General features: G+C 25.6%; 5 protein-coding genes and 1 pseudogene across 7 annotated transcripts; 3 read left to right on the top strand and 3 right to left on the bottom strand.

The window, feature by feature from the left end:
* Positions 1 to 12,794: 12,794 nt before the first annotated feature.
* Positions 12,795 to 15,839, top strand: LOC145836419 (ATP-dependent RNA helicase DHX8 pseudogene; annotated as a pseudogene).
* Positions 15,840 to 44,549: 28,710 nt separating this feature from the next.
* On the bottom strand, positions 44,550 to 50,137 carry LOC145835976 (large ribosomal subunit protein bL21m-like). Its single transcript, XM_082943749.1, has 5 exons — positions 49,989 to 50,137; positions 49,392 to 49,504; positions 47,604 to 47,767; positions 45,485 to 45,641; positions 44,550 to 44,814 (listed from the first exon to the last, which is right to left on the bottom strand). The coding sequence occupies exons 1-5, from the start codon at positions 50,123 to 50,125 to the stop codon at positions 44,753 to 44,755; spliced, it is 633 nt and encodes a 210-aa protein (XP_082799875.1). The 5' UTR covers positions 50,126 to 50,137; the 3' UTR covers positions 44,550 to 44,752.
* A 2,411-nt stretch (positions 50,138 to 52,548) lies between these two features.
* Positions 52,549 to 56,035, top strand: LOC145836102 (putative defense protein 3). The gene is made up of 3 exons (XM_082943908.1): positions 52,549 to 52,775; positions 54,788 to 55,013; positions 55,582 to 56,035. Exons 1-3 carry the CDS (start codon positions 52,571 to 52,573, stop codon positions 55,817 to 55,819), a joined length of 669 nt encoding a protein of 222 aa, XP_082800034.1. The 5' UTR covers positions 52,549 to 52,570; the 3' UTR covers positions 55,820 to 56,035.
* Positions 56,036 to 63,293: 7,258 nt separating this feature from the next.
* LOC145836418 (putative defense protein 3) lies at positions 63,294 to 66,246 on the top strand. The gene is made up of 3 exons (XM_082944219.1): positions 63,294 to 63,498; positions 65,713 to 65,938; positions 66,075 to 66,246. Exons 1-3 carry the CDS (start codon positions 63,294 to 63,296, stop codon positions 66,244 to 66,246), a joined length of 603 nt encoding a protein of 200 aa, XP_082800345.1.
* Positions 66,247 to 69,425: 3,179 nt separating this feature from the next.
* On the bottom strand, positions 69,426 to 104,801 carry LOC145835510 (uncharacterized). 3 transcript variants are annotated; one of them, XM_082943150.1, is made up of 19 exons: positions 104,729 to 104,801; positions 103,561 to 103,606; positions 99,988 to 100,100; positions 94,304 to 94,382; positions 94,190 to 94,229; positions 93,691 to 93,784; positions 93,337 to 93,420; positions 88,134 to 88,165; positions 87,793 to 87,915; positions 87,229 to 87,439; positions 82,126 to 82,269; positions 80,400 to 80,434; positions 78,091 to 78,164; positions 75,961 to 76,013; positions 74,903 to 75,085; positions 73,476 to 73,603; positions 71,494 to 71,726; positions 71,157 to 71,375; positions 69,426 to 70,091 (listed from the first exon to the last, which is right to left on the bottom strand). In XM_082943150.1, exons 1-19 carry the CDS (start codon positions 104,747 to 104,749, stop codon positions 69,904 to 69,906), a joined length of 2,100 nt encoding a protein of 699 aa, XP_082799276.1. In that variant the 5' UTR covers positions 104,750 to 104,801; the 3' UTR covers positions 69,426 to 69,903. The 3 variants fall into 3 exon arrangements, with proteins under 3 accessions (XP_082799276.1, XP_082799277.1, XP_082799278.1); XM_082943151.1 differs by having other exon boundaries at positions 99,988 to 100,097; positions 104,729 to 104,787; XM_082943152.1 differs by lacking the exon at positions 82,126 to 82,269.
* Positions 104,802 to 113,901: 9,100 nt separating this feature from the next.
* On the bottom strand, positions 113,902 to 126,797 carry LOC145835965 (A disintegrin and metalloproteinase with thrombospondin motifs 9-like). Its single transcript, XM_082943735.1, has 21 exons — positions 126,698 to 126,797; positions 126,502 to 126,584; positions 126,209 to 126,325; positions 125,875 to 126,020; positions 125,240 to 125,405; positions 124,704 to 124,843; positions 124,187 to 124,361; positions 123,800 to 123,891; positions 122,533 to 122,646; positions 122,182 to 122,338; positions 121,749 to 121,873; positions 121,178 to 121,291; positions 120,827 to 120,983; positions 120,368 to 120,492; positions 119,838 to 119,951; positions 119,126 to 119,282; positions 118,248 to 118,372; positions 116,727 to 116,898; positions 116,275 to 116,442; positions 115,800 to 116,028; positions 113,902 to 114,950 (listed from the first exon to the last, which is right to left on the bottom strand). Exons 1-21 carry the CDS (start codon positions 126,706 to 126,708, stop codon positions 114,719 to 114,721), a joined length of 2,919 nt encoding a protein of 972 aa, XP_082799861.1. The 5' UTR covers positions 126,709 to 126,797; the 3' UTR covers positions 113,902 to 114,718.
* Positions 126,798 to 144,179: the final 17,382 nt, after the last annotated feature.

Genomic DNA, 144,179 nt, shown 5'->3' with positions numbered 1-144,179 from the left:
CAAAAAAAATCAGAAAAGAAAAAATCGAAATACTTAATGAAGCACTAGATTCTTGTCTAAAGATAAATACACACCAAAGCGAAGCTGAAAAAAATAAGATCGAAGCAATTGAAGTCCTTGGTGAGGCAATAGATTATTGTCAAAATAAAGCTGAAGACCAAAATAAGACCGAAAAAGGTACAAATGTAAAAAAGACTGACATCAATACAACACCTCAAAATGAAAACCCCTTGATAGTTGAACAGAACAAAAACATTAGAAACGAAAATTTCAATAAAGATTTAGATTCCTGTCTAAAAAAAGATAAAGTCCATAACCAAGCTGAACAAAATAAGATTAAAGGAACCGAAATTAGTGAGCAAACACTAAAAATTTGTCCAAAGACAGTTGAAAGCCAAAACACAGCAGAACTAAATAAAACTGAATCAACCATAAATGTTAATAAACCAATAATTTTTTACCCAAAGAAAGTTGTAAACCAAAACACAGCTATACAAAACAAGACCGAAGTTATCAAAAATGATAAGAAGATTGACCATGAAACGGTAACTCAAAATAAAAATCCTTGGATAGAGGTACAAGAAAAGAAAAAAAAAACCTGGAAAATTATAACCGAAAACGTAATAGTTCCTCAAAAAGCGGAACAACGTAGGGAGAACGAAATAATCTTCAACTGGTATAAAGGTACTCGGTCATTTGGAAAGAAATCGGTTACTCAAGAAAACTCTGTAGGTTTCAAAATTAATTTGAGAACAGAAAATGAAAATGATGAGTGTCCCGTTTGTTTGGAACCTCTCAAAGAAAATGGAACGGTGGTAAGTACTGGAGTCTGCCAGCACGTCTTCCACGAATCTTGCTTGAAAGACAGCGTTAAAATCAGCAGAAAGTGCCCAGTTTGCAGAAAGACAATCATTGAGAAGCTTGGACCGTGTCCTGACGGTCATATGAAGATTATCTGGCATAAAAACACGATCTGCAAGGGTTACGGCGTCTGCGGCACGATCGTGATCAGGTACTGTCTTTATTCCGGTATTCAGGGACCACAGCACGAGAATCCGGGGGCTCGCTACCGTGGAGATGACAGACAAGCCTACCTACCAGACACCGAGGAAGGAAGAAGAGTTCTGGAGCTGTTCAAGGTCGCGTGGAAGAAGAAATTGACGTTCACAGTAGGAACTAGCTTGTCTTCAGGCGAACAGAATGTGATCACTTGGAACGACATTCATCACAAGACTTCGATGTATGGAGGAGCATACGGATATCCAGACCCAACTTATCTCGAGCGAGTCACTGAGGATATGAAAGCTCTCGGTGTAACGCTGGATGATTAAGCAGGAATAATCTAAAATATGTTAATTATTGATTATTAGTTTCGTATTAAATAAATAAATTTACTAAAACGTAATGACTAAAATTTACCTTAAATTTTCTCGCTCGGCGCCAAGTTAACCTTAAACCACTAAGAAGCTTAGCCTACTGACTATGTTGTAATTTCTAGCCTATAAATAGTAGACATTTTGTAAATTTTAAACTTTTAAACATGAGATTTAAAAGTTACAATGAGAGTTTGAGCTGTCAGATCTTGAACTATCATGTAACTACTTTTAAAATATAAAACTTACTCAATGTGCTAAATCACTCAATTATAACTTTTATGAATATCAAGATCTACAGAAATCTTATACAAAACTTTGGATACTTCTCTATAAGTGATAAAAATACTTATATATCATATAATTTATAACAGCATCAGTTTAAAATTGTTAGGGAATTCTCTCAAGGTCGATGTCTGTGTAAACACTAACAGGGAGAAGCCTTGTCGATTTATAATTACAGATTTATAATTGAAAACTTGGTTATATAAATACTAAAAGGTATAACATAAACAGAATACATAAATTTAGATATAACACTTACTTACAGTATACAATAGCTTACACTCAACTACAAACGTAAAGTTTTTAATTTTTATTGAAGTAAAAAACTTTAAAATTAACATCGAAACAATATATAAAACACTAAAAAAAGTTTGTAACAATCAAAGTTTGAAGTTTTGATTAAGTTAGTTGACGAGAAATACTGACAAAATGTGGCTGTAACAATATCAAAGTTCAGATCAACAAGTACAAACAGGCCCAAAGCTGTATTTAAAAATCTGGCGGAACCTGAAAAAAAACCCAATATATCTGGTATAACAGTCAAAATATTAAAATTCAGATCAACTTTCTAAGTGTTATTTACACTAACGTTATTGTGAACTGGAATTTGTTGACAACTTTCACACTTCTGCACTTATATTGTGTGTTTTTTGAAACTAAAAACTGTTTTAAGTATGTTTTGATTAGGATTATATGCAGTTTCATTATGATATTTATACTCGTACCTTTGCCTTTAAGAAACTTCTCTTTTTATTATGATGCGTCACATATGAACTACAAATTAAAAAGTAGTTTACCTGAAGAATGTGGTCATAAAAAAATTATTTCCTATTTTTTTACATGTTCAGAAATTTTCTAGCATTTAAAGGGACAGTTTTTGATGTATTTCTACTAATTAAAATAAACCTATTTTAGCCTAATAAAGCTTGACGTGTAGAAACTTTGCAAAACTTATTATGACAAAGTTTTGATCGTAATAAAACTGAAATTAGATTTCAAATAAAAAATTTAAGTTATTTTTTTTTATTTAAAGCAGAGTACCCTAAACTTAATTTAATAATCGCACCCTTTGGAAGAAACTTGAAAAAAATAGACCTTTATATAATTTAATTGTTTCCATAGTTATTATTAAAAAATACTGGCTTAATTTTACTTAAGGTTATGTTTAAGAAACAACAAATTAAAATTTAATTGTTTTAAGACTACCCTAAAACTAAAAACTTCTCACTTCTTTCGGCATATAACTGATTCTGCTCTGAACTTACTAAATTGCAAAAAGTAGATTTTGAACTTTTAATTTTATTTAATAGTTTTTCATAATAACTAAATGAAAATAAACATGTAATTTTTTTTCAATAAACAAAGTCTAAAAAAAGTTTTTTAGCTATTTAATTTTATTTATTGTAACGTAACAAATTTAATACTAAGTTATGTTATCGATGCTAATTAGGGTGTATCTGGTGATCCTTAAAAATTTTATAAAAAAATTAGGCAAATAGTTAATTAAAAAAAGCAACATAGAAAACTAGAAACCTAGCTTTCACCAAAGCTAAGCAAAAGGCATTAAAAATTTCAAATATATATATTTTATAGGTGGTAGGGGAGGAGAAATAATTTTTTTTTTATGCATTTGGATACAAATTTTAATTTTTTGTTAAAAATAACGTTTAGAGTTTTAGTAAATTTCTGCAAAAAACATGTAAAACAGTTAATGATAATTTTATCTTTGAAAAAACATAAAATCACATATACTAGTTAGTGTTTTTGCTAAAATCGACCGTAAAACTAGTTTATGAAAACGTTTTTACACTAGTTTGTGCTAAAACTTGCCATATTTCTGATGTTTCGGTTTTTTCCTATCCTTCTCGATAACCTGTAGATTTTAAAAATCATCACTTCATTTATTTAAAAAATAAAAGAATTGCTGTACAGTCTAACAGTTTATTCGCAACGTTATGACATACGTCATTTTTTGTTCAAGCAATACTTGTCGCTAGTTCGCTGTTCTAGAGGTTTTGTATGAAAACAACTACTTCATTTTACGATCTGCAAGTACTGAACCAACAAAGTCTGCTTGGTCTCTTTCACTTTTTCAACAGAAGCGAAAACAGGCTAAAAATAATTATTATAAATACTGTGATGTTTTATTGTAATTTTTTTAAAGTATAGTAAATCATAAATATAATAGTGATATAATTATCAAAAAAACTAAATGTAAAATAAAACTCTTTAACAATATATCTGAGATGGTGATTTATAGCTTTCGAACAGACATTGCGCACAACTCATTAGTACTTTATTAACTCTGAAGTGTGTGTATTAAAACGAGGTATTTTCCAGGAGCTGCAATAGCTTTGGTGAAATATTTTTACTAACTTGTCGTCTTTAAGGAAGCCAGAAAGTAAAATAATTGACACACTTCTTTTAGCAAGACACTTGTGCGATCGATTCTTAGGAAGTTAAAATGATAACTGCATACCTGAGTATGAATCTCTAAGGGTTAATACAGAACTCTGTCATCACTTACGAACAAGTTGGTTCTAAGACTTTCTTGCCTATAATTTGCCTATACTTCATTTCAGTTTTGATAGTGTTTTCTTTGTTGAGGCGGAATTTTTTTTTTATCTTGTTTTTAAAGCTCTAAGCCGTAGATCGGCAAACTGCGACCCGCGAGATACTTTTCAGTATAAAACATACCTTTTTAAAACAGTAATACAAAAATTTTTTAGGTAAAAGATTAAAATTAGGCTATGATCTAAGACTCACTTATAGCTAGTGTTCTATTATAATTTATTTATCACATTTTTCATTAGAAATGGTATTTTTATATTGATTACTAGAAACATTTTGAAAAGACTGAAGCCCGCGTAAGACTTTTTTTAAATTGCGGTGCGCGAGCAATCTTCTCTAGAAAAATCTACCCGCAACTTAAAAAGGCTGCCGACCCTTGCTATAAAGCAATAATTACCTTTATGTATGTTGTTAATGTAAAACTAAATTTGTTTCACTAAAAACAGCTGTGCTGCTGTTAAGATGACTTGCACTTACAGTCTTAGAATTAGGTTGTTTATTTTTTGTTTCATCCATTTTGGTAGTTTATTTTCGTAGGCCAATTTTTAGTCATTTATTAAAAATCATTAATTGAATCACTTTCACATAAGTAAGTCCAGATTTTAAATAAGAATTAAAATGTTTCGTATGACTACTAGGAAGAAGATTTGAATTTTGTTTTTTGACTTGCTCTTCTCTGAGAACTAGTTTAATTTCCTATCTATGATTGCTCATATCTTAATAATATAAAATTGTTATGAAAAAAGTTTTATAAGCAATCGGAAAAGATTTTTCAAAAACTTATTTCAATGAAAATTAAATGTAAAGTTCAGAACTATAAATAATGTGTTGGTTAATTTATAAATTTGTTTGTAATACTTTTTTAATTATACTTAAAGCTAGATACTAATATGTTTCAATGTTTCTTTTATAGTAACAATGTATTTGTTATATATTACTTCACACCAAGCACGTGCGTTCCAGCAAATCTTGTTCGTTCCAGCAAATCTGTGTAGAAACGTTTACATTTGTACGAAAACACTCGCATTTGTTTCAATTATTCAGCTTTTTTCTTAGCTTTTAGTGTCCATTTACACTTAATTTTGCTCTCTTGCGAGATAATTTTCACATATATGTACTCTTTAGCGCTGTAAGTGTCGTAAAAGGTAAACGAATAAGAACATCCAAATTTTATTCAATTAGGTTATATCAAATTTCCTATATCAAAGGCAAATCATGGTAAAAAATATTTTCGAAATCTGAAGCTACCTCTTTAAACGTGAGAGAATTGAAAAAAAATAAAAGGTTCATGTATTATTGAAGTGTTTGTGTTGACTTAATCAGAAACTAAAATTTATTGAAAACTACAAATTTTTTGTGTCACAAAGAAAAAACAAAGACAAAAAGAATGAGTATTTGTTAATTAAATGTAAGTAAATTAAAATAAATTTTAATGTATGAGGTTCAAAGTAAACTAAAAAAATTTGAATTAAATTAAACAGAATCTTTGAGTTCAATTTTGCACAATTAAATCCCAGTGGTTGACATATATGCAAAAATTAAAAAACATTTAAACAATGATGCTATCATTTTATGAAGTTTTATGAATAATATTTGGATGTATATACTTTTATTAGAACATATACATCAGAAAAAAAAAGAATTAGTTGAACAATAGCTTGCGACTTGAATGACAAATTGAAAAACCTAAAAATATAAACATTTTTAAGAAATAAATTTACAAATTGTTGTTTTTTTAGATGGTATTTGTGAATTTTACTTTTTAATTTGAAACTTGTTTTAAAGATTTTATAACTGTTTTGATGAAAATTTCATACATTTTTATTTGATTGAAATGGTTTTATTGTACATTTTTGCCAAACACTCAGTGTACTCTGGATAACTGTAGGATATTTAAATTTTAATTTTGAACTCAGGATAGTTTTGTTTTTTCAATGAAAATCTCAGGATAGTTTTAGGTTTTTATATAAACTCAGAATAATTTTTTTCTGGATTTTGAATAAGATATAGTTGGTCTAGTTTAAATATTTTTTTTATTCAGTAATAAATTGTGTTAAAGAACTTGATTAGTATTAATTTTTAAAAGCTTTTTTTAACAAGATTTGAATAAAACTCAAAATGATACAGACATTTAAAAGACAGTTTCTTTTTTGCTTAAAGAGTGGCATGGCAACCTTGTGTATTTAAATATGTTTAAACTCTAAGAGCTAATTTGAGAGTATTAAATTGATGGTGTACTTTCAGCTGGCTTATGTAAAAATTTAAATTAAAGCGACACTTAATAGCCATAATAGGGTACTACACCTATTTTTACAAAAACTTACCTTTGTGTCAAAGCTTACTTTTTTTAATATATAAAATGCACATTAAAGAAAAAATAATCTGATTTGTTTTTAAGATATTGTCTGTTTAGTATTTTTTTCATTGTTAATTTTCTAAGGTTTTTAAACTATAGTTAAGTTAGTTTGGCTAAAGTAAAGTGAACTATACTTTAAATTTAAGAATGATATCAAATGACAAATAAAAGCCGAACTCCCCTATTGCCTTAACTTTTAAAATGTATTTTGAATATTAATAAGACTATTTTTTAAAGTTTCAAACAATATCATTGAAAAATATCAAATTATTACTTATCAATATTTTAGAAAGATTGTAGAAAAAATGAGTGAACTTTATTTTGCAGGGCCAATGAGGGATAAACTATTTAATGGACTAAATCTTGACAGGTTAGGTAAGTTAGAAAAGGTAAATGTAAATTACTAGAAAGGTCAACACCAGACATGTTAAAAAGCTTTGTTTTTTGAGGTCTCAAAATCCCCGGTAGTACTAAAATGTTACAGACAAAAAACAACATGTATTAACATCATGTCATTAACAAAACATAATTAATAGTAATGTAAACTAAATGAACAACAATAATAACAGTTTATTATCAAAATGTATGAATGCATCTAATGTTAGTTTATGTTTTGTAATTTTATTAAGGTTAAACTAGTAAAAAATAACAAATTTGTTAGCACAAAGTATTATTAATTAGTGGCAAGCAAATATGGGGTTAATAAATACATGTTTTTGTTATCTTTAATTGTTCTTTATATATAATACATGAGTAAACTGACAAACATTATGATGTATAGTTTAATAGTTTTTTATAAACTTTATTTATTTTTGCAATGTTTTTTTATATCATTGTAGTTTTATTTTAAATTTTAAAATGTAGGTATGTTTACAAATCTTAAAAATGCGTATAAAAATTATTAACAAAAATAGAAATAATTTAATTTTTGTTTGTAGATTCCTAAAAATGTAAATTTTTAATTTAAGGAACTGATTTTAAGGTATTTTAAATGATTTAAGGTTTTATTTTCAAACTTTAAGCTACCATTTAACTAAACTTACCCTTCTTAAATGTATACTGTCATAATGTAATAAAGTTACTATTATATATTTCTTGGTACAATGAATAGTTTTCTTCACACTAAACTTTTATAGTTTTATTATAAATTTCAGTGCCTATTCTAAATGTGTTACAATCATTTTTCTAAATAAAGATAACTTTTAATATGGTACTTTTATTAGTATTTTATTTTAGTATTTTATATATTTAGTATTTTTACTCGTATTAGTTTTTTAGTTATAATTCACAGTCTACTAAAATTAAATACAAACATCCTTTTTGTCTTCAGGTTGTTTTCATACTTAAAATAACTAAGGCTAGTTAAAAATTGTAGTAAAGCTAAGGCTAACTTATGCAGGGTGGCCACAAAACCTGGAATCCTGGAATTTTCTTATTTAGTCAAAAAAACAAAACCTGGAACTTTTACATTAAATTTTGTGTAGATACAAAACATCTATCAAATACGATTTTTTTTGTATCATTACTATTATTTTTTATTAAGGAAACACATTTAAAAGAGCTTTAAAAGCATCTTCTCAATGTTTACTTTTTCACTTTTTAAGACAGTTTTATACCGTAAATCTAATTTTGTATTAAAAAAAAGTGTTCTTGAAAAAACCATGAAAAAGTTCTGAAAACCCGTTACTGTATCATTTAAGTAGTCTAAATTAATCAAAAACACCTTTTTTAACTTAAAATTAACTTACAACTAAAAATTTTTAAAAGTTATGTACTTTAAGCTATGTAAGCTATGTACCTGGAACAAATTTTGAAAACCTGGAGAAAGTTTTCCTAAAACATGTGACCACCCTACTTATGCTAGTTTTGAAAACTTTTTTGCCTTACACTAGTTATAATAATTTTCAATTTAAATTGTGTAATTGTTATTTCCTTTGGATATAATTCAGGTGTTACATTGTAATCTATAGTTAAGTGATTTCAGTTTTATGTCCGACTCATACAACTTTTCATTTAAGTTTCATATGAACTCATATTATCTTTTTTACTCAAATGTAGTTAATCATGTATTTTTTTTTGGAATGAATACTTACATATATTTTATTTTGTTTTTGATAAAGTAATAAGTTTTTAATTTACTTATTATATATACAACATAAACACCTGCTTATTTGTAGATAAGAACAGTTGAAGTTTACAACCTTTAGAGGATTTACCATCTATAGATGTTTCAATACCCGAAAAACAAAGAGATAAGAAATATCTGAAATCTTGGAAATCAGTTTTTGAGTTTAAAGGTATTTTTATCAGTAATAAGATTTAGTACTTAAAAACAAAAATTAAACTGTTTTATCCTTTTAAATCAGTAGCCAAATTATTTTCACATTTTTATAAAACTATGCAATACCCAGCCGCCTGTGTTTTTAAACATTTTGTAAGTAAAATATTTTTAAATCTCTCTTTAAAGCATCTTTAAGCATTTTACGAGTTGCTTTAATATTTAATTATTTGTACTTTATTTTTTAACAATAATATATAATTTAAACTTGATGTTCTATAAGTAATTTTCAATGAATAGTTGTTTTTTACTTAGTAACTAAGAATTAGTTATGCGTCTGTTTTTTTTATTATTTTTATCTAAAAACTTCAGTTTTTTTAGTTTTTTTTCATATCTCATTTAATTATTTAAAAACTTAGTAAAATATTTTTCTATAGTATTATTAAACACCTTTTTTAACAATTGAGTGGCTTTTAACTGGTATCAGATATCCAAACTAATAAAAATAATTTTTTTGATTTTTGTAAATTCACATATAAACTTGCTTTTAAGACAATACTAGCACTCATGATATACTTTTTACATTATAAACTAATCTATCGGTTTCTTAATATGTATTAATTTTTTTTATAAAACATATAACATATCAAAAATTAGTCAAATTACATTCTATAAAAAGTATATTCTGTTATATACATGTATACTGTAAACTTTAAAAACAAGATCATATGTTAATTTTATTTATAAATATTTGTTGGACCCCTTATGGCCTTAGTGTATAATAACTGTTTTTTACCTATAATTTAATTTATTACAAACATCTTTAATACTTTTGTTATAATATCCCTATGCATTTTAATAGTTTTAATTAGTTTTTTGTTATGTGTTTAAATACCAATTGTAAATTTGTGTTAATGTCTCCTTACATCTTTGATATAATTTTCCAAAAATATTTTGAATAAACATATCAATAATCCTAGTAGTTGAGCGAAATATTTTTTATAAAGATGTTTGAGTAAATAACAGGGTTACCACACACTCAGTGTTAAAATTTTAGAAATTTTAAGGGAGACTCAAGATAACTTAAAATGTGTTGTCGTTTTTAAACACAAAATCATACTTGTTAGAAAAATAAATTCACTAGTTGTTGCTTTGTTTAGTATGTTTTATTTTGTACAAAAGCTTATAACTTACTTTACTCTTGAAAAAGTTAGAAGAAAATTGCCTCTGACAGTGCTTTTAGACAACTTTGCTCTGGATAACTTTAATATCTATAAAAATTTCTAGATAGTTTAAAAAATTATTTTTAGGTCTCAGGGCAGATTTTTTCTAGATCTCTAATGGGATTAAGTTGATCAAGTTTTAAATGTAACCAATTTTGTTCAAATACATGAATCAAAAATTAATACTTATCACGGCTTGAATTTATAGTTAAAATATAAATTGAGACAGTTTAGAAATACAAAAGCTTAATTATGCATTTAAATGTTTTGTTATACTTTATAATTTTATATACTTATATATTTTAGTAATATTATATTGTTTTATACTTTCTAAAATCATAGGTAAAGTTGCTTGTTATAACTCATAACTACTGGTTTTATTTAGTAAGAGTTATTAAGTTTATATGCAAGCGTTATAATTATAAAAAGAACAACTAGGTTTATGCTTAGTTGTTTTTAGTATTTTTTAGGTGTTGTTAGTAAAAAGACTAAATTAAATCTGTGTAGAATTGTTTTACTTTATAGGTTAGACTGTTCCAACTCAAGGTGGTATAAAAGCATATTGCAATTGGTGCAAAATAAAGCTTATTCCGAAACATAGCATCTTGAAAGCTCATTCTCATATTAAAAGACATGAACGTGCTTCCACAATTACATTCAACAAAAAATTATCAAGTCAAAATAGGAAGAAGAAAATCTTTGAAATCAAGTTGGATAAATATCTCAAGAAAAACTAACCTCGGACGGAAGTTAGGCTAGCCTTGCAGCATGCTCTTCAAAAAAACATGAATGGAAGCAACCACCTAATAGATGTCACATATAAGCAAACTGTTGATGGAGGAATAATATAAACAATTTCAATCTCCTATTAAGACAGTGTTTGCAGCTAACAAATTAATATAAATTGTTTTTGAGTAAAACTAAACAATTTTAATATGCAATTAAAAATTAATAATTTATTTTGATATTACTTTAGTAAAACTTTAAACTCTTCTAAGAAATTTGTCTTTTTAAAAATGTACCTTAATAAAAGCTGTATAAAAGCATTATTCACAGCTCGTACTGTGGTTTAATATTTCTAATTATTATTAAATTTTTTTATTAAGTGTTTTACTTGAAAATAGAATCTGTTTTTAAACAACAGTTAACTAATACAGTTTTTGTAGTTACAATAAATACTTTAATAATGGCTTATAGTTAAAATTTAGCACTATATTTATTTAATAAAAAAAATGTATAGCCTTAGTCCTTTTTTTATACTTTTGAAAATGTTTTTGTCATAAAAGTTTTACAATTATCTCTTAACTCTCTGTAACTTTTATTGAACGTTAATTTAACTTGTTTTGAGTTTTTTTAGCAAACTAACTTTCTCTCAAGGGCGAACATCTTTTTATAATAAGTTTTAAACAGAGAAACTTTTTACTTTTAATTTAAAAAGAAATCAACTTAAATTTATTAACTGTTCATTAAATTTTTCTTATAAGATATATGCAAACCTTAATTTTTGTTTTGATGAAACTTCTCAGTTTCCAACTTTTTAAATAAAATTAGTTTAAATCATCGCATTCTAAACTGTTCTTATGTTGTCTATTGTTCTTTTACTAAGAAACGTTTTCTATTAAATTCAAGTTAGTTATTATTGAACAATAAAAGGCTGTAAAATAAATAAGCTAGTGATATTACAATTTTTATTCAATTAAAGATTTAATTAACATCTATATTTATAATTGTCTCACTGTTTTTCATTTTATCACAAATTTTGAGGATTTATTAGGTTAAGAAAAAAAATGCTAAAAATGTATAAGTTTTACTAATGTTAGATACACATATATTTGTTATACACATATATTTCTTACTTTGAACAGCTTCAAAATACCTACTAACAATACATTTAAATAATTCAAAATTAAAATAATTTAAAATAATAAGTTTATTAACATTATCTTTAACATTGATTATATCTCTTAAGGTTGACTTTTTCTATTAATATTATCAATATTAATAAATAATTTTTTCTTCAAATGTTTTTTTTTAAAGGTTTATTTTATATTATTGCCACGATTTATATAAAACTATGCTGCGAACTAATTTCGACTAACAAATTTAGTATGCTAGTTGTGGATTCTCATTATGTTATAAGATTTAGTAGGTTTCGTTTTTATGATTTTCTAAAGCAAATTTTAAATTGTTTTAAATTTAGTGTCACACAATGTTTGTTTACATTAGCACAATAGTTTTAGTTATTTGATTTATCAAGAATACAGAAATAGAATAAATTTAACTCCATATGTTTTTAATTTAAAATAAAAATATACGTGTACTATATTACATATTTTAATTAAGTTAGGTTTAAGTAATATTGTTAAGAAGCATAGTAATAAACTTAATTTTATATTTTAATAGTCATAGATTAAAACAAAACATTCAAATTATTTTTGAATTTTTAACATTACTGCATACTTAAATATAAAATTAAATAATATTAGAGGTAGTTAAAATTGCTCTGTTCCCGCTATGACGTCTTTACGCGTCATTCCTGATGTGTTTTTTTTTTCAGATTCGTAAGTTTTTTGAGCTAGCTAAGTTTCCGCTTCACACGATTATACTTTTTTACTTACTTATAGTTAAAAAGTTCATAAAACTTTTTTTTTTTTTTACTTTAAACAAAATGATTTATTTCAGGTTAATAAGAATATTTAATAATAAATATGGACGATGTAACTAAACTTGAAGAAAAACAACTTATTTCCAAGATTCGCACAGAACTTAAGAATAAAAAAAACATTGATGACGTAGAAATCGCGAAATATGTTGTTCATATGGCTTGCAAACACAAGCTCACTAAGTTCAGAGAAAAATTGAGACAAAATGGAGCTGTTTGGGAGGATTGGTTCTATCAAAACCTTCATGCGATTGTGAGAAGAGTAAAAGGAAAAAATCAGAATAAAGATTCTAAGAAAGTATCTCCTACTTCTCAAAAGGAACGGCGTAGCGATAACAACTTAAAGGTTTACAATGAGACAAAATCTTCATTCAGATGTAACAGGACTTCAGCAAAACGTAGTAGATCTAGATTACCAATAAAACATACATACAAGCGTAAAAAATGTTCAGTTCACGGCAGAACAAAAAATTCACATATTTCTAATCCAAGTAAAAAAGCCGACAATACTTCATATTCTGAATTGTTTGAAAATAGTCAAACGAATGAAGCAGAATGCCATGCTTCAATCAAAAGACCAGGTTTAAGTACAAAAACAGCTATTCAGGCAATAGTAATAAGTGACGATGAAAGTTCAAACACAGGAAAGCATAATCAGATAATAGTTATTAGCGACGATGAAGAAACTAGTAGAAAAACAGAACTTTCAACAATAGTTATCAGTGATGACGAAGATTCACAGGTTGAACTAGCTAACGGAATCTCGCCAATTTTAAAAAGTAAGAAAAGAAAGGTTTTAAAATCTCAACCAGCTGAAGTAGTTAAACAACTGAAGTTTCAGACTAAACCAGTTATGATACACAAAGCAAAAACCCTTAGAATGGAATACAGAAATGAAATAATTAAACAGAATAAAGCACAACTAGAGAGAAAACTAACACAGATGGAAAAGTCATGGAATGACCTATGGCCAGATTTAAGATGTAGCAATCAATTTAAAGTGAACAAAGTAAACTCAATTAATAAAGAGTATCTCGAATTGAAAAAACCTGTTGACGGAAAAGCTTCCCATAACAATAAAACTAGTATGTCAAAATCAGTACAAAGAACCAGTTTACCAATTTACAAGCTTAGAAAAGAACTTTTAGAAGCAGTTAATAATAATCAAGTTTTAATTGTAATCGGAGAAACAGGTTCCGGAAAAACGACTCAAATCACTCAATATTTAGCTGAAGAAGGGTACGCGTTGAAAGGTAAAATTTGTTGCACCCAACCGCGCCGCGTTGCTGCGAAATCTGTCGCCACTCGTGTCGCTGAAGAGGTCGGCTGCATTGTGGGCAAGGAAGTTGGCTACTCAATCAGGTTTGAAGATCGAACAAGTCTAGAGACAAAGATCAAGTACATGACTGAAGGCATGATGCTTCGCGAAAGCCTTTTTGATTCCAATTTGTCTCAGTATTCGGTGATCATGCTTGACGAGGCTCACGAGCGCACGATCAACACTGACGTTTTGTTTGGATTGCTCAAAAAAGCTGTTTCTAAAAGACCAGAGCTGAGAGTGATTGTAACGTCTGCAACTTTAAACGCTAAAAAATTTTCTGAGTATTTCGATAAAGCTCCAATTTTTACCATTCCTGGTAGGACCTTTCCCGTTGATGTAATACATGTAAAGGAACTTCAAGAAGATTATTTAGATGCATCATTAGCTACAGTTATGCAAATTCACCTAACACAACCTCCAGGCGACATATTATTGTTTCTGACTGGTCAACAGGAAATAGAAAGTGCTTGCGAAACACTCTGTCAGCGAATGAAGCAACTTGGATCAGATGCGCCTAAATTAATTATATTGCAAGTTTATTCTGCGCTTCCCTCGGAAATGCAAACAAAGATTTTCGAGCCAGCGCCTACAGGCAGCAGAAAGGTTGTTATTGCAACAAACATAGCTGAGACTTCATTGACCATAGATGGTATATACTACGTTGTTGATCCAGGATTTGTTAAGCAGAAGAAGTACAACAGCAGGAAAGGAATTGACCAACTTGAGGTGACTCCCGTATCCCAAGCTCAAGCAACTCAACGCTCCGGAAGAGCGGGCAGAACTGGACCCGGAAAGTGCTTCAGGCTGTACACTGAAAAGTACTTTAAAAATGAAATGTCAGAAACCCCCATACCAGAGATGCACAGAACTAACCTTACTCAGACTGTTCTAAGTTTAAAAGCAATGGGGATAAGTGACTTGCGATCGTTCGACTTCATGGATATGCCTCCAACCCACGCTTTAGCTAACGCTGAGAAACAACTGAATCAAATTGGTGCTCTCGACGAAAATGGTTTGATAACAACACTCGGTCGCGGAATGGCGGAGTTTCCGCTCGAACCCACGGTGTCGAAAATGCTCATCATGTCATCTCAATTGGGGTGTAGTGACGAAATGTTGACTATTGTGTCCATGCTTACACAGCGAAACATTTTTTCTCGACCAAAAAACAAACAAGATCAAGCTGATCATATGAAGGCTGGCTTTCATCGCAGTGAAGGAGACTTGATAACACTGTTGTGTGTCTATAACTTTTGGAAGGCTAACAATTGCAGCAAAAGTTGGTGCTCTCAAAACTTTGTACAAGCAAGGAGTTTAAGAAGAGCACAGGATGTAAGAAAACAGTTGCTAGGCATAATGAATCGTCTCAAGCTTAATATTATCAAGGCTGGTTACAACAATACTGTATTGATTCAAAAAGCTATTTGCAGTGGCTACTTTCGTAACGCAGCAAAAAGAGATCTGAATGGGAACTACAGGAAGCTTACTGACCAGCAAATAGTTCACATTCATCCTAGCAGCTCGCTTTTTCTCAGCCAGCCCGAATACGTTGTGTACAACAAGCTCATTTTAACTAACAAGGAATACATGCGCGATTTAACTGTTGTGGACGGCCGGTGGCTAACAGAGTTTGCACCAAGGCTTTTTAAAGCTGGCGACCCTACGCAGTTGAGCAAAGAGGCGATAAATATGAATCCATTCTATATAAGAAATCAACAACAAGACTCTTGGAGAACTTCAATGGACCTACATCTCAGTAAAAACTTTTGATTTAAAAAATAGTGTGTATTTTGTTTATTTATATTTAAACTAACCTAAACTGTTATTTATTAAAAATATCTAGACCAAATTTTAAATTGTATCATACTTAAAAGTCCAAAAGAAGGTTTTTCAATTAATATCTCTAAGCTAACAACTTTTAATAGTTTTTCTTTTGTATATTATTTATTAGTTTGTTAATTTTCAAACGTAAGATTTATTGAAACTAAGTGTTTTGCTTAGGTCTATTTTTTTAATAAATTACACAATTGTTCATAGAAAATAAAATTAGTTTTATATTTTATAACAATACAATTATCATATAACAAGATGTAGTAAAAACAATCTTGTTTTATAGTTTATTATATTTTTTACAGATTAGACTTCTAGACCTTAATACTCTAACTACTAACTTTAAGAATAGTTATATGACTTAGCAGATATTTAATTTATTATGAAAATACTATTCTATAAAATACCTTCATTAAACCATAAATTTGATTAAACATCAAATGGTTAAAATTTAATTGTTCAAAAATATGCAAATGTAAAGCATAAGTTTCGTAAAAAAATAAAACGGATAGATGTTTTGATAATGAATAAGCAAATAATTACAACCTTCCACATCCTTGCCTAATTTATCCCTGTCTTACTTACATTTGTCAAAATTCTTTACGGTTAGCTAGGCAAGCTTCGATAGCTATTCTAGCGTTTCGGAGTCAGGAGTTAGATCCCTTAGATAATCTGCAATTTGTAATGAACAGATATACATAATTGAGTTTACGATACTTTGAAAGTTAAGTCAGATATTTTGAGTCAAAGGATAAGTCGGCGAATATCTTTGTTTTCCAAATTTGGCCCATGGCCACAGACCTGCTAGTTTTTGAGCTAAGAAGTCAACAAAGTATTTTAAAACTTTATATGAATAAACTTTTATATTATAAATTTGCAGTAAGGATCTGCTTTAACAAATTGTATTTTTTCGTGCTTATCACTGCTTATTCTATCAAGTTTTAGATAAAAAGTTTTTTTTTTTTTTAACACTGCAATTATACGAAATAACTGAAGTCTGCGGAAGACACTTTTCTAATCAATGCTGTCAGGGAGTAAGAACTTTTGTTTTAATTAAATTATGTGTTTAGATTATAAATGGTACGATTAAAGTAAATAAAAAATTCAAGTTTTCAGTTATACTTATAAGATAGGGGTAGGCAACATACGGCCCGCGGGCCAGATCCGGTCCGCAGAGTGATAATGACCGGACGCCGACCGTTTTTTAAATTTTAATAAAATCTGGCCCGCAAATGAAAATGACTGGCCCGTGAGCAAAGTGACAGACCCGCAAAGGGTCAATATTATAAAAAGTTTAAAAAACATTGTATCATATTTTACAAAACAAAACTGTAAGAATTTGACTTTAAAAACATGCAAAAAATGGTTTTAATATTTAATGTGTAGTAATAACTACACCATTTTGTCCTAATATTTTGTTTTGTTCTAACTTCGTTGGAATATCTTTTTGTCACATTACTTCTAACAAGTGTTTTTAAAGTACGATATTTCATATACGTACCTTTGTCAATTATATTTATAGTTATTATTTAAACATGTGACACGTCTCAATCTACATCTTAATTCTGTCAGATTATAGAAGCTTTAGTTATTTATAACTATCTTTTTTAGTTTTTCTAATTATCGAAACTTTTTAGAGTAATATAGACTTAATGAATAAATTTACATATTTAAATATAATTTAGCTTTAATTAGTAATGATTAAGATAATTGAACGAAAAAGTCATAGTTTGCAACAATATAAAAATTGTAATCTAACTTTTAAAATACGTTATAGTATTATTCGCTAACTTTAAATAGATGTTGAGTACATAAACGTTGTTACTATGTAAAAATGAACAATAAAACTTTTTTATTCCAGTATTTTCTAACATACTTGCATTATTTTAATGACATATTTCGAACAGATGTAAATTTGATAATCAGATATTTTTGTCAGTCGTTTAGCTCAACCTTTATTCTTCTAACTCACAATCGAAAAGTTGTGAGTTCGAATCCATGTAATAGTAGATAACGCGACTGTCAGAAGCTAATATGATGACCTTTTATCTGTATATTTATACTTTATATATATCTGACGAATATAATATTTGTGTATTTGCAAGATAACCTAACTGGTACTGACTTGTTTTTTTTAATTCTTTAAACAAAGCTATAATATGTTAGGATTCCATTGATTAATATACTAAACTTGATGTTTTTATAGCTACAAAAAATATAGTTTTGTTACACACTTACTACGAAAATTAAATACAAAACTTACTACAAAACAATATTGTACACAGTATAAAGTTGTATTAATAGTATAATTTATGCATTAAAAAGGATTAAGTTCATAACCATAATAACTATAAAATTATTAAAAAATACTACTTAAACTAACTATGCTATATAACTTGTTATAAATGATAAAACAAATAAATGTTAAAATACTTAATAAAAAACAAATTATGCTAAGTGTTTTACCAAAATTTAACAAATAGTGTTCCTAGCTAGATATTTTTATTTGATACCTACATATACTTATATTAGTCAATTTAAATGTGTGGCAGGATGGTCGAAGCATTATGATGCGGTCTGCCACTCTCGCAGAACGAGCAGTCGTGGGTTCGAATCCCGCGAGCGCATTATCAATATTTGTCTGGTTTGTAATAACAAACGCGTTGTTCGTTCATTTTTCATCCTACTATTAATAATAATAAATAAATGTCCCATATATTTAGTTTTAAACATAAAACATTTTTGTTAATACAGCATGTCCTATATTTGATTTCAATTATTTTTATAAAAAAACTTTAAACTGTAACTGTTTTTCTCGTTTTTAATAAAAAGTTTTACAATAATACTTAAATTTGTTTACAATTAGCATGTATTGTTGTGGTACATTTTTAAGTTATGTTAAAATTACTTAATTTTTTTTTTTTTTTGTAAAAAACATAATGTTTTCACTTAAACTACTACAAATAATCATAAAACATATAAAAAGTTATTTACATTTAAGTTTTTGCAGTTTTTTTTATTTATTAAAAAATTTTTTATTTTGTGAGTTTAAGAATTACGAAGTCTACAGACAAATGTTTTTATAATTTGTTATGATTTAATCTGAAAAGTATAAAAATGTGAGCTGTTATTTCTTTTTCTTACTAAGATTATAATTATGTTTAGTTATAGGCTAATAAAAATACTGATAAAGAAATTTTTTATCAAATCTTATTCTTGTAACATTCATTATTCACAATTTTAAATATTTTAAACTAAAACAACTGTCTTTGTATACAGAGCAGTAACAAGTTCATTTTTAAAGGATTTACAAATAAAAAAATTACAAGGTGAAATAAAAGAGCTTTGTAAGTTATGCGAAATAGTTAATAACAACATTAACAATAAAGTATACGTTGTATCGAAATGATTACATTTTTAAAGTTGATACAGAAATGACAAGCATACGTTTAATCATCATTATTAAATAAGAGCAGCACTTGTTGTATAAACTTTGAAACCAAATAAGATGAAGCACTGTTGTTGTACAATGTTTTTCTAAACATTAACTAAAAATACTCATTTTAAAAGAGTTTTTGTATTTGAAATTTTATAGCATCACAAGATTAACTTTGTCTAAAACTATAGTATCAAATCTCATAATTAGTTTTGGGTTTTAAATCATTGTTTCTTAAAACCAATGATTAAAGTTATGAACAGCTAATTTTATAATTACTATTCAGTAACATTATACTCTCCATTATTTTAATTACTGAACTGTTGCATAACAAATTAGATTATACTGATTTATTATACAACTTTTGTATTAATAACTAGCTAATCTAGATTCTCATAGTTTACAAATGTTTTATAGGCGTTTTGGTTTGTTAATAAGAAAAAAAATCTATGCTTTTGAATAAAATAAATTTACTTTTTTTTGTACTCAGATAGTTCTAAAATAAGCATTAAGTATAAAATATATGTCTGTTTGAAATTAAACTTAAACATTTTTTTAAATTGTAAAATATTTATAGCCTTACAATAACTGTCAACGACATATAATAAACAAAAACATTTGTTTTTTTTAACAAAAAGTCAGTTAAGTTAGTAGTTCAAAATCAAGTTTAAATTGAAGGCTAATTTTTTTATACAATATTTGATAAGGTTTTGAAGAGATCTATTTTTAGTTTAGATCTAAGTACTTATTTTTTTGTTCAAACTAGCGTTTTTTTGTATGAATTATTATAGTTTTATAATTCAAATTGTTGTTTAATTACTAATAGGCTACCAAAAAAAATAAAGTACTAAAATATATTTAAAAAATTTAAACTACACTTTTTGTTTGTTAAATAATAAGTAATTTATATAGATTATATAAGATCATGAATTTTTTACTTTACTCTTTTGTTTTGTGCTGCACTTTTAGTCTCACTCTTGCCAGAATAAAGAAAGTCTCAATGCAAGGCAAGGCTGATAAGTTTTCCTTCAACCTACAGTATGGTATTTTTGATAAAGCACTGAAAAAGAACTTACACAACAAAACACAAGCAGTTACAATGCAAGTGCTGGTCCAAAATGCCTACGACAAACAATTGGCAAGTATATTTTAATAAATAGTACTATATAAACACAATTTTAATAAAAGTTTTTGTAGTATTTTGATAGGTCATGTTTAATCTTTAACAAAATGTCTTAATCAGTTTTAAATAAGTAAAGTTATTGGAAAACAAAGTGAAACACAAAATATAAAAAATTCATTTCTATAACGTAAAACATAAACGACTATGAGTGTTAATAAAGTTAATTGTTTTAAAACTATCAATTTATTATAGAAGCTCGGATACATTGACAACGTAATCCACCGCAAGACGATTGAGTACACGTCACGACTTTTGTCACGACAACAAACAACGGGTGATGACGTCAGCGGGGGTGGAGCAAGTGGTTGCCGGTGAGCAGGTGCCACGTAAGAAGGCTGAGCTGTGACAAAGCAAACAACGATTGGGTGAGGAAGACTTGCAGGAGCATCAAGTCGAAACACAGCGGTTTCGGTGACCGCCACGAGCGCGCCTACGTCAGATTGTGCATCAACCCTGTGTTAGTTTTTGTTGTGACGTCATAGTAATAGTTTAAAATTATTATGACTTTAGTGTAGACTTTGTGTAAACTGGATATAAAACATTTAGAATCATCTTTTATAGTAAAGTTTATGTATGACCTAAGATTTTTGAAATAAGTTTTATCAATATTTTTTACGAGCTTATAGGTTTGTGCCTAGCTGAACTTAATTGTACCCTTATAAGTTTTCAAATACTTTTATAAGGTTTTCAACTTTAAACATTAAACTTTTTAAACAGAAAACAGAACAATGGTGAATGGTGCCTTGTAGGTGGAAAAGGAAAAACTTTTTTTGAAACAAAAGTTGTCAGCTGTAAGGATTTCTTTTATGCAGGAAAAGAATGTACTGTCACAGATGTTTGCAATTATCAGTAAAATACTTTATTACAATAAGTAATCATTTTAATAATTTGTAATAAAAATATTTAACAAACTTTTAAATGTAAGTTTTGTGTTTTGAAATAGTAAATTAAACTTTTGTTTAAATTAAATACTATAAAATTAATTTTCATTATCTACACTACGTTTAAATTGTTTTACTATTTATAAAATAAGTGAGAACGTTTTTGTAGAACTGTTCTTAAATTAGAACCAAAGACACTTACTTTTAGAATTGGTTTGTTGTACAATTTTTTCACTTTTGTTTTCAGAATTTCAAAGAAAAATCACTTGATATTATAAAAACACATACATTAACTTTTGTGTTGTAAAGTGTAAAATAACTTTTTGTATAAAATTAAACAATTTAAAATTCAAGTTTAATGTAAACACTTTATTCTAATAACTGTTATTCTTTAAGTAATTGAGAATACTTTTAAATAAATATTTTTCTAAATCAATTCTCCTATTTATAAAACTGGTGTATTTACCCTTCGTACACTTTTATATTTAATAATCTTTAAAAAATTGATATTATATTTTTACACTAACCAAACTTAAATGATAGTTTGTTAATTGTTTTTGTATGACATTTTCTAAAAAGTGTTATACCATACATAAAAAAATCAGTTTTATTAAGTGTATATTTGAGATAATTTTGATATATTCTAAAAAAGTTTTATTATATCATATACCACAGTTTCCAGAATTTGAGAATATTTTTTTTGAATAAACGTTTTTTTTTCAGATTAATAATATTTCATGTGTGTACAATTTTGTGGCGACTTTCTTATAAAGAATCTAAAACAACTAAGTCCTTTACTTTTTTAAATATAACGTTAGTATAAGTAAATTTTGAGTATAACAACATGGTTTGCATTTGTCAATCAAGGCGTGTAGACTAAAATTACTCTAGCGTGAAACTTTTAATCAAAATTAACAAACCTTAATTTTATATTTATATCTTTTTGCTAATTTAAGACTGAAGTGACAAAAATACTAAAGAATAGACAAAACTAAAGACTATAAAAGCTTTCAATAAACTACTGTACGAAAATTTTTTAAATATTTTAGATTAGGTGATTTAGTTTTAAATTCATCATAAAAAAATAACACGAGTCTGTTTAAAAAAACTAACGCTGCACTACACTACATATTTGTTTAAATTAAAATCTTAGTCTAATTAAGTAAAATCTTAGTCTAATTGCTTTGAATAAAAATTGATTTTTTTCATAAATAATGTCAATACTACTTACACTTGTTTCGCATGAAAATAATTTGAGTGTAGCAAAGTTTTGTTTGTTAAGAAATGTAAAAATTGTAAATTACATCATATTAAAACACAATACTGCACTTATTTAAGTAAGAATTTTTTTAAGTTCTAGTTCTAATTTGTAATTATAAACTGACGCGTCGTATCAACTATTCGACTATGGTATTACTATAATGAAATATTAATACAAACTTCTAACTCAAATATAATTACAAAAATAATACAGCTAAAATAGATCAATTTTTTCTTATCTTTCAAAGATATTTAACAGTATTATTGTAATTAAGTTAATACTGTTTTAGTAAAGTGATTCAACTTTAGTATAATGAAAAGTTTTCTGTACATGCTAAAATATTTTTTAAGTAATTTACTGATCAAACTGCACTGTACATTGCACAAAAACACAATTTATTCTTGAGATTTGAAAATAAACACAGGGTTGTTTTTGTCAATTATGCTCAAAAAGTGTAAATGCTTCATGATGAAAAACACAGCCTAGTTTAAATTAAAATATATTTAGAGTTTTATGATACTTAATTTAATAATCAAAAAGTAGTAAATTACTTCATTTAAGTAAGAGTATTAAATGTTTCTGTTTTTCTTTATTTATTTTTGCTATAACTAATATCAATGTAAAATGACTTTATATCCGAAAGTACTCAGTACTCCTTTGTAAGTTTGTTAATGATATGTGGTCTTTAAACTTATAATATTTTATATGTGGTTTTGTTCTTTGTAAAATCTTGTGTGTTTTATGGTTTTATCTGTAGAGTATTTTTTGTGTCAATGGAGTTAGAAGTATCAAAAAGTTTAGGAAAAGTAATAAAATCATTATGCAGGGTTCCTACTACACTAGAAAACTTTAAAGAATTTTTTTACTAAAAAAAAGGGAAAACCGGATATATTTGACTAATTGACTTTTTCAGGCAATTTTATAACCACTTATATTTGAAAAAATTTCAGAACATGTTGCATTTCCTACAACTTATGAAAGTTTTATTAACTTATTACGTATTTGTATTTTTTGCTAGGTATGATGTCAGTTTGTTTTATTAATGAACCTTTTTAATAGTTATGCTTGAATTTTTGTTAAAATTTTTAACACGTACATACGTATTTACGTATATACGTAAGCAAATAAAAGTCTAAAGCAGGTTTTTTTGTGTCAAAGACAGGCAACTAAGTATAACTAAAATAAAATTATGCTTTAAATTCTTAAACATTCCTAATTAGTTTTCACCTTATTAAGAATGTATTTGAAATTTAACTGTATCTGATAAGAAGGCAATGTTTTATTTAGTTATATTTAGCTAGCTAAGAGTAACCGTATCAATCTAAAAATTTTTTTAAAGAAAACTTAAGTTTCTAAGTATTAATTTTATAACTGTGTAAATTTGTTAAGGTAAGTCAATGAACTTTATTATTCTTGTAGAATTTTAAACTACGTTAATGGTTTAATAACTTTCTTTAAACAAAACTAATATTTTCTGTACGCTTTTTTATACTATTTATATTTTTTTAGAACTTTTGTCATACATTAATACTATTGATCACAACTGATTCTGAAATAATAAATAGTATTTGCACAATTATACAAAATTTTTCAAAACTTAAAAGGTGAGGGAATACTATAAAATAGGCAAAAGCTAGTCAAAATTTTATCATTGAAGTTTTTTATGAAAAAAATTTGTTTGAAGTCTTAAAGGATCACAAAAACAATAGGATTAAGTTCGTAAGCGCAACTAAATGTATTAAAAATGTCTTGCTTATAATGGTGTTATAAACTGACTTTTTGCAAAGTAATATCGGAAACTGTGGGTTGATATCTGCACTGATTGCTCTTTCACAACGCACAAAATGATAACTCTTATTTAGTTTCTTTTTTGAAAAAAAATAATGTTAGATATTTGTTTTAACTCATACGACTATTATGTTGCCATTTAACCAGAATTCTTATATTCTATATTCATTGAATGTTTGACTAGCTTTGTCTATTGGCTAAAAAAATAATCGAAAAATAATTGGTTGTTCAAAAAAACATAAATTAAACAGTTAAATATTTTTTTATATCGGTTTCATTTTAAAGCATTATATGTATTCAAGTTGTTGGTTTTCGCAGTAAAGTACAAATTATATGAGTAAGTAGTGGTCATATTAAGTTTAAACAGCTAATTATGTATAAAAAAAATTCAGTTTAAAAATCATATAAAAACTGAAATTATATGAAGCTTCTTATTCTTTTAGTTAATGTTTTTTTTTTTTCGCAAATTGTTTTAATTTAAGAAACTACTGGAAAAAACAGATTAAAACGAGCGTAGAGACTTAAATCTCACATTGTCTTAGACGCTGGGCTTTAAGGATTTGGCTGCTACAATTTTTTCGGACTTTACCCACAAGCATTTGCTTTAGTGCATATGCACTTAAGCCCGCCTGACTAAGATCACAACAGTGGTTTCTCGCAACTATGCCTGCCTGATAGGTCCTAAAAAGGACGAAATCGGTCGTAGGTTGCTTTGGATGCTGTTGTTGTTGGTCGTGCGGTAAAGTTCATTGTTTATTAATTCCAAAATAAACCTATGTAGTAAGCAAGTTTAGTAATAATGATAAGTCTAAAATAACAAAAATTTAAGGCCTATACACTACTAACTTTTTGTCTGATTGCTAGATTTTATATTTTTATGTTTATGTAGCTATCAATATTAAATTTAGAAAAAAATTCTAGTTTTAATTTCTAATACTTCTATATATATCTATATTAACGCGTACTTTTTTTAACTTTTAAGTAACTATGTAGTGTAATATCAGTTTCACTACTGCTCCATTTAGTTGAACATCAAATGTAATAAAATAAGTCAACCGGAAAGCAAGTTGATCTAAAGCAGGTTTACATTAATTTTTAACATATAGTTATTAAAACTAGCCACAGTGTCATTGCAGTGATGATTCCACTTGGAATTACAGAAGTAAATATATTTGCGATTATATTGTTTATTGTAAAAATTTCTTTTTAATAATATTTATTACTGAGAACTGATTTTTTGATTTTAGTTCAAAGTAGGTAATTCTGTTTTAAATATACATGTTCATAGTTTATTCCTGTTAGATTTAACTGTTGTGTAAAAGTTTTGACCACATTAAAAGTATTTTCGAAAGCATGATGCTCATTATTATTAAGTGTTTGATATGTTCTTGAACATGAAGTATACTAACCGATTGTCATGCCTAGTTTTATAAGTAGTGTAGAACACTTTTTAGTATTATTTAATTTTAAGTTAAGTTCAAAATTAGTTATAGTTTTTAGTGTGGTTGTACACTACACTATAACACATGGTGTCCTCAAGGCAAAGAATCACCAGTCTTTTAGATAACAGTAAATAAAACTAAAAAAGTATTTTATTTAAACTAATATACTTGTATGTATAACCTTTTATTTTTAAGGCAGTATTATCATACTTTTACCTCACATTGTTTAATATGTCTCGTTTTGTCATTTTATAGTGCATTTTATTTTACAGTTGATCTAGAGAAATTTTACAAAAAAGCTTGCATTTAATTTTTAAGAAGCAATACTCACTTTACTATTTTCATTTTGAAAGCCCTTGAAGTTTAACCATAAACAGAAGACATAGGTGGTTAAAAAACCATCCAGCAACATAGTGTTGTATTGATAAAACCATAGGGAGATTTAAATGTAAACCACGAAAGGTATTGACCAATGATAAGTCCACAAAGTCACTAATGAACTGACAAATTTTAGTCAACAAAGTCAAAACAGAGCTGACAAATTTTAAGTCCACAAAGTTGCTATATAACTAAAATATTTAAGTCTACCAAGTCAAAATCACTAAAGAACTGACAAAATTTTGTTCAAAAAGTCACAATAGAACTGATAAAATAAAACTCCAACTAGCTTAAAGAGTATTGAAGATGCATAAAAATAAATAAGGTACAAAATGTGGTCAATTATAAGTCACAATAAGTCATGTTAATTTTGTGTAAGACTTTTGAATCTAAATAGCATTATAGAAAAAAAAATATTTATTAGTATCTAACACAATAAAGACTAGTGACATGTTGAAAATGTGCAGGAATTTTTATCAATTGGGTTTGCATTGGCATGAAAAATAATAGATATTTTTGTTTCAAAAGATTTTAAATTAAAATTGTGATGTTATTTTTTGCCTAGCTATTGAAAATTTTTGCTTTGAAGTTAAAACAAATAAAAGAAAAAATTTAAAAGGGAAGAAAAGGGATCAATATGGGCAAAAGCGTCTCAAACTGTGTAAAAGCTGGGGTGAGCCTCTAGTGAGCGTTGAAGAGCTGCGTACTATCTTAAACTCTTATCCTTATCAAAATGAAGTTATTGTTCTTAATGAGTTAATTTACTTTAGAGAGTCACACAAGTCTGAAGTGTTGTACAATTCAGAATTTTTTTATAAGTAAATGGTAATAACTATGAGGAAAGACTCCTAAATTTATGTGCTCTTATTGCAGAAAATGAGGAGTGCTCTCAGTCTCTGTGTTCATTATGCAGCACTAGTTGTAGGGGCATCTTCTTCCAATTACCAAAAAGAAAAAAATGAAGACATTGTGGTAGGGCATTGTTATACCACGTTAACTAAAGAAGGGTCATTAGATACATGGTATATTGCAACATGTTAAGGTAGAATGATGATGGGACTTATAAGATGGACCACCTCATGAGAGTTCAAGATGGAAGTAAGTTAAAGTGGAAAGGCCCAACTAAACCTGATTTGCTTAATTTGCATACAGATTCTATACTAGACTGTGAAATTGACGGTGAATGGAATGTTTCTAATGAAAGATCAATTACTTTTTCACTGAGAAACCATAATCATATAGAATTTTTAGTAGAACAGATGTCTTTTACAGAAATTTAAATGGTAGTTTTTTGTGTCTTCATGAGTATTATGTCTACCTAACTATTTAAAAAATATAATCCTTAAGATTTTATCAATCATTTGACAGTTTTTTTTAAACTATTGTTTTTAAAAGTATCAGTCATTTTTCAGTGATGTCAAGTGTTAAACCTAAATGGTACAGTTCTTTGTTCGTTTATTTTGCAATATTCTTTATTTCTTTATATTAATATAATCTTTATTTGGCAATCATCGACTTAATTATGCCATAAAAAATTATCTTGCCTATATAACATTATAATTTTTTAATATTTCGTTATTTATTTTGTTGTTATGCTAATTGAATAATTATCTAAGGGTTTTTTAAACACTTATAACTAAATGAATTATGACATCAAACATCACGCTAATATACATACCAGTACCACATCATTTAAATCTTTAAAGGTAAGTAAGAAGTTTTTTTTAAATTTAAAAGTAAATGTTTTCTATAACAATAAAAGCTTTTAATTAAAGTTATTAACAAGCTATGCTTTTTAAATTTCTAAAAAGCATAATTTTATCGACAAAATTTGCATATTTTGTTTGATTATGACGTCATAATGTAACAAAAACAGTTGAAATGTCTTTAAATGTTTGCCTATAACTTTAAACTATAATTTAAGATAAAAATTATAAGCATAGGACATGTATAAGTGACTTTATTAGAATTTAATTCAAAAATCATAAAAATGTGTGATTTTTGGGGTCAAAATCATTTTTTGAGCGGCTAATTTTTTTTTTAAATTTTTGTTATTTGATATTAAATTCTTTTTAATAATGCTAAAACACATCTAAATCAAAATGAGTAATATAAATTTTACAACACACCAAAAAATGTGCTGTACTCCCTACCCTATTTATTGCTAATATTGTAAAATGTGTACAGTAAAACAGATTTCGTGCAAACTAAATCATTTTTATGCAAACTAAACAATTTTCGTGCACACTAAACAATTTTCGTTTAAACTAAATGATTTTCGTGCATACTTAATAATTTTCGTGCACACTAAATAATTTTTTGCACATCGTTGTGCAAAGTGTTTAAGTGCAAAATGAGAGAGTAATTATCTTAAATTAGTTATTTTGTGGTTTGTAAAAATTATAAGTACATGTTAATAAAAATGAAAACGAAAAGCATTTGACTTAGTATTAAACTTCTAATATTTGTATAACAAAACTTAAAATAAATTATAAATAATAACAAAATAAAAATAAACTGTGATTAAAAAAAAAAAAGTTTAATTAAAAGAAATTAGTTTATCTTTTCAGCAAAAACTTTATTTTTAATTCAACACAGGTTGCCGCAATATGAAATCAATAAGATTTTAATTATTACACTAACTAATATGCACCCCTGGTCGTATTAACGCATTAAAAATTACAATTAGCAGAAAATTAATTTTTTTTTTTATAAAAAACACATAAAACTATGGTTATTGCAAACACTTCTACAGACAAAGTAATTCACTTAAATTACTATAAATGATCTGGATGTATTTATCAAAGTAATATCTTAGGGCATCATCCCAAAAATACGCTTGTTGCAGTTCGACAAAAAAAGCTACCCTAAAAATAAAAACAAACTAAAAAAATTTGCCAGACCGTCATAATCAAAATTTTTTAATCTAAAGCTAAAAGTTTTGTTAGAAAATTACCAAGATTTTGAAAAATTTGAACCAGAGTTTTCCAAAGTGGGCCATAACAGATACTCAGCGGGCCATGAGAAGCAACGGGCAAAAGAGGGGCATGTGCAGTTAAAGAACCACAGGGAGCCATGAGGTCATAATTTGAAACCTACGCTAGATATTATTATGGAGTTGTTGATGAAAAGCAAAAAAAAGGCTATAGGTGCTTTTAATGGCAATTTTTCGAGTAATCTTATAGAAAGCGGCCATAGTTTTTTTTCCATTTGAAATTGATTTTGGTAAACCTGCTTTAGACGTAGTATTAAACATTAATATATAACATTTTTATAAATATCTGAGAAACGAGCGTCAATATTTAGTAGACAAGGTTTAATCAATGTTTAAAAGCTTTTAGTTTATTGTTTATTTTTTGATTAACTTATTTGCCCGGGTGTAACAAGCCTGTTTTTGGCTTGACCATTTGAATAAAAATATGCCCCGGGATATGGTTTTATTAAAAATATGTTTAAAATTTCTAGTAGTTTGTTTAAATAGATTTATTTTTGGACGTGTTTGCAACAATCCTAGGTTTAACAGTTTTTATACTAAAAAGTGAAAATTTGTAGTGGGAAAAATCAACTATCCCCTGGTGCACTAACGCTTTACTCCTGTTGCCAAGTATAGCAATAAACATATAACATTAGTAAAAGTATGTTTTTTTTTTAGTTTTGTTTTTGTCAAATTAAGGTGGGTAAAAGAAACATCTAACCATGCATAGTTTTTCAAAAGTACTTCAAACATTATTTTACTATACGTTCAAGAACATGATTAAACTAAACTGAAAAATAACTTATTTAAAGCTTAGAAACTTTATATGGTAACTCTTAGATAAAATACTTGAAACAAAGCTATTTGAGCTGACTTACTTTTTAGCTGGAATCAAATAAAGAGCACAAGTAAAATAAAATATTTTTCGTGATACACTCAGTTTTAATTAATAAATTGTTGATTTATACTTTAAATAACTTGCGGACAACAAATTTTTGCTTTACGTTACTTACCCATGGTCTTAGTTACATAGAGTTATCAAAAAATAAACTATAAAAGCGTTTTAGCGCATTTTTCCATAATTGCAAACAAACAGTTCTTTGTTTGTAAATGAGATAAATTAAACTAACTAACTTGTAAATTTTAACTTTTAAGTGATGACTTAATGACCTTACTGACTTGATGAAGTCTTTTTCTAAAGGTATAATTAATGGATAAATTTGTTTTAAATGTTTTTCAGCTTGTGATTTTAATATTAAAACAGCTTAATTTGCTATTAACTTTTTCCTGCAGTTTGTGATGCTGTAAAATATCTTACACTATCAGAAATAGATCATGCACTTGTGTTCTAATTAATAGACATAAAAGATAATGTTGTAAATAATTTACGGATTATAATTTTTATGGGAAATTTTTTACTAAGATATTAAAACTAAGTGGTTTTAAGACAAACATATTTTGACCTACTTAGATCAGCTTTCCAGACTTTAGTTAAACAAAAGTTTTTGTATGCAGAACGAATTGAGAATTGTATCACCGCAAGCCTGGTATGACTTCGACTAAACAGTTATTTTGAAGAAGTCTGTAAAACTATAAAAGTTTAGTTTCCAATTTTTATGTTTTTGCGCAGACTCATATTCTAATAAAAAGTAAAAACACAAAGCTGGATGTTTTTCGCTTTGCTTTACCTATTAGGTTTAGCTTCGGGTACTAATTAAAATTCAAGGTATTACAGTTATTTAGAAAGCTTAGAAATGCTTTTGATTTAAATATTTTTTCGATCTGGTATAATGGTGAGTTTTTTTTTAGTTTAGAGTTTAAAATATGGTGTTTTATTGCTCTATGCTTTATAAAGCAGATACAGTTTAAAATTAGTTTCTAAGTCTATAAAGGAATCAAGGTAATAACTATATTACTTATTTTCAAATTAGTAGATTTAATTATTTTATTATCATATAATTGATAGTTTCTTAGAGTGTTTCTTTTTAAATAAAAGGTGTAACTATTTTAAAAGTTACTAGAGCTACAATATTGTTTGTTGAAGACAAAAAAAGAGCGATTAGAATACTTGGTCCTAGGACCTGGTGCACGAAAAAACCTTTCGGTTATCGAGTCGTACACCACTTGGGTACCTTTTAATGTCATGTCCAGGACAACCTAGCTATTTTTTATAATTAAATCGTAAACATAACTTGTATTAACAGAATGATATTTAGATATATATTTATTATGCTAAACAGTAGTCCAGAACAATGTAATTGTAAACACGACTTGTATTATCTATATGATAATTAGATAGTTAGATTTTGTTGAACAGTATTCAAGAATCACAAACTAATTATCTTATGACTATTTTGTCTTAAGTTTTAATTAGGAATACATAATAAAAAAAACTGTATAAGCTTCTCTTATCTTCTTTCACTTTAAAAATAAAGTAAAAACGATATAAATAAACAAACAATAGTAAATAAAACACAACAGACTGACTACTCGTAGCTACTTAAATTGTTTACTTTCTTAACAAATAAGGAAGACTAAAGTTTTTAGTAAAAACATTATATACACTATTGCTTAAATTGAACATGGAAGCTGACAATAGCATCGTTGATACAATCAACAAGTTGCAACTTTCCAACCACTACAAGAGCAAGATAGCTCCAGAAGAAACCGTAGTCCAAATCCTATTCAACAAGGACTCTCTCTTCGAAACCTCAAAAGAGAAACTGGTTGCAAAGTCTTTTTACTTTGAAGCCATCCTTAAATCGTGTTACAAAGACCATAGTGATGAGTTTGTGGAGGTTAATTTTGAGCAGGAGAGTTTTGAAATTTTCAAGCAAGTTATACAGTACTTGAATAACGTTGAGATAGATCCAGACAGCAGGGACATTCTGAGGGTCTGCAATTTGGCAATATACCTGCAAATACCTTCATTGCAGCAGTTCTGTTTTGACCACTTCACCTACAACTTGAAAAAGACAACAGTGAAGGCGCAAACCATTTTGCTGACCACAACGTACCAGTTCTTGGACAAGCAGTACACGGAGAGAATAAAGAAGTTTCTGAGTGACGGTAGAAAAAGGGCGACCATTTCAGGAGTTTATTTCATGCAGAAAGTTGACAATCGCGATTTTAAGTTCAGGATGTTTAGTAAAGATTTCGACAAGATTTTTGAACTGGCAGAAATTACAAACTTTTCTGATTCCACTCTGAACTACTTCAAGGGGTCGCTTTTCATTAATGCGCAGTTTCGTAGACACGAAAAGAAAAAATGCTTTTTTCAGTTCGAGCTTTTGTCGGGTGAATTTCATGAAATTCCATTGAAAGACAACTACAACACTGTTATTTGCAATAACGAAGAAAATTTGTACACTTTCAGTGTAAAAACAAACAGTAACGGCACTTTATCGCTGTCTGTCTCAATGTTTGAAAGTGCGAATGACTATGACAAAGTGAAGTTGTGTAAAACTAAGTACCTGGATAACGCTTGTGTTAATCCAGAGTCTAACATGATCAATATGCTTTTTGCACACTGTGTGGGAGACAAAATTTATGTTTTTTACTATCCTTATAACTCTTGGGAATCCAGCAACTCACTAAAGCTCGATGATGTGAACATGATGACTATTGAAAATAAAAATTTGATCGTGCTAAACCACCAACAGTTGTCATCTTATCTTATACGGAACTTAAGAGGTGAAACCGTTGATAATTTCAGAATCAAGTGCTTTGAAAAGCTGTTTTACCTCGAGAAAGATCGAAAAGTATTCATAAAACTGGACAGCTATCAAGGAAATGTGCTGATATTTAATGTTGAAATTGACCATTTTGGTTTTGTTGATCACTTGTACAAGCTGCCAAATGGTTTCATTTGCCCCGATTACAAGTTTAAACTCAACGAAAACGGCATCTTGTTTGGAGATAAAGTTTGTGATGACAACTCTGAAAGGAGTCGAGTCGCAGTGAAAGCATTTGGTTTTTCCTCGATCAAGCCTACTGGTTTTGATGGGAAGTTGGGCAGTTCAGCAAAGTGTTTCGAGAAGTTGTGCGCTCACATTAAAAAGATGGAGCTCCCAACTGACGTCACTTCTGCTTTCTTCTACTGATCAAATGAAATAAAGTTGTAACTTTATTTAGTTGACTATCCTTTGTAGCTTATATTACTAAAGTATTGAAGTAAAAAAAGAAATAAAGCTTATATAACTACATGCTTTTGTACTTATTTAATTGTTTTTAAAGTATATTGAATAAATCTGTCTTTTATTTCAGTTACTGGTTCCTACGATTATTTATCTGCCCAATATTACTTTAGTTTTGTTTTACTTAAAAGAAATACAAAGAGCTTATTTTAGTTTGTTGAACTTTACAACTTTTATTACTTGAACTGCTTGTGATAAGACAAAAAAAACTTAAAGTTTATTATTTAGGACGTTATTTTTATTCTGTAAGTTTACAATGCTTTTAAAGAAACTTGATACCTAATTTTATTATGAATTGTTTTAAAATGTATGAGAAAAATTATAATTTTTTTTTGTATACTATTTCTTTCAAAATAAAAGTTATACATAGTAACTAAGTAGTCCATTCTACTAGTACAGTGCTTATTCACTTATTCGGACATGTTGGGCAAGATTTTTCTATAAACATGTCCGGATAAGCATTTTTTCGGATAAGTACAATAAATTTTTAATTTCAAAATATAAAATAACTGCCGTATATTATGCAAAGCATAGTAAATGATAAAAACTCACCTCCACTTTTGAAATTTTTCTTCTCGTTTCAAAGTGTCGTACAAATTCGACCTGCCTATGCTAAACTGCTACACTATAAATGGCACATTTTTAAGAATTTTTACAAACTTTTAGTTTATTTTCAACGGTTAGCGAAACTCGTTTTTATTTTTAAGTCTTGTCAATTTCTTAAACCTGGTATGTAGAGTGTGTCAAACTTATATAACTTTTTAATAAAAATGATAAAAATTGTCAGGCACCTTATCTTAAACAAAAATTATTCGAAATAACAACTTTTAGGGTATGGTTTGAAAAAATTCAAACGTAATATAACTGTTATACATTCATTTTCTAGAAAAATTTGTATTTAATCAACTATTAAAAATACTTTTAAATTTTTAAGGTAATACTTCAAGTCATATTTTAATTATATTTTTTTTTGTTTACATACAAAGGTTTTTAATAACTCAACTAGTTTTGAACAAAGTTTGTTTGTAAGCTTTAGTAGTATTTTTACGTAATCAGATCATGACGGTGAACTAAATAGCAGAATTTTACAAAATCATTCATAGTAATGGACTTATTTGCAGAAGTTATAATTAGCTTAAAGTTTTCTTACAGTATGAAAGCTTAAATATTTGTATCACACAATAATCTATGTGTTTAATAATAGATTTTTTCTCGACTGAAACTGTCCGGATAAGTGAGCGTCCGGATAGGCGAATAAGCATTGTACTAACAATTAAAAATTTCGCTTGAAATTAAATAAAAAGAGTTTTGTTTGTTTTGATAAAAAACCTTACTAGGTAGCAACAAATAAATTTAATTTTGTATTTCCATAGGCGAAAAATATCTTTAAACTTGTGACTATGCTAACAATGACAATAGTTCATCTTGTTAGGTTCCTAATTGCTAAAAAACATGCATAGAACCGTTTAAAAGCTTGAATAAAAACTAGTTGAGTCGAAATTAAATTGTAAATTATACTATTTTTAAGTTTTAAAAAGTCTAATTTTTAGAACTTTTATAAGAGACTATTTAAAAGTGAAGTAACATTTTATGAAAGTAACTGACTAATTAGCAACAAATAATTTATTGCTAACTGACTAATTTTCAACAAAAAAACTAAATTAACTTATCAATTCTAGTAATTACAGTTTACAAGAAAAAAATTTAAATTTTTGTTGCCCACGGCTTTTTATTATAATGAAACCGTTTTTTTGTCTATTTCAGTCAAAAAGTTCGAGTATAAATTAAACACCAATTAGCAACTGTTGTTATCATTTTTTTGATAGCAACGTTTAAAAAAAAAGTTTTTACTTGTTTATAAATTCTAAATAGAAAGATTTAAAATAAACGTTTTTGTGGAACAATCTATAATTGAATGATTGAGGTAAAAAGAATAAATGTTCATTATCCAACACTAGTTGTCAAAATTCTTATGTACAAACATTATAAAAAGTATTAATTTTATGATGTTTAATTATTTACGTACTTTAGATATACATGTTTAAGAGATAAATGTTTTGTTTAGGTATATATATATAAGGTATAACATGTATGTTTATTTGCCTTTGTACTATATCCCAAAATAAAAACAAACAAAACTTAAGTTTTTTTAACCTATATAAATAACAAACCAATGCTTTTCATAAACATTTTAATATATTTTCACTGAAACTCTTCAGAAACTTAACATTTGAAGTAAAACAATATTTTTTTATTAAAAACAATTAACTTTAAAAGTCTATTTAAGTGATTTATTAGATTGCTGTAAAAAAACAATCAACAAAAACCAACTAATAAATTTATCTAAGTTAATGTAAAATAGTTATTAATAAAAAATTAATATTTTAAACTACTTAAAAAATAAAATGGTTTAAACAAACAAAGACACTTTTAAGTAAATAAAGAAACCTTATAGTCAAACTCTTTCCGTTTACATAATTCAGGTTTATTTTAAAATATTGAGATTACTTCTAATCTAACCAAATCATATGAATTTGTACAATTGTTCATAACCTTAAATCCCGATAAATCATAGTTGCTTGCACAACCGACGTTACTAATCAGATGTTCTGCAATCGAAAATCTTTTGTCTCATTTATAACAACTTTCGTCTTATTATTAGTCTTTTTTAATTTTAATACAAATTTAGGTATATGTTCATTCACTCTCGTTTTAAGATGCGTAGATGTTTGTCCAATATAATTTTTTTTCGCAGAAGCAATTGAATTTGTAAATAATACAATATTTATCAAGGTAGGATATTGGGTCTTTTAGTTTCAATCTAAGAACTAGTTAAAACAAATACTACTCTAGGTTTTACTTAGTTTCAAGTCGACTGTGTTAATTCTAGCATTTTCTTCTCAAATAAACTTGATACGTTACCTAAATACTGTAGTTTGAGAACCGCAGGAAACTTCTCCGGTCCAAACAATTTAGACTTCCTACGGTTGTCATCGTGCGATTTTATGTCTCATAAGTTATTAACTCGCGATATTAAAAAAGTAAAGTTATCAACTTCCTAAATATAAACTAGCTACAAGGCCATAGTACTGTTTTTTATCTATAATTAGAAAAAATTCAACATAGTTTAACTGTATAGAGATCAGCCTAATATTAATGATGCTTAATTGGTCCTAGTTATGCGAAGAATGTTGTAGTATTACAAACTAAAGTAAAGCAATGTGTCTTAATAACCTGTTTAATAACTTATAAATGTTTTTTGTTACTTTAGTTTCTGATGTTAAAATCTAAGTCAGAATTATTAGATATTTTAAAGTCAAAAGTATGACAAATACTTGCTAACAAGTAGTTACAAGATTAATAAAATCCAGTGAGTTAAGTTTTTTTCTTTTATGAAAAAAAAAACTAATAAGAAGTGTTGCTAATTCAAATTGTTTATTTTTGTATTTTCTAAAACCTGTTAACGGATAAAAAATAGTTTAAAGTACAATTTTTTTTATTTCCAAAGCTGATAGTATTGATAAATTTAGTTATTTTAAGGTAATGGAAAAGTAATAAATTATTAAAATTTTACACTTAAAAAAAAAGAAAAGTTACAATTAAAATTGTATATCTTTTTGTTAGTATGAAAAAGTTTTATTCTATAGAATAGTATTTTTAAAGCAAACTAGACGATAAAATTAGTCTCACGCAGTTTAAAAAAGACAAAAAAATAAAGTATACAAAAATATATTATTATTGATAGCTTTTAGCATGTATGTTATTTCAAAGTTCGCATTCTCTTTAGTTTATTATTAGGTTTCACAAAGTATTTCCTAGTTTTTACTTAAAACTATGAAGTATGAAGTTCGGTATTAACATCTTAAATAGATTTACCAACACTTTTTATGTATACAAATATTTTTTTTGTTTTAAAATATTTAAAAACAACCAAAACTTAGTGATGTATAACGTTGGTTACAATATTTTAATTGTTCTTAATTTGTTGCATAATAAAATGATGTTGTTAAGCTGGTGAATGAGGAATATTCAAAACAGATATTAAATTTATTTTGTATAACAACTAAAAGTCGTAAGAAAAAGCTACTTACCTTAACTTATTTTTAGTTATGAACTTGACTTGTTTATAAATAATAATTTCTTTACTATTTTGCTTAAACACAACAAAAGTGTTTCTAAATGTGTTTTTAGTGCAGCTTAGTATCTAATACTTGTTATTTCTTCTTTTATTAAAAATAAATAAAAACAGCTATTTATAAAAAAACACTTTATAAATTATTTTTAACTAGTTTTTAAAATAATTTTTGTAAATGTTACTAATAATTTGCAACTATAAAAGTCATATAAAAAGCCTACTTGCAGAAATCTTTATTCTGGTATTTAAAACTTTGTTTAACAACGTTAGCATTTACAAGATTTGTTATTGTTGATCTATATTACAAATTTTTCGTTTTTATTTCTAGGTTTTTAGCTAAAATTAAGGACTTTTTTAATTGTTTTAAAACAAGCAAGGTTTTTTATTTAACACAAATATGTTTCAACAAATTTTATCAGTGTGATACAATTGTAACAAAATTAAGAAAATTTTATAATCATATAGCTTTATAGTTACATCAGAAAATAGTTATTTAAGCAAAAAATAAAACTAAAAGGTAACAAAAATTATAAACAAACGTAGTTAAATATAACACGAAAGCAACTAATTAACTAAACAAGGATAATGAATAATTAAAATTTTTCTGTAACATAACTTTGGTTTATTAAAACCAGTGTATATGGCTTCAATTTTGACCCGGTCAAAAATATTAATACAACTTCTTTATATTTTAAATTTCGCTTCATTATAACTTTTCTAAAAATTGGATTTTTAAATAAATATCAATATTGAAGAATTATTCGTTACATTTGAAGTTGATATACTTATTATTTTTGGCTAATTTTTAACATGTTCTCTTATACATTTTGACATGTTCTCTTTAATTCTAGTTTCAAGGTGCCTAGAGGTTTGACAGATATATCTGTTTGAACAACAATATTTAAACGTGTAAACTACGCAACTTTTATGTTTGTTAGATATGAGGTCTTTACCTTTAGGACTCAAAAAGAACTTGATGCAAAAATAACTCTAAGTTTAGCCGCACTTATACTTTTTCCATTAAATTCTTTATATTTTTTTCAATCTGAGTCGTTTTTACTTGCATAAGGCAAAATAAAAAGAAGTGAACATTTCTGTGGAGCATAAGGTTTTATGTAATTTAATCAGTTAGTTTCACTTATAAAAACTTTATCAATCAAAAGATTAGGATATCCGTTTTTTATTAGCATTTCTTCTATAACATTAAGTTCAATCTCAAAAACATCGGGAGAACATGTTTTTATCCTGTGAAATAAGGTTTTGATAAAACTAGTTTTTCTTCTCTTGCTACTTTTAAACTGTTTTTCACATTGTCTCTTTTGGTCAATAAAATATTCTAAATTAAATTCACATAAAATCAACCGTTTTTTACAAAAACCTTTTTAAAGTTTTTAATTAAAATAACCAAAGTTTGTATACACCTAGTGCTTTAAAAGTTACTAATAACGTAAATAGTTCATTAAGTTAATAAATGAATAAATGTAAGTCTGTCCCTGACTATTTAAATTATATAATTGTTCAAGTTGCTTATCATTGAGTAAATCAACAGTTTTAATTAAGTCTATATGATTTTAATTATAAACGCAATTAGTTTTGTTTTGAAAAAGGCAAAGTTTTTTTTTTTTTTTTTAAGTTAAACTGACAAGTACAGTAATTAAACCATTTCTTTTTAGTCCAATGAAGAATATTATAGATGATAAAACAGCTAAAACATATATGGAAACTTTTGATATAAATCTAGAATAATGATCAAATTATAAATTAAAGTACGATTTTTAGCATATTTTCTAATTTGTTTTACTTTTATAATATTTTTTCATATAACCAATAAACTGTCTTAATTTTTTTTTTTTATTAACTAGACAAGTAAAATAAATTATAAATTGACAAGCGTGCTATATTCGATGCGGAAGTGTTAATACTGAAGCACGTTAAATTACGTTATAAAGTATGACTCATCAAGTTCTCTTTAACTACATTGCAAACTTTAGTAGTATTTTATATTTTTTAAGCTGGTAGACTTTTTAAAGTTTTGTTATAAAGTGACAGTTTTATATTTTTAATTAGTTAGCAGTTATGAAACTTAAAAAAAAGTCGGCTTTGTTTTATAAAAATGTATTATTAAGCTGTATTTGTTTTTAAAAAGTTGTAAAAAATAGAACTTTGATACTTAATCCATTTTTAAGAATTTTAATAAAACATTATAGATACGTTATAGTAAAAAGTTTAAGCTTCTTGATAATAAAACTTAAATTTGAAGAAAGGTTATTAATGTTTTAGTAAATTATCTAGTAAAAGCCTCATAGCTATGTATATTTTTACAAAAAATGAAATATAAAACGTTTGAGTTTTTCATTCAAAATGACTATACGTTGCTTTTAAAAGTTCATTTAATTAAGAATAAATTATATGTTTACAACTAGATTAATACTTCTATAACAGTTTAGAATTGTTCTAATAGTTACTGCTGTAATTATATCAACATTTCATTTTACAATTTTAAAGCGTGTGAATAAATATGAAATTTTTTGTAACAATAAAATCAATGATAAGCTTTGTTAAAACAATTTTCTCAATTTCCCAAAACAACATTATTTATTCGAAGGAGTTAATTTCCTTACAGTGAATACATAAAAAAAAGTAAGTTTTTTTTTGCTTTTGATATATAATAAAAAACATTTTGAAAGTTATTGGCATTCGGCAGCAATTGGTGTGCTGTTATGTTGTGCTATAAACACGTTAGATTTAAGAATTAAAGCTTTTTACTTAAGTTCTAGGATACTTATTAGTATTCTATGATCATTATTGTTTACATAGTTTTAGTATAGTGTTAATGTAGTTATAATGTATCTTTTTGTTTTTTTAATTCATGTAAATAAAATATTAGTCTTTATTCAACTTGTATATCAATTTTAAATGTCTTCAAATACATCCTATCTATTCCCTATTACCCATAAGCGCCTCTATATTGAGATATTAGACACAATGTCGGGTTTAGTCTATTGAAATACTGCTACTGTTCAACTACTTTTTAAATTACCAAAAAAAAAAAACGACTAACTATTTTTAAATTGATAAAATTATTGTTTAGATTAAAAATTAAGCTGTTAGGTCATATCGATTCCATCAGTACGTCTTATTTAAATTATAACATTCTTTGGTTAAACATTAATTGAAAAAGCAAAGTTTTTGTTTAAATATGTTGGCTTAAAAGTTATAATCATGTGACTAAGAATACATAGTTATTTTAATGCAATCAGTTACATACGTAGTACTAATCCATGTATGAAATCATTGTAGCTCTAAATTTGTCAATTGTATTAAAGAATACATTGATATCTTTTTTAAACTTTTTATTAGTAAAACTGGACATATACTAAAGTTTTTAGACAAATAAATGATAGCTATGTCAAAGACAACTTGACTAACAATTGTTAATTTTATTTTTAAATAGAAACGGTTACAGAACTTCGCCTGTATTATATTGTTATAAAATAAACATTTTCACTTGGATAGAAATAAATCTAAATTATTAGATTTTATTTGCTTTAAAACGTGTTCAAGTATTTAAAAGTAGTTACGCAAAAATACGACTAGGTATTTATAGTGTAATAGAAGTACTTAAACATTTATTTTAACATTTTTATTGAATGGTTTGCTATAAACTACCACTTTTTGGGAAAGAAAATTATATCAAGTATTATACTAATTAGTTTATATAAAAACTAAGATGTAAATTGTCTGTTGCTTAGATATTTTTAAATTCAAAAACATATTTTGCTGTAATAATCAACCCATATTTATTTAAAAGAACCTAACTAAATAAGTAAAAAATATTTAAAAATTAATTACTGCAATAAAAACATAAAACAACAAGAAGTTTTTTGGATATGTAATTGTATAATGAATGTATATAAATATTATTTTTTTGATACAAATATAAATAGTAAAGGTATATACTCTTCAAAACAGTTGCTTCCAAGCTTTAAATCAGAGTTTCCAAAACGTTTTTTATAAAACCCTCTCCGAAAAAATAAAAACAGCTATGATCCTCTCCATCTACGCCTCAGAACTTTTATTTTTACTCTCAACCTTCAACTCCAGAATATCTAGCGTAAGTTTCAAATTATGGTTTATGGTTTTCCCTTTACACTTTATGGATACCTAAATTTCCCATAATATGTAGAATAGGATTCAAATCTACCGTTAAGTACGCTTGAAATCTTTATCAAAACCTCCAGAAACTGTAAGTTTAAAATTATGACAAATCATGGCCCCTAAGGGAAACAAGGTCCCCACTTTGGGAAACCTTGCTTTAAATAGTTGTCCAGAGAAAATTAACAAAAAATTCCTAGTGCACATTAGATCGTTACTTTACCAAAATTCCTCTTCATGTTGTATTATTGCATTTGATAATACAAGTTTGATTTACTTGAAACTATATACAAAATACTTATATAGAATACTACATTGCAATGTTAATTTCTCAGAAACTCATCTATCAGAACAATATTTACTTTATGCCATACACACAATTAATACATACTTTATGTCCAAACACTTATTTTTAGTATTGATAACATAAGATCTAAGACACTTTTTTTTGTTTTTTTTTACATATTTTCGTTGATAAAAACAGCTTTTATTTCTTAAAAATCGGTAGAAATGCCATTATCATGGTTGCCACTGATCAAGCTGAGAAAAATTTCTTGACTTTTCTTGACTTTTTACTAAAATTTTCCTGACTTTTCTAAATCAAACTCTTAAATTAGACTTATTCTAAAATACATAATCTACCACTTGAAACTATATAAAGCTTTCAATCTAATTTTAATACAGGTTAAAAACAACAATTTTTTTGCTGAATTCTATCATCAAACTTCCAGTACATCACTTAAACCATCTGTGTATGATTGATGTTTGTAATAAACAGCTCTATCAGCAAAATACTTGTAAAATTACCTTATAAACACAGCTTGTCTGAAAAAAGACACAATTTTTTAGCATTTCCTAGCATAGATGTATCTAGATAAACAAACGACATATAAGGAACTTTTACAATTTAAACCTTGAATTAATAACGAACTTTCACAACTAAAATCTTAAAACAATAACGAACTTTTACAGTTAAAACATTAAAACAATAAAGAACTTAATCAAATATTTTTTTTTAAATGTATGTACTAAAATTTATTTTTTCCGTTTTTTTATTAGCACTTCAACCTCTTCATCTAATGAAGATATGGTTTGATAACTTTGATTCTAAAATTATGCTAGATAAACTTTTGTGTATATATCACAGTTTCACTATGGAAGTGTCCTCGCTACAGATCATCAATACTAAAAAGCTTACAAAATCTGCTTGTTCAAGTAGGGTACTTCTTCAATATAATAATAGAAAATTTTTGCAGTTTTTTAAAGGATATTTTACTAATTTATACCAGATGAAGGCATTGGAAATAAAGTTTGATAAATTTATAGGAAAATTTTGGAATTTTTTTTTGACTTTAAAGGACTTTTAATTAATTTTTACCATTTGAAGGCTTTGGAAAACAAGGAATTTTGTAAGTTTAAACTGACAAAATCTGACTTTTTTTAAATTTCCTAACTTTTTTTCAAAACCCCCAATTTTTTCCTTACTTTTTTTTTTTTTTTTAATTTTTCCTGACCGAGTGGCAAGCCTGCATTATGGTTGTTATCAAGGAAATATGAGCAATATACTTTTAAGTACAATGCTTTTTCAGTTATTCGGACAGTTTCAGTCAGAAGAAAAAAACCTTCCATACTAAATAATAACGTTTTTGTATAATACAGATATTTAAGCTTTCATGCTGTAAGAAAATTTAAGATGATTTTATAAATTTTACAACTTACTTCATTATGATGACATAATAATGCTACTAAAGATTACATTCTATATTTGTTCAAAATTAGTTTAGATATCTAAGACATTACTTTTAGTTTTTTATTTAAACTTTCAAAGTTTTTTTCATAGGTAATTAAATTCTGAGTTTTTTAGAAAATGAATGTATAACAGTTATTTTATGTTTGATTTTTAATTTAAACAATATTACAAAAGTTGTCAATTCAAACACTTTTTGTTCAAGATGAGGTGCATGACTATATATATATTTTGTTAAGTTATATAAGTTTGACACACAAAACATACCGTATATCGTTGCAGAGGGAAGTCTGATGTTTTTTACCGAAGCAAAAATAAATTAACTAAAATTTTGTTTTATATTTATCATTTTATTATATATTACTCACAATTACTATTGGTTTACCATAACACTTTTATTATGCATTGCATTATATGCAGCAGTTATATCATTAAATGATAAAAAATATTTTTTGTTGTTATCCGGAATTATGTACTATTCCGGACATGTTTACTGAAAGATCTTGCCCAACGTGTTCGGATAAGTGAATAAGCACTGTACCTAGTAGTTAAATAATTGTAATACTTGATTTTGTTCTTTTTAGATAAGAAATCAATATAATAAATGCAGTAAAAAGGCTCAGCATTGTTATAGCTAAATTTTACATTTGTGTATTTTTCAAGTACAAACGTTCTTCATAACAGTTAGTATTTTAATTTTTAAATGTAAATATACGATGTATGGTAGTTAAGAAAACTAAATTTGGTAAACTATAAAATACATGATCACTAACTTATTTTAAATACGTTGTAAAAATGAAAATTACTAATTTGGAACTAAAACTTTATCATTTCAGAAGTACTCTTATCGATTATTATATTGTGTACAACGATAATTTATTACAGTCAACTAATAGGTAACTTAAAACAAACTAATTAGCTTTGAGTTTTTTGAAGCATTTACATCTTATGAAGTAAAATAATAATTTTCATAACAGCATGTAACAAATAGAAAAAATCTATATTTTTACAACATAACTTACAATTTACTAAACATTTATTTTCTACTGATGTTAAAATATTGACAGATAGAATTTTAACAAAAACATTTCAAGGACTTTTTTAAAGTAAATAGTTTTATTTAATAATAATTTTATTGACAACTTTTGAGTATTTGAAATAAAATATTATCAACACAAGACATACTGATAAAGTATTTTCTGATAAAAATAAAATACTAAAAACAATTTTTCTAAACCACTCAGTTTATATTAAATATACTAATACTTATAAATTATTCAAGCTTCAGGGTAGGCTTCCACGCAATTGATTCTCAAAACTGTGAGTTTTGATCGGTGAACTGCAAAAATTATAAATATCAGACTTCAACAGCTTTCAAAATCTACCAAAATCAAAAATAAAATGTTTTCTCAATAAGTTTCAACAAAACATAACTTATTAAACTTTAATCTTAATCTATTGAGGTTTAAACAATAAATTTTTAGAGAGCTTCACACTTAAATTTAATCTTTCAGTCATTAATACATTTTACATTTGTAGTCAGTTTAATAATTAAATTAACAAGTATAACAAAAAGAATAGTTTTAACAGCCTATGAAGGTAAAAATATATAAATTGAATAAAAATAAATAAAATTTATTTAAAAATTACAGAACCAAAACTACTTTTCTTTTAACTTGCAGCTATAAGTATAAGGACAATTGTATAAAAAACTGACTTTATTATGCATATAAGTTTTTTGGTCAATATATGTAATCAATTTTGTAAAAAAATTTTTATGAATATTTGACCAAAAAAAATATTTTGCGAAAAGTTTACTCAATTACTTTTTATTCATTTATTAAATACAAAATATTAAAATATTTTTGTTATTAATAAAAATAGAAACATATTGTTTTTCAGTACAACTTACCTTTTACATAAAACCAACAACACAAAACACTTCATATTATACAAAACATGTATTTAGAACTAATAACTTTGAATTATTACCAAACAACACAACTAACTCCATTTGACGTCGTAGTTTCTCCTCGGTTTGAACTTCTGCACGATTTTATCGGCGGCGGGGGTTTTTTCCACCACGGTGGCCTCTATTTTCTGCAGGTTCCTGCCCACCACGGGTCGCCCCACCAACGAGAACTCGCTGCCTCCTACTAGTAACACCTGTTGGTAGGGAGCGGAATAAAAGTTTAGAAATAAAAAATTTGCAAAAATACATAAATAATTACAAAATTTATTAAAAGTTCCTATGAAAAATATCAATAAATTATACAGACAAATTTTATGAACTAATAAGTAGGTGCCAATAGTTAATCGATATGCTTAATTTGTTTATTTAAGCTAAGTTTATTTTTTGATCTGAAAATTTAGTTGCAGAAATAGAACAAAACTTTAGTTTTATTTGAAAAAATCTTTTTTTTTTTTAAACTATTCCAGCTAACAGAATTAATAATAAACACATATTATAATTATTTTAATTTATTTAGGTTTTGCCAAGTTAAGCAGAAATAATTTGACAACAATTCTCCTGATATTTCAGTTGTTATAACTGTAATTAAGTATAGTTTTTATAACTTGTTACAAAAACTATGTGCAATTTAAACTTTTAAAGACTAAAAACTCTCAAAAATGTTTGAACCTCAATACTTTTTAAATATAAATTAAGACCCACGAGCAAAACTTTTTGTTTTTGTGACTGGTCTTATCTTGTAAGTTTTTATTTTATTTACCAGATAGTTTTTATAAAATACCGAAATTCAAATTTAATATGTAATTATTATCTCAGGCATTGAATATGAAAGTCATTAAAATTTAAGAATTTATATGGTTGCTTATGAAAACCACATAGCTTTTTTGACATACACCTTTTATCAGACTTTAAAAAGTTTTTTTTTTATAAGTAGCCAAAAACTAGTTTAAAAATGATTTGAATGAAAATCTTATTGAAGTATTAATCAATATTTTTAGCTTTGCAATGGTGAAAAATGTTTAACTTTGTAAAAATATTGCGACTTTGATACGTTGCAGTTAAATACATTAGTTAGCGTTGCTTTATAACAAATGTTCGTAAAACAACTGATGTATTAAATACTACTTTGAAGTGTTTAGCTTAATGATTTAAGAAGGCGATGCTGTTCTAGTGAAGTTAATGAACTAAAAAGAGAGTTGACCAGCAAAATACGCCTTCTATATGTTTGCATTGCGGTTTTTACAAAACTGGCGTATTCAAAGTGTTAAGAAAACTTTAAAATTGAATACAGCAATTGCAGTAATACTTTCAGTACTAAAATAAAAACAAATTTTATTTTTAAATGCTTGGACCTTTCTTTACTAACAGTTGAGTACTGTAAAAATTAACTTGTATTAAAAACATTTTAGTTAATCTAGATTAACTACATAAAAATGTATTCAAGTGGGATTTTTGAAAATTTTCTTATGTAAAACATGAAAATTATGAACATTTGACTAAGGTTAAAAAAATATAGTTACAAACATAAAATTTCTTATCTATGTTTATAAAATTTAGTTATTTCTTTCTAGTTGCTTAGTTTTTAACAAAACTTCAGTTAATTTTTTTTATCCAAAACAGAAGAAGATTAGTTTATAATGAAGGAAAATAAAAATTATTTTCTATAGTTTAGATCAAAATTAAAATCGACCTAAATTTGTAATCTTAAAAAAAAACTATACTTTGAAATAAAAAAATATAATTATCTAAAAAATTCGATTTATAAAAATAACTAACGACTTAATTGCATAGTTATCAAAAAAATTAATGCATTAAGAAAATTTTGAAGGTATTGAAAATTAGTGTGTTGACTTATACTTTGGCCAAATATAAATAAGGTTTTTTACATGTTGACCTTATTTTAAAGTATTTTATATACACACTCCCCTATAGCCTTGATATAAGTTTTGAAATAAAAAAGTAGAACAAATCAATAAACTATACAATACATAAAAGCAGAGTTAAAATTGAAAAATACTCTAGAACGTTTAAATAAAAAAATATTTTCCAAACTATTACAAAAAATTTTCTAAATGAAAAAGATAAACAATTTTTTGTAGTCAAATTTGTCTACAAAACTAATTACAATTTCAACACTTTATACAACAAAATCTTACTTTCTCAAGCCTGATTCTTTCACCGATATCGGCTTCAAGGTAACCAGTAACAGTGATGAGATCGTTCTGAGTAATTTTGAACTGTTGCCCACTCACCATGACAACTGCGAACAACCTGTTGCCTTGCTCGTTCGATATACATTCATTCACTACAGAACACACGGCTGTAATGTAAATTTACAAATAAAAAATTATTAGTTATGTGTGAACCACTTTGCCAAATTATACCACATTTTCAAAAGAAGAATTCTAACACTACATTTTAGAATTTTATTAAACACCAGAATGTTAAAACTGGAAAAAAAAAGTACTGTAGTATTCATTGGATACAACTTATTTTTTGACCAATGTAAAAATCAGTACAAAATCATTAGTGTACTAAAGCGCAGGTTCAGATACAAGTAGAAAGTAAGTACAAGCTTTGCTTTATAAAGCATTAGTACATACATTTTAAAACAACATTTGTTTGAAATGTAAACTTTATAAATGTGAAAAAAATGTATATTTACTTTAAACTCAAATACGAAAATAAACTCTTTTAAAATAAAGTAAATAAATTTTAAATAAACAGTAAAAAAAGTTAGTAATTAAGCATTTGGGCACTTAAAGTAAAACATATGTAATTTACAATCTTTTAAGTTTTCAAAAAATAATTTTAATCTTTTACAGTAAAAATAATAAATATAAGTTGCAATTGCAATTAATACAAGAAAAAGTAACTACATAACTGAAGTATACTTCTAACATTGACAAAGTTGTATTTTTTAGTGTTCAAAACTTTCATTAAATTTATAAAAGTAACTACATAAAGTCAAATTAATTTCAACAACAAAAAATAAAATAAAAATAATTTAGATACTTTTTAAACAACTACTAATTATATATTAACCTTAAAAATTAAGTCTTCAAACAAAGTATTAAGTAGTTAAAATAATTATATGCAAACTACTCTTTTTTAACCAAAGACAGCTGATTCTAACTATTGCCAGGATTTTTAAATAAACTTATTTAAAATTTTGGTTTTAAAGCAAAATAACTTGGAAAAATATTCAAAAATTAATAACTTATACCATGTTCACAAGAACTAAGAGTGATTTTGTTTAAAAATATTAATTAATATAGTTATAAAAATACAATTACAACTAGTAAAATTGAAAAAGTATTTTTTTAAGCGGTAGGTTTTAAATTATTGAGCATCTAGGTGCAACTAATTTTAATCTAAATAAATTTATTAGTTACATTTTACTATACATTTACTAATATTATGACTGAGAGTAGGTTATTACATTTACAAAACAACTTTAAAACTATACCAAAAAAAAATTGTTAGTTTTATTGGATGTAATTGAGCATTAGTATAAAATGTTGAAAAGTTATAAAAACTAGTTTAGATATTATAAACAATTATAAAGATTGAAAATTTCTGTTTACTTTAGTTGGTTTAATGAATCAAAACAAATCTTAAATTAGCATGTATAACAAACGAATTACTTTAAAATTTGAAACAAAATCCATTAAATATAATCAACCAATGTATTTTTACAACTATGCTAAAATTATTCTTAAGACAAACATACGAATTAAAAAAGCGCAATCTTTACTTTGAATTACCAAAGCATTAAGATAAAACAACATCAAAACCACAACTGTTGACTTTGTATTTTAAACTCAATACTATATATAGTATTTCTAGCACTTTATGTTAAGTCATGAATATAACAAATTTGTTTTCAAACATAATCATTTTCTAAGTTGTTCTTTAAAGTACTTAATCTTAATTAAACATACCATTATGTTCTTCTTCTGAAATAATTTTTGGAGGTTCGGGAAAAACATACCTGTCGTATGTGGAAGGTACGTACTGTTCCTTCTCCAAGTTCAATGCAGAAACATGCATGCATCTGTGATTGCAGTTTTTAAACTTATAACAAAAAAACTAAAACAAAATGTTTTTAAAATCTGTAGAAAATGACTAATAACATTTGATCTAAAAAAATAATTAAGAAATTCTAATTGTTTATGAATACACACAATGAAATTATTTAGGCATAGTAAGTATTATATGATACCTTAGTAAAATTTTAAATAAAAATAAAATTAACAAAATAATACTAAAGTACGAAAAAAACTTTCCTAATTTCTTAAAAGTTATTTAATAAATTAAATAATTATAAATTAAGTTTTGTAATATGAGAAATAAAATTGTAGCATATAATTAAATACTATGGTATTTAGAAAATGTGACTTTACAAAAAGGTAATTTTTTTATTAATATTTTAAAGTTGAAATTGAAAAAGGGTGTCTAACTGTTTTTGACAAACACAAAAAGGAAAATTAAGTCATCAGACAAGGTAAAAAATGTGTTATCAAAACAATTTGTTTTACCTGTTCTGCTTGTGAAAGCTTGAGCTAATATTAGAAGGAAACTTGGCACTTAAGCATTTCAAGCCAGTTTTTATCAGTGGTTTTATTGTTGCAGCTTTTATTAGTTTCTGTGTTAGACTAGTTTGTAGAATACTCATATTTAAAATTGGTTATCTGTGAAAAAGTAGTTATTATAAATAATTTTTAGAAACTTAATTAAATATACTTCTCTTTTAACTGAAATAAGGTAAAAAATATGGTTACTTACTTACAGTTTGTATACTTTTTTTTATATAATTAGCTTTTGTTTCCAGCAGTTTTATGCTGGACTTTAAAGATAGGAATCAGCAATCATGTTTATATAATTTTTTGTTAAACATTTTTTAAAAGTTTAACAATAAAACTGAAAAAAACTATTGTAAAATAATTATTTTGATTGTCTAAGAAAAACAAAGCAAATCTGGTCTGACTCCTGGTTTAAATATTTTTAAGTACTTGGATTTTACAATTCATTTTGATCAAAAAAAAACAATTAGTTACAATTAATTTTTATAATTAATTTTAACACGAACAATCTTTAAAGTTACCATACTTAAAACATTTATTTAGTTCTGAAAAGTATTTGAAAATAGATTTGTATTTCATATTAAATTTTAACCTAGCTGTATTAAATGTTTAGCTACTTTATTTATAAAGTTTAGCAAACTCATATATTGGTAGACACACACATTTATTTTAATGTTAATTCAAAGTGAACAAATTGTATAAAAAACAATAGCTATATTAATGAAGCAGCAAATACATGTTAGTACATTGGGTACATCTTATACACAACAAACATTTAAATAAATATTGTTGTTATAGTAAATGCACTCAACCATGCGTAGAAAGTAGAAATGTTGTTTTAAAAAGAGCTAAATTCTGAAAAATTAAGACATTTTACAACTTGATAACTGAAATATTAGTTTTGCTCATATTGATGATGGGGCAAAATTTTAAAGAGAATATCACAACAAATTTTTTACACTAAAAGCTATGAAAAACAAACAAAAAACTACTACCTTAGCATTTTAAACTTGTTTTGGAAATTTAATTATAGGTATCAAAGATTAAAAAAATATTCTGTTTATAACTAAATTTTTGAAACTGGAGAAAAACTTTAGTACTTTGAAGTTTGAAAAAAGATATACAGATTTACTGGTAAAAGTCCATTACAGACTAGACTTCTTAAATAAGTCTTCACTGTGTAACAGTAATTTTTAAACAATCTGCTATAAAATAACTCATTAAAAAGAAATTAATGAAATTAAAAACTTATTCAAGAATAACTACTGTTGCATTAAAATTTAATAACAAGCATATTTAAAAAAGTTGTTAAAAAAAGATTAACTTTATTGGCCTGCACAAGTTCTTTTAACTTAAGAAATATGCTGTAGGTCACACCCCTAACAAATTAACAGCAGCACTATCCAAACAATAAATAAAGATAGAAGGATAAAAATAAATAATAACTTTGTTTTTTAGATACTTTGTAATAGCATACTTTTAGCATTAACAAAAGTTCAGACTAAAGATGATAAATGCAGTATACAATTTTTTTGGTAAAAGTGTGCAATTTGAAGCAACATTTGTATTTGTGTTTGATTTTTTAATAGCATAATTTCACTTTAACACTTTAATGTTTGATTAAAATTTTCATAAGAAAAATTTAAAATCATCTACCTTGACATTAGCTTATTTAAAAAAAAAATTCTACAAAACTATTTCATGACATGGGGTTAGAAGAGCTAATATAAAAACTAACATTTATTCTTGAAATCTTCAAGTATGAAGTACAAAATAAATTTTATACCACATAAAAAATAAAAATAAAATAAGCAAGATCTCTTGTGTTTTTTTATTTGTGAGCTAGACCTTAAAATTTTGGTATGTGCAGTATTAAACAAATGTGTCAAGAGATTTTTTTCCAAACTACAAAAAATAATAATAATAAAATTACTTACTTCATAAAATAAATTTTATAGATTTTTCTGAATTTTATAAAGATTAAACAAGAAAGTTTTAAAATATTCTTAGGAAATTGTACCCTTTTAGTTTGTACCTCTCATAATAAACTTTTTAAGGGATAAGAGCTGAGGAAAATTTTAAAAAATTAAAATTATATTTTTAGAGACACAAAAAAAGTTATTTATGAATAAAAGTTTTTATTTACTTTGTTATTAACAAATGAAGGGAACAGATTATTTTTTAAAATTTTTAAAACTAATTCAATTATAAAAGTGTATTTATTTTTATTTTCTTAAACTATAACTATTATTATTCTTAAAATTTTACTAACTAAATTTGTATTTGTGTACATCAAAAATTATATTAATTCTTACTTATGACCATATGAATAAATCATTTTGAATTTAAAATATTGTGTTCTTTTTGTTCATATACAAAATTAATATATAAAAATCAACAAAATTAATAACAAATACCATAAATTATATTCAATATATTAACTGATTTTATATACAGTGTCATCCTAAAAACAAACAATTTTGAAAATTAAACAAACTAATACTTTTACAGATAACAATTAGAAATTGAATATAAAAATGAGACTTATAACTTTTATTGCACTGACAACTTTGGTACTGATGCAAGCTCTACAGACAACAGCTTACTCGGGAGGGGCGCCAACTGATGCTTGTGAGGACATGACACCCAGACATGGCAGCAATGTACCACAGACGTCAGCTTCCCCCTACACAATAACAGTTACTGGTGGTAACACTTACACAGCAGGAACAACTGTGGAATGTGAGTGTTTTATTAAAACATGTTTAAAATGTTTAAAGAATAATTCTAAACTTTCAATGTTAATTCTTCATTAAGCAGACGTAAATTATACACAACTTGAATACATATACTAAGTCCAATATTTGTAACATAAAAGTAACAATTAAACAGTACCTAGTGTCAAATATGAACCAGTAACCCAACTTTTTACTCTTTACAACAAATTTTTTTTTTTTTGATTTTCAATTTTGTTCTTAATCAGTTAACAACTTGCCCACTAAAATACTTCTTAACTAAGGGTTTTGCAGAGGTAATCTTATTTTACCTCTGTTATTTGTTTTACTAGCAATTGTTTCTTAATGTTTATCATTTTTCCCAATAAAAACCTAATAACATAAAACAAAACCATTTAAGTACATAAGTGTGTATCAAACAGTGGCAACAACTGGTATAAAATAAGGGTTTGGAGCAAAACAACCTACCTCAAATGTATATCATAAGTTGATAAAATTTTATTTGTTGTGCAACTTATGTTATTCTATTTCCAACTGTAATTTATTTTCCTTACTTGTAGTAGAAACGAGTTATAATGAACAGCAGGGTTTCAAAAAATGTCCATTTAAAGGTGTCATTTTAGCTATCAAAGAGCAATAACTAATAAGGCTGCAAAAAGGTAAAACGATAATTAAAGCCATAGGGGATTTTATTAAAATAATATTTACCTAGGATGATATTGCACCAATATCAACCGAAATTTTATTACATTCAATATCTATTTTAACCATAATTTAGGCTAAAAATCTATGTTTTAAAAATAGTATGTTTAATCTAATAATTTACTTAGTTTTATACAAACTTTATAGATACATATTAAGAACTAAAACTATTTATTATTAAATAAAATACTTAATATTTTTTTATATTATTGTAATTGATGTAAGTTATAATATTGATACAACCACTTTATATTATAAAATAAAAGCAATCAAAAAATTAAGTTTGTTGTTTTTTGATAATTAATTTTTTAAAACTTTATTTATGTATTTATAAAATGTAAACTTTTAGGTTAAAAAGACATCAAACATTAGATAATTTCAGCTTGATATTTGTGCAACATCATCCTAGTTAATTAATTACCCACATTTTTTGAAAATTTTTAGAAGATTTGGAAAAACCTTCATATAGGTTTTTTTTTGTTTTCTCTAAACAAACCAAATGTAAAATGTGTGGGACCCAAAAAATGCAACCATCTCAGAGTTTTTAGCTTAAAATTGGTTTTCATGATGCAAATATCACAAATACATATACTACATATTTCTACCTTAAAAAAAAACACATTGTACACAATTATAACAATTTGAAGGAAGTATCATTGAGTAACTTATTATTTTTTTTAAATAACTTCAAGCTAACAAAAAATGATAAAAAATTACAGAAAATAAAAAAAATCTCCATGAAATTTTTTACAAAAGGATTTTTCTCCATATGTTTGTATCAGAAACTTTTTACACAAGTGACTATATCTAAAAGTCCTGGACATGACATTAAACTGTTCTGTTGTGTGACTCAGCTTTTTTCGTGGACAAGGTCCTTGGACCAAACTTTTTGAGCGAATTTTGTAGTTCAAAAAACAATGTATATAACTAAAAACTAATTATTAAACTGTTCTGTGAAAAGTAGCATTAGTTATAGCTTTCATATTGCTAATGTTAATTTTTTTTTTTTTGGACTTTTGTTAGACAGTGTGTATCTCTGTACTAAAAGGTCTTTCTCAACACCAGTCCAGTGACCACAGTTGTGAATTTCATACCTTTTTTTTCATACAGGCTTAAGGTTGTTACTGTTTATAATCATAAAAAATTATTGTTTCTAAAAATTCCCTTTTATGAAACAAAGTACTTACTATAAAAGCAGTTTACAAACAACTAAAAACTTTCACAAAAAATAAAAGTTTACAAAGAAATTCAACCATATAAAGATAAATAATTTATTTTTATTCGTTTACATAAAAAAGTTTATATTTTTAACAACAGTAACTGTATCCGACAATAGAGGAACTGGGTTCAAAGGTCTTTTCATTCAAGCCAGAAACGTAAATGGAGCAAATCAGCTTGGAACATGGCAAAATATTCCAGTAGGTTTGCAAACACGCAACTGTCAGAACAACAATGATGCAGTTACACATGAAAACTCTGATGTTAAAAATAATCTCGTTCTCCAGTGGATGCCGCAATTTAACTACGGCGATGTTGAGTTTAGGTTAGCAACCGTAAAATAAAAATGTAAACAACTGGTTTGTAATTTAATGCATACTTTTAGACATTTGGTAACTAAGTGCTGTTTATTTATAAATTCCTTCGAGAAATACTGTAAATTAATAAAAATTTTGTAAGAAAACCTTTTTTTTTTTAATATTGGTTCAAAGGACTATACTTTTTCGGAACTTTTGAAACTAACACTTTATCACGTTATATCTTAGAGTCAATTACTTATTGAAAGTAGTAATCCTATAAAACACTTAAAAGTACTTTTTTTATTTTTGAGAAATTATGTTTAAATTAAGTAAACACCAAATAAATGACTGTTTAGTAAGGGTTTCATCATGAAACCTATTTTAAAATTCTGAAGAAAGTTTGCCCTACTTTTACGTTATTTTTTAGAATCTAAGAAACATAAATTTATTGTATATAAAAATCAACCTCAGTTTGAGTTTAAAAAAAAAATCGAAGCAACTCCCAAACAATTAGTATTATAACTTTTATAACATTAGTAAACTTTACTTTTTGTGTACAAAGTTAAGTTTTTTATAGTTTTAGAGCTTTTATAGATTGACCGCTGTTCAAGAATTCTCAACTTTCTGGTTGACTAGATCCGCAACAATAACAGGAAACGGGGCAACTCCACCCCCTACGACCACCCCACAACCCACAACCCCGTCACCAACCACAACAACCGTCCCTACTACCACCGTGGAAGGAGAATCCACCACCCCTGGAAGTGGTGCTGTTTGTAACAAGTTCAATCTGGTCGTTTTTATTATTGCGCTCTTTTACAGCTTGCTTTAATGGTTTCTTTTGTGCAACAACAATTAATTTTTCTAAAAAGTCTTATCTTTATTTTTTAGTAAAAAACTGTTAATTTGTATGACAAACAGTTTTAACTTTTTTTGAATGTTTTAAGATAAATATATCTCATTAGTCGTTTCTTGATGCTTGGATTCATTAAAAACAGACTATAATAAATTATGGTTCAATAATTTGTAAAAATTTTATTAATTTCATTAATCAAAACTCTCTGAAAATTTTTATTTTTTATAAAATTATACAAAGATTAAATCTAGCTATGCAACTTAGTTCTTTAAAAGAATCAACTACCTGAATAAAAGCAATCTTTCGTTACATGGTGAATTTTCGCTTAACCGGCCCTCGCTAAATTTTTTCATTTTTTACTTGAGGCGGTTCTATTTGAGAAAGTAAACTAAACTAATTCAGCTAAATCACTAAATTGAATATTTTTACAAAAATAGTTTAAGCCGATATAATTAAATATGTTTACAGTATAAAGTGTCTTTGTTATTTAATTTTATGTTTTATCAAAGTTTTGTTAGTTTTTTTTTTTAATTATTAGATACAACAAAGAAATTAAAGTGAATTAAGTTGACACAATATTAAGTGTGTGTTTCATTATATGCAATGCATAACATTTAATAGGAAAGTAGTTTAAACAAAATCTAATATTTTGTTTTTATCCGGCCAAAGACTAATTTGACTATAGTTTCATAAAAGCTTGCACATCATGGCCGGATTAGCGAGAATGCACTGCAGTAATGATTTTTTTATGTCAATGTAGTTTTATTTTAATGTATTTTATGCTCATTTATTTGTTATTTTAAAATGAACATTTTTATAACTTTTGTGCACCTAGTCTTTTATAAAAAAAACATTAGAAAACAAATATTCTTTTATTATTGATAAAAGTAATATAATAATAACAATCAAGCTTAATAAATCACAAAGTTAATCTTTATATTTTAGCTTAGAATAGATCTAGTTTTATTTGTTGTGTTATTATATTGATTTCGAAGAAAAAACCTTAGAAATAATATGAAATTAAATAAAAAAAAACTATTATCGAACGTTCTATTTAAGGTTCTCCTAAAAAATTTTATAGTTTAACTTAAGCTGGTTAAAATTAATGAAATAAAAACATTCCTAAGAAACAAATAAGAATACAAAATGATAGTAAGAGTAGTTCTAAAAACATTAAACTAATGGTAATAAAAAAAGCGTTATAGAGCGCTTTTTAAAGCAAGTGCTTATGTTTATTTTCGATTAATCTAAATTGTTTCTGTTAGTAATTGATGCCAAACGAACTATTGTTTTAAAACTTCATGGTTTAGTAATTCAAAGATAAATGTTGTTATAACGAAGAGCAAATTCAAATTCAGTTTTCATCTGATTTTCGTTATATAAATTTGAATAAGATTAAAATACTAAATTAACAAAAACATTAACTACCTAAATTAAAAAAAAAGGTCAAGTTATAGAATAGTCTACGAAGACATTCATTAATGTAAATTTACTCGAAGAGTAGTAATAATAAGCAATATTTAAAAATAGATTGTGTGTTTAAAAAAAAAAGTAAAAGTTTTGTATATGTTTGAGTAAAAGCGTTTAAACTTATTTAGTTAGTTTTTATAACTATTAAACTACTTAGTTAAAAAAACTATAAACGTTGTTACAAATCAAATAAGGACACTGTATAAACAAAAACTATAAGCTTATATTTTGACAATATTTTAGAAAAAATATTTATTCTGTTGTAAACATAAAAATTGACGAGGACAAAATATTGCCTAAAACAGTTTAAACTATTTCTCCGACTTAGTTTTATAGATACCAATGTAATAAAGATGTGAAAATTAAATACCTTTTTACTACAAGGTTTAGTTGGCAAAAATATTGCGTCATTTTTTAATAAGCTCTTTACATTTTAATAAATTGAGCCATCTTGTTCAATTAAGACAAATAACTAAATAGATACTAATATATACATTTACACACAGTTACAAAAAGTCTTAATTTTGATCAAATTTAAGTAAGCAAACGTTCTAACTTTCTTTATTCAAAATTATTCAAAAAAGTGATGTATAAACTTTCATTTATTCTGAGAACATACAGATAATTCAAAAACTTTAATAATAACTTTTGAATAGTCTTTTATGTAAAACTAACAAACCAAAGTAACAAGAACTGTTTTTTTATTTTAATATAGGTATATTCAAATTTAAGTCATATTAAACTTTCAACAATTGTGTTAAAATTAATTAACTCTTTGTTATTTTCCTTCAACAGAGAATATTTTGTTTAAACTTTTAATGACAAATTGACTAAAAGTAACTTATCGTGTCTTTTTTTAAAGGCTGTAACATGAAAAATTCTTGAAAGTTTTTACACAGATTTTGATACAACAGATAATAATTTAACAAATCCTTATTGCTAATTTTCTAAAAAGTTATTTAGAAAAATCTATTGTTAAAAGACTAATCATGACTTTTCTTAAAAGCTTCAAAGGTTTTTAAATGTAATATTTGTTTTTATTGTACTATTAATTTGTTGATTGTTTTTCTAGACGTTAAAAAATTGAAAGCTATATCATGATACATAGTTAGTAGGTAAAAGTTTATAAAAAAATGAAAACATGGTATAACTAATCTGTTTTAAAACAAGTTATTTACACGTGTAAAACGTTTTTGTTAGTTGATGCAATTTAACTTTATTAATAAAAATCGGTTTTTTAACTTTAAAACCAGTTGGTTTCGATTGGTTTTATAAAGTACAAGTTTAGAAATAGTTTACAAAGCGATCTGTGTTACTTATATTCCTTGACAAGACTTTAAAAGGTATCCGTGGTGTGGGACTCGACAATCGAAAGGTTCTTCGTGCACCAGGTCCGACGGCCAAACTTTTTGAGCACTTTTTTGTCGTTCAATAAGCTATATACATGATTGTTGTATTAGTTTGATAGAAAAATTTTAAATTGTATACTGTTCGAAAAATTGTAATGAAAGTCTACCTAAACTAGCTACTTTTTAATTTATGGTTATTTAATGCAACGAGTTTTGTAGAAAATGTTTAAAGTTTTTATAATTAAAAACTATAATTGAATTTTAGCCGTTTTTTAATAAAAGAAAATAAAAAATAACACAGTATTGTTTTTAGAAATAATTAACAAACTTTGTTGTAGTTAAAAATAGACTAAACAATAAAAATAAAACTAATTTGAAATTGTTTAAGGTTTAATATACTTTAATGTCTAAAAATTAGTAATACCTCAAATTACTTTATTAGATTTTATAAGAGTTCGTTTGTTTTGTAGTTAACATATAACTAGTTATAAATCAGGTTATTATGGTTGTTTGTTGTTTTTAAAAATCAAAACTTTTGTTTTTTTGTAAGTTTTTCATACTTATAGCCCAAACTTAGAAGAACTTAGATACACTTTTTATAAAACAGTAGTTTTGAATGTAAGTTTTGCATAATTAGTAAGTTGCTTATTAGTGAAACTTCATTGGTTTAATGTTGTATAAGCTACTAAATTGTAATAAAACTGTCTATCTATTTTATACGAAAAGAAGTTTAAGTACAATATTCATAGTAGTTTTAAATATATAAAAGATTTTAAATGTAAATAGTGACAATAAAGACAGTATACAAATGTTTGTAGACTGCAATCTAACCTACTTTAACTGATTGCAAACAAAATAAACGTCTAATTACATGCCTTAAACCTGTTAAATTATTATCTGTAAAATTTTAAAAACATTGATACTTTTTTTTTTTTTGCAAATTAGTTTATTCAGCATCTGTAATTTAAGTTGGGTTTATTAAAGTGTCAATTACAACAAAGTCTGTCACTTACGTTAAAGTTTGTGGTAGTTTATCACGAAACTATGATACTTGTCTTGGTGCAGTTATAATGTTTGTATACAAAACTCTCGTTTCCAAGATATTTCTAAACAGAATTAAGTATCAAAAAAATTTACAAAATGTTTTTCAGTTTACTTGTTCATAAAAGGCTCTTCTTGCCTATTTAAACTTGATTATTTATATATATATATATATATATATATATATATGAAGTTGCACGTGGGTAGAATTTTTTAGTAAGGATTGTTAAAACTCTTAATAAATATTCTTCGTCTCAACAGTTATCGGAACTAATCTTAAATAATAGAAAACAATTTGACTTATTCTAATTTATTATACTTAAAGCCTGTGCCGCATTTTAACTAATCATCGAAGACTTAATGGAATCTGTTTTATTTATTAGTATTTTTTAATTAATAATTCTAAAGGTGATAAGTATGCTTTAGTAAAAGCATCTTAACGCGATTTAAGAACCTTAGTTCTTAATAAATTTTGCAAACCTTGGCTTTCAATACTATAGCCCAAGGATTGCCTGACTGTTTTTAGTCGCAAATAAATTACAAATATTTACGAGCAACAGTTTTTTTCCTTTCATCATAGATAGTATAAGTTTCAAGTTTCCCGTAAATTTTAGCCAAGATTTTTTTTTAATGTTCATTTTGAACCTGGAGTATATAGTGTAAGTTTTGAATTTCCCTTAATTTATACCAAAGAATTTTTTCACTTTTGTGGGCCACAGTTTGTTTACTCATGTTATAAGCAATACTTTTATAGGTTATCATAGTAGATATTTTGCTAATAAAAATGTTAAGATCATTTCTGGTATTTTATAACATTTCCAGTTTTGTTGAACAATGTAAATGTGTTTCAGCTAATTGGTTGTGTAAACAAAGCTTTCTGTATTTTTTTCGAATCGAAACCAATAACATTAATATTGCTTTATAGTTATGAACATAAAATATTTACTCAAGTTATTTATCTGTTTTTAATTGCTTTTTGTTATAATATTTAGCACCTCATCCATCAATAACGTTTTGTTAAAGTAAACCATCTTTATCGCCTCGTTTGTTTATTATCGTTGTATATTAATTTGATCATATACAATTTAAATAACTATTTTAATGTGATTAGTAAACGAAATACATTTATTAAAGTTAACAATAAAACTTAAGACTGTTTTAATTATGAAAAAAAGGTATTTTAAAATGAAAATACGAAACATTAATAAAAAGTAGACGAATAAAAAAACACACTGCTAATTCTGTAGTCTGTGCAAAGTTTAAATTGTTTTTTACAAGAATATATTCTTTTAGATTTAACTTGATGTATTTAAAAAAACTAGATTAAGTAAGAAAATTTAGTTTTTTGATCAAAGTTTAGCTAACTTTATTTTAACTTGAACTTATTCATGTTTAAGCCCAAATAAAACTTTTGTTTAACTTTGAACTTAGAGCATAAAACTAACAGTCGCGTATGAAGGAAATTAATTTAGCTATCATACTTGTGATTTATTTTAAGAATATGGTATGATTTAAATTTATACTCCATGATACAGAACCCAGTTGAAGTGTGTTGATTCGTTGACACACAGAAACATATGTCGGTAGAATAAAGGAAGATTACTGTATAATTTGTTTTTATTTATATTCCAGTGAAGTTACTTCACTAGGTTCTTTTGTTATTAACCAAGGATCGGCAAGCTGCGGCCCGCGACGCTTATTTTAGCTGAACAGTATTTTTTAAAATAATAAAAGAAAATATTATGTAGTAAAAAATATTGATTACTAGTGCTTTACTACTGCACACTTTATAGCATTTTGCTTTAAAATAGTACCATTTTATTTATTGCTACCTTTATTTCAAATAACTTTGGCCCGTGGAAAATACAGTTCGGCCCGCAAACAACATTTTTTAGTAAATATTGGCCCGTTACTAATAAAAGGCTGCCGTTTTCTAAAAGCTAGTTAAATATAACAGTCAAAACATCTAAAGTACTAAAAAACTTGAAAACATGACTCAACAACTTTTTATGCAGTTTTTGTATCGTGATTGTTTTATTACGTCATAAAAACTTTATTAAATTATGTTAAAAGTAGTGATTTGAAATTAATTCATTTAAGGTTAACAGCTTGGAACAGTTTTCAAACAATATTCTTCATCTCTTTTCATTGACAGTGAGTTATATTTGTTATACATTATGTTTTAATTTTCCAAATAAGCTAATTGCTTAACTTTAATTTGAACTTAAGTGAAGTAAAAATAGTACTAACAACTAAAAAAGAATAGCAACTGAATATTTTAGTACTCAGAAATAGACTACTAACTCTAATTGAAGTTAAGTATTTCTATATACAAAATAGCATACACTTATAATAGTAATAATAATCAATATTTTAGAACTTAGTTAGTAGTTATAAAGCTAAAACTATAATTAGAAATACTTATAAAACATTCATGAAATGTATTACCTTCAGACTTATGAAAAAAAAACAGTACTAAATCAAAAATTTTCTACCTTTATAAAACTGGTAATCATACTAAATTTTACAATGACCTTTCAGGTTTAGGTAGTATACTGTAACTTTATTCTATAAAACAAATATTTTGTATTTCTTAGCGAGTTTATTTTTGTAATAAATTAAGAAAAGTATACATACTTACTCAACATTTTATTAAAGTTTTACAATTATGTATTTACTCAATAACAGTAAAATGAAACTAAAAGTTAGTATTTTAGCACTAAAGCTTTTGAAGTATAAAACTTACGTTTTAAATTACAAAAAATAACAGTGTAAAAGTTTAAACTAAATTTCGTTTGAAAATAGAACAAAATAAATTTACTTTAGTTTACTTTTATATCTACACAAGTGTTTTAGTTTTGAAAACTTTCATTTAATTTAAAAAATTTGATATGAAAGTATCTTAAATAATAAAATTAAAATAATTTGAAGTCAAGCTACTTCTTAAACAACTATTAAACTTATTTAAGAAAAAATTTAAGTTTTTAAGACGAAGTATCAAGTAAAAAAAAACATATATATGAACATTTTTTTTGTCTTAAATCAAGACAGTTGATTTAAATTGTAGTCATTTATAAGTTTTAAAAAACCTACAAAGTTAACTCTTTAAAAACTATTTATTGCACCTATTAATTAATCTTTTAAATCAGTCAACTTTTATGCACATAAAAAAGTGTCTCATTCAATATTGTACTTTTGTCTTTATAAGTAGTACAAATACTACTTATAAATAAATACTATATAATACTTTGTACTACTTATGAAGACAAAAGTTAAACAATTTTCAAACAATTTTATTTAATATTTTTTGATAAACTTTAAATTCTATTATTAAATTAGGTTAGTTTAGTGTATTATTTAAGAACAACTTGTGTTTTTTTAATAAAATTGATGCATTTATTTTTGTTCATAAAATACCAACAAATATAAAAAGCTCAAATTAATCCAATATGAGTTATATTGAATATGTTTAAGTTCATATTGTGTAATAAACAAAAGCTTTTAAATTATTGTTTTGTAATCAGTTTACAATTATTTTGTAATCAAAAATTTTTAGATTATTAATTTAAATTTTACTTTTAAGGAACACTATGAGATTTATCTCTTTTATTCCACTAACAATATTGGTGTTGATGCAAATTTTGGGGTCAACAGCTAAGAAAACCGGGGCACCAGCTGGGGCATGTAGTCACATGACACCCAAACATGGTGATAATAAGCCACAGACGTCAGATTCCCCTTACAAAATTGCAGTTACTGGTGGTAACTCATACACTGCAGGAATAGCTGTAGAATGTTAGTGATTGAATTGTATAAACAATTCAGTAAATAATAATTGTATAAATTATTCAGTAGGTTAATTCTTTAATTAAGCAATTTAATAATGTACAGTACTTAAAAAACAATAAGTCCAGAGTTACAATATTTATAATTTCTGTACATTGAAAGTCAAAAATTCCAGTTGTATGTATTAAACAATAAAAAAAGAGTAAAGACCTTAAAGTAGTCAATGCATTTTTTATAAAAGTTAACAAAGACTCCTTAAATAGGCTTTGTGGTAGTTTTGGTAAACAAAACAAGGTGTCTGCAATTTTTTGTTAGAATGACTAAAGTTTTAGTAAAGGATTTATTTTGAAAATTTTAAGAAGAGAAGTAAAAAAATGAATCAGGAATAACTTTTAGTGAAACAGTATTTTCTTATCTTTCTTGTTTGCCCCTTTAATAATAAACTCAAGGCCATGCAACATAAGCACTTAAAATTAAAGAGTTCAATAGGTTTTTATTGGTATGCCAATAATTAAGGCAAAATTAAAGTACTTAAGTAAAAATCTATATCCTTTTTAAATTTTTGAGCAATTACTTAAAAACTTTCTCAGTTCAATACTTTAAAAATTTTAAGTAGTCTGAGAAAAAAAATTTATTGGATTTGTTTAAACCAAAAATAAATAAATGACTTATAGTTTTTTATTGTTGAGTTTTGGTTTGATTTTTTTTCCTAAAATTTGCCCAGTACAAGTATTTGTATTATTTAAAAGAAGACTTTCTGAAAATATAAATTAATTAGCTTTAGAAATGAAAGGGGTAAAAGAATTTTTTTAAAAATATCTTTTAAAATTTTTATTTCATATTTCTGTATTGAAAAATTTTACAAGACTGGTTTAAGGGCATAGGGGGGTTAACACTTTTTTCACAATTTGATCTTATTTTATATAGTTTTTATTAAGCTACAAGATGATTTCTACGAATTAAAAAAATTATAAAAAAATTTGAAATATATCTGGTCAAAGTTGGAGGCAACAAAAGGTTTCTTATGGGAGGTGCAAACTAAAACTGCAAAAACAGACTATTTTACTAAAAATTTATCTTCTCCAAAGATTTTTGGAATAACTACCTCAAACTTTCAGGAATTGTTTTATGAAAATTTAGAAAGTTCTGTTGCAAGGAATTAAAAAAAAAACTATAAACAGTATTTTTTTGTTCTTTTATTATAAAATTTTTAGTTTTAATTTTGTTCTGAAAAATTTTTCAAAATATTAGAAGGAACATTTCCTGAAAATTTGAGGTAATAATCTCAAGAAACGTAGGAGATTGATTTTTAGTGATTTTTAGTTATTTGCCGTTTTAGTCTGCACCTCCCATAAAAAACCTATTGTTGCCTCAAGTTTGACTAGCTACATCTCAAAAATTATTTTGAATTTTCAAAATCTGTAAAAAGCATCTTGTAGCTTAGTTAAAACTGTATAAAATAAGATCAAATTGTGAAAAAAGTGTTTTACCACACTTAGTTAAGGTAACACTTGACAAAGTAAGATCAGCCTGTTAAAAACATTAAATTTTCTATTGCCTTAATTGTTAGTCTGTTAAATATGGTTTGAAGCTTGTTGATATTAAGCTGTGTTTTTTTTTTGGTTTAAACATTTAAAATAAGGGTTGCATTGTGCTAACGTTATAAATTAATAAACTTAATATTTTTATGCAGGTTTATCAGTAAATTTTTATATTTTATCACAGCAAAACTACAAACATTTACAGTTTTTTAGCAACTTCATTATTTTCAAGTAAATTATAAGTAGAAAAAAATAATTAGTTATTTTTTACCTTAAATATACTATATCAAATAAACTCTAAAAGTTATGTTTGAATTATTAGAAAAACTACGTAATAAATAAAACGACAATGAGTTTTATGAAGATGGTAAAATAAAACTATTTGCTATAAATGATTAAAACTGTCACCCAAAAATCCAGGGGACCTATCTAAAGTGCACAATGGTTTTTTGCAAATTAATTACTACTGTAGAATGTAGTTTTACTGACTGAATTAGAATAAAAATGACAATGTATACCGTAAAATACCCTACTTTGAAAATAAATCAATAATAAAAGAGCTACAAACGTCTTACACTTATCTCTGTTTTAATCTGACAAAACAATGGAATTTACAAAAAAAATAATTCTTATTATTTTTTTTAATAATAAAAAAATACGAACCTTAACTTTTTATCAACAGTAACCATCTCTGACTCAAGAGGAACTGGGTTCAAAGGCTTGTTGCTTCAAGCAAGAAACGTTGACGGAACAGATCAGCTTGGAACATGGCAAAATACTCCAAAAGGTTTGCAAACACTCAAGTGTCAAAACGAATACGACGCGGTCACACACGACAGCAACGATGTCAAAAAAACTGCGTCGATTCAATGGCTTCCTGAGTACAACTACGGCGATGTTCAGTTCAGGTTTGTAGAGAAACTTTTATTACTGGCTAGCTTCGAAAACTAATGCTAATCTTAAATTAAGTTTTTAGAAAAAAAAAATCAACTAATGTTTGCTATTAAATATTTATTATAATATTTTATTAAAAAAAAATCATAGGTTGACCGCAGTTGAAGAGTTCACAACTTTTTGGCTGACTACCTCAGACACACTTACAGGAAACGGGCCGACCCCTCCCCCTGCAACTGAAGCTACCCCTGAGAGTGGCGCTGTTTGCAACAAGTACAATCTGGTCGTTTTTGTCGCCGCGCTCGTTTGCAGCTTGTTTTAAAAAGTTGTTTGTGCATTTTGAAACTGTTTTGTGTTAAAGGTATGAAATTAGAATTTATCTCGGTTAAAAAAATTTAAAACATAAAAATATTACTTAAAAATATCAAGTCTGTCAACTAAAGTTTAGTTTTAAAAGCAAGCATTTGCATTTCAGATGTTGTCTACTTATATATGTGCACGTAATGCAATGTTATATCTGTAAATAAAACCGCAATAAATTATTTGTCTTGTTTTATGTAACAATAATTGTTCTTAGATTTTTTTAATATTCTAAAAAAGGTAAAGTAAAGACGATACAAGAGCTTAGTCGATACTTATTTCTGTTTTTGTTCAATACGCTAAAACAAAACTTAGAAGGCTTTAAATTAAAAAAAAGACTGATAACAGTCTAATTTTTGTAAACGTTTAAGCATGTCTTTCGGTTATCAGACTCCGAATTTTTGTTAGGTTTAGCCCAAGTTTTGTTTTTGTTAAAACTCGTCGTCAGTCGTAATGAAAACATTGCAAGAGGCTAAGATCAAACCTTTATGTTATCATGATTCATGAGCTTGTTTAAAGTGTTATGTAAGTCCAGGCTTACGCTCTGTTAGGCTTTCGCCGATAATTTCATCGTCTTGATTTTAAGAAGAAATACTTTTAATTGAACAAATTCTAAAAACACTTTTATGTACAAGTGTTATCTAAAAGAATAGTAAAATGTCATTTTAAAAGTAATTTTTATAAAAACATACTAAGAAGCAGGTTTAAACAAATTGTTTTTTTTTAGTTTTTATGTAATTAGTTTGAAATAGTTCTATAAAAATTGACACAAACAAAAATGAGAAAATCTTAAAACAAGGTTCTAAAGTTGACATTTTTGACAACAATATAAAACATAAAAGTAATCATCCCGTTATATATAAGTTTTACACCGAGACTTTTGCTAAATGTAATTTTTAATTTGTGTTGAAAAAAGTTAAAGGTTTCATCCACAACACAAGTATAAAACTTTAATTCAGATTTGAATTTTTATTTGGATTTGTTCAAACCTTAGCAAAAGCTTTCTAAATTCATAAAGTATTTAAAAGTTCGCGTGTATAACTTGTCATATGTTTTGAATTTTAAATGCTAGTTAGCAACTAATTTATAGCCTAACACACTAGCTAATTGCAACATAAAGTGTCTATTGCAAAAAAAGAATTTAATAATAAGATAAAAATAAAATTTAGAAATTTGATTAGACTGAATTAATGTTTGTATATATAGTTTAAAAGAAAAACGTAGTATTTTTTTCATTGCGTTAAACTTTTTGTTTCCACGTTTTTCAAATTTTGGTTTCAATTCTCTCAAAAGTTTATTGTAACCTCTGTGCGTAGTTATTGAGTTGAGGCGAATCAAAAAGAAATTTTAGTACAAAATTCTTAACATGATCTTCAACAACTGTTCTAAAACTTTTATTTCTTCGAGTTACTATACCTAAAGTAGTTATTTAAAAAATTTAAGTTGTTAAAAACAATTATGGTGACAATAAAAACAAAGTTGTACATAATATACAACTATGACATTTTTTACTGGAGTTAAACACATTAATCTACTGCTTTATAAACTATATTTAAGTTTACGTAGTTGTTTACAGTTAAACATAAAAACACTTTGTAACTAAGCTTCTTAAGTACAAATCACATGTACTATATCTGTAGTTTAATTGTAAAAAAGTTTTATGGTTTTATTTCAAGAGAAAAAGTAAGCTTTGGAAGTTTATAAAATACATTTTAAATTATTAAATTTTATTTGGTTTCTACATGGAAAGTTAATAAACAGTGTTTTGGGTAATTTGTAAAACTATTTATCATATTAGAAAAAAGTTCCAAAGTTGAATAAAGATCAAAAATTTATTAGAAAAGCCTAAATAAAACATTGTTATTAAAATTTCAGTCTTTGTGTTCAAGCAAAGTTGAAGAAATATTTTAAACTTTTTACTAAAATTTTTAATTAGCTAGGCACAAGCAAAACATTAACTTTGTAGTGTTGAAATTACTCATGAAAATTAAAGTCATTCAAAATATTTTTTTAACCTAGCTTACTTCCAAAACTAAGGTAAAAAATGTTAAGCTAAATACAAAACTTTCTTCTACAGAATTATCAACTTACTTTTGAAACCTTATAAATAAACTTTTAGATAATGTCAACTCATAGTTTCTTTTTTGTTTTTAGCAAACTGTTAAATTGTAACTGATCATCTTACGGTTTAAAACAAAGTACTAAAAGAACTATTTTACGAAAATTTTGCATTAAATAAAATTAAGACATAAAACACAAATGTACCAAAATATGAAGTCTCAAAAAATAATTGGATTAACAAACATTAAATCAAATTTCTAATGACTTTAATGAGTCTAAAAAATTCAATGTAATCAACTTTAAGGTTTTAAAATCAATGCCTTCTCATAAATAGATGATTTAACTAAACTTTGAAATATTAAAAGAAATAAAACTAATTAGTAAAAATTTATAAACTATCATTAGTAGCTTTATTTACGCACCATATAAGGTTTATTTCATATCTTAAATTATTTTTTTCGTACTATATTTAAAACTTTACATCAGAGAGAAAAAAAAAACAAATAGTTCATCATAATGTCTTTATTGGAAATCAAAGAACTTATGAAAGCGAAGTAATAAGCTGAGGAGAATAGGGCTAATCAATTATTTGTTTTAAAGTTATTAACTGAAGCTTAGAAATATTTTTACGTAGAAACTGCAAAAGCGATGGTATACAAGCAGTGGATAGAAAAAAAAATAATTAAAAATAATATCAACATGTATTTATATATAAATTTCATACTTTTAGATAAATGTTTACTTTAATTACAACCAAATAACTAATTTGTAAAGTTAGTTAACACTTTTTTTATAATTGAAATTTTGTCAAAATATACAATAAAAACGTTTTTAAGCTAAATATCACTCTGAACTTGTTAAAAAGATTGAAACTTAAAAATAAAAGTTATCAAAGTTAATAGAAAAAAAAATCTTGTATGCGTTCCTTTATTATATTTTAAGAAGAAAACTTTATAGGAATTAATACCTAAGTATAAACATTATTTTTTTTAAAAACTGTAAAATTCATTTAAGTACAATTAAATCTACCAGAAGTAAACAAAATAATTATATTAAAAATTACAATGAAAATGCAGTGGTAAGTTTTTGGTAAAGTGTTCAAAAAATAATAAATTATAAAACTTCATTAAACCTATTATATTATTAAACTCTTCTTCATTTTATATAAAAGTATGTAAACTTAATACTTTTGAACATCAAGTAAGAGTAATTATTTGTTATAATTGTTTTTTGTACAACATTTTTTAAACCTTTTTCAAATAAAATTTGCACACAATTCACATGAAAAAGTCTCTTAATCGCAAAACTAATCAATATGAGTTTAAAATTGTTTTAATTTATAAAAATATCAAAACAATAAACTGTAATTTTCATCTTAAATCGTAATTTTTAGTATATATCTATATATTTTCATAATACAATTTTATATTCAAAATTATGAATTTTGTTATCAACTTTTACAACTCATGAACAAAAACAAATATTTCAATTCACAAATTATGTTTTAATAAACTTTTTACTCATCAATCGAAAAATATTCTCTCAACAAAATGAGTATCTACGACGTCATTGGCTGCACGAAGTTGCCCGGGAAAGTCCCAAACAATCCTGTGTTCTGATTGGTTCCAACGAACCACCCGTCGTCGCACTTTTCAACCACCACTGTGACGTCACCGACGTTGAGGTGCAGCTCGTCTTCGCTGCCACTAGGTGGCTTGTACTCGTACACTGCCACGAACTTTTCTCCTGTAAGTGGAAAAAAAAATTGTTTTATGGGACTGACTGAAGTTTTTTTAGTTAATTAATTAATTTTTTTAATTAAAAAGAGCTTTTCTATATTTGAAAAAATAAGTTATTCTAAAAATATTTTTAGAAAAGAGATATCGTCTCCTTTTGGGGTGGCACTGGCAATAAGGGAGGCAATATCTGGTAAAGTGGCGATGATGAAAATGAACTTTTCAAAAGGACTGTGACTTTACTGTGAAAATAATTGAATTAGTTTTTTATCACCTTAAACTAAATTGAAAATTTAACTTTGGACTAAAAATGTAAATTTGAAGAACATTTTGTGAATAATTTCTTAGCTTTGTTTTTTGTTAGCTTCATTTTTAGTATGTAATCAAATTAATTTACAATCTAAAACTTATTAATCTAAATTTCAAAAATCTGTTAGAAGCATTATTATTATTCATCTCAAGTTTTTATCCCAAAACTGTTATTTTAAGACATAAATGTTAAAACCTAGTTATTTTTTTAACAAAGTATTAATTACGTTTGCTGGCCAGGCTGCTTCCTATATATGTTCTTACTAAGAGCTTAGGAACCCTTGAAAATTAATTTATAATGTGTAGTTATATATAAGTACGCACTTTTGGGTCTATTTTTAGTTTAAAATTAAGTTTAATGTAAAAAGATATGTTAAATAGTATAACAACATTACTGTAAAGCTACTTTGAATGTGTCTTATAAAAAAATTAATTATGACAATTTGTTTTATCTATATGATAGATTTTTTGTATCAAATTAAATTTTAGTAATAAACATGTGAAAATTGTTAAAAATTTCAGGTTTATAAGTGATTTTTGTTAAAAATTCCGGGTTTTTCCAGTTTTTTTTTTCAACATTTCTCAAATTCCAGGTTTCCAGGTTTAGTGATTCATGGATTCCCTGTTAACACTATTTTTAATTTTTAACCTTATTGAAAACCATTTACTTTTCTGAACAAGTGTTACGTTTTAAGCACTACAAAAAAATTGAAAACAGAAAAAAAGTCTGAAAAAACTGAATAAAGTAATTTCTAAAACCACTCACCTTTCTCAAAACTTTCGTCTTCTTGTTCGACCTGCTCTTCAACAACTTGTTCAGTTTCATTTCTGGGGCTTCCCAGTTCTTCGGTGGCAACCTGCTCCATGAAGCTCATATCGAACTCGTACTTGACTGGTGCTTTCTCGTCACTAGCTGATCTCAGCTTCGTGTTGCTACTGACAACCGAGTTGGCAAGCATCGACGCTTTCTGCTTGCGCACGCTCTCTGGTGGTTAAAATCATTAGTTATAAAAACTGATTAGGTTTTGTTCTTTAAGGTACTTGTAAATAATATAATATCACTTTTATTTTCTATAGAAATGTTATAGAATAATGCAATTTACCCTCAGGGTCTTCGCTCTCAGAAGTGATTATGACGTCGTTTATCCTTGGCGAACCGGAACTGGCCACCGATGACGTCACTGATTTCGATGAGGTCACGCTCCTGTTGCCGGACGGCGGTTGTTCGGGAACGGTGGGTTTCGGCTTCGGGGACGTTTTAGGTTCGCGGTTGACTTGGATGTAGGAGGTGGGAACAATTCCGCTCCTGTCACCAGATGGCGTCTTTGCTTTGTACCTGGATTTAAGCAGATGTTAGCACTGAACTTTCAGATTGAATGTTCTATTAGTTTAAAAAAAAAAATACTTTTTTACTTAATTTTGTTAAGTAAAAAAACTGAAATACACTGTAAATCTTTATTTGAAAATTTCAAATTGTGCCTAACTTGTATATCCAATGTGTAAATATTGAAAGATTTCTTAACTATGGTAAACTTAAACAAGCCCGTTAGTATCTTTTTTGTTATTTTTTTTTGAAAAAGCAGAAAAATGGACCAAATATATTACACTCTAAGTATAAGCATCAATTTAACAGTTTATCTATTAAGCTAATTTAAACAAAACAGTTTTACTTGATTTTTGAGCACTTTGTAAATTTGCAGATAAATTACACTAAAAACAAATAATTTCAAAGAGTAAAAAAAAGAATTTTCATGTTTAAAAGTAATAAAAATATTTTATCGTTAATAAAATTTACTTAATAAATTTGTGTTATTTCTACAACAGTTAGTTTTTTACTTGATGGATTTATAAAGCTTGTTTTTGCTGAAACTACAAAAAAAACATATGATTTACACAAAGGTGAAAATAAAAAAAGTGCTAAATTGTTTTACTATTAAAATTAGGGTGATTAATTGTTCATTGCTTGAATTAAAATAGAATATTTATAAAATATTTTTTTTTAATTTTTTTAAAATTTATCCTTAAAACTAATATGCAAGAAAAGCATTAATTTACGATATAATTTTTTATTCTACTTTAGTGTAACAAATTAAAACTAAATGAATTAATTTGGTAAAAAAAATTGGTTGTTATTTAATTTATCATTGAGAAAAAAACACAAAATTTATAGATTGTGGGTAATTTATATCAGTTTTAGTTGTTTTAACAATAATTGTATTAATTGTTTAATATTTAAAGTTTGAAAAAGCAAAAATTTTAATAGTTTTGCTGGATTGTTTTTGACCATTTTTATACTTTTAAGTTTTATATTTTCATATTGTCTTGAATTTAAATGTTTTAAAATGTAAATAGTAAAGGAAATGTCTGAGAACAAATTCAAAAATACTTACATACAACTTAAAGTCAAAAATTTAAGTGATAATACTTTACCAGTTATTACTTTATAATTTATCTTTACCAATTGATTCATTCAAACTAACGCTTATCATGTAAAGTTTTAACACCTTTTTGTTATACAAAATGCGCGGGTTTTTAATAATCTATTATGACGTATGAGAGTGCCATTGTTTCAAGATTTATCAGCAATTAATTGGCGTTTAAGTGCTCTTTACAGATTACACTGCTACAAAGAATTTATTTAAACTTTTTATAGTTCAAATAATAATGTTGTTTTATTTTAATTGTTATTAAAACCTATAAAATTTCGGCAAAATCAAACAACATTTTGCTTAAGTGTTATAAGAGTGCTACAAATGTATGCGAACATAGTAATACAATTATTGCATTTGAGGATCAAAATATCTGGTTCAAGAGTTTTAAACTCTGTAAAATGATAATAAAACATCAATGCTTTTTTTTTGAAATTATTGTACTCATATCAGTAGTTCTCTAACTTAGAGGGCAATATAAATAAAACTTTTGATCTACTTTATAAAGAAAAATGTTTGGACAACTTATAAAAAAAAAAAATCTTCCGTATAAGGTTAAATTAGTACGTACTTATAAACCAATTATTAGATTAAAAAAAAAGTTATTAAAGTAACTAACTTATTTAAATGTTAGTTACAAGTAACTAGTAACAAACCAGTTGTTATCAACTTTCTTCATGAGTACAATTTCATCACCCTTGCTCATTTGCATCTCACGATTGGTGCTCCCCCTAAAATCAAACTTCGCAGTTGCACTACCAGGGCTGTGAACGTCTTCAGATATCTGCAAAATATTGAAAAATTAAGACTATTAATTTCAAGTGTTTTTGAAAAGTAGAAATTACTATTTATTTGATGTTATTTCAACGTAAAAGTTCATTAGTTGCTGTGAAAAAAAATCAAACATTTATTATGATAAAAATTTACAACTGATTCTTTACATTTAGAAAAGTGACTAGTGTGTAAACTATTACTGAATTCTAAATTTATTCGGGTAAAAAAAATATTTCATTTTAATTTTGTTAAGAGAATAGAAGTCCTACACTATGTCTAAAATTACTAACTACAACACAAACTATTGTTTTAAAAGAGAAAGTTGTTTTACTATTTTTGTGTTTTAGTATTAGCTAAAATAGAGAGCAAAACATAATATTAAAAAAAAAACTTTATAGATTCATTTAAGTTTTGCATTATCAAGCTAGATATTTGTTAAGTTTTATAACAACTTTGTTTACAACATATTTTTGTAGAGTATATTTACTAAATATACTTTAGAAATAAAACATTTAAAACTTAATTGTTTAAAATAAATACTTAATAATTACTTTGAGATGTTCTTTTAAAATAATTAAAACTCTAAAAAGATTACAAATTAATCAATTTAAGTGTATCATGGTTAAAAATAGATTAGAAATTTTATACCATTGCTAAAACTAAATAAGCCATATTATGTGATAACCATAACTAGAAAGATTTAAATACTTCGATATTGAATATTTAAATATCATCAGAGTAACAAACTATTTGAAATAGTTTAACATTTAGTCAAAAGGTCACAATCTAAATTAGGTCGTGACAACTAAATGTTAAAATTTAGTGGTTGCCTTGCATAACTGACAAAAATGCAGCTTGAAAAATTGACATATATTTTATTATTATTTATTCCTAACTGATGTCCACGAAACTGTTCACTCATACAAAATAAATCGTTGATAAAAAGATTCAGTACTTTTAAAATCAAGTTTTTGAAATTTTGAAATATTTATTTTAGATTTTAATTACACCATAATAAGCAAATTTGTATCCCAAAGCTTTATAATGTATAAATTTTTGTTTATGGTTATATGTTTTTTAAGTAAAAATGAAATAACGCATCTTTATTAGTAAATATATATAATTATTCAGCAAAAAAAAAAAAAACAAGACTACTATAGTTGATAGGAACGAAACCTTATTACCACTTGAATCAACAATTTTTATTTATTTATTTGAAAACAAACCAGGTTAATATAGTTGATAGGAACGAGTCCCTTATTACCACTGAAATCAACAACTAATTTTTGTATTAATATAAAAAACTAACCAGGTTAATATAGTTGATAGGAACGAGTCCCTTGTTACCACTGGAATCAACAGCAGTGTACCAACTTTCGTTCTTCTTATGCAGCACTTGCACTTTCTCACCTTTCTGCAGCCTCAACTCTCTGTTGGTCTTTCCATCGAAACTGAACTTTACTTTTCCGTATATCGCTGGTGTGTTTGGTGCCTGTGAAAAATTTAGTGTATTAATTTGAAGTTGTGTTTTGTACTTTAAATTAAGAGGGTAAATATTATTTTATATATACTTCTAATAACTTGTATATATATATACACAATAATACAATTTAAAATGTTAAAAAAATTCAAAATACTCATTAAAACCGATTTCTTAGAGTTTGATATCTATTTGTTTTATAATATCTAATACACTGTTATCTAATCTAAATTACAATTTATAATTGATCGCATCAAATTAAAGTCCATTAAATTCAAAGTATATAAAAATTTAGTTAGTCTAAAAAACTTTCCATGTCAATAATATAAAACTTGTATAAAGAGATGTTGGTCTAAAAATGATGTTGTAAATATTAACATAATATTAATTTTTTTAGATATAAAAAAGTTTAACTGAGTTAATTTTGTTACTCAAAATTTAATAAAATGTTTTGACAAGTGAAGCATATTTTCGAAACACAGTTAATTTGTTGTATAAATAAGTTAAAAATTACTCATTTTAAAATTAGTCATGAAAAATAATTGCAAAAATCGTGCAGCTAAAATGTAAAATTAACAATCAGCAAATAAGGCATAAGTAATTGCTTGAATTTAAATTGCTATGAAGGTCATCTTAAGTTTAACTAAAATGTTTTTATTAATAGAAAAGGATAAACTAGTTTTTGTAAATTGAACTTGTTTATTTTTATCATATTGTTATAACATAAACATTTACAATTTTTTTATCAACAAATGAAACTTAAATTTTGTTTTCTTAATAGTTCAAACTTTTTAAAATTTAAATCTTAAGTTTTTGACAACTTATAAGTTATAAACAAACAATATATTACTCAAACTATTTTAAAGAAAATTAAAAAAATCACTAACCTCTTGTTGTTGTTGAGTTTTTCCTGCCATATTATTTGCATTTGGTGGAAAAACTGTTGAAAAGTTAAAAAAAAAAAATATTAAAAACTGTACTTTACAAAAGTTCTTTGGCTAACATAATTAATAGTAGATTTTTGTTTAGATAAACATTCTAAAATTAAATTAAACGATTAGTTTTTAGAAAAATTCAAAATAAACAAAAGCAAAGGAAACTTAATACAGCTAATTAAATTAATATATTTTAATATTGTTAATTTATTTAAAGCAGCTGTACTTTATCAAGAACTTAAAAATTGGCTGTTTTTAAAATGTTGTTGATTTTAATGATAATTAATGAATTTTGTATTAGTAGTTGAAGTATTGGCATATCATTTGCAAAAATATTATTTTTTAAAATGATTATAATAAATTTATTTTAATAAATGTTAAATATTAACCTTACTACTCCTATAATAACGTACTTGAAAAAAAAAAATGTTATTATAAAAGTATTACAAAATAAAAAAAATAACCGTTGATAAAAAAAAAAAAACTGCTTTACTTAATAGCTATAAACCTTTTAGTAACACTAACAAGTAAGATGTTGTTTTTGCAATTTCAACAAATTAATTTAATTTTTTATTTAAAATTTAGAACAGGAGTTAGTTTTCAGCAGAGGAGATAAAAAATCGATAATTTTCAACGAACCTTTCATTAAAGTGACATTTGAATGGGAAAACTAAAAGTTACGTCACTGCATAAAATTTTGTGCAAATATAGAAAAATTAATGTTTTACATGTTTTTGATTTTCAAGAGAACTTCACGTTTTTTATGTATATTTCTTGTACTTTTTGTAAAGGTGTTATAAAAGTTCCAGACAAAGAAACATACAAAAGGTTTGTTGTTCTTTGTAAAAGTAAATCTTTTTTTTTATAGATACTATGTGTAAAGGTTTTTTTTCTTTGTGAGTAAAATATAAACGTTTATTTGTAAAGGAATTAAACACAACTTTTTACGTGAAATGTTTTATGTACAATTTAAAACTTTAAAATTTTCGCCATGAAATCAAAAATCCATTAAAACCTATTGTTTGAGCTTAGCTGAAAATTCAACTCAAAGTTCGTGCAATATTTTAGCGAAAAAAAAGCGTATTTAGGACTAATTTGAAGTCCTAATCGAGTTTAATGCCAACACAAATAGAAGCAAAAACCATTACAGTTAACGTTGTGCTGGTAGAGTTTAATAATTGAATTACGGATAAAATTGTGTTTAATAAAAGCAATAAATTCGACATTTATTGGTCAATTTTGTTTGTATATGAGGGGAAATTATTTCATCGAAATTCTTTTAAAAAATGCGGTAAGGGAATAATGTATTTTAAACTTAAATACCGTTTAATAAAGTATTTTTTAAGTTTAAAAAAATTTTATTATAAAAAATTTTATTATAAAAAATTCGTTGTTGTTTTTTAGTAAACTCGAATTAATTTGATTATCAAGAACTTATCTTGTAGATTTAGAATAAGTATAAAGTTTTTATTAAGATAAACACTTAATAGTTAAGAAAAAGAACTATACTAATTTCATGACAAAAAGTCAAATTAACTTGATATTTTTTCTAAAAAAATCCTTTAAGGTTTGTCAGGGGATAATCATGGTAATCAAAAAAAGTTTTCACAAAAGGTTTCAAACGAAATCATTAAAGCGCATCAAGGGTAATTAATGACGTGTGACATTAGTCATTATGATGTAATAATGTACACAAAATATGACAGGCAACTGTTGATCATCAACTGTTCATTATAAGTGTAATTTCGCACTTAGAATAAGTAGAGTAAAGTTTATGAAAGTATCCTAAACTTTTTTAATATGTTTTAATTTAATTAAAAAGCCTAAGAAAATTAACTTATCTTTTAATTTAATTACAAATCGTTTTAATTAGTAAAAAAGTAAAATGATTCAATACTAATTTATCACTACACTTAATAAACAGATAAAAAAAGTATGCAGTATGTACTAGGCACCATATTTATTCTCAAGAGCTAATTTTAAAACACTGGAGGAATTACAATTAAAAGATTAATTTAACTATTTTTGACTAACAAAAAATAAACAAACAAATACTAAATGATTAAAATGATTCAAACAAACCTTCACTGTATGTTGAAGTAGGTCTGCTGTTATTTGTTGAACTTGAAGCTTGCTTTCTTAAAAATACGTCGTTACTGTGAAAAAATACTTTGAGTTAACAGTTAAACTTATTAAATAAAAAACACTAGAAATAAACACAAAAAACTAATAAAAATTTGCTTATAAACAGAACTATTATAAACTGATATAAAACTACATGAAAACAATTAAAGTAGCTTTATTAATATTTTACAAACTTTTTAGCAATGTGCACATCTAACGAATGTTTTACGTTAGAACTGTGAATCACGTTTTATGAAAACGAGAGAATTAATTTGAGAGAATAAGAAAAAGTATTTTAAGTAGAAATTTTGGTTATTAGATAAAACCAGACAGTTGTTTATTTAAAACAGACGGAACATCTTACTTAATTAACAATAACTTTATTAAATTATCTGTTTTTACAACATGCAAAAGTATGTTGATAAAGTCTCAAGTGCTAGATATTTTATAAATTATTAAGCTAACTTAAACACATTTAATTAACTTCGTAGCCAAATTTAACTTTTGCAATACACTAGTGTAAACATATATAAAAATATAAAATTTATTTAATTAACTTTTTTTAAGTAAAAAAGTAAAGTTCTTGTTGACTATAATTTTGCTTTTTATAAACAAGCTTACAAAACAAGTTGATTTTTAATATAAAAAAATATATACAATTGAACATTTGCTATTTAAATTTACAAATTTATTAGTTTATACAGTACCACTAAAATACAAATGAAATTGAAATAAATAACAAAAATAGTTTAATATAAATAAATTAGTAGAAAATAAGGACATTACATTTATTTTAAACATCAACAACTTTTCAAAGCATCATAAACTTAACTTACTTTATTTTTTATAATAAATTTAAGTATTTAAAACAACTCTATATTAAACAAAAACTTTTGCATAAGTTAATTATAACGAAAACAATTAAATTTACAAAGGAAAAAAAAATTCAAAAACAACATTTTTTTTTAAAAGACACTTACAAGTTAAAATGATACTTATACTATTTGACTCAAGAGCACCAAGTAAATGTTTAATTTTTTTACGATTAATTCCGCTAGATAATGCTATAGAGAGATGTTGTATTTTTTAATGATGGCTTTTATCAGTATTAAAAAATCGTTAAATCTGAAGTTTATAAATTTAAGCTAAATCTTTATGGAAAACAGTTATATTTAAAACACATCAGATAAAGAAAGTTTTTGATCTTTGTGTTTAAATTTTGAAAGAAACTTGAGCTAAACTTAACAGTAAGACGATTAAACTTTAATTTTGCTTTAAATGTCTAACATATTCATTTTTGTACTTAAACAATGTTTATTTATTTCATATATCAAAGTTTAAAGTTACATAAACCTGCCAATGTGCAGAAAGAACTTCCTCTACAATCTAATGCATTAAAACCGCATTTATTAAACTATGTTCAGATAAAAACCCAAACTAGACTTTAATCTTACCTCTTTAAACATAATGTGTAACTTGTTTGTCCACAGCAAATGTTAAGTGAAACATTGAAACCAAAAATGTGACCGTTTATTTCATTAAAATGACACAAATTAGAACAATATTTTAATGTGCAAATTATATTTCGATATAAATGTTGATGCTCTTTAAGTTTTACGTAAAAAGGTATTAAACTTTTCCAAAGTAATAAATCCATAAGCAATTTAAATACTTTTTGTCTCAAATGGTGTAGTGATAAAACTCCAAATATGTTAAGGTTTCAATTGACCTTTTAAATTTTGTTGCTTTACAGGATTTTTCATACATTTAACAGAAAAAAACTCACAAATTAAAAAAAAAATCAGCAAATAAATTTAACTATTTAATTTTAAACATTTACAAGATGCAAATATGAACAGCAGTGTTTCGAAAGACTATCCAGTAAAAACGAAACTACAGTGAAGAAAAATATTAATAATTTATATTTGAATGAAAATACTAACTTATATAATCCCTATGCATGTTTGGCAAGGAAAATTTTTCCAAGTTTCATTTATTGTTAAATTGTTCTTAACAAATTATTTATTTTGTCATGAAATAAATTTTACTACTTAATTTTTTACTTACAAATCAAATAAAAAAATAGCTTTCTAAAAACTTATGAAATATTAAACACTGAGAAATAAATCAAGATTATGAATTTAGCAGTTGTTTGAAATTATTATTGTTACAAAATTAATTAAAAGTTCAACAATTTCAACAAGCAGCTGTTGCGAATTAGCTAAATATTATATTATCAAAGTATTAAAAAAAAGTATAAAACAAACCTAGCTCCCGATGATGTAGAGGTATTTCTGTTAGCCTGTGTTAAAAATTTATTTATTATAAAAAATATACACAATGAAAAATTATATAGTCTGTAAACTTGAAAAGCTACTCAATTTCGTGGACATACAAAACATTATACACTATTTGATAGTAATCAAGGTTGTTTACAAGTTATACTCAATGACTGCATGTTGTAGCTAAACGACTATCTTTTAAAATTACTGAAAATAAAAACATCATAGAACTTACTATTTGATATTAAAATACATTTTCAGCAAATTGTACTTATAATTGTTTAAAATTAGTTAAGTAGTAGTCGTTGTAGTATAAATTGTTACCTTATAAAAATAAAATTTTAAAATAACTAGTTAGAAATACTAAAAGCTTTGGTGTTGCATAAACAGTTTATGTGAAATCCAAACATTCGTAATTTGGATAGAGGTTATTGTGTTTTATGGAAGTTACTCGAAACCTTAACTCAAAAAATATTGCAAGTTTAACAAAAGAGTTAAAATTAAAGCTGTCTAAATATTTACAATTAGCAGACATCTTACATTTTCTTCAAAGAAAGGCATTATCTAAAATTATGACTAAAGAATCAAATTCAAATCACTAAAAATTCAATCAAAACATTTTTTTTTCAATACTTGGTAATAACAATTTAAAGTTTTTAAGTAAAATCTATATCGTTTAGTATATAATGGATATCTCAAACAATCAAAGCTAGGCCTACAACCTATTTGCTATTTTACATATTACCATATGCTAATAGTATTTAAAAAAAATGTTTTCTAAAATTTTACAGTGTTTTCAAAGTTAGTTCGTAAAAAATATCTATGTACAATATACATTAACAAACGATAAAAAAATGATTAGAAAAATAATTGAATGTTAGTTTAAACTTAAATGGTATAATGAAAACTAAAAAATGTACAAAATATAATTTGAAGTTATTCTAAATCTTAATTTATATGATTTCTTAATTCAAGCTGATCTTATCTAAAGCTATAACAAACAAAAAACATAATTATAAATTTTGAAAGTTTCAAACACTCATGTCAACTTTTAAAATATTTAAGCATCACTTTTATTAGAGAAAAAATTGTCAGTTGTTAAAAAAACACGTTTAGAACAACTTTGTTATAAAATATTAGTATCCTCAATAAGTAGTTTAACTCAAGTTTTTTTACACAAAAAAACTATACAAGTAAACATCAAACAAAAAGTAAAAACAATCAGACATAATCAAACATTATTTGATTTTATAAATTTTAACACTAAGATTATTAGCTTAAAATTTTTAAGATACAACAGTGCTTTTGAAAAGTGAAAGCAAATTTTATGTGTTAAATAACTACTAACTTACATTTTTCAGAAATAAAAATAAAACAATTATATTGTTTTAAGAAAAATTAAGGTTAGAATTCAAAGTAATTTAAAGCTATCTAGTTAAACTAGAAGTATAAACTGTAAAAATATTCGTAATTAAAGTTTTAAGTTAAAACTTATTCTAGATAACTAACTTATAACCTATTGAAGTATTGAAGCTATTTTTCATAATAATAAAAACTCAAATAAAAAAAGAACTTATTAAAACACTCCATATTAACATTTTTATCACAAAACTACAATCACAGAAAGCCAAGTGTAGTAAAAATACACAGCATGCTAACAACACACGAAGCATGCTGAAAAGTGCGACAATATGGTCGTTTCATTTCTTACCGCTTGAATATCAGGAATTTTTTTCTCAGTCAACGGGACTTTTTCGGGTGGCAAATGAAAGGTGGTGTCATCGAACATTGTGGTCCACTTTCGCACTTCATCGCTGGTCGGAAACATTTTCTCTACCTCGCTCGCTATGCTCGACTGATTACGAATGTACAAATATAAATTGTTAATAAAAAATATTGCCTACTGTTAGTAAGAATGAGCTAATTTCACCATAATCAATAGAAGCAAGCCTTATAAAAATATACCACATACAGTTTTGTATTAGCAACAATAAAAGTATGCAATTCAACTAAATATAATCGAAAATGATGTTCAATAAATGATGATAAAACTTAATTAAATATCAGTTTTTCGAATACTAAAAGCATTTTTTGTTAATGAAAACATTGTTTACTTAAATAAAGTTACAGTTGATCTATAACAAAAGTACCACGAAAATTACTGTATTTTAACCAAATACCAATCAGTTAATTTAAAGATATAATGATTGTAATCTTAATAAAACAGAAACAACCCATATTGAGATTTACTCTGACTTGATTATAATTACTTTCAGAAAACTATTTAAAGGATAAATTGGTGCACAGTTATATAGATTAGAGTCTCCTAAGGAAAATAAACAAAATGCTTATATAAAAGAGACTCTAAATGCTTATGAAATTTTTTTAGTAACTTTTTCTTACTAAAAGAAATAGTTTTTAACAATTATGTGCTTTTCCCATTTAATAACTATAAAAGCATATAAACTCACAACAGACTGTGAACAAATATAATAAAACTAACAAACATTACATTATCATCAATGATATCTTAAAAAAAAACTGCATTTGTTATTGCTAGTAGTTTTAAGTAAAATTAATCAATACTAAATCAAGTTTTAAAAAAGTTCAATAATTTTAGTTGCACAATTAACAGCAAAAAGTATTTTTTCAACCAAAACATTGAAACAAAAAACTAAAGTTAACTAAGGTTAACAGTAATTAACACATTTTACAAAAAAAAAAAACAAATAAAATCAATAATTAAAAGACTTAGTAGTTAAATTAACCAAAAAATATAGAGACTAACATCCACTAACATACAAATAAGTGAAATGCAAGACTTACAAGTCTAGTATTATATACAAAATGCACACAAATAAGAAATATTCTATTAATAGAATTTATCTCAATTACCACTTATTAAGAGTGTGTCTAACTATGTCAAGTTCATGTAGCCGTTATTTGCTGTGTCTCTTTGGGATTTAAAACTTTTGAAAAAGTAGTTAAATAATAAATGAGTTTTTGTTCGCAAAAACAAATTTTGTTATTTAATCAATAAATTGTCAATTAAGACTAAATTAATAGTTTCAAAATGGATTTATAAAACTTTTTTCTTATTTTATTATACAGGTTAAAATTATAGTAATATACAGTTATAGTTATAACAGGTAAACACTTACTTTAAAGATAAATTCGTTTTTAATTTTAAACAGTATTTTTAGTAATACTTTAAGCTTTTTAACTTTTTACCGCTTAGCTAAGAAGCATTAACGCATGATTACAACTGTTATTATTTTTTTAAATTAAAGAACTTAAATCAAAAAAAAAGTTTAAGGAAACTATACTTTGGAAAAATACTTACTTTAACTTGTTAAATAATTTGATTAATGATTAACACTTGATTGAAGAGAAATAAAATGTAATTAATCAAAACAACAAACTAAACATATGCGCACTGTATTACATGATGCAAAACAGACTGCATAAACTTTACACATTTTAAATACTTTAAAGAGGTGGAAATATTCCTTTCACTTGAACAATAAAACTTATTGTTGTTATTTATACCTCATTTTTATGCAGGTCATAAGCCTTTACAGGTGCTTTATTAAGATACGTTTTATAGTATTTCGTGATACTTGAACCTTTTTAGGACGATACTTTTTGATACAGTGTACGAAAACAAAGCCTATGTGCTTAACAGTTCAAACAGCTCAAACGTCAAATCCGTGATGTCACAAAAGCTGCTTAAATACACAGAACAGCGCAAAAACAACATTGAAATGTAGCAAAGTGAAACAAAAACAAGCGCGTTTGAACAGCAGGGTGTAATCAGATGAAAACAATTGTTGTTTTTGGTTGCTTTAAAATAAAACAATTAAAAGTTCCGCAGGCTTTGTCATGCTATTTGAGATTTCAAACAAAACTTATTGAAAAAAAATAAATTTACACAAGTTTTGAACTAAATGAATAAAAGTGTCCCATCTTTTAGTAAAAAGTCACATGAAAACAAACAAAAGGCTTGAAACAGTTGTAGCAATTACAAAAATAACAAAAATGCACACAAAGCATTACGAAAATGACTGACAGTTATTTTGTATTTGTTTTTGGCAACTAAACATACATGTTTAACTTAGAGGGCGTACTAAGACAAAAGTAAGTTAATTTAACAAGCTGCGAAATGACCAAACAAACCTGTAACACTTTATCGAAAATTGCAGCTTAAAATCCAAATCAAAAGCCTCACGAATACACAACACAAGCAATAAATAACACAGTGTCAGCACAAAAAGCAATGTGACTACTTTCAATTTTCGAAAACAAAACAGGAGTGCTTTCGCAGAGGGGTGTAATTAGCTATTCACAATGCATTTTGCGGTATGCACTTTTCGAGGGTGCTCTGGAAATTAGCCCCCACTCGTCGCAGCCTTCAATGTCAAATGCCACGAAAGTGACGTCACAATGGGCTGAAGTAATGCGCAGTATGTTGTACGGGAAAATTTGTTTTCGCAATTTAAAGGGTTTTCAAAAGTAGTAATCCGAAAGTAAACGGGATGAGGCCTTTTGTGGCCGGATTGTGTGTTTTTTTTATCTTGGAAGCAAAACTTTACATGTTTACGATGCTTACTTTTAAAGAATGACTGAACTACTTCCTTGTCGAAATTAGCATACTTTCAATTTTTTTTTGTGTAAAATTTATTTGAATGATATCCTTTCAATACAAATATGTTTTGCAAATATTTGAGCAAATATACATACCTTCTTAGATGAAAAAAATCTTTTAGCAAATATTAAATTCTAAGGTAAATTGCATTTTTGAAATGAAAATATCTTATAAAAAAGGTTATGTTTTTTGTAAACGGATTGTCGAAATTTTTGTAGAGATTTTAATATTATGAAAACTTGAAAATCCTCTTGTTTGTTTAAATTTTACTCCTTCAGTAATTCATTTATGAAGTTTTCAAATCAGCTACTTAAAAATTTAAAAAGGATTAACATTGTAAAGGTGAACTCATCTTTTGTTATAAAAATTTTGTCAATGTTAACATTAGTTTGGTACTAAAATCTTCCAAGTTTTAATGATTAAAAACAACTTTTAATTACAATAGCTTTATTATACTTTACAGTATTTTTAGTCTATTTTAGAAAAAAAACTCTCATCTGTTTTGGTTACTTTGAAAGTCTTTTGAACGTTGTTTCTAGATCTATAATTTTATTATTGATATCCAAACTAAACCACTTATATATTTTAAAATATTTTAAACTATTATAAACTTTATGATAATTTTCAAGAGTTTACAGAGAAATAAATTATCAAAAACTTTTTTAACCAATTTTCTGACTAAGTTTTTCTATATTAAAAAATGCTTTTTATAAAGGGTTGCCATAAATTTTTATATGTTTACAGCAGTTAAAATTCATGGTCATAGTTCTATTATGTGCACATTCCTTTCTATTGTTAACTTTATATGGTCATTAACTTTTTTAAACTTAACAATCTTTTTTACAACCTTTTATGTACATCTGAGTAAAAACCTTTTAGTTGTTTACAATGTAAACAATTAAAATTAATGAAGTAATATGATCTATTTCATACTTAGAAATGAAACAGAATATACTTAAATGATTTTATAAGAAACAATTAAAATCATTATGATCTATTTTAAGCTCGAGAAATAAAACTTAATATAATCAAATGATTTAAAAAAATAGTTTAAATAATAAAACATGTGAGAATATACAATGTAAAGTTACATTTAGCTTCTAGCAAACAATGAAAAATATTAAAACAAACAAATATTTCAAAACTGATTACACAAAAATAATGAAACGAACAAACAAATATTTAATCAAAAAATTCCAAACACGCAACTTTTATAGAAGTACTTAATATTTTTCTGTGTGAAATTCTTTAAGCTTTGAATTAAACCAGATTCCAAATCTACTTCGCTCATTGAAAACAAAAAGTTTTTACTTAGAAATTTCAACTAAAAATATTCTTGTTTCAAACTGCAATGTAAAAGTACAAATATGTCGTACTTTTTATAATACTACAACTACAGAAACTTGAAGTAAAAAACACAAAACTAAAGTTTCAAAAATTTCAAGCTTTATAAATTTTACTAGTCTGCAAACTTCTTATTAAGACAATAAAGTGAGCTGCAATTGTATAAAGTAAAACAATTAACAGTACAAAATCGTACTATGTACTCACAATGATTTAAAATTTTTGTTAAATAAACTTAATTGGCACATTTATAATCACAAACACGTATTACTGCATAAGTAGTCATTACATAAAAACATTTTTGTTTTCTTTTTAGTGTAAAGGCTTAACTTTATACAACATTAAATACACTTTATTGAATAGAATATTACATTTTTCTAGTTTTTAAACGTAACTACTTTTAAAATAAACATCAAGTACTTATTAAAAAATTAAATTTATTTTTATCAATGTACATTATAATTTTTTTTTTAACTATAAGTAAATTTATAGAGTTTACTTTATTATAAAAAGAAAGTAACACATTAATTATACCGGAGAAGTAGGACATACGTTTAGAAACTTCATTCAACACAAACCTAAAAATACTATTTAGATTTCTACTTATTTTGCCAAGTACAGTAAAACAAATACCTTAAGATGTAGCCAAAACCAACAAACCATTTCAAAAGCTAGTATGTACAGTAAGAAAACTAATACATAAAATGTGTTTTCAGAAACACTGTTGACTTTTTGATTTATAGGTTAACAGAAAACTGCATTATCAGCACATAAATTACAAAGTCACATGGCTGTTCAAAAAAAAAAAAAAAAAAAAAAACAAACCGTAGTCGAGTTCGTTCTGATTCCGTTCTGTGGAAGTTGCAGTGTGTTGCTCTTAATTGTGACGTCATTGTTGTGATCGAACGAGTTGGCTTTGGTGATGTCAAACGAATTTCTTTTGGTGACGTCGAAAGAATTTCTCTTTGTGACGTCATAGTTCCTGTTCGATGAGGATGAGGCCGCTCTGCTGGTATTTGACAACTTCGTCTTTTCTCTGGAGTTTTTGTAAACATATGTAAAGAAGCAAATTAAAAATTGTCACTATAAAATCTTTATTTACTAAGGTAAATTCAGCTGTACTTGTTTGAATTTAGTTTTTCTATATAATTAAAAAAAACATGGTGGTTTATGTAAAAATTAAATATAATTAAACAAACAAAGACTATAAAAATGTTATGTTTCTATAATCTTATAATCCATTTTTAAACCCTAAAATAAATTCAGTACCATTTTGAAAACTTGCATAATTAAAAAATAGTTTCATCATTAAACAATTTTTTCTGAGTCTTTTTATTAAATGTTTTTAAAGATCAAATATACATTAAAGAGTATCGTTTAATATAAGACCTGTTATATCTGGGTTGTTGTTCTTGATACGGGAGACCAGCTGAATTTAGTGGTTGGTAAGCTGATGATCTTCTACTCGATAATCCGTCATTTGTAGATGACGTTGAATTATACGAGGTAAGTCTGGATAATAAAGTGAAATGTTTCATTAAAGGTAATAGTTTAAAACAAAATTTGGATATAAAATCTTAGAATGAACTAAGAATCTTACTTAAAATTATTTTTAAATCATTTCAATACGTTTGATAAATTAAATAATAAAAATGTCTAATTGGAAAGGATAGTGACCACAATAAAAACAACAAATAGCTTTTTTCTAAATAAAAGAAAATCAAAATTACCTTGGACTGCTGAGTGATGAATGGTACGAATTCTGTTAAAAAATAAACATAAGCAAGTAGCTAGTAATAATAATTAAAATAAATACTTTTTTATGAACTCTTTAAAAAAAAAAAAACTATAAGTGTAGAATACAATGGAAAGTAATTTTTACAAAATAATATTAAATACAGTATTACTATGATATACACAGGATTAAAAATTACTGCATATCTAAAAACTATAATATTCTTTGCCAAACTTATTTAAACAGATGAAATCTTGTTTTTCAAGTAACCAAAGACACACAAAGTTTTATTTGAACATTGTATGTAAAAAAACTAATTCAACACGCACATGTGATAAAATTTGTACTGGCTTTATAATGATATATTCTACGTATTCAATGAAAAATTAAGGTCATAACTTTGTAACAATAAAAGTGTAACTGTATAGGGATAGATATCCTCAGAAACTTTGAACTTCACATTTATAAGCAATTTACCCACTGAATAATTAATGAATACTTTACATCAAACTTATATGAAAAGTTGTAAAGGTTTCCAACATAACTTGCCTTAAATTTTCATTTAAACTTAATAGCGTTTATAATTTAGCACATCATTTAAAGCAAAACAACAAATGGTACACAAAGGTCTTAATAAAACTTAAACTCATGCGATATAAAAACAATTTTAGTCAGTAATTATCAATCATTAATAATAAAAGCATGCAAATTTTGTACTAAAATCAAACAACTAAAAATACCATATTTGAGTATTTACAACGAAGTTCTGATGTTTTTCCGCGAAAACCTTTTACGTGCGAAGTAGCTTACAATACAAACAGCATTTTAATACTTGACAGTTTACTATTGCGATTACCAGATAAAAACATGTAATCCCTTAAACACGGTGTTAAAATGGTCAAATCTTATAATTACATGCACTACTACATATCTGCAGTCTGCATACATCATTTAAATTTTATTAATGCACTATTTAAGAAGAATTTCAACGGCAATAGAAACAGTATAAAACTTTTACGGTGAAAAAAAACAAAATAAAATCATAAAAATTGCTGCATAAGTAAAAGTGCTTGATCATTTAGCTTGTTTTGCTATTAATCAAACAGATGTTACAAATGTTTTTAAAAATGTTGTACAAACGTTATGAAAGCTAACACAAGAAAGTTTAGTTTATTTTATATAAAATTAATATAATATATAAAATCAAAAAACTTCGCGTGACATAATATTATTTGTGCCCAAATTTTAACACGAGTTAACAATATGTCAGATCTTATCAATACAACTGTAAATATGCAATAAAGCACGTTATGAACTACTTAAGATTAATTTGTACAATTTGTTTAACAAAATATTACCTTAAGTAGGTCACGAACAGACTTAGCTTACAAACTTTTAAGCGTATCAGAGTTCTAAGTTACACAAATTCCTGGCTTATACATGCCTTAAATTCATACCAACTGATACAATTTTTATCCAGATTTTAAAAATGGTAAGAATATCTGTTGAGTTGGCTTTTAAAAACGTCATTAAACATACACTAAGACTCTTTTACCTATAACTGTTTTTTTTTTATGACAATTAAAGTATATAAAAATACCAGTGATGTTGGTTTATCAATGTATTAAAGTGTATAAAAGTTTTATCAATTTACTATTAAGTTTGTTTCTGGTTATAAGTCATATAAATATATAGGATTAACTTATTTTGGTAGTAAAATTGCATTGTATTTTAACCAGCTTAGAACTCAATTACTTTTTACAAAGTATTCTTTAACTGACTAAATATTTTGTAACCCTAGATTGAATTTTTTTTTTAAATCTTCAAAACATTTATTACTTAAAAAAGAAAATAGATATTTAATATTAAAAAAATACGTAGTTTACAGTGTATTAGTAATATAATTAATTAAAAGTTTCTGTTATAAGCTAAAACAAAGTATGTTTTCGTTAAAAGCATGTATTTAACTAGAGATAATTACAAATTAAATTTAGTAAGTTTTAACTTTTTAAAACTTAGTTTAATTAAATTGTTACAGTCGTAAGTACAAAACTAGTTATACATAGTTATATAAAGGAAATATAAATTTAATTTAACAAAAGTAAATTTAAACACTATTTTGAAAGAGAAGCATAATTTACACAACTCCAAATTGTTATGTTTACATTCATTTTTAATATGTCATATATATGCGTACATTTATAAGTAAATTTTATTTACAAGAATATCAGTTTTGTTTTGATTTGCAATCGTGACAAAATATGTTTTTCTGGTTTAAAAAAAAATCAATATACCACAATTTTCACAAAAGTTAAAGGTGTTTTTTACAGTTAGTAGTAAATGTTTAACTTATATCGACACTATGAACAAACAAAAAAACATTTAATTTGCTAATATAAACAACAACATTACCGGGAGGCATTTTAAACAACAAAAAAAAAATCGAAAATCTAATTATAAAATATTTTTCACAAAACAACTAAAAACTGATTTCTTATTAGTTGCACTTGATTATTTAAAACTATTTTATTTTAAATAATAAAGTTTAATACATATATATATATATGTATATGTAGATATGTTGAAAAGTATTTAAAACACTATGTATTACAACCATAAGTCTTAACTCATTTTTATAAAAAGTTAATTACCTTTTAAAACGTTTAAACTGTTGTTATTAAAAAAACAGCTACTTTTTTTTGAACATACCAAAGCTTTGAATTTTCTTTATAGATAGAAACAGCATGATAAATTTTAAAATAAGCGTTGTACTATGACAAACTTACAAAACTTTTACTTAAGTATTGTTTTACACAATGTAAAAAATGTCAATTAAAGGTGAAATTCGAAACAATAAAAATAACAATCATTTAATAAAAAGATAACATCGGCACATTAAAAACCCATCGGTGTTTTATTACAATAAAAACGTTTTGTCCAGAACATTGAAAATTTGCCGTAAAAAGTTGCAAAAGAGTTAACTGCAACATATCGATTTACAAACAAAAACTTTTCCATATATGTCCAAGTTATTTCATGTCACTGTTCACACAGTGCGTGTATTAAAACAAACACAAATTTGTATTTTATAAGCGAATACGAAATTTCGTTTTGCCTTTTAAGGAAATTTTAATTTGTGCTTAACTGTGCAGTGTATTTTAAGATCTTAAATCGCTATAAATATTTTTCAAAACAAGTTTTTAATGCACTGATCGTGTGAAATTTTGTGTAGTGTTGTAATAATTAACTTTTAAAGTTGATATATAAAAAGTCTGGTATATAGAGTATGTGACGATGTGAAAAAGTACTTTTAAATTGTTATCAGTTGATTGTCAAGTTTATTTATAACTATAAATCAAATGTAATCAAAACACTTCGATTTATTTATCTTTTACAGTTTATTTTTATCGTGACCAATAACTTCAAAACAAGTTAAGTAAAAGTTATCTAAAATACTTTACACAAGTTAAATTGTTGGTAGTTTAAAAAAACATATATTTATAGAAAACATTATTGAAGCACCTTTAGTTAACTTCAACTTATCTTTTTATTCAAACTATTGTCTTTGGTGTAAAAAATTAAATCCTAATTTATGAAAAAAACTTGATTATTCAGCTTTACTATTTTCCCACACTTAAAAGACTTTTTGAGAATAAATGTTCTCAAAACTTAAACCTCCATTGAAAATTAATTTTACGCATTAGCTTAAATTCCGAAGAGTCTTTTAAAATTAAAAAAATAACGTATTTAATTAAATGCTATTATTTAATAATATTAAAGTAGGAGTTTATCAACAATAGTTAAAAATAAATTTAATAAAATTGGGCTGTTTCATTCTGTTTTGTAATATTCTATAAAGCTGTAAAAGATACAAACCAAATAATGGAGGAATTCAAATGCCACTGCAAAGCTGTTATCAATTTAAATTAATTTATTTCATCAACTTATGTGTATACAACAAAATTAGGTTATGACTCACACAGCAAGAATCAAAAACAGCTGGCATATTTGTATTCAAGTTCATTTAAACAATTTTTTTATTAACAAACGACTAGAAATAAAAGCAATTTTCTTTCAGTCACTTTAAACACAATGAAGTAAAATCAACTGTAGGAGTACAGTTGTTTTTGAATACAGCTAGTTATTTTTAAGTTAAGCTTATTAAAAATTTTAACAAAAACTATATAATAATGCTAAAATAGTTAAGAAATATACGAAGGTTAATTTAAAGATTAAGTACACAGATTGAAGACAAGTTTATTCGGTTTCATGTTTTACAATTGTTCTTCGTGAAAAAAGTTTTGGAAATACTAAATACTTTTGTTAATTCTTATACAACCGGTTTACATAGTTTTATTAATGTAAAATGCTTTTATAAGAGCTGATAGACGTACAAAATCTCAGACACATATTAAAAAATAAAGTATTCAATTTAGCCACAAAATTCTATATAAACTTCAGACAAATCTTCCATTAAATGTAAGGCAAAGAAATTAAATTGGAAATTTAAAACGCTTGAAAACTATATGGGCAAAAACTAAGCCAAATATGGAAAAAAATTTAAAATCATTTCTTAGAAAAACCACCTGTTTCTTTTATTCAAAGAAAATTGTGACACATTTAAATGATTACCTAAATTATTTTAAAAATAATTGGAGCAATTTAAGTTCATATAAAACAATTTTAAGATTGATGATTTTTACTTCAAGCAAAAAACGCTTTACAACTTTGCAAAACAAAGACAGTAAAACTATTTTTACTAAGTCGCAAGTTTTTTTCTGTAGTTTCTTCAACTTTATTTTAAGTATGGTTGGTTTAATTCTAATTGATTACCGTAGTAAGATTAAATATACATTGTTATATTTTAACTAAAAACATAAACAGTACAAATGTTTTTTTTCTTATACAAATAAAAAAACTAAAAAGGCTAAATATAAATTAAATTAATTATTGATTGCACTTTACTTTAGACTGTTCTTTACAATTTTAATTCTAAACTAGTTACTTTATAACATGCATTAAGCATTAATGTAAAAAAGTATAGTGGTTAGTGATTCTCAACATACTATTTACATTAGTTATAGCTTCAAAAATTATAAAAATATCTTTAAAAAGTGGAATACAAAACACATAAAAAGTACCCGCAGTTGTATTCTAACTTTATTAAATCGTATCAACTATATAACAAAACAACTTACCCTGTTACTGGTGTTTCCGTTAACCGACAGTTTAGTGAAGTTATTTGTCGGTGGTGGTACAGGTTTGTTCACTTGCTGATTTTTCTGTTAACAATATAGTATTTTACAATAAATGTGCAAATAAAATGACAGAAATATGACGTTTTAATTTATAAAGAAATTATTGTTTTTAATGACATATCATATAATAAAAAAATAGTTGTTAATCAATTTAGCCTTTTACATTAAGAAATGTACATTAAATTTTAGATGTTCCTATAAGTGTGTATAAAAAAATATCAAAATTTTAGATTAAAGCTTAAACAGTAATAAAACTTAATCATTTTTTTGAGTAAAACATAGTAAAAAACTAACGGGTTTATTTTCAACAACGTATTCGTCTCTAGGCTGATAATCAAAAATACTTCCAATTCTGGGTGGCCTATCTGTATGCATTGATGAATGAGATCTGTTGATTGAATACTTATATAAACAATGTTTATAATTTTTTAATGTACAAATTAGTTAAAATAGGATTTAAAACTTGATAACTTCAAAGTTTTAGTAAGATCTAGCTTTTTATTTGTACTGTCACCAATAAAAGTACTAAAACAACGATAAAGGATTTTGCTAAGAAATGAGTTCATATTCGACATTTTATAGAAAAACACTTGATGAGTAAGCCTAGAAAGACAATGTTTGTTTCTTAAACCTACATTAAGTTTTTTGTTAATTTATCAAAAAAATATATAGATCATAAATTTAAAAAACTTTATTTGTTATAATTTATGTTATAACTGCTTTAGTTTAAATGGTTAAGTATAAATAAATACATTTGGTACGTTACATAAAAAATATAAGGTAACAAACTGACGATAAAGTTCCAAAATCTTCAACAGAGTTGTCGTTTTCGTCTAAAAATAATAAAAAAAAGATTAATTTTGCAATTTGATAACAAAAACTAATAATAATAATTTAACAAACAAACCAGTGTTATATGAAGCCATACTTTGCTGTCGAGTGCTGTTGAATAATGTTTTATACCAAGATTTAGTGTCTTCTACAGTCTAAAAATTTATATATACTTTCTATGTGTTTGGTGTATTAGTTAATCTAATTAGCTAGATTGTTAAATATACCGAAATTTAAAATACAAATTTTAGTGATACACTTTATAATCTAGCTAAATAGTTTAAAAATGTTGATCATTTAAACAGAACTTTAATATAAATCAGATAAAAAATACTTAATTAATAACAGTTAAAGATGCTTAAAAACTAGACTTGTTAAATCTACTTTTAAATTTAAATGCAGTTTACTTGTAAACAATAAAAACATGCGACCTCAGATTAAAACTACTTAATCGCTTAAATACTGTCATCAAAATAAATTTATTTACGGATTAAAAACCGAGATTGAAGCATTAACTAGAACACAATTTTTTTAAACAATTAATATAATAATCTGATTATAACTAAACTTTCGTAGAGTTGTAAAAAAACACTCTTTAGTTTTGTAAACTTTATACGACATACTTATATAGTATTTTTCTAATGGTAAAACTGAAAAAAAAAATTTAATTATCTACAACTGCTTTTACTCAAGGAAAGTATGACAAAAATGCTAAGAATTCAAAAATATAAGCAACATCACGAAATAAACATATTTATTTCATGAATAGTATTTTTACATTTCCTGTTCTCTACTCTATAAAAATATACAAACAATAACTACATAACATTTTACAAATATGTGAGTTATGTTTAGTCACTGTTACTTACAAAATGTTTTATGAAATAAAAAAAACAGCAAAGATTTTTTTTTATACTAACAAACTCTTATACTGCTCTTGAAACAGTCATAATGTTTTAATTAAAAACTAATTTCTGTAAAACAAAACATTTTAAGTCATTATACCACTTCATTAAACATTAAATGTTCTTAAATCTTATAACTATCAAAAAAAAAGCCTTCTACACAAAATATTCAAATAAGTAGAAACAAAATTTAAATACAATCACAATAAAAAGAAGCTGACAACACACGACCATTTGATGGCAATAAAAAATCATGGCTAGTAATGTCACATTTTTAACCCATGGCAGCAGAGATGGTTTAGTAATAGCAGCAAGGCAGACTAATTATAATTTTATTAGACCGCAAGTAGCCACTACCAACAGCCACTTGTGTTATCGTTAGTCTGTAGTAATATTGTAGTCGCAGTAATAATAGCGGTTGTAAAAATATTGTTGCCGAGAATTTACAACCCTTTCAATTGGCATTACATAAGAACTTTTCTTGTTTTTCTTTGTGATGTAATTTTTGTTGTCTTAACTTTTATTACTTCAAATTCAAATAAAATTTAATGTTTATGACATAATTTGTGCAACTTACAACTCATTACACTGCTATAGACTTTTAGCTTGTCATATTTAATAAACTACTGACATAAATACATACAGAAAATATTTGAACTAGCAATTACTTGTTATAAAACAAACGTTTTTCTTTATTTACATGCTTTCTTCACTTATTTACAAAAGTACATTGTCTTGCATTACAAAGAAATAAAAGTTATTCATTGTAACACTATTTACCACATACTTGCTAATCAATGATATTAAAAAAAATAATTTGCTATAAAGTACATAAAATAAACACAAAACCTCGAACAACCAACTGAATAATTTGTTGAAACTTGCAACAATAACAAACTTTTATTAATATATCTAATAAGGTGTTTGTATTTAACTAATGTCTTAAGTTTTATCAACATATATAGTGATTTGTCAATGAAATACTATGCAGAAAACTGATTCAATTATAACTTCTGCCAAATATTAATTAAATTCTACAACTAAGCTATTGTTTGTTGCATTAAAATTAATATCGCACTGCTTAAACAGCTAAACCTGGTAATAAAACCGAGTATTTATTGCCAAAACAGTAAACCGTAAACGCAGAATAAAGCAGCTTTTGTAAAAACTTCAACACAAAACCTTATCTGGGCATTTATTTAATTTTCAGCAAATTACAAAAATTATGAACTTAACATATAAGCCCAATAGGGGAAAGAAATTTTCGTTATTAAAATTTTTATTAATTTTGGTCAGACCGGCTAAACTTGTTCGCTTCATCAAACTTAAATTGAACTTTCAATTTATGAAATGTTTTTTTTAACATATTTTTATAATGTTTTTAAAACTTATACTTTACTAGCTAATATTTTTCTTTAAGACTTTCTCATAAACCTCAAAATTGTATATTAAATACTGAGAAAGAATTTAAGAAAAATAATAGTAAGTATTTAGTTTAAACAGTTTTAAATGTCTTTATATTTATGTTGAAAATTATTTAATCTTGATACAATAAATTGACATTATAGTTGGTATAAATTTTATGTGTATTAAAAGCTAAAAATAAACTTGTCTTTTATGTTGGCTGACATGTAACTTGAAACGACAGTTATAATTTACCATGACATTCTTCAAACAAAAAGTAATTGAAATTTTTGTATCAATTTTCCTGAAACCTAACCACTTTCCAATATAAACTCATATAAACTTTTCTCATAATTCAAACTAAAACAGTCTTTTTTTTTAACTTTAATTTTTTGTACATCACAAAGCTAATTTTCAAACACAAAACTTTTTTAAAGGTGGTTTCATACAAGTCTTCGTACAATCTTTAACAAAAAAAAAGATTTGATTAAAAATGACTAACTTATTTAAAAATTAAGCATGTCAGCACAAGTATTAGTAAATTTAAATAATTCATATACAGACAAAAAGTTTTTAACAAACATTCTTTTTTTCACACTACATACATTTCTTTATCAATGAAGTAGCTACACTAACTTTGAAACCCCTATACATACTCAATAAAGCTTAAATAATCTGAAACAAAAATAAATCTGAAATAAAAAACATTCATGAATATATAAGTAGACACACTGCCCTTTTAGCAACACTGAATGAATAGCAAAACATTTCGTTACGCCGTCATAACTTGAATGAGAATGTATGAATAGAAGAAGTAATGTGCCGTTCTCTTCAGCTTAATCAAATTAACAATTGCTGTTAACTAAGTGCTTGTCAAAAATTATCTGCATATAAGAGTGCACTCGAGTTGACATAATTATAAGTGTTCGTCTTCCGTGTTACGCATTGAAAATGCATAATTAGAATTATATAACATCGTTAAGTGTTTACTACGTGTTTTTTTACTAGATGTTTATTGAAAAACTATACTAATTATTTAAGAAATTATAAAGTAAGTTAAACACATCATACAACTTTTTAAAATAATTTGATTTAACATTATTTTAACAAACATTAACTTAATACATAAGTTTATTTCAAAAGAAGCTGGTTTGCAAACAGTTTACACAATAATACATTTACATAATAAAAATCAAAGTTTGTTTAAAAACAGAAAAAAAAATCTATACAACATACTTTATATCTTTAGAATCCTATATAAATTATTACAAATAAAACTATTAGTATTAAGTAGAAAAGAGTTATTAGTTTTGAAAACTTTAAACTTAATACATTGTTTTTAATTAATCTTATGATATGTTATGCTTAATATAAGCAGTTTTATACACATTAATTTAATTATATTAACCACTAGTTTAAACACTTAAAGTCTGGCTTTAGTGCACTCGAGTTGGCATAATTATAAGTGTTCGTCTTCCGTGTTGTGAATTAAAAGTGCATAATTAGAATTATATAACATTATATAGCGTTTACTACATATTTTTTTACTAGATGTTTAGTGAAAAAAATCACTAAAAATTAACAAGTTATAAAATAAGTTTTACGTTATTAAATTTTAATTATTATTTGTTTAATATGTAACTTCAAAAATACTATCTTAATACATAAATACAATTCATAAGAAGCTGGTATACAAACAGACTATCTATTAACTATCAAAAATTTAATGAAAAACTGTAAAAAAACCTATACAACATACTTTAAATCTTTAAAGTCCTATATAAAATATTACAAATAAAGCTATTAGTATTAAGTAGGAAAGAGCTATCAGCTTTGTTACCTCTAAACTTAAGTGTATTTATTGTTTTTAATTAATCTTGTGATATGTTTTGCTTAAGTTAAGTAGATTTAGACTTGCTAGTTTAATTATAGTTACCACCAGTAATAAAAAAAATATATATATTTCCTAGTGTTTATAGTCATAAAAGAAACTATAAAAAATAAAACTGTCAATTATAACAATTATAAATTTAAATCATCATCGTAAATTCTCTAAATTGCCTTAAATGTTAGACTAATTATGATGAGAAAATAATCATAGATAAATTTGAGTTGACATTTAAAAAGAATCCTTTCAGTAGTTATAATTTCTGATAGTAACTAATCAAAATAGATGATAAGTGTTAAGGCCATAGGGGGGGGGGGGGGGTCCACTTTGTTTTTTACAACTTGATCTTATTTTGTAGAATCTAATCTGAGCTATCAGACACTTTTAACCGCTTAAAAAAACTCAAAGTAACTTTTGAGATATAAGCGATCAAAGAAAGGGCGTTCAATAGGTTCCTTATGGAAGGCGAAAACTAAAAATGCGAAAAAATACTATTTCACTAAATATCTATCTCCTCCTTCAATTTTTGAGTAATCTTTCTCAAATTTTTACAGAATGTGTATCATTAAACTTTAAAGAGATCTATAGTAGGATTTTTTTTAATTTTGAGTAAAAAAAAAATTATTGTCAAAAAACTACCTTTTTTTTAGTTTTTTGTGGATAAAATTTTTATTTTTCAAAATTTCAAAAATTCCAACATTCAGATTCTTCAAATTATTAAAAGGAACATTTTCTAAAAATTTGAAGTCTCTAGGTCAAAAAATGAAGGAGGAGATAGATTTTTAGTGAGTTTTAAAATTTCCAGGAAAATTGACCCCGAAAAATTTGCGGTCCATACGTTTGTATCGGAAACTTTTTACAAAAAATAAAATATCTCAAAAGTTAAATGATATTTTTAAATTCTATAAAAACATGCTTGTAGTTTGTATTTAAAGCTTTCATATAAAAGCCAAAGTTATTTTATGTAAAAAAAAAGTCGGACCCCCCCCCCCCCTATGGCCTTAATACAGCTCATTTAAAAAGATTATACATAGATTATAATTATTAGGTTATAAATTTTAGTAAATACCATTATATTAACTATATTTACACTAACTTATTCAACTATTATTTTATATCTTTAATTCAAATAAAAGTATAATCACTAATAATAAAAACTAGTTAAAATGTAATATAATTGAAGAGCTAAATTCTTTTAATGATAACTTAACTCTGTATCTTGTAAAGAAAAAAATGTTAACTCAATAACTGTAAAAGAATATTATTTTAAAACGTTTTTAATGTCTTCTGATCTTTATGTATCGGCTATAGATTTAATTCGATCGTAAATAATTAAAATTAATTATAATACAGACAGTATTAAATAAAAACAAGTAATACCATTTACAGCGAAATAAAAAACTAACTACAATTTTAACAGATGAAACTAATTTATTTGTCAGAAATATTAATAAAAAGGCATTTTCAAAATACTTAAACCTAAAAACTAATCATCATACTTGATAGTAGATGATACAAAACTGATAACTACTACCAATAATACACAATTAAATTTTAACTAACAGATCTGAGCGCAGATGGAACTCCATTGTGTGTTGGCCCGATACCTGAATGTCTGTTCACTTTCAGTATTTTACCGTTTCTTATGTGGTTACCTTCACTGTCCACCATCACTGCTGTGTTATTATTTGTATAAATACTTCTGTTTTAGAATACTCTTTAATGACATTTCAAAATAAGAACAGGATACTCTAGTTTAACTTCTAATTTTTCGCCTGTAGTTATTTTCTAAACCTTACTTATTTTTGTTTTTTTTAGTAACTTATAACTTTTTTGGTCAAACTCTTAAACGTTTTCAACAGTAAAATTAAAATAAGAAACATAAAATCATTTACAAAAACTTAAAAAAAAGGTTATTATGCTCACTTTTAATGAAGAAGTAAAACTTAAACTTTAACTAACAATGGCATAGTTTTATAATAATCTTAAAAAATTTAAGACTAAATTAATTAATCTATTTAAGTAGAGCTTAGTTTAGCTCAACAGATTAAGCTAATTTCCGATTTTATATAACCCTAAATGAAATTAAACTAAATAAATTTAGATTAAACAACTAACTATTTGTAACTTAGCACTTAAAAAGCTTATAATATACAGTAAGTGCAACAAAACAATAATACTAAACTTCTGTATATTAAAACTAAAAATTCTAAACATGTTCACTCCACTATAATTAGTATTATTTTAAAAGCAACAAAATATTTATTTTTGAAAACAACTACTGAGAAAAACGCTTCTGTATTTTTAATTCACGCACAAAACATATTTCTTAGTAAACAAAAAATGTTAAAAACGTCGAGTGGGCAGTTATAAGTACTTGACACGCTTTAACATGCTGATTTATTAAAATATGAAAATACATGGTGTGTATTAAACCATTTATTATTATGTTTACTGTGCTGAAGATAAGTTAACTAGAAAATACTTATAAAAAAACCTACTGTACAAAAAAAAAAGTCTTTTTTAGATAATAATAGACTAATGCTTGTTAACTTGTATGTGTTGTAAATCTTAGAAACAATAAAAAAGAAATTCGACGGGGAATAAATAGCAAAACTTTTAGGCTTGTATATTTTAAATAAACCATAAAAACACAAGTTAAGCTAAAAACAAATGTTCGAAAAAAATTACATCAAAAACTGTTGAAACACAGCTGAGTTAAACAAAGAAAAACGCAGATTGATTGTTTAAAGTTAAATATTTTGAAGCGAAGCTAACTGCTTAACCAGCAAAATTAATAAAAAAACAAAACCATTACACAACAACTCGTGAACATTCTACTTAAAATGTATTACTCGGCTGTAAAAATGTTTGTTTTTCGAAAAATGTTTGCTCACAGGACCAGACTTTTTCAGCTCTCTTGTGTGTTTATTCGAACTTTATGACGTCACAATACAAGCTGTGTGGCAGGTAGTAAGCACACTCGCCAAACATAAAACAATGGAAGACATCTCGTAAAAGTGTTGACATCAGCGGTTTTTTGTTTTGAAAGGAGTTTGGCAGGTTATTAGCGTTTTGAATGCATTGTGTGACGAAAATAGAAGGCTTTTTACGGACTGCGAACTTGAATTTGTGACGTACTTTTATATGGTGTTTTATAAGCTTACGTATGATATAGATTTAATAAACTTGAGTATTTTTGAAATGAAACTGGTATTTTGTTGCTGAAGATAAAATTTAAGTAATAACATTCAGTTGTTACTATATTTCAATCAACTGAGTTATAACAGTTCTTAATAGATGGCTCAAGACTTTTTTCTTTTGTTATAAAGCAATTTAACAAAAGAGTAGTTAAAGTTCAAAAAAGAAAACATATTGTTTATATTTGACTTTAAAGTAAATATTTATTTATATAGGTCCACTGTAAAACTTTCTTTTACTTCATTCAAATTTAGTCTTAATACTACGTACCAAATTGATAAAAAGTATCTAAGTAATAAAGTTTACAAACGGTTTTTTTTTTCATTTTCAACATTAGCGTTTTTTCAATATAAACTAAAAAAAAAAAGAATTGTTATTCTATTCTAACCCAAAATGTAAATAGTTTCTTAACTCATTATGATAATGAAAACAGCTTTATAATTGTACATTTTTATATTTTTGACGAAACCTGGTATCAAAACTTGTATTTTACTAGCTAACAACAGCCTTTTAGAATACTTAGTAAACTAATCATATAAAACCACACAACACATAAATTAAGTGAACTAAAAAAAATAATAATAGTTTGATGAGAACACACTTTGAAATTTTTTTTAAGTATGTTTTTTAAATATAACATGATAAAAGCTAAAAATACAGTTTGCAACAAAATAAAAACAAAAAGACAGGAGAATTGTGTGTTATTTAAAGGTTCGCACGTAAAAAAGTCAAGCATAACATTGTGCTAAATAAGGAATTACTGTGTTTATACGATATTTTAGATAGTGAACTTATAAATGTATATGACGTGTTTTTTTTATGGACCAACGTGAGAACTTTTTATAGTAGATGTATTCACTTACGATTAAAAATAGTTGGTACTGTTTTCTTCTACTTTAAATTTTGTTTGTGGCCATATATAATTTATTTTAAATCAAACTTTAAAAAAAATATCTACATATATGGATTTGTACTTTATTGAACAACTTTGGGACATTAAAAATTATTAAAAATATCAGACTAAAGTAATAATCATAAATATAGTGTTTAAAACTTAATGCTAGCTGTAGAAATAAGTTTACATGACATTTAATGCTTAAAATAATATGATGTTTAATTATACACCAATATTTTGACTTTATTTTAGTAATTGAATTTACTTACAAATTAAACATTTCTTTGGTGGATTTAAATGATTAGTTTTAATATGAAGCGGATTTTGTTACCTTAGCTAATATTAATACACTACTAATTTTAAATATTTTTTTTTTAATGTATAAAACAATTAAACCAAAGACTAGTAATGTTTTAATTTATTTCAAAAATTATTTTCTAATGTAAAGCTGAACTTAGCTTCAGCTAATTACAATGGTGTTTCTTGAATATATCATTGTTATAAACCATACCGCTTACACGGAAAAGACAAGCATTATTTAATTCTAACAACAATAAAAAAAATTGTATATCTATTCTTTCAAGACTTTGTTATGCAAACTAAGTTTCGGTCAAAGACCTTGTCAGTCCCTAAATAAAAAATCTAAATAGATATGTAACAGTCATGGAAAGTAGTATTTAAACAATAAAATTAAATAATGCATAATAAAGTGTTGAAAAAATAAATATAGTTAAATGTTTTCTCCTTTAGTACTAAAAATATCTTTATTTGTTTTCTAAAGAAAAAATTTAAAAATCTCAAACTAAAACTTTGTAAATTTTAAAATGTAAAAAAAATAATATCACAACAGACTAGAAAAAGGCAACAAACTATTTTTTTTATTACAAGTTAAGAGAATATGTTTGTTACACAATCAGCAGTGTCTTATGCCAATAAGGTTATGTTTTAAGTCAACAAACAAAATAACTAATAACTATTAGGTGTAAGCAAAATATTAAAACAGTAAAAAAAAAGTCTATAATTTATTTAGTCAGACATACCTTCTACTTCAGTGTGAGTTATCGGTGGTAAATCATCATATGAACTCTAAATAAGTTATATAAATTAATATTTACAAAACGAAGTGCTATTAGACAAACTTCACTAGTTAAAAATAAAAGCTTTCACATATGATCAACCAATGATAAAAAACATTTCACATCTGATTGATCAAGAAAAAAAATTCATATAAGGAGAATATTTACTAAGCTTTTATGCAATATTACACAGTAAAAACTTATGTTTATATTTTTTGCATTATCATTTTTGCAAAAAAAAATTGTCTGCATTTAAATGTTTTCTATGTATTACTTTCAAACTTTTAAATAATAAAACAATAACTTTTTTTTATAAACACATATAAATAAATAATTTATATATATGAATTACAACAATTTTAGCCTGGTACACACTAATTTAGCCTGACACATAAAAGCTAAGATTTTTGGTTAGTTTCAACAAGGCTCCACAACAACTGACTACTTTTAACGTAATTGCTGTTTTCATTAGCTGTCACAAAAACTTGGTGCTGAAACAAAGATAAACCAACCCTAATTTTAAGCTAACATTTTTGTCTCACTTTTTTCAGTGCTATTTTTGTCTTACTTTTTTCAGTGCTATTTCTGATTCCCTAACTCTTATTAGTCTGAGCCCAAATGAAACAATGTGGTTGAACAGTTCATTTTTTCTAACTCAAATTAAAATGTTTTATTACTAAAGTTGGATCTGTTAGTACACCTGTTCTTAAATTTCTTAAGTAACCAGTAGATAAATGGTAAAAAAATCAATATAAATGTTGGAACCCAATTTTACTTAAGCTAAAAAATCAAAAACAAAAAAAAATAAAAAAATTAAATATCTAATTAGACATTTTTAAAGATTAATGATGAAAATTTCTATCTTAAAACTATTTCAAAACCTTAACTATTTAAAATATGTTTTACAAAAATAGAAATTTTAAAACATTTTATTGAGAAATCATTACATTTTTCCACTCTTTTAGAAATTTATTGATTTAGCCTGATACCACTGACATGTACAAACCCTGTATACTACATAAACTGTATTAAGTACATTCTGATTTTAAATGCAATTTTTCAACATAAAAAATGTTTATCAAAATTTGATTAAAATATATCTTCAATTATTTTTAATTAATAAATCACTTACCTGGTTCGGATAATCTGTCATCTTTGCAGTAAATTAAATTATTATACTTTAAAATAAATTTTAAATTGTTCCTGTATGATTTAATAAGTTATTATGATCAAGTAGTCAATAATTAATGTTCAGTAACTTGGAAATTTATACTACAAAGCAAAACATATACATCATTTATTAATAATTTAACAATGGAATAAAACTTAACAGTATAACATATGATTAAAAACTTTTAATTTCAAAACAAGAATTTGCAATGCTTATAAATCTGAAAGGTATTTATTGAAAAACCAGATTATCAGTCTATAAATTGTATAACTTTTTAGTAAGTGCTTGAAAATTTACTTTTGTAATTTTATTTTAATAACTTGAATACCTTATGTCTCAGTTTTAAGTAAAAACGTGTAAGACTTTTTTATAACACTTAAACTGATTAAATTAAAAACTAATAATAAGTAAATATAACAAAGTTTATCTGGTAGTACAGAACTGAACATTACAGTAAAATATGAAAAGTGGCTGTTTAAGTAAAATAAACAAACAAGCTAAAATGTAATTAGTGTGTTGATAATAAAGTTTGTTTACAACAAAAAAGTAACTATTTATGAATCCCTGTAAAACAGACTGTTATACATAGATAAAAAGGTGATTTTGGTTAAAGCATTAAAACTCAGAAATGTTCAATTAACTTGTGTGGCAAATTAAATTATACGTATTGATTTATTAAGTTGAGAGATGAAATAAGATAACAAAAGCTAATTTAATCTACTTAACATATTCTACTAACAATTCTTATAAAGAAGTTATCTTAAAATAGCATGATATTAAATTTCAAAGTAAAATAAATATATATACTAAATTGCAAACAATATGGGTATATAAAAACAATATGTAGTTATGCACATACAGAAAAGTTTTTATAACATACTTACAACATAGTCTTGGATAGCACAACTTATTTATAAATATAATAACACTTAGAATAATATCTGTTTACAATTTAGATTGTATTTGTTTAAAAAAATACTCAACTACTTTCTGGTACTCCAATGAATGAGTTTGAAAAATTAGACCTGGGTCACAATCTTGAAAAATTTTCATTTCAACAAAATTTTTGTTTTGTTTTAGCCTGTTAGCTATTTTGTTAAAGTCTGCTGTAGTTATTGTTTCATCTGGTTCAGTTTTGATAAGCAAAGTCTTAACTATAGGTAAGTTTTGTTTAAAGTATTTCATTATGCTAGTATAGGGGTCTTCTACAAACTTTAAAGCTTTTTTACCTTTTCTAAACAATGGGCCAGTAAAAATTCCAGTTGTGGCCAAGATGATCTTTTTTGTCAGATCTACATAAGCATTTTCACTGATGTTAGTGATAACTTTGCCTAAGGAACTATCATTATAATACTCAACATATGGGTCTAAAGACTTAGCTACAAAATTATCAATAGAAAAAATACCTGGACTGTCAATAATTTGATGGGTTATACTTTTAGTTAAAATTGAAAACTTAACAGGATTTTCATTTAAGTTGTAAATCATTAAAGAATAAAAATAACAGCCGGTTGAAACACAATGTACTGCTATTTTCTTTGGACATTCTTTTATTTTGTTTTCTAATTTATCCAAGTAGTTGTAAGAACTTTTAAAAGCAGCTTTCTCAGATATTAAATCTTGTCTACTGACAGGATATACTTCCACTTCATATGAAAGATGGTTATATATCGATACATACTTTCCTACAACAGACTTTTCAAGATTGGGTGACAAAAACAAAATAACACAAGTTGTAGCCATTCATAAGTTTTATAAATTCTGTAAAATAAGATGTGTATAACTCCATATTTTACCTATTTTAAACTTATTCGTTAACTAGTTTATTTAACCAGTTAACATTAACAGTACACTGTTTTTAATAAACCTTTTTTTTTTGAACTTTTAAAGACAATGTAACTTATTTCAAAAATAATGCTTGTAAAAAGAATATCTAGCAACGTTCAATACAAAAAAAAAACACTGTACCAATTAGAAAACTAATTATTATTTGCAGCTCAAATACTATATTTAACAAGAACTTTTGATTGTTGTTTTGCTTGTTTATTAATATGCTTTGCAATAAAAATAAAACATTTATACAAAAGTAATAATTAATGTTTTCATAACTTCACTTTTGTTAAGTAGTAAAATTATAACTTCAAATTATTACACACATATAAAAAAAATTATACATACTATTACAATTTAAATTAAATAATTGGAGAATCAAAGTTTTAATTTGTATATATGCTTTATAAATTAAACAAAAAAAAGGTGTTACTAACTTTATTAAAACACTATTCTTTTTAAACTCTTAAAAACATGTTTTGCTTAAAAAAGTTACACTTACTAAAACTTAGTAAACAATAAGTTTATACTACTGAAAGCTTGTAAATAATAACTTAATTTAAATAACAAGAAAAAAATCAATTTGAGTAAAAAAAACAAAAACAAAGACTTATTTTGACAAAAAACATAGTTTCAAAAAAAAAAATTATCATATTTATTTTTAATAATAACACGAAGTGAAACACACAGTATAAAATTACTTAATCAAAAATAAAGTAATTAGTGGATTATGTATAAGAATAAATAACTGGTATGAGAAAAGCTTTTAAATAAAGCTTAATGTTTTAATTGGTTTCTTAATATAAGTTCCAACAAAGCATTGTTTAAAGAACTATTTATTAGTTTAAAATATTAAAACTACTTTTTAATTGGGCATATTAAGACATCATAAATGTTCCAAAAAAAAAGTAAGCTTGCTGTTAGTACATTTAGTTGTTATGTAAATTGTTACCATAAATCTTATTTTAACTTATTGAAATTACTTAAGACCAGATTTTTTACAAGTTGATCTTATTTTAAACAGTTTTATCTTAGCTAACAAATACTAAAACAACTTAAAATATTTTTTGGATATAAAAAAAAAAGTTAATGATTTCAATGGATTTCTCATAGTAGACACAAACCCAATACTTCTTTCAAAATATGTATTAATGTCAACTTTCAACTATTTTTTTAGAAATCTTTACTGTTATTATATCACTAAAATTAAAATAACTCACTTTAATTATTAAAACCACATTTTTATAAATTTATAATTTTTTTCAATGATAAATATTTTCCTATTTTAATTTATTTTTATTATTCATGGAAAGTATCCTGAAAATTTAAGTAAACTAGCTTAAAAACACAAAAATTTAAATACTATTTTAATGAACTCTAAAATTTTTGAGAAAATTTAATTTTAAAAATGTCTGCCCATCAATTGTATGGGAACTTGAAAAAAACTACACTTTAAAAATAAAATAAACTTATAGTTTATAAATACTTATACTTATTTTATAACAGCAGTATTTTTTTTGCAAGAAAAAATGTTAGTCTCATGATATGAACTCAAGTTAGTTTTGCAGAAAAACTGTATAGTTAATGTTAAACATGTAGGTGTGACAAATTTAACTCTTTTTAATATTGTTTTATTTTATAGATCTCTAAACAGTTGATAGACTTGTTGAAAACAGTTTTAAATAATCAAATAATAGTACAAAAGAAAGTTAAAAGGTTAGTTTTTCTTAAGTTGAAACTCTTTGAGACAAAACAGCTAGCCTGAGTGACCATTACTATCTTGAATTACATCAAGCTAGCCTGAGTTTAAGAAAACTGATAAAAAATAATATGTGCCATAGCCTTTTATTCAAGCTTATAAAACTAAAATTAACAAAATAATTAAACAACAAAGTAAAAACAATTTAAAAAAATACATGTATTAAAATAAAAAAAAACTTGCCTGAGATTCATAAAAAAATCAACAAGTAAGAGTAAGTCTGGATTTTTCAAATAATTCAAACTAGCTTAAGTCTTCATGAACAGCTTGAGTGTAGGGCAACACTAATCTTTATGAGATAGTATAATATTGACTGATTTAAATTTGACTTAAAGCAAATAATTAAACAATATTTCCTCTACCATACTCAGCTATATAAAATAAAATTCAAAGGTTTAACACTTATTAAGTAACTTTGACAATATATTAGATTTTATAAATCAAAAGGTTACTTCTTATTTATTTTTTATTTGTTTTTAATATCAATCTCAAAACCTACTTATTTGCTACAATATATGCTTTCTTAGAATAATGAAATAAAATTCATACTCCAACCCATCTATTGAATGCTAAATGTTAATTGGTTTAATATTGAATTTTTGAATGTCAAGTTTTATAAAATGAGCCGATCAGAGATATTTCAAGCATGGAAATACTGATGCAAGTGCATTAAAAACATAACAGAAGATAGACTTGTATTATTAGGATATAGGGTTGGTATTGAGAACAAGCTTAAAGGGGCAATAAGAAAAATTTGAATGTACATGATTGTAAAAATTGAAATCTAAGGGGAGGAGACGTTTTGGTGCCCATAGTAGAATATAGTTTCCATAGTCAATATTGGCAGAAATGAGTATAAAAAAGTAGGGTTGCCACAGATCAAGCTGAGAAAAGTTTCCTGACTTTTCCTGACTTTTTACTAAAACTTTCCTGACTTTTCATCAAACTTTTAATTTAAACTTATTCTAAAATACATAATCTAGAACTTGAAACTATATAAAGCTTTCAATATAATTTTAATACAGGTTAAAACAACAGTTTTTTTATGCTGAATTCAATCATCAAACTTACAGAACATCACTTGAACCATCTGTGTATGATTGATGTATTTTCAATAAACAGCTCTATCAGCAAAATACTTGTATTATTACCTTATTAACACGGCTTGTTGAAAAAAGACACATTTATAAGTAATTAAAACCACATGTAAGAAACTTTTACAATTAAAATTTTTAATTAATAACAAACTTTAACAACTAAAATCTCAAAACAATAAGAAACTTCTACAATAAAAACCTTAAAACAATAAATAATATTTATTAATTTATACCAGATGAAGGCATTGGAAGTTAGATAACTTTCTAGATTTCTAGGATACTTTTGCAATTTTAGTTTGACTTTAAAGGATATTTAAATGATTTTTAATGATTTGAAGGCTTTGGAAAATAAGGAACTTTGTAAATTTAAACTGACAAAATATGACTCTTTTTAAAGTTTGTCAAATTTCCTGACCTTTCCTGACTTTTTTTTTCGAAAACACCCCCTTTTTTCCTGACTTTTGTGATTTTTTTAGTTTTTTCTGACTTTTCCTGACCTTGTGGCAACCCTGAAAAAAAGTGCACACCAATTTGTTCTTTTAAAAATAATTTTGTTTTAGGTTAATTTAATAAGTAATACTTAAAAAAAAAAATTAAATAACATAAATATTGATTTTTCATTGCTCTTAAATTTTTTTTTCATTTTTTTAATTAAAACTGCTCAAAAAATGTTTTAAAATGTATGTTGTGAGGCTCTATAACCAAAAGGTCTTTCTCCACACCAATCCATTGACCATAGTTGTGAGCGTTCACATTTTTATTTCTTTCTTCTTTGGACGTCTTTTAAGAAAGGTTTTTTAAAGGGTCTTGTCAAACTATAAATAGTTTAGATGCATTTTTTACAACTTTATTTTCTCTTAGCATCAATATCTTTTTAACTTTTTGTTCTACTACAATATATATTCAAAAAGTGTACTTTTTGGGGAAAGCACCTTTTTCACGAAATTTTTGTTATAAAACCAAGTCTTGAAAAAATTTAAATTCACTTATTCAACCAAGGACTAAAATCTTAAAAAGTTCTTTTTCAAAAACATAAATTTGCACTTAAAACTTAAGAATCTAGATTGTCAGTAGATTTATTTTGCTCCACTTCTATAAAATAATAAAGTTGACAAAGTAGCTACTAAACGGCAAACATAGTGTTAAGATAGAAAGTTTTGCATCAAAAAAATTAAGTTAAGTGACTTTTGTAAAAACAAAAATAACGTATACTTGTAAGCAATTGTTTAAAAAAAAAAAAACATAACTTGAGCTGTTCAAACTTATTAAATAAAAATTTCTTTGGGTTTTAAGCTACATGATTTTTCAACACTTTGTTAGTTTTATTGTTGATTTTTTGGAAATTCCTTATCAACAAGAAAATATGTTTTCAGTTGTTTTAAACATATTTTTAATGTTTTTTTTTTTAATTAGATTAATTCAAAGTTGAGTATTACAGGGACAGGTAAAGCTACACAAAAAATAATACTTTTGCTTATGCCAAAAACACCTTAATTCCTGTAAAAGGGTTGAAAAAGGCATTAATATTTTTTTACTTAGTTTAAATAATAAAAACATATAAATATCACTACATATTTTTGTTTACATTGCGAAAATGTTTTGTTGTTCATTCTGCGAAAAAAATAAAGTATTATATTTTTATTTAATGTAAATGTAGTAGGTCGTTATTTATATTGCTTGAGTTAATATATTAAATCAGAAATATTATTGATCCCTTATGCTTAAAATTAAGTTTTTTTTAAATGACATTTTGGCTATAGCATATTTGCTAGAACATATTATTTTAGTTTTTTCCATTATATTTTCGTATTCTTTTCTAAAGCAGATTTTTATAAATAAAATCAACTAAATATTTTAATTTTAAAACATTAACGTATACCTTTTTTATTTGAATTCGTCAAAACTAGAAAATTAACAAAGTTGGTATAAAAATAATTTGTATTTACAACTGCTAGATTTACGCCATACACAAACTCTAATAAGAAATATTTGGTAAACGTGTGTGCAAAGTACCTTTAAATTAAAAACTTAATCAAAACAACCAAAATTTAACTGAAATAAACTAAATGCTTAAAGCCATAACAAAACAATTTTTTTAAGTAAAAGTTTAATATAAGATAAATCGTATTAAAAAAAATTGTTTTTGTATAAAGCTTAAATATATTTTTTCTTTTTTGTAAAATCCATTCTGTTATTTTATGGATATTTACCTGGGCATAAAAAGGAGCACATAAAATGTTATACAAAAACAATAATTTTATGAAACAAATTGTAAAACTTGTTTATAAATGGTTTATTTTGTTTTAGTACTTATCTTAAGAAGTTACGCTTTCTTAAATATATGACATTACTACAATACCATAAAAACACTTACTAACTTACTTTTTGTTCAACTTTAGTTGTCGTTATGAATTTTAGTATTCTACCTTAAGTTGTACTTAATGTGTCTTAATGTTTTTGTTTTATAATAGCAAAATTCTGTTAATTAAATATATCTTATATAAACAATTACTTAAAATTTTAGTACTCTACTTGTTTTGGTCCTCTGGATTTAACTCTTTGTTATATTTATTAGGATTTCTGTGTTATGTTCCATTTTTAAGAACTTGGTTTAAAATTTACAATTTTTTGAATTTTTCAAACAAGTTATTGTTATAAGTAAAAAATATTTAAAGTATACAGTTACAACATTTGAAGTTAGAAATTTAAACTACTGTTGAAAATTTAAACAATGTAAAACTTTATTTTTTAGATAGAGAGAATAATAACTAACAAGGTTTAAAATTGCTTTAAAACTTTCTAATCAATGTTTTATTAAACTTACGGCAAAAGCACACGATTATAGAATATATTACAAATAAAACTTATAGGCTAATCATGATATATGAACGTTAAGGTCATGATGTTTATTTAAATGATTGCATCTTGCAAAAGCGATTACTATGATTTAAAATCTTTAAGGTTATATAAAATAAAATATTAGTGCTTAACAATAAATAAGCCAATTTTTACTTTAATTTAAATACTATATATGTTTTTCTTTGTAAACTAATTGAAATTACGATGAAAACATAGTTTATAAGAACATAAACTTTTATTAGTACATTATTTTTTGTAATTATCATGCTTCTTTTTGTATTACATTGCATTAGCTTTTTAAAATCCATTATAATGTTGAAACGTTTTTGAGTAACTTTTAGAACGAATAGTTTTACTTTCAGAGTATATAATAAAAATAAATTATGTTTACTTTTAAAGTGCTTAATATTAAAGTAAATATTTAGGTTAGCAATTTAAGTACTTTGCATTAAGTGTTAGATTTTGTGTTACGATAAAAAATAGCTAATAAACAAACAGCCTAAAAAACAGCAAAAAAATATATTCAACAAACAATTATACTTTTTCTTAATGAATAAATAGAAAAAGAGTACGCTGTATAAAAAGACTATTAAGTTTTATTTTAATCTGATGCTTAGTATATGTTTTTTGGTGCAAAAAAGATCTTAAAAATTTGTTCATTATGTTTAATTTTTATTTTTATGTGTCAAATTTTGGTTTTTTTTTTGAAAATTGTAGTTTTAAAAAAAGCTAAGATTCAAAATTCAGTAGTAAAAAAGGTCAATAGATTCACAAAAAATATTTTTTTAAACAAATAAATGATTTATAAAATCTGAAATATTGCAAACAAAAAAGCAACTAAAAATTAGATATTAAGTTCATTCACTTTTTTTTTAAATTCATAAGTCAGTATAAAATTAACTTGAATGATGATCTAATGGAGATTTACAGAATTTAGTAAAAAAAATTAACAAGTAAAAATGTAAAAATATACTATAAAATTTTTTATGTTAAACAAATATATTTATAACTACCATTTAAAAGTAAATTAAAACCATAAGTTAGACTGTCTAATTTTAAGTTAATCTGTTGTTAAGGAAATTTTATAGTAAAAAAAAAATGCAATATATACATATACAATTATAATAGTTTGAAAATGATTTTAGTCTGAGTTCCTTATTAAAAGTAAGGCAAAAACAGAATAAAGTAAAGTTAACTTAGTGTATGAATTTAAATTTAAGATTCAGTTCAAGAATTGTATATAATATATATTTTGTGAATAATAGTTATTTTTGTTAAGCTTTTTTGTTTAGTCTTATAATGGATCAATACTAGTAAGTTTTAGCAAGTTTATTATAGGTTTTAAAAAGAACTATTGATTAAAACAAGACACTTTCAAACAGTTTATTATTTGCAATATATAGTTTACAGTTTTGTATTTAAAAATTTAAATGTTGAAAAAAAAGGCAGCAGTTATTTACAGCAGAAATGTTTGTAAACTAACAATTTAGTTACGAATGCACGTGCTAGAAAAGTTATTATCAGTTAAATAAAGAGACTTACAATAACTAGATTTTTATTTTAGATAATAATGTTTTTGTGTACTTAAAAATGATTTAAAACTTCAATATTGTAAAGTAAAAGGTTAAAAAAAAGTTTTGTTCAAATTATAATTTAAAAAAGTTAGTTAAAGTCAATCGAATAATTAATTTGATTAATATTCTCACAGATATATTTCTCACGTTTACTCACAAAAACGCACCAATTTGAAAAAAAAGCAGGTTAGAAATATTTTTATAAAACTTTCAAAAATTTTCAAACAAAAAAAAATATAAAAGTTAATTTTAATAAAGTTTATGTTTTATAATCTAACTATTTAAATATACACTAACGTCTACGTTTAAAAAACTTGGTGCAATTACTTTCTTTGTGCTTCAAACATGAGAAACTTATTAACTAACAAATAGAAATTTGTTTTACTTTCGACTAAAATATTACACCTACAAAAAAAAGTTGTTTAGACATACTTTTCTGAACTTTAATTACATCAGTTTATCGTTATTAAAAGGTAAACACTATTCAGAATATTACATAACATAGTTATAGTTTGATTGTAGGTAAAAATTTAAATTATTTTTTATTTCAATCAACCAAAAAAAAAATCTTGAGACCTTTACTTAAAATTAAGACTTTCATTGTAATAACTCAAGCATTTCGTGAGATTAAATAATTTTTATGTAAATTTTTAAAGTTTATACACACGCGAAGCATGTTGTTTAAATTTAACAACAAATCACAGAACAATTAAACAAAGGTTCTTTCATATTTCCAAGTTTATCAAAAAAGAAGTATTAAATTTAAATTGATACAACTATGAATTTTATCTTCAATTCATGGGAACTAGTTAAACCGTTCAAAACAAATTTATTAAATAAAAACAGTAAACTGCAGTTGCTTGGCAATCTGCTTCACCCGGCAGCAGGTCTGGGGGCAGTTCTTGGTCATGTAGACCCTGTAAGACTGGCAGAAGAGCGAGTAGTCTTTACATTTCGAGTGGGAGTCTTTCAGATGAACGCAAGGATCGCACTCTTCATTTTTGCATCTTCTAGACTCCGTGCTGTCACCATCACCGCAAGCTCCTTCTCCTAAGTTGCAGTCTCTGTAAAAATAATTTCAGGCTGGTAAGTTTGGACAAAACTTAAATTTCTTTGAAGCCAAGCTAATAATACCTTTTATATTTCGCATATTAGTTTATCAGTTTTTTACTTTACTGTAAATGTGTTAAAATGTATTCTCTAGGTTTTTACAACTTTTTACAGCTTTGTTTTTACAGAAAACGTGCACTAAAAAATGTTAAAAATATACGTAATAATTAAATTTGTTTGTTAAGAAGTAATAGTGGATAAAAATAAACTATGTTCTTTTAATACATGTGTCGGCAGCATATTTGAAAGTTACTTTAACTTAATGACTTCATTGAAAATAACTTCCGTGGGCCGCACTTATTTAAACTATATATGTAAACTAATCAAAATAATGATATAAAAATACTAATCAAACCTAAATGTTTAATAGTTTGCATCAATAAAGCTTTAGAAATTAGCTGTTATAAAATTAAGAGGCTTATTGTGAGCTTTTATCATGAGATATGTTTTTTTTTATTGTTTCAGGAAAGTATGTTTTACCTATGAAACTTTGAAACCGCAGTTTTCTGACTGTTTTTACTGGTGACAGATGAAAGTTAAATTAACGTTAATAATTTTTGTTCTTCGGTTTATCAACTGGGAGGTGTCAAATATGCACGAAGGGTCTAATAATACTATCCCTAAGCTTTTGCTGGTAACTTTATTATTTAATTAATTTATTTTTTTATAAATATCACTGTTAACCCTAACTCTTACCCGTGGTCAGTTTTATTATTTTTATTATTATCATTTTTTGTTACTCTGGTACAAAAGTGAACTTTCTTGCATATTTGACCTGTTCCCCCTAATAACAAATAACAAACCTCTTTCGAAACTGCACTCCCGATCCGCAAGTGACGTCACATTGGGAATATTCTCCCCATTCCGACCACTGGGGGCACACTTCAATCTCCCCCCTGCAAGTTTCGAACCTGACACTTTCTCCCTGGCAACCGCCTTCTCCCTGGTTACCGCCCTCGCACACCCTCACGTGTTTGGAAATTCCCACTCCGCACGTCGTGCTGCACTCCTCATGTTTCCATGACGACCACCCTAACGAAGAGGGGCAGAGTTGTTACAGCAAATAAATAAAATTCACAGTAATACAGTTAAACATTATTTCTTAAACACAAAAAATATCTTGCATAGAAAACGTTAGAATCGTCTATAGGAAAGTTTGTCTTTTCTAAAACAAATGCATTTTTAGATTAAGTTTTACTATACAAATATATTATGAACTAACAATAAATTAACCATAGCATTAATGGAACTATTTATAAATTAAATTTAAATACAAACTTATGCAGGGTTGCATATTGCATGATTTTGTCCTTATGGTGTCGCCATTGCAACCATCGTCACCAACGTTACCACCTAAACATTGCCTGCTTTCAAAGGTAATTCCCCCGTCGCAAGACTTGCTGCAATCGCTAGTCGTCGCCCAAGAGCTCCATTGACCACATGGTTCTAGAGTAAAAACATTATTTAGTAACAACGCAGTTCTGACGTAAGAATAAAAGTTCTAGTTTAAATTTTAAAAACAAGAATTGAAGAATTTTATACGTTAAAAGATATTTATTAGTTTAAGTAGGATTTGTATATCAAAAGGTATATATTACATTCTGATTCACTTAACTCTATTTAGTTTACAAGTAAAAAATTTACAAGTACTCACGATAAAATAAAAAAAATCTTTTAATAAACGCTAGAATACAAAAATAATAATAAACCGTAATATTTTTAGAGCTTACTTCTGTTACAGTTTTGAACTCTGATGGAGTCACCATAACAACCGCCGGTGCCAATCCTGCCGTGGACACAGCTTCTTGATGACGTCATAACACCGTTGTCACCGCAACTGAACGAGCATGACGACCATTCAGACCAATTCGCCCATCTTATGCAAGCTTTATTTTGACATGACTGTGCAAGAAAATTTTATAAAGATCTTATAATTGTTTTCTTAAATTTAGCTATAATTTTATCGGTAGTTTTACTTTAATTTTGTTTTTCAAAATCTTTACATTTTACGTTTAGCTAATGTGTACAGATTATTTTGTTAAAGAAAAAATAGTTTTAATTACTATTTCAATTACGACTTGTTAGTTTTAAAAAGTTTTATTTTTATTAGGTTTATCTAATTATACTTACTTGTACGGTCTAATGAAAACAAAGTTTAAATGTAATTTCATGTTTTCCTGATTTACATTCAACATCTTTTAAGCATTCAGTAAAATAAAATTTGTGTATAAAATTATATTAAACTTAAAATAAACCAAAGACTAATTTAGATAAAAACCACATTTACTTTTAAAATACTAAAATTAATGTTATTCTTGTGTAACTTATTAGCAAGCAATTAGTTTATATTCAAATGTTATTTAAGAAAAAGTTTGTTTTTATTTATAGGAGTGACAAACAGCTGCTTTTTAAATAGTATCCTTTGTTGTGAGTTTTGAAAATAAACAATTACATGCGATTACGTAAGTAAAGTTTGATTACTTTATTTCGTAATAAGTAATTAGTTCCTATTTGGATATTTAGTAGTATTAACAAGCTAATGAATATATATATCTATTTTGTGATAAACTAAATTTTATGACTGTTACTCAGAAAAAATACTTTGTAAAGATAAAGCTCAATGAAAAAATGTAAAATCACATGTTTGAAAACGTAGATTTAAAACAGTGGTTTTCATAACTATTAACGTTTTTAACAACGCTTTTTAATTCTTAACCTTTACTTTCATGCTCATTGCTTGGTTATTGAATTAAAATCTTTATTAATTGTGTTTAGAAATTTTTTTCTTTAAAACATTTGTTTTTAAAACTTTTACTTTTAATGGCTTTGATTATTAGTCTAAATACAAATGACGTTAGTGCATTTGTTTTATTCAAAGCATATAATATGTTAGGCCTACTCAACTTTATACAGACAAACAGTGAATTAAAATGAAACAAAGTAAGTTGTAGAATGTTTACCAATTATATTACACGCTTAAAAATTTAAATATTAAAGTAGTTTGGTATCTGTTATAGATAAATTATTAGTATTGTTTTATAGAAACATCTCATTAGAACAAAATTTTATTTCTACTTGATATACTTTTTAAGAATAAACTTAACTATTTGTATGCCTACGTATACAAGATATTCAAAAATAGTTTTATAGTATTTCTATATAAATTGAATAGACAAAAAAAAATTTTTTGACTAACTTTTTATAAAATAGATTATAATCTACACAAGCATAGTTGTAAAATTTTTTGAAACCTTTTCCTGAAGATTACCATTGAGGTACCTGGTCTGTATTCCCTTCCCGCAAGTTACAGTGCATTCAGACCACGCAGTGTTTTGTGGTGGCTCGGTTGCATTGAGTATTACGGGACATACGTCGGCTGTGAAATTAGTTTCAATATAAACGACTTTATTTTTAACGGTTTTTGCTTAAACGTTTCAACTTATAAATACTATTGTATCTAAAAATAAATAAATCATTAAAATAACTTTTGAAAAAACGTAATAGTATATCGTGGCACTTCAGTTGCGTTGAGTACTACTGGACATCTGGCCACTGTTTAATTATTTTTAATTTAACTTAAAGGTTGAAGTTTTTTTTTCTCAATAAATATATTTTAAGTCGCGTGATTTTGAAACACTAAGTTTAATACCTTTTTAAGTTTATGATTTTAGTATAATTCTATATAAATATTACTAGAGTTACATATTTTTATAAAAATTTATTAAATGAAACAGTATCAACACAATTTTGCATTCAATATTACGGGGCGTCGGCCCACTGATTAATAAGTTCTAATTAACTTATTCACGTAATTTGTTTTAATTTCTTTAACTTGAACGTTACATTTTATTAATATTTTTGTCTAAATATATTTCATAAATCATATAAATTTTGAACAAAAATAGTTTATTTTTTAAATTTAAGATTTAAGTACGAGTGTGTTCAAGTACTTTAATTTACATGAACACTACAATGTGACATATAGTCTTTAAAATTGATTATTTAAAAAAAAAACAGTTAAATTTAGTTCATACTACATCAACCTTTAAGAGTTTATTTACAAGCTTTTTGTGTTTTAACTACGCTTAAACAATTTTTTCTATAAGATTTTTAGTAATAGATAACTAACTTAGACAAATGTCAATTTTAACATCAGGACCAACACAATTGTTTGGGTCATCAGCCAGACATTTTCTACTTCCAGTTTTTTGTCCAGGACCGCAAGTAACTGAACAATCTGACCAAGTCCAATCCGACCAAACATTGCAAGATTGTGTGTTGCATTCCTGTATGTAATAAATTTTAGTTTTTTATGTTAATTAACTAATGTTATAGTGATATTTCTTAATTAAGATAGATTATGAATCATCACAAGAGCTCATGTTAAGTACTTATAGTAACGAATCTATATTTATCTTAAATCTTAAGACTAATTGTAGCAGTTAATATAAACACATTGTGTATATACATACCTTAATTATGGTTTATTTGATCCTTTACATTTGATCCTTTACATTTAGTTAGGTGTCAGAATAAGTTAAACAATCAAATTCAGATGAATTTATAAAAAAGAAAATATGTAGAAATACGTGTTGAATATTAGTTTATTTACTTATTTTGTTTAGAAAATACAGTTGAAAACTTTTATTCTAGATATTATTAATTTGCTATAATGATAAACAATAGAACAAATTTGCTTTTAAAAAACAGAACAAATTTTGACTTTAAGAGTTTAAAAATAGGAAATCATCATTTAATTTCACAAGCTTAATTTATCAGATTGAAAAAAAATTCATGCGTCAGTGATTTGTACTAGAAAGTTTATTTTCAAAATTACTAACTTTAACTTCAGTCTTTCCATTGTTATTTCTCAACTGTTCACCCCCTCCACATGTTACTGTACACTCAGACCACATACTGGTAGTTCTTTCATCACATGATTGTATGTTACAATCCTGTTTAGTTATACATAACTGGTTACATATGGTCTCAGCGATTACTTACTGTTTAAGTGTTGTTTAAACACACCACATGTTATAAAGTTAAAAGGCGGAATATTAGGAATTATAAGTATTTTGATTATTCATTTTATTTAGTTATTAAAATATTTAGTTTAAGTTAAAGTCATATAATGTTGCTGTCAACGATAAAAAATCAATAAAGTACATCTGAACTTGTTTACGCCTTGAAAATTTTTAAAGGTAATATAGAAGGCTGTTAGCAAATAATTACGAATTAAAGCACAAGCAAGTTTACTTTGAAATATTTGTATTTTTATAAATATCCTACAAGTAGAAAACCTTCAAGCAAATTAATGTTTAAATTTATCAAAGTTTGTAAAACTAAAAAAAACAATAGTCAAACTACAAACTCTCTCTTCAGTTATTCCATTGTTATTTCTTAATTGCTTTCCTCCCCCACAAGTAACACTGCATTCAGACCATTCAGTATTTTGTTCCGGTTCAGTTACGTTCATTATAATGGGACACATACCCACTGTTTGAATTGTTTTGATTAATTTGAATATATTTTTGTAAAATTTTATAGCTTAAACGAACAGTTTTACATACATTTGTTTTCTTTGAACTCTAATGTGTAGCATTTGTGTTAGACGAAGATAATAGCTTTTTCATATTTAAGGTTTTAGTACAATTAGTTCTAACAACTTTAATTGATCTGACCACAAAATCTTGATATATTGTCTTTATTACCGATTGCTTGAAATAATTGTTAGTAATTTGTATATAAAAACAAAACTGTGTATTTATGATTTAAAAACATTAATAACACTTAAAATATTATTTATATAACCAAAATGTTAACAACTTACTTAGACACAAATCAATTGTAACATCAGGACCAAAACAAATGTTTGGGTTATCAACCAGACATTTTCTAGTTCCAGTTTTTTGTCCAGGACCGCAAGTTACTGAACAATCCGACCAAGTCCAATCCGACCAAATATTGCAAGGTTGCATATTACATTCCTGTAAGTAAATAAAATTCTACTCGAATTTACGTACATAAACTTAAAAAATTATAAATCTAACACGACTTCAACTTATCTAAATTTAGACTGAAATTCATTGAGAATAAAAAAAAGCTTTTAATGAAATTTAGTCTAGAGAGTATTGAAAACTAAATAATTCTTACAAGAGAGTTGATATATAAAAGCACCAACTTTAACTTCAGTCTTTCCATTATTTTTTCTAAATTGTTTACCCCCTCCACATATTACTGTGCATTCAGACCATTTACTGGTAGTTCTTTCATCACAAAGTTGTATGTTGCAATCCTGTATAGTTTAAAAAAAATTGATTACTAACGATTGCTAATTATATATTGCTCGTTAGGTTTTTTTACACATCAAATGTTAAAAGATGCGATTTAAGGAATTGTAAACTATTAAATCAATTACTTTCTTATATTATTAACTAGCTGGTTATTCAAAGTTAGTTCGAGTTTAAGTCTTATAATATTCATGTACAAATGAAACACCACTGAAATACTTGTATAGTTGCTTTCAATATCTTTAAAAGTAAACCATATAGCCGCTGGCATATCCTCATGTTTCAAAGCACAAACTAGTATACATAAACTTAAATCGTAAACTAAAGTTAAAAAAAATCGAAAAATACATTTCAAAAATACTTGTATAAACCTTATATAAGTAGAAACTTGCAAACGAATTCGAGTTTAAAAATTTGTAAAAATATAAAATTAAGTACAACAATAGTAGTCAAACTACAAACTCTCTCTCCACTTATTCCATTGTTAATTTTTAATTGCTTTCCTCCCCCACAAGTAACACTGCATTCAGACCACTCAGTATTTTGTGATGATTCAGTTACGTTCATTATAATGGGACACATACCCACTGTTTGGTTAGATTAAATTGTTTTAAACTTGAAATAGTAATATAATTGTTTTCTCTAAAGTTATATTGTACAGCATTAAGTCTATGTAATAACTAAGACAACATTTTTTTTTAAACTTAAGTCTTTTATGAAAAAAAAGTTTAACTACTTTTATTGATAAGATCGAAAAAACTTAATAAATAGCAATGGTTACTAGTGGCATGAAAAAACTGTTGGTGAATAATTATTTTTCAAAACTGTAGCTTTATGATTTATAAGCATTAATAACATTCAAACTTACAAAAAGTATAATGTGTTCATAACTAACTTAGACAAATGTCAATTTTAACATCGGGACCCACACACTTGTTTGGATCATTAGCCAGACATTTTCTATTTCCAGTTTTTTGTCCAGGACCGCAAGTAACTGAACAATCTGACCAAGTCCAATCCGACCAAACTTTACAAGATTGTGTGTTGCATTCCTAAAAGTAATAAATTTTATCTTAACTTACTTATAAACACTTTAAAAATATAAATCTAGGTAGGCTTAATAATGAATTATAATTTGAACTGAACATTTTTACAAATAATTAAAAAATATTTCAAAGAGGTTAATTCTTAATAAGATTGGAAACTAATGTGTAATTAATTTTTACAAAAGAGTTGTTATACCAACTTTAACTTCAGTCTTTCCATTATTATTTCTAAGTTGTTTGCCCCCTCCACATGTTACTGTGCATTCTGTCCATTCACTAACAACCCTCTCTTCACAGGGTTGTGTGTTACAATCCTGTTTAGATTTAATGCATTTTTATGATGTTAATTAAAATAAGCAGTTTTTTATCTTTACTATTACACAAAATTGTAGTCTCAAACTTTAATACCTGAAAACAACTTAAAGTACGTTTTACATTACATTAAAAAATAATGATTACAATGCATATCCGTTTTTCCCAAAGTGGGAAATTCTAGAAACTTAGGTGGTCATAAGCATTAAAAAAGCCAAAGAGAGGGCTCTGAGTAGTAAAGGGACCATAGTTTGAAACTTAACACTAGATATCTGGAGTTGATGTTGAAAAGCAAAAAAAAAGTTTTATGTGTATTCGACGTTAGTTTTATGAGAAATGTTGTTTGAGAAGCCTTACGAAAAAAATTTCGTGAAGCCCTGCTGTATACAATACAAATAAAAACAACTTAACAAATGTCTATTTCTTTAAATCCTCTGATTTAAGGAACTATTTTAAGGTCTTTGGCCCTTGTATGTCATATTATCTTTAAAAATAACTTCTGTGTAAAGGTGTGTTCCAGAACATATCAAATTCTATAAACAAAATTGAAGGATATTTAAACAAATCGAGCTAAATTAAGGTTTGTCTAATTGATGTTGAAGTTTCTCACGGTAATAATTTTTCTACTTAAGATAAAAAAAACTATATATTATGACTATTTTTTACACATATTTTTATTAGTTTTAGGAATATATAAAACGTCATAATAGGTTAAAATTTTGTTATATTTCATATTTACCTTGTATAAAAGATAATTAAGGTAACAGTACCATAGTAATGTAAAATCAAATTGTGGAAAACTATATTTGAAATTGCTTCTGTTTTGGTTATTTTCAGCGTTCAAGTAAATAAACTACACGTTTAACTATGACAAATATGTGAGTACTTGTTTTTTTTTGAATAATAACACAACAAAACAATAAAAACTATATGATAAACTGGCCTTAAGAGTGAATTAAATAAAATTAACTACATTAAAAACTGAAAATAAATTAATCTTTTAACAAACTTATTTTAAAGAACATTTAACCTTATACGATTTAAATTATAACAGATCTATCTTTTATAAATATTTTCTAGATATGTTTGATATTTACTATTGAGCTCTTTCTTTTTTTACAAGAAACAATTTTTTAATCAATAAGCAAAAATTACTCTTTCTATAGTATTTCCATTGATATCGTTTCTTAATTGCTTTCCACCTCCACAAGTAGCTGTGCATTCTGTCCAATCAGCGGTTGAAGATTCTATAAAATTTTAGCTCATAAAATTTTTAGAAACAAAGTTGTAATAAAACAATTACAAAGAACTTAATAATACATATAGAATATATCAAGTGCATTAAATTACCATTACCTCAATAATAAATTCAAACAGAGGTATACTTCAATTTAAAGTGCTTAAAATATTTAGTGGAAATTTAAACTAGTGAAATCGAATAGTCTTCGCAAGCCTCATTGTATATTTTATACTTACAAGTTACTAGAGTTTATCAGCTATATTAACATTTTATATTTTCAAAACTCTATCTTTAAATTAAACCTTCACAAGCAGGTAGCTGGCACTTGATGATCTTCTCACCCTCCCCATCACATTTACCAGGAACTGAGCAAGTTCTTCTCAGTATCTTCTCACCTGACCCGCACGTTGCCAGGCACGGACTGAACTCCTCCCAATCCGACCAGGACGCAGTTGGACATGGGAACACGTTACAAGGCTGTTTATCAAATTAAATCATATTTGAGCTAAATTATTTCGTTGAGTTAAGGGTTTTATTAGAAAACCAATAAGTAGCTGTGAGACAAAATGTTAATTTTTTGATATTTACTAGACGAGTGTATAACACATATACAAATTTTATATTTTTTAGGGTAAACAATGTTACTTCGAAAATTATTCTTCTTTGTATACTCTACTGTTGTTTAATAAATAAGCAGTTCAAATGTTCAACTTGCTGTAATAGATTTGGAAAGATCAAGTTTATAAAATTTCATTTTTCAAAACTTAACAGGGTTACTTTAAAAAAGTTAAACTTTTTTAACAAGTATTTCATACCAACTTTAACTTTCCTCCACTGATTCATTGGGCATCCGGGATCACCAGGTTGACCATTCTGACAAGTTTGGAGGAGGGTCTGGAGTCCTCCGTCGCAAGAATTCGAACATTCACTCCAATCTCCGTCTGCTACCCACTTCGTTTCTTAAGAAATAAAAAAAAGTTTATTTGAAACTGGTTCATTACCATAGTGACTATACTTTTAACGAATTTTATTTTATGTTTCAGACAACGGTTACTCTAAAAGTCTAAATGTTAATACTTTAATAGCGATGTTATCAATTAAAAGTTAATTTTTAATTTTTTGCGAGAGAAATAGATTACTTTGTTTTATGTGTTTTGTTTTAAACCTCTTTTAATAGCTTTATTTCTAATGTTTGAAAAATTCAAAAGTTTTATATTTAAACAAATCTTAAATAAAAAATAAACTGTAAATTTAAGAACGTAAAAATAAGCTTTGACTATTTGTAAATAACTTTATAATGTTGACATAAATGTTAAAGAAATATTAAACTAAAAAAGCTATAATATTATTCAAACCATCGCAGGGTTGATCGTTACATGCGACAATGGTGAATATCATTCCCAGACATCGGGATTCCCCCAAACAAGTTCTGCTTCCGTTCTTGAATCCTCCTCCACAAGATACCGAACACTCCGTCCACTCCCATTCCGTGAAATCGTAACATGGGGGCGCTGTGCAAGGCTGTTAAAAATTTTGTTAATTAAGATTAAAAATTAGTTTATTTAATAGTTTCATGGTGTTATTACTATACTTGATACGATATTTTTAGTTTTAATTTCGGCAACAGTAGATGTTTATAGATTAAATATTTGTTTTATTTAAAATGATAAGTGCAAAGGTCTAGCTTTGACTATTTAATGATTAAAGTAAAAAAAAAAAGCACTACATATAAGTTTGTATATCAATAATTTATTATATATTATTTTAAAATTTTTGAGTTTCTTTTAAAATTTTCTTAATATTGCTTTGATACGTTTTTTAAAATACTCTGTAGTATCTATTAGTTTTTGTCGTACTGAAAAAAATTTATATCGCTATAACTGTTGATTTCTTTAATGTTTTTCTACAGAAGTTTGATAATAAACTGAAAATCACAAACATAAACTTTTAAAATTATAATTTGTATTTATATTATTTCAAACATATTTACCTCAACTTTCTCACTACTTCCTTCGCATGCACTCGATTGCGCGCCACCAGTCACGTGACATTTTCGCGCCATTTTTCTTACCCCTCCGTCAGCGCAACTCTTGCTGCATGACGTCACCGGTGACCATGACGACCAGTAAGTTAGTTCTAGAAAATTAATTGGGTATTTACGATCGGAGCAAAAAAATATAATAATAATAATGCATAGTTAACAAATAAGTAAACAAATGAAAGTTCTAACAAAAAGTAAGCAACTGTTTTTTAGCTAAAATAAAAATCAAATACAAATAAATCTATTAACATTAAAACACGAAAGCTAAAAAAAATATTCAAACCTGCGTATTGTAGATCACATACTCTGCATGTTTTTTTGCACATATTTCTGATTGTTGCAATCGTACACATACTTGGGTTGGTCGGACACCAATCAAAACAATCAGTACATGCACCAGCTATAATGTTACAATGTTATTATTTTTAATAAATCAAGTATAGCTTAATAAACACTTCTTTTTAAAAGTAATTATGGTTCATGTGAAAAGAAATACTAAGCTTTGCTTCAATCGTACCTTTGTATTCAAGCTTTAAAACGAAATATAAGTAGAATTTAAATTAATAAAAAACTTACTATTAGGGCAGCCATTTGAAGCCTGAATATTAGAAATGCTAATTGCGATAACTATGATTGATAGACATATCGAGTCGACTTTTCTGAAAGTTATATTTTATTTTAGGCGTAATTTATAAATATACACAAGTTTCCTAAACTCTAAAAAAAAATGTTAAGAAACTTTTTACGTGTTTTTTTATAAAAAAAAACTTACTTATAGCTCATTTTAATTGATAGTGCTTCTTCAATTTTATAAATTATATTATCTAAAATTTAAAATTAGATAACTCAGTCTATTCTTAGTTAAATGATTTCAATTGAATGAATTTATAGTAAAGAAATTCTTAACATATAAGTTTTTTATAATAAGTATTTAATCCAGTACGATAGCTAGTAAAGCGCTAATTTTACGATCAGTTTCACACTACAAATATGAGAAAATATCTTTAGCATTTGAAACCAACTCGATTTGACCTAAATTGCATATTTGCTTTAACAACGTGGTTAAAAGAGAAAGTAAACTGTTTTTTTTTTTAATATTTCTGTACTTCTTTACTAAATACAAAAAGTAAAATGTTTTGTTTTATTTTTAAGTAGAAACTTCGTCTTCAAAAAATAACCTTAAGTGTAGTGAAAGTTCATTTATGCTACAAAATAAATAACTTTTGTTAAAATAGATAAGCTTTAAAATTATTTATGTTTTTAATTATTAAAATAAAAGTAGGTTAAAAGCAAACAAATAAAACTAGTTTGTACAGGTTTTAAAACTTAATTATTGCTGTTCATCAAATCCATCATTCAAGTAAGCTGTTGCGGTTTTATAAACTTGAAAATAAACTTGTATTTGTTTTTTTGATCATTATAACATAATCGTTGCTGTATAAGTCGTATTTTATGGAAAAAGAAACTTAAAAGTTATAAGTTTTTGTTTAAAGTATTACTAAAGTATGAGTATGAAAACTTCTTACTTAAAATTATATAAGTAATTAATATTCAATACTTTATAGGAAACGGTTTAAGATATAGTTAATGTTAGCATTGTCCTTTTTATTATTACAGATAAAACTTACAAATCTAACTTTTATAAAGATCAGACGATTGATAGCTTACATAAGAAGATAAACTAAGTGCTTAATCCTAAACGTGCATTTAAATTTTAAATTTCAATGTTGTTGTTTGTATTTAAGCTACTACCGTTTAATAAGACAATAAAACATTGTTTTTTAAGACTTTTTAGCTAGTTTTTTTATGTTTAAGTACTAAGGCATTAGAATTATTTTACAAAAGCTATAAACAAGTCTAAAACTAAAAAGTAATTTCGCGTCAATTTTTTCAAGTATAAGAATAAATCTGGTTTTTTAACAAAAATGCATAAATCTTTATTTTTCGTAAAAATATCTGTTAGCTTTGATTTCTATTATTAAGTGTTCAACAAATCACTTAAAAAAAAACTAATTTTTACCACAAAATAAAGTACATACTATCTCTTTAAAAAATATACTTTCAATAAATTATTTTAATTTATACTTTCTGGTTTTCATAGAAAAATTGCTGTAATTCAGAAAAAATAGGCAACAAACTCAAGCTTTCCCATATGTATATATTTTTAAATAGTGTATACATGTATGCTTTTGTACACCTGCGTACAACTTATATCAAACAAGTTCCAAACAAATTGTGACAGCAAATTTCACATTAATTGCCACTTACCCCTAGGCTACTGGGAAGTAGTACTAGCAATTTGTAGATGTCTGGTAATAATTGATTTTCATATTTACTATATTGTTTTGTTGTTAGCCTTTCATAATGCCTTAATTGTTTTGGTTTTATATTGTCATTTGAAATTACCCATTACTGTGATTAAAACTTATATTGTCGGAACATTTTTGACGTGTTTTAGTAAAAATAGATTTTCAGTATTACATTTAAATTGGTAATATCTTTCTATAAAAAATATTTAGTATAAAATTTTCAGTAGTAAACCTAAGAAAATTTTTAAAATAATACAGAAAAGCAAAAGTATAGTTTTGGTATCAAAACAAAACTTATAGTTTAAAATGTAATTTTTGTTGAAATGAATTAAACTTTAACCAACTTAATAATACTGACGAGTTCTATTTAACTTTACTTTTTGTAAATACATAAGATATGATAATGCAGCTCAAAATATTGCTCGTACTCATAAACTGAAATTTGTCTTATTTTCTATTCACATATTATTGTTTACATCATGCACATTTATATACCATAATGTCGTCTATTAATAATAAAGTTAATTAAAACGTAAATAAAAGTTTCAAAAATAAACAAATAGATTCCAAATAAAGCTTAATAATGTTGACAATTCTCTTAACAATCTCACTTTTTGTTTACTTTTAATTGACTAATAGTATAAACACGAGTTACAATGTACAAAAATGCACCTAGTTTAATTTATAATATTTACAAAAAGCACATTTTCTTTAATAGTTTGTGTACTAACAGTAACGCTTATTAAAAAATAACTTATTTTCAAAATGAAAATCTTATATATATATATATATACATTAAAGGTTTCTGGTCGATAGTGCTCGACCAATTAAATTGGAGCTAAATACTTATCTAATTATATAAAAACTATAATTTATACAGCTGTTTCACACATGAAATGTAAAATTTCATGTGCTCCTCAGTAAGTTACAGTTTAATATAATAGTAAACAGAAATTTAGATTTTGAAATTTTTTATAATAATCGTGACGTATTAATGATACAGTTTTATTGTACAATTAGCTGAATTTGAAAATAACAGTCCAAATTTCTTCGAATAGCTTAAAACATTTTTCTAAAATAACCTTTCTAAACTTTCCTAAAATGCATAAGCTAACAACTACAGCGTAATATTTTCAAATTCAGCTAACTGTACAATAAAACTGTATCATTAATACGTCACAATTATTATAAAAAATTTCAAGATCTAAATTTATGTTTACTTTTATAATAAACTGTAACTTACTGAGGAGCACATGAAATTTTACATTTCATGTGTGAAACAGCTGTATAAATTATAGTTTTTATATAATTAGATAAGTATATATATAAACTAGTCATACTTTATCAAAATAAACACTCAATTTTTTTTTATATACCTTATATAAACGTTATGAAGTGTACAGCGGTCACATTTGTGTACTAACAACTGATATTTATTTAGAGATGAAAAAATTACCGCGTCGCGAAAGCGCAGTAAGCTGAATCACGAACGTACAAAAGAGCTCATTGTTACGTCATAATTGCGTGATTGAGTTTCCCGTTCCTTTTAATTCCCATGCGGGTAGTTGTGATAAGAGGATTAAGAAATAAGAAGAAGAGGTCGTTAAATGTAGGACAATCTTGAGTTTGTTACATATTATAATATAATGCCGTTTAAAATATTTCTTTTTACTTAATGTTTATTAAGATTTAAAAAATAATTAAATATACTTATTGCACATTTGTTTGTAGTTAAGTTGAAAAAAAAAGAACAATTTATATTACTAAAGTACAATAACCTGCCACCTAGGTACGCACTTTTTACACAGCGCAAAAATGCGTACCCAACCGGAAATGCGTACCTAGGAAGTTTCTGTCTTTACTACTTAGATTACATAACTACTTACAAACAAACACGTTAAAACAACTAAAGTTTACAAGTAAGTAACAAATAAAAATCCCCCGAAATAAAAACTTTTAACATAAATACCAAAACATGTTTATGAAAGTATAATAGAAGTCTAAAGTATTTATTTGTTACATGTATTTAAATGTAAGTTTTCACTAATGTACGTATACTTATATTTGACCCAAAAATGATTTTAATTTTTTTATTATTTACACTCTCGTAAATTAAAAATTTACAAAGTTTATTTAACAACTTTTTAATTTTCAATAAATAAACATTATGAAAACAATTATTATGCTTTTATTAAAATGTGTTTATACACAAAAGCTAGTTTAGAATTACAAAACTTTACTCCTGCTTACTTATCATTTATCAGTTTTTTTTATATTTTTTTAGATGTAGAGAGATGACTTAGCATTTAAAAACATAATTAAAAAGAAAAACTAATTTTTGCAATATTAAAAAAGTTAAAACTTTATTTTTTGAATTTTGGTATTCTATGCGTAAAAAACGAGATTGCGTAACGTCATAAGTGCGTAAAGATGCGAGAGGTTACTGTAATGCTAACGGATGTTCTTTAAATTCAAAAGCGTAAATAATTTTTACATACTTCTGCCACTTTGTTTATTATTTTCCTAGTTGTCAAACATATAAGTGCTTAAAGGTTTTAGACAACTTCTAATTAGTTACGAGACGGTTAAAACAAACTGTTTAGGTTATCAGATTTACCTTAGACCATTTCAACCATTTAAACTACTTAGAGAATTTTGAACATTCATAAACAATTTTGTAAAATTTTAGCTCATAGCTTTCAATAGTTGTAAATAATTTGTATAATTTTCTGGTTCATTAAATAAAACTAGATGAAATAAATAAAAACTTTGCGGATAACAAAAGAAACTTTTTTATTTGAGGATTACTAATTGAACTCCTAAATCAGATGCCCGAAAAGTTTTTTTTATAGACCTGGTGTACAAAAAACCTTTAAGTTGTAGTTATTGTTAGAATATAAAATTCATTAAGAAATCTGTAAAAGATAATATGCCAACATTAAAACTAAATAACAATTACGCTAACTTTAATTGTTACACAACAAAGGCCAAGTACACGTTTATAAAGCTCTTTTTTATATATAAAACAAAATAGTAACTTTTAATAATTTTATTTAAACAATTAATAATATATTTTTTCTAAATCGTTTATTCTAGTTTCTGAAATTCCCATTGCTCTTTGCACAGCGGGCATTTGTTGTTGTTTTTCTGAATCATTTTCATGATGCAATGCAAGTGAAATCCGTGATCACAAACTCCCCAAGCAACAGGACATTCTTCATATTCCTCTTTATCCAATGCATCGGCTCGACAACCGTTACACAGATCCATGATCCCGTGTTTGCAGATTCCGCAATTGTCAATTTCGTACGACCAGCTTACTACTGCGTCCCACCTTTTAATAACAAACCTTTCTTTGGCGGGATTTTCATTGGATGGTGATTCATTTGCAGGTTTTTCTTTGGATGTTGTTTCAGTTGCAAGTTTTTCATTTGATGTTGTATCAGTTGCAAGTTTTTCAATGGATGTTGTATCTTCTGCAGGTAGTTCATTGGTTCCAGAATATTTTGAAGTTATCCTTGATATAATATTGCCGCCCATTTTGTAAAATTATAGTATCTAAATTTTATTATTCGATAATAAGACTTTATTTTTATTAGTATAAACTATAAAAAGTTTTCAATGTCATAAATTCTAACAAATTTAGAACTAAGTTATGTTAATGCTACTCTTTTTATCTGTTTATAAGGTACTAAGAACTTAAACCGTTTTTAAATACTAGACTGAAAATAAGTTTCGGTGAAGAGCAGGGTTTCCCAAACTTATTTTTCAAATGACCACTTCAAATAAATTAAAAAGCTACCATTGAAAGAACTTGGATATTATATTTTGGCTTTTCATCAACAAATCCAGAATATCTAGTGTTACTTTAAAATTATGACCTAATAGCCCCCCTGTGGCTCCTTAACTGCACATGGCCCTCTAAGAGGCCGCTTGGCCCACTTTGGGAAACCCTGATCTAGATTATGATTTAATTTTGAGCCTTAGTTGTAACTGTGTTTAACTAAAATTGAAAAAAATTAAACAGGGTTATATAATATTGTTCTACAGTTAAGTTTAGTTTCAACCTTGCTGAATCATAGTATTTAGAATCTGTAAAAAGAGGTGAACATGCAAAATAAAATTGAAGTAGTTTCTATAGATACAAAAAGTATGTTTAGCTTCAATTAAGTAACTTACTTTACAAAAAGTTTAAAACTGATTCTTATATATTTGTCAAATAAATATAAAATATATAACTTTAAAATCTACATAAGATTACTTTTATAGAACCCAATTGAAATATTAAGACTTGGTATAACCAATAAAGTAGGTACTGTAAACTAAAGCTTGTTTGTTTAAAGTAGAATTTCCAAAACTTAATAATATAACTTACACCAATAATAAATTTACTCCATAAATTTCATAAGGCCCCTTATCAAAATATAAAAAAAGCAATAGCCTCCTCCGACGAGATTTTTCAACGAGTTTGTGTTTTTTTGCTCTACATCGTCAACTCCAGAATTTCTAGTGAATTTTTTTTGAAATATGGCCTTGTAACTATGACCTACAAAGAATGTGGGTTATTTTATCAAGATATTAAGAGAGTATTGTGGTTATAGCGTACTTTCATCCACACTGTAACCTATAATTAATAAATAAACTAACTAAGTTAAGTTTATTTTAAATGATACTAGGGCTGTTCTATAAAAAAACTAGACATGACATTGAGTGGATAATATTATATATTTAAAAACAATTGCAAACACTAAAAAAATTTAAAGAACTATGTAAAATAGAAAAATAATTTGAGCGTTAAAAGTTACTTTAAATGTTTTATAGAACCTTTTAACACAACTTAAAATTAAAATAACATACTTTAAAAATGTATAAAATAAAATGAGATTAAAGTACTTAATGTTCAAACAAAAAAAAATTGTAAAAAAACATTGTCTGTCTTACTTATTGACTAGTAGTTTATTTTTCTGTTATGCTATTGAGACTTAATAGCCTTACATAAAGTTTAAAATGACTCACTGTGACTTAAAATTGGTCATTACTTTTTTTGGACTTGTTTGTACTTATAAATTTTCAATACTATTGTGACTTATATGGACTAGTGTTTTGCCAGTTCTATTTTGATTTTCTGGACTTATATTTTGACAATACTAATGTGACTTATTTTGGCTAAAATATATCAGATATATTGTGACTTTTTTGGACTTATAATTTGAGAGTTCTATTGTGATTTTGTGGCATGATATTGTTTCAAAATTGTTTGTTACGTATTGGGACAACACCCTATGTGACTTATCCAGGGTTGCCAAATGTTTTTGGAAACTTTTCTCCAGGTTTTCATAGTACACATTTTTGGGTCTATTTTTATTCTAAAGTTAAGTTTAAGGTAAAAACTGTGTGAAATAGTATAAAAACATTGAAAATATACTGAAAAGCTACTTCAAATGTGTTTTTTAATAAAAAAACTTTTGATGATGACAAAAAAAAATTATCTATAAAAATATCCAATTAAAATTTTTCTACTTAAAATATCAAAATTGTTTAAAATCCCAGGTTTTGCCAGGTTATTTAGTGATTTTTGTTGAAAGTTCAAGTTTTTTTTCAAAGTTTCTCAAACTCAAGGTTTTAAAGCTTAAATTGTCAAATTCCACACTTTTCAGGTTATTTCAAGTTTCTAAGTTTTTAGCAACCCTGCTTATCTGACTTAAACTTTGTCACCAACTTTCTGTTACCGAACGACTTTACAGTACACTTTGTCAATACACTTTGTGGCTAACTTAAAATTAAACATTATCACCAAATTTTTGTAACTGATTAGGACTTGAATTGTGTCTTTTTACTTTTGTGGTTAAATTTGATTTAAATATTGTCACCTACTTTCTTTGTCTTTTAAACTTAGATTGTGTCAATACCCTTTGAAGTTTACTTTTTAATGCCCCTATAGCATTTTTATTAATATGACCCCTTATTGCCTGATGGTTTTTTCAACTCTCTGTGATTTCTGTTTGTGCCTAATCCTGAAGGGCTTTTAAAAGGGCAGACAGTAAATGATAGCATTAACTCTTAAAAATTTAATACAAGCTTTTTTGTAAAAATTTTCCAAATGTACTGTTAAATAAAATGCATTAAATAACAAAAATGAAATTTGCAAGAATATTGTATGAAAATGTGACAAATACAACCTTAAAAATTAAAAGTAATATAATAGTAAAAGATAAAAAATGTCTTGGAATTATTTAAGTGTTGCCTAAAAGACTGGTGATTTGTAACCTAAAGGACGTTAAATATAACCTAGTATGTATGTGGCTACTTAATCAATAAAAAGTATGGTTAGAGTAGGTTTTATAAACCACATTATTAACCATAATAAATAAAAAACAACATTAAACTAACTAAATTTGATATTAAATGATACTTAAAACTAAGCATGTCATGAATAAACATATTGTATAAAAGAACAATTGCAAACACTAACAAATATAACTACTTAGAATGTAAATAAAAAATACTTGTAAAAAGTAAAATTGCCAAATAGATACTTTATACAACAAAAAAACAATATAAATGTCTATTCTATAACTACATCTTTACTTTAGAAAGACTGTAGCAGGATTCAACACTAAATCAGAAAAACTTGCTTTCTGGTTGACTGATTTTATATCATTCAATATTAAACTAACTGCAATAGCAAGTAAAACTGGTGATCCATTACATGTCTCCCCATTTTAAAGCTTATGGCACCTTAAACTTCTATTTGTTTTAATAATTTTAGTATAAGTTTTAAAATTATCTTTATTTTCGCCTGGGAGTCCGTTTTTTCCTGCTTATCATGAACTCCAAAATATTTAATGAAAGTTTAAAAATATCGCCTCATGGACTTCTGTGGTCCTTTTACTACTCACAACTTTTTCACAACTCAGTCATTTGTTCTCAGCTGTTGAAAAGTAAATGACTAAAAACATATTCGCACTTGATTTATTTAAGTTCTGAATAAGTTTCATATTCAGTAGTTCGTAATAATATTTTTTTATGTAGTATCTAATCAATTCTTTTACTTTTAAATACTGTTACTTGATGCTTAAATTAAAAAGTTTTGTATGCTATATAAAGTTGTAGATTTTTATCGAACTGATTAAAAATCTTAGCTTAAAAAAAGAAACCTATTTTTATCTTTTATTTAATTGTTTTCTTATACTGTTTGGTATCTTTTGTTGCTATCCGTTAACCAGTTTTCTTATATTATATAACTAGTAAAACTTATTTAATTAAATTAACATATAAATACTTTTTTTTTGAATAATTACTTATATATAACCAACTTTGTTTCCTTTTAAAACTTGTTAATTTGTATATTTTTTAAATGTATAATGTTAATTATACGCAAAATATAAATGGTGAAGTTATTGCTATTTATTTTTACTATAAATACAATTAGTAAGTGTAAAATTACACAAACAAAATAAATAAGCTTGATGAAAAAGTCAACGACAATACATTTAAAAGCTACTATGTAGCAAAGCAAATGAATGAAGAAACTATTTAACAATTAAATTGTTATATTAGTTTTAATATACTTTATCTTAGTATTATGTGTGTTGAAATATACCAAAAAACTGGATAAGCAGTTTAACTGTTATAAAGAATTAAGCGTTTTTTTTTGAAAACAGTAATTATTCGTACAATACATGTATATTGTATAGCATATGAAAATGTTCATTTTTAAAATAAACAGTCGGTGTTAATTTGAACTAATCTAAAAAATTAAAGTTTAAAATTTTTTTTAAGTATAACTAAACAGTTTTTTAAATAGTTTAATTAATTAGCTTAGATATTTTAAAAGGTAAAATGTACAATTAATTGTTACTAATATTATTGTAATAATTATTTCTTTGTTTATTTTTATCGAGTTTAATCCCATTGTCTGTTTTAATGATTACATACGAAACAATAGCCAAGTAGTTTTAATCTAAAAACAGTACAAATGTAAAGCATAGAGCTTAAAAACTGTTCAGCTAAACTAGTATGTTTTACTTTTTTCAAAAAGTGTAGTTAACTCTAAATTTTAATTTTTTAAATTTATGATTTATTTAATGTTATTTAAAAGATTTTTATTCTATGCTTAATTATTTTTTGTTTTTTTGAAATGAAAGCCTTTTTAATACGTTGCTCTTTGTTTATTCTAACTTAGATTAAAAGTTATTTCCCTAAAATAGTTTTTAAGAAAAACGAAATAACTAAATACATTTTTTATTTATTGAAAGAGAAACTCACTAAGCAAACTTATTTTATAACTAGTTTGTTAAAGATTACTATTAACATAGTAATTAAAAGTTAAAACTAAAATAATAAAACAAATTATGATATCTTATTTGTTTACGTGATGATTTGCACATTATGATATTCAATGTGTAAATTAACAAACGATTTAGTTATATTTTACCCGAAATAGAAAAGTTTAGTTTTTAAAACTACCAGTTAATAAAATCATAAGGAAATAGTCTTTTTTTAGGAGAGTTTAAAAAAGTTGTTGAGCTCTAATTAAGTTTTGAAAAACGTTATTTTTATAAATTTACAGATAGTTAGATGATAGAAAACTGTTTAAACTTCATTGATGTATATCAATTTTAAAATATTTTTGTTAATTAAAACAATTTATAACTTTTAAGTTACTGATCAGCGTTTTTCACAAGTTTAATAATAACAATAGTTTAATTTTTTTTATACAACTTTTTGCCTACATGCAGTGTGTACAAAAAAAAAAAGTTATTGAAACAACTAATCGAGTATTACTAACTAAAGTATATATATATATAATCATTCTTAATAAAATATTATCTAGTTTTAACGTACCTCAGGGAAAAAAGAAAAATAAGTTTTTAGTAATATAGATTATGTAATATAAAAATGTATAAAACGTATTTAAAATTAAAGTTGAAGGTTTCTGCGTTTCTTCAAAGTAGTCTTTGTTTTCTTTAATTTACTTTGCAGGTTTTTTTTTTTAATGGTGGCTTAAAAAAATAAAATACTTTACTTAGTTTGTTTTTAAACTATTTGAATTTTTTCAGAATAAAGTTTGTTTTCTAATTTATTAGTCTTAGTTGTTTGTTCAGTACGATTAAACGATTTTGTTGTTTAAGTTTTCAAGTATTGCAATTAAAAAGCAATCAACAAAAACAATAGTTTTGTAAATTTTATAAACTAACTTCTTTTATTTTTAGACACAGTAAAAGCAATTCAATATGACGAGTATAACTCCTCTAGAACAAGTAGTTTTAAACAGGACTTGGATTCAAAAAGGTAGCAATTTACTTGGATTTAGCATAACATTGCTAATAGCTGATATTACCTTACTTGGATGCTTTCTATACAAAATTTTCTACAAAAAGAAACACCAAATATTTGGCAATCAGAAAACTACACCGAATTTGGACAAAGTGATCACTTTTACACTAATTTTATTGGCGTTGCAATCCATTGTCTGTTTAAACATGATTATAATTTCCAAAAGTGTAACGCACGGCTCAACATGCTTAATTAACAATTTATTTTTTCACACCTTACACTCCCTACTCAAAATTATGAAGTTTTTTATCATATTCCTGCACTACTACATTTGGATCAAACAAAGACTTTTAGGATTTTTACAACCATATGGTGACTCACACACTTTTTTTAAGATGTTTTTTGTGTTCATACTCAGTGTAAGTGTAATAATACCGTTTAAAATGAATATTGATACAAATTTTGTACTAATTGGTGGATTGTGTTTTGGAAAAACTCTTTCTTTCAAAAAAAACACTGTCGTTTCTTAGCATAATGGCCGCTTTTACTGTTGTCATATTTCTTATATGCGTGCAAATTTATTACCTTTTTCGAAACAGGCAAGAAGAAAACAAACATATTTCTAATGAGAAGGCTAAAATAGTCTGTAAAATTGTGCGTAAACAAGTGTGTTTGTTTTTAGTTCTTCACATTATTGTTGCCATTCTTTTGGTAATATATTTTGGAAAGTTGAAACTTTTACATTCAGACGGAATGATAGAGTTTGCTAATTTAAACTATTTTGGCCGTCATCTTTACAATTTTGTGTTTTGTACTGTTTTGTGTTTTTTCCGATGTATTACTTCTCAGCTTGATATAAAAAGTGAGTTTTTAAATATTAAAAAAAAAAACTTTGTCAAAAACTAAAAGTAATACAAACTTTAATTTAATTGAAAATGATTTTGTTACAAAAAATAAGTTTTGATTTTGAAAAGAAGCTGTAGAAATCTATAAATTTTTTCTTATACTTTTTCAGTAATTTTCTCGAAAGTTGTAGTATATTTAGTTTTACAAATAAAAAAGAAAATAACTTGAAACTTTACTATATTCTATTTGTTAACATATTATTTGACTAAGATGTTTATGTTTAATGTATAATCATTATGTAAAAACATAAGCTGAAAGCAATTTTGTGATTTAAACTTAAAAAAAATGTTTCATAACAACTAAACTACGAATCAAATGTAATTTAAATAAAACTATAACTAAATTAATTTTAAATACTTTTTTATACTTTTAAATCTTATCTTGTAAGATTTTATTATTGAACTTCTTCGTGTAAATATCTGAAATGAAAAAAAGTTTTTATATATGATCAAAGAATTTAATTGAGTTTTTTATGTATTTTTTGAAAGTTTTTATTGTGATTTCTTCTTTCTTTAGAGTTTATGTTTTGACCGTAGCTTTTTTAGCTCATTATAGTTTTAATTTAAACCTGTGGTGACTTGTAATCGAGAGGTCTTTTTGTAAACAAGGTCCTTGTTCTTGTACCTTGTACCTTGTACCTTGTTTGTTTTTTGTTTTTTTAGTAATTAGACTCTAACAAAAGGTAAAAATTTTTTACTTCTGATTAAACTTTTATACTATTTAAACAAATTAAATAAAAAGTAAACTGCTTTTCTTTTTTTGAAGGTTCTGTTTGAATTGAAATCTACCACTTTTGTATATAAACAAAGCTACGTCATAATTACTTTTATGACCTGAATAAATTTGAAGCTTTGCTGTTTATTTTTATTTTCTTATAATCAACTACTTAAAAATCCTGAAGGCAAAACTTAAGTCTATTTGGTTTTTATTTGGATTTATAAATAAGCTTTGTAAAACTCTTACAAAGCAAGTTCAATTACTAAAATATGGTCTAATAAATTATAAGAGCTTTAAATATATTTAAGTTATCGATTAATGTATTGAAATTAGTAATAACATAACTCTCTGGCAGTTTTCTGATATTGACAAAATATTTTTATAAACCAAAGCGACACATCAAACTCCATTTACAAGCATAAAATGGTTCTAATCAAGTTAATGAAAACTTATTTTAATGTATAAAATAGTATTGTTCTATTATTGTACCTTGATACTTAGTTCAAGTTTTTTCACATTTAACAAAGTTGAGGGATTATAAACTTAAAGTGATAAACAACTAACATCCAAGTACCATAAAATTAACTTAAAAATATCTTTCCTATATATATTTTAGGTATTTTTACACGATACTATAATCTTAAACCTTAGTTCAGGCGTCATAAAATTGCGGACCGCGGGTTGAATTAGACAAAGGTTACCGGTCCGCAACAATCATTTTAGCTAATCAATCAACTAACGCACTCGAAGCGAATTCAACCTTTTTTATGATTATAGTTTGCAAAAAGTTATTTTTTGCTTAATTGAGTGAAATTTAGCGTTTTTTGGGACTTCATCATTGCATATTGACTGTTGTATAATTTTTTTTAGCAAAGTTTTTGGACATAAAATAAAACGTTTAGAGCTTTTTACATTCAATGTGGTCCACGAAAGTTGTTTTAGGTGATACTGCCGACTACTTTTATAACACCACAAATTAATGCACAGTGCAACTGTTTTATCAAAATTTGTATCTAGTACGCAGTTGGAACAAATTTATTAACTATAAATAGTCGATAAGACAATAGGTAATAACATAAACAGTAAAACAAGTAAAGTTAAATTTCATAATGCTTAAGTAGAAATATATTCTCAAAGTTGTCAAAACAAAACTTTTAACTCAAAATATACATATCTAAACTTAAAAAAAAAATCAGTTAAATAAAACTTGAATATTGTCAATTTTATTTTTTATAATATTTACTAACGTATGTTTGTAAAAAACAAAAAGTGTTTAAACATAGCATCTTTTTAACAAAAAAGTGTTGTACTTAAATGATAACAAACTGAAGAAACTTTAAAGTTAAAAAATAAATAACAAAATTGAAGTAGATTAAATTTAAATTTTATGAAGTGTTTGTAAATATGTCATCCAATAATGTTTTTAAGACGTCGCTAGGATTTTCTTTCTAATGCTCAAGAATTCGCTTTTTATATCATCTGTAGAAACTTTAAAACGAAAGTAGCACACTATTGAACAACATAAAAAGTTGTAAAGATGGCTCACAAAATAGCCGCCATCTGCAAAATGTACCATTTCGTCCGATGGAAATCCAGTCTTCTTTACAAAGTAAACTATCAAAGACAGTGCTATAGCTATATGAAGTTTCAAAAACAAATATATCTGACGACGTATGAGTTTAAAAATCAGTTTGTTCTTTTCGTTCGGTGTGTGCTTTTTCTCTTCTTTGTTGGTTTTGAACAAATAGTAACTTTGAGCGCCTATGAGGCTAAGTACGACTAGAAAAGAAGCAGTGAGGCTAATGAGTGCCAGATCTTTCTTGAAAGCCAGACTTTTTCCGTAGCACAGACCATTGACAAGTACAAAGGTGGTATCCGTGTTCATTTTAAACGAAATAACTGTGCTCACACTGAGAATGAACGCGAAGGCTAGTTTGAAAATGGTGTGGGAAACGCCGTTGAACTCCAAGTACCCCAAACACTTCTGCTTGATCCAAATGTAGTAGTGGAAGAAAATTGTGCACAGGGTCAGCACCTTCACCCAGCAGTTGAGCGTGTAAAATACGAAGCTGTAAACTGAACACGTGACTCCACTTGTGACGTTTTCGGAAATTAACACCATGATCAAGTACACCACAGCGTGTATTATCAATAAAACTAGCGTTATGAGTAATACCTTGTCCAAAATTGGCGTGGTTTTTTTGTCACCAAATATCTGATGGTTCTTTTTGCGGAATATTTTGTAGAAGTAAGTTCCAATTAGAACAATGTCGGCCAACAGTAGAGTGATGCTGAGCCCAGTTAAAGCTTTGTCAGTACCATTCCAAGATCTTTCGGTAATGTTTAGTTGTGTTTCTTGATAAATATACGTGTTCATTTTAATTTTTAAGAGTGTAGTTTTACAAAAAGCTGTATAATTAAATAAACACAAATATAAACTATTTATTTTTATTTTATTTAAACCTGATATTTTTCTCTTTTAGCCTCCTTGCTTTAAAATAGAAACTTTATTAAATGTCACAATGGTTTGAAAGCCCACTGAGCTAGAAATATAGGTTTATTTACTTTAAAGCTTTTAAACCAAAATTTACTGTGTCCTACGATTTTAGTACTCCAATTAAAAAAATGCTTATATAATAAACATTTTAAACAATAGTCCTTAAATGATTTTTCGTTAACTGACATAACTTCAGTTGTTGATAGTAGTTTAAAATATTTTTAAGGTTGTCAATTTATTAAATGTTAGCCTTCCTCGTCATTATTTCTCAAAGATATATTTACAAGTAATTTTCTCAACTTTGGACTCACTATGGATGGTTAGTATTCTAAAGATATAAAAAGTAATCTATAAAAAGATTATTATTGTACTTTTAGTACAGCTTACTAATTTTTTTATTGGAAGTTTTTACATTTTAAAAGAAATGTTTTATGAAATCTTAATTGTTAATGATTGTTAAGTTAATAACATTTTTTACAAGAACTCGACAATTAAAATTTCCTGATAACTCTCAGACTGAAATCAAAAGAAAGCCGTGATTATGTAGAATAGATGTTTACCGGGTCCAAATGCTGGAATCTGGTCAGATACGGTCATTGTTCGCCATGGTCCGAGTCCGATCAGATTTTAGTTTAAACAATGACTTGAACATCGTTCCAGCTAGATTTCAATTTGATTAAAAGGTTCTTTTTATTTAAGATCAGGTCTCAATTTAAACCTTGATCCGTTTAAACTTGTTCAAAAGTTAAGCTTGGCAAGATCTGAACTTTATTTTGAAATCGATATCTGTCCACAACCAGACAAAATATTTTTTTAGACAAAATTTTGTTGTATCCGTTCCTTAACAAACTATGGCTAGATCTGATTGGATTTTGCACTTGGATTCGGTAAATAAATAATATAAACCTCTGTTTATTAAATTCAAACTTAACAAAATTCTCACATGAAAAAAAGTGAATATATATTAAAAAAACTTTTTGCAATCTCTGTTACTTTTGCTTATGAATCATCAGAACACAAATTTAAATTTTTAAAAGTTTCTAAGAACTTATTACACACAACACTACATTTCGGTCTTATGTTATAACATGATCTATTAAACAAAACTTTTTTTTTAAGACATATTCTAACTATTTTTGAACCACATCTTCATTGCGTTATTTCAATTTAAAAAAAAGTAAATTTGACAGGTTTCTTAATTTATGATTTTCAAACCAGACATGTTAAAAAGCTCTGCTTTGTTTACTCAAGCGTGAAATTACTAACTTAAAACAAACCAAAAATAAAACACTTCATTGCTGAATTACCATAGTAACTTTTAGCATTTTAACATCTCTGTTTCAAACTGTAAAAATTATCAAATAAAAAAAACAACTGGTTATATATTACCTAAAGATAATATTTTTCTTAAAGACTTACTTTAACTAATTGCACTTATTTTTTTGCATTGAAATTACATTAAACATACAAATTAAAAACTTGAATTAAGTCTTTAGCGAATTGATAATAAACTGAGTTTTATGGAATTAACGTAATCTACCGAGGAATTAATACACGGAATAAATTATATAAATAGAAGGTTTTCACTACAGTTATATAAAACTAAATACTTTGAAAATACACATCTATAAAACGTTCTTGTTGTAATTAATTTATGCTTACTTAGGTTTGCTCTTTAAAATATAAGTTACTAGAACAGCTTAAAGACATAATCCATTGGAATAACATTAAACTTTAAACAGAAAGTTCATTAAAACTTAAAAACCTGTTTTTTTTAACATTCGTTTGTAAAACTTATACCTGTCTTAATTAATGAGATTTACAAAAAAAAAAACTGAGTATGGAAACTAGATGTTTAGAAAGTTAAAAACTAAGACAAAAACTAAAAGATTAAAAGCTAACTACTTGTGAACTAGTAACAGATTAAAATGTGTCATTAAATGGCTGATTATCAAAATTTGTTTTGCTGATTTTTATAAGTAGTGGTTTCTACAAAACTTATCAAATTTTATCTAACAAGACACTAAACTGAATTATGATTGATTTAAGTAATCTACAAACTAAAATTGATTGTCTTATATGGGAACCGATTTTTACTCACATCAGTTTAATTCATAGTAGATTAAAAGATTATCTCTCTGTGAAAAATTTTACGACTAGATCTGTGATTAATTTCGTTTCTTTATTACTGAATTATCGTGAATTTTAGTAAAACTTAAAGTGTTTTAAATTAGAATAATTGTATATAAAGCACGTTACTTTTTTAATTTATTTTATTAAAACAAATTTTAACTTCAGGAATTTAAAAATAATAAAAACTATTTTTTTGAATAATTTTCCAACTTGTAGTTTTTTTTGGAAACAACTTTTAGTTCTCTTAACTTTTTAAATTAACTAAATTACTTATAGAACTTCATGTCTTTATAAGTTTACTTTTAGTTTTATTAACTTCACTGATTTCTGCTTTTCTAATACAACCAAGTTCATAAAGCGTCATAAACTTATAATAAAATTGATTCAAAACCTTTTTATGGTCTCCAATTATT

This window comes from Thalia democratica, chromosome 5 (genome assembly GCF_965202585.1).
Source record: "Thalia democratica chromosome 5, ktThaDemo2.hap1.1, whole genome shotgun sequence".
Lineage (NCBI taxonomy): Eukaryota > Metazoa > Chordata > Thaliacea > Salpida > Salpidae > Thalia > Thalia democratica.
The sequence above is the reverse complement of the archived record's forward strand: the minus strand, read 5'-3'. Positions and strand labels throughout refer to the sequence as shown.

Bases quoted from the DNA above. Each gene is read 5' to 3' on its own strand.
- LOC145835976 (XM_082943749.1), bottom strand. From the start codon at position 50,125: ATGAGTATTCTACAAACTAGTCTAACACAGAAACTAATAAAAGCTGCA. The intron at 49,505-49,988 runs GTAAAACAAATT...CTGCAATCACAG, and splicing joins AGCTTTCACAAGCAGAACAG to ATGCATGCATGTTTCTGCAT. The intron at 44,815-45,484 runs GTTAGTTGTGTT...TAATTTTTGCAG, and splicing joins AAACTACGACGTCAAATGGA to TTCACCGATCAAAACTCACA.
- LOC145836102 (XM_082943908.1), top strand. From the start codon at position 52,571: ATGAGACTTATAACTTTTATTGCACTGACAACTTTGGTACTGATGCAA. The intron at 52,776-54,787 runs GTGAGTGTTTTA...TTTTAACAACAG, and splicing joins AGCAGGAACAACTGTGGAAT to TAACTGTATCCGACAATAGA. The intron at 55,014-55,581 runs GTTAGCAACCGT...GAGCTTTTATAG, and splicing joins TACGGCGATGTTGAGTTTAG to ATTGACCGCTGTTCAAGAAT.
- LOC145836418 (XM_082944219.1), top strand. From the start codon at position 63,294: ATGAGATTTATCTCTTTTATTCCACTAACAATATTGGTGTTGATGCAA. The intron at 63,499-65,712 runs GTTAGTGATTGA...TTTTATCAACAG, and splicing joins TGCAGGAATAGCTGTAGAAT to TAACCATCTCTGACTCAAGA. The intron at 65,939-66,074 runs GTTTGTAGAGAA...AAAAAATCATAG, and splicing joins TACGGCGATGTTCAGTTCAG to GTTGACCGCAGTTGAAGAGT.
- LOC145835510 (XM_082943150.1), bottom strand. From the start codon at position 104,749: ATGACAGATTATCCGAACCAG. The intron at 100,101-103,560 runs GTATGTCTGACT...ATAATAACACAG, and splicing joins AACTCACACTGAAGTAGAAG to CAGTGATGGTGGACAGTGAA. The intron at 71,727-73,475 runs GTTTGTTACTAG...GCTTAAATCCAG, and splicing joins AAGAAAGTTGATAACAACTG to GTACAAAGCAAAGACGCCAT.
- LOC145835965 (XM_082943735.1), bottom strand. The intron at 120,984-121,177 runs GTTGGTGCTTTT...ATTTACTTACAG, and splicing joins ATGGAAAGACTGAAGTTAAA to GAATGTAATATGCAACCTTG. The intron at 114,951-115,799 runs GTTTGTTATTTG...TTATTTTTACAG, and splicing joins GGAGTGCAGTTTCGAAAGAG to AGACTGCAACTTAGGAGAAG.